At 41.7% G+C, this 144,179-nt stretch overlaps 1 protein-coding gene and 1 long non-coding RNA gene across 3 annotated transcripts; both read right to left on the reverse strand.

Moving 5' to 3' along the window:
• Positions 1-6,238: 6,238 nt before the first annotated feature.
• On the reverse strand, positions 6,239-97,601 carry Dpy19l1 (dpy-19-like 1 (C. elegans)). Of its 2 annotated transcripts, NM_001359948.1 has the most exons (23): positions 97,300-97,601; positions 80,166-80,190; positions 79,475-79,562; positions 76,390-76,527; positions 69,794-69,914; positions 68,235-68,328; positions 57,038-57,095; positions 48,267-48,358; positions 45,117-45,216; positions 42,248-42,325; positions 35,216-35,302; positions 33,590-33,649; positions 33,090-33,170; positions 28,800-28,901; positions 26,821-26,892; positions 24,892-24,941; positions 20,595-20,619; positions 19,187-19,306; positions 17,474-17,648; positions 16,721-16,820; positions 15,542-15,667; positions 8,699-8,884; positions 6,239-7,447 (listed from the first exon to the last, which is right to left on the reverse strand). In NM_001359948.1, exons 1-22 carry the CDS (start codon positions 97,589-97,591, stop codon positions 8,728-8,730), a joined length of 2,241 nt encoding a protein of 746 aa, NP_001346877.1. In that variant the 5' UTR covers positions 97,592-97,601; the 3' UTR covers positions 6,239-7,447; positions 8,699-8,727. The 2 variants fall into 2 exon arrangements, with proteins under 2 accessions (NP_001346877.1, NP_766508.3); NM_172920.4 differs by having other exon boundaries at positions 6,239-8,884.
• Positions 84,071-96,994, reverse strand: LOC115487153. Its single transcript, XR_003948106.1, has 2 exons — positions 90,429-96,994; positions 84,071-88,577 (listed from the first exon to the last, which is right to left on the reverse strand). It is a non-coding gene; the product is annotated as an uncharacterized LOC115487153 (long non-coding RNA).
• Positions 97,602-144,179: the final 46,578 nt, after the last annotated feature.

Below are 144,179 nucleotides of genomic sequence, written 5' to 3' on the forward strand. Positions count from 1 at the left end.
CATTGTCTCCATTTCTGCTCCATCTTTATTCATGCCTGTAAATCTTGTAGTCAGGACAAATTGTGGATCTAAGGTTTTGTGGTTGGTGACCCTGAACCTCCACTGGAAATCTTTTCTGGTTACAGCAGATGGCCATTTCAAGTTCCATATCCTGTCTTAGCCAGAATCAGCCTCATAGATTCCTGGGAATTTCTATTGTTTCTAGCTCATCCCAGAGATGTCTACCCTTCTCCCCTCCCCAATTCCTGTTTTCTCTCTCCATATTCTCTCTCTGTGTCCTCCCCAGACTTGATCTCTCCTGTTCCCCTTCCCACCTCTCTCCCACCAATTTCTATTCTATTTCTACTTCTCAGGGAGCTTTAAGTGGGAAGATCTATCTCTAGTCTTTGAGGTAGAAAAACACATTCTTAATCCAGATGGAATCTGGGTCACACCTTGTGCTGGAAGTCTATGTATTATATAATGACATGAAAGAAGGGAGCTTTTATTCTTTGCCTTCTTGTTCTCACCATGATAGCAAGTCCATTCCCTCCCTAGCATTAGAGCCAACTTCTTTGATATTCCAGAGTAAATTGAAGACCAGTTGAGAGATCCAGCCTCATAAGCTGAGCAATTAACTGGATTCTTGGAATTTCCATTTATATAGCTAGCCATTGTTGGATTAGCCAGACCACAGCCTGTAAGTCATTCCTATAAAACCTCTTTGTATATATCTTAGTTTGGTATTTCGTTTCTTTCTTTTCTTTCTTTCTTTTTCTGTTAAAAGACACCATGGTGATTCTTATAAGGGAAAAGATTTGATTGGAGATGGCTTACAGTTTCAGAGGTTCAGTCCATTATCATCATGGTAGGAAGCATGGCAGTGTGCAGGCAGACATGGTGGTGAAGCCAAAAGTTCTATGTCTTGGCCAAAAGGCAGCAAGGATAAGGTTAGGATTCCACACTGGGTGGAGCTTGAGCATATTCCTATGCTCAAAGTCTGCCAAATGAAACACTTTATCCAACAAGGCCACATCTATTCCAACAGAGAAAGCTGCACCTTCAAATAGTGACGCTCCCTATCACCCAGCACCGAAACACATGAATCTATGGAGGCCAAACCTATTCTGTTACTCAAGAGAATCCTGACCAGCAAATGGCCCATGCTGTAGCCTCCCCTCCCCCGCAACACCAGGCCTTTAAACCCAGCACTTGAAGGGAGAGGCAGACAGATCTCTGTTAGTTCAAGGTCATCCTGGTTTACATACCAAGTTGGAAGGAAGGAAGGAAGGAAGGAAGGAAGGAAGGAGGGAAGGAAGGAAGGAAGGAAGGAAGGAAGGAAGGAAGGAAGAAAGGAAGGAAGGAAGAAAGAAGTCTAAGTCTGTATCTTTATTACCTTCTGGAACACTGTAGTATTTCAAAATTTGAGATTTTGTTGAGATGATGAAACCTACTAGGAAAATCCATATTATCAGCAATGGGAAGGGGTAGAACCTAATCCAACCTGGACCAAAAAGAGGCTGTTGATAAGCAGATACCAGGAGTAGAAGAGTGAAGACCATCAGGAGCCAGACCACACAGAACATCATCATTAAAGCATTACCTGAGGACCCAGAAAATGTTCCCATGCATGGTACGACATCTCTTCAAAATGCTTGTTTCTTATTTTCATTTCTTATTAAAAATAACTTGATAAGGATTAAAGTTATTGGAGTAATTAGTATAACAACTAAATGAGCTTAATTTTACTAAATTAAACTCTCCCCAGTATTAAATTTACATACCACAAAAAAAACCCAAATGCCTTAGAAATTGGTAAAATGGCATTATATTGTATTTAAAACAGCACGCCTTCCGAAGCAGAACACCAGGTGCCATTGCCATTTACTTGAAAATCATTTAACAACATTGTATATTGGGAGCACAGGTCTCCAGAGAAACCAGGAATGTTAAGTACACAGGATTGTCTGTGATTGGAAAATGTGAAAGATAAAACATTTATTCTTCGATCCGGAAAGCTGAGAATTGGAGGTGATGAACAGCCTGGAGATCTGTTATGTGTTGACCCAGGCCATATCAAGCTCCTATAACCAGGATTGGAAATGGATGGTAATCTAGATGACTCTTAGAGCCAGAGGCTTCCCTAAGCTTCGACATCCAGAAACAGAGGTGGCTCACAGCCCAGATGACCTTTGCTCTATCTGTATGGCCAAGGCCAAGCAAGAGCCTTAGGCCCGTAAGTTAGTATAGGTAGTGTATCTCTAGAACCCATCTTCTTGGAAGAAATGACACTATCCTGAGTTGAGCTTCAATGTAATTATGCTTCTTTGTGGAACCGAGATTGTATTACGTCAGGAAACCTTTCCCCCCCAAATTATACTATGCTTAAATACACTGAGGATACAACACCTTCTATTAGACTCCTGGAAGTCTGATCCAGGTTGATGAAGTCAATCTGTACCAGGTTTTCATTCTGATTTCTTTGTGTAGTGTGCTTCCCTGTGTGACACCTGCAGGGACACTCTCAATTATACCTATTAGTTTGTGGTTAAAGATAATTGAGCTTAAAAAAGTTTGCTTTGAAAATCAAGCCAGTGTTAGTATCACTATCTAGTGTTCTTCACAAAAAAAAAAAAAAAAAAAAAAAAAAAAAAAAAAAAAAGAGGGGAAAGAGGAAGGGAGGGAGGGAGGAAGTTCTCAACTGCCTTATTTGGAATTCATGGGAGGAAATCTAAGACCTTCCACCTTGGTTTGTGAAAATACACTTGTCCAAATGCAGCACTGTGAAGTGAAGACCAATTCGCAAACACAAGGAAGCTTAAAGGTAGCTTCGTGCAGTTTGTGCTGAGAACAGTTTTAGGAACAGCGAGGTGGGCACAGGAATAGAGCAGGCAGGAGGAGGAGGAGCTAGCTGACCTAGCGCTGACTGCGGTGCCCTTCTAATACAGGGAGAAGATTGGAGATTTCTGAGGGGGAAAAAGTAGTAAAAGGAAAAAAGAAAACTTTAAAATCCCCACATGCCACTGAATTTATTATCTTTTCTCCCAGACAAAGTAACGTTACAAAGGCTGGTTCCATTGCGAGAGATTTTTCACTCATTTTCCATTTCTGAAATGAATAGAAAGTGGCTTACAGCTTCAGAATACTTAAGTGATGCATAACTCATGAAATGCTCTGCTACAAACTTAACTCATTTGTTCCAATTAAATCAAAGCCCCTATGTAACAGAGGGACAAAGAAAGATAGCTCCGGATATAAGGGACCACGTAAGATATCTTGGTATAAGCTGACAGGAATGGAGTGCCTCTGTAGGTCAGCTGCCCAGTTAGTCCATTCCCATTCATTGGTGAAGACATTGTCAGGAATGGGGCCCTGGAATTCATACAACCTCACTGGTAAGAAATGTAAACAACAAGTCAACCAAACTATGTGTAAAAAGCCACAAGAAACTGATTTTGAAAATAAAAGTAAAAACGTTTGAACTGCTCCCAGAAGCCATCATTTGGAGTATGCCGTGCTATGACTGCCACCACACTAGAATCAGTGGGCATGGTTCTGGGCGTGGGAGAAGACCCATCTTAATTGTGGGCAGGGATCACCACAGCCATAGAGAGCTGCTCATCAGTGGATGCAATGGGACCAGCTAGTTCAGGTTCCTAGTGGTGTGACAACTTTCCCGCCATGATAAACTATAAGGTGGACTTATGAGCTAGAAGGAAATCGTTTCTCCCTTAAATTTCCACTGTCAGGCATTACTATTATAAAGCAGAGATGATGAGGGTTGCTGTCACTTTGGTTAGAAAAGTGTGCTTTCAATGGGTGATGGTTACTCTGAAGACTCATAACTGGCCCAAGTGCTGAGAGAAACTGAGTGGCAGAGCTGTGCTCTCACCAGGATACCACTCACACCCCTCAAAGACTTGGGGACCACCACAGAGTGTCCAGGGAGAGGGCAAGAGCTGGAGAAAGGGATAGAGTGTCATGGAATATTTTCTTCTCTGCAGTCTTGAACTCTCATCAGCTGTGAAAAATTAGCCTCTGGGAAGGGAGACAACCACAAGGCCCATCTTCCCATGACATTATTCAGTGTTTTCTTCAGTGGTCTAGCCACTAACCAGTTACCCATGTTCCTGTATGTAATTGTAATGAAACTGAGTTACAAAGGAAGGGCAACTGATTGGCAGAGAAAAGGGGGTTGGGAGAGTTATACAAGGAAAATATAATCAAAATATGCAGTATACATGTATGAAAACATTAAAAATGAAAACCCAGTAGCAGGGTTGAGCTATCTCTCCACAGGTCGTTGGGCAATAAGACCTCTGATGTACCTAAAACAATACAGGCCATTGTCCCTAATACTGGCTGCATATCTTGGCAAGATGGTAAGACTATTACTAAACACAATACATCCTTTGGGTGAAAGACATACTGAAATCAAGTTGCAACTGAGCTGGACGCTTCCTCCTGCTGGCGAGTTTTATGGTGCTGGAAGGGGCTCTGTAAGATGCTAGCAGGGTACTGTCCTTGCTCCTGTGTTTGCCCATGGAGGCTGTTAACTACAGTATTGACCTGCAGGGTAAGATGTATTCAGTGGTTCAACAGAGAAGGGACTGTTAAGGAGACTGGCAATCTGCTTCATATGTGTGGTGCTGCAAACCTAGTCAAAAGTCAGAGCTGGGAAGGACTTAGGCCCTCATGAAGAAGCCCTTGCTAACAGGACATGATATTGCTGTTAGTTTGCTTCTGAGTATAATTATACACATAGACTAAGGCTGCTGTAGGCAAAACTTCCATTTGTACTGGGCTGCAGTTACTGCAGAAGCTCATATCAGGTTGGCTTGCAGAATAACTAGTGGGTGCTAAACTCTGACTAGGCCATCTATATCCCCCCCTTCCAAGGTTCAGGAACAACATGAAACGGGATAGTGTACAAAGACTGTAAGAGACAGGATTGGTACAATGTGGAACACAATCTTCAGGACCTAGCAAGGTTGCTGCCATCTTCAACTTTTGGCAGTTGTCATCACTGATAAAACTCACACATGACTGGACCCACCAACAGTATGTCATGGGGTGGGGTGCGAGGGCTCACAGGACACACCTCTCCCAGATTATTACTTATAAGCAATTAGCAATTGCTAGGGGAAGGGCCCCACCCATCCTTGAAGATCAACAGGCAGTTAATAGGCTGCCAGAGGGATACTTTCTTCAGCCTTTAGCAGCTGATAAACTCTCCCTACTCTGTAATCAAGCCCTCACCCATGTAACCTGCAACAACATGCAAACCTGTAACAACCCTAAGTAAATCTGCTGGGACACACACACACACACACACACGGGCACAGATACAAATAAGACAAAAAATAAGAGGGGTCTTCGGGAATAGGAAGGTGATCAGTGAGAGTGGGAGGGGACAAGAGAAGGCAATGGAGGGGTGAAACTGACCCAAACATATTCAGGTATGAAAATGTCATAATGAAGCCCATCATACATAACTACACTAATAAAAATGTAAATCTTGGGGTCCCCATCTAGATCAGCCAAGTGAGAAGCTTGGCAAATTTCCAGGTTTTATGGGTACTTCTTATGGCCACTAGCTTGTGAATTAGCATATCAGAGCACCATTCTCCAAAGATGTCAGAAGCAAAGTGCAGCTTTGTCAGAAAGTCAGTTCTACGATGGGCGGTGGTAACACATGGCTTTAATCCCATCAGACTAAGGCAGTCAAACTGCTGAGTTCCAGGCCAGACTGGTCTACAGATTAGTGCCAGAGCTATGCATAGAGAAACCATGTTGAAAAACAAACAAATGAACAAACAAATCTAACAACAATGACAACAAAACAAAAGAAAAAAGTAAGTTAGTTTCTATATGGGTGAACACAGCTAAACTGCCTTCCCTAAACAGCAAAAGCAATAATGCACAAATAAATGTACTATAACTTGGGGAATCTTTTACAACAAATGGTCTTTGGTGTAATGTATGAGAAAAGCTGTTAGCAACTCTGTAATTATACCAATACATATGTCCCTTGATGAAAAGGACAAAGGAACGTGTGGCTTTGACCATAAATACCATACCATTTTGGATGATTCGAGCCCCTACCATCAACAATGGGCCCCAGGTTGTTACCTTTCCCCATTTTAGCGAAGACTGCAAGAGGATGTCGATCAGCTCACGGCCGTCTGACTACAGATGGGAATGTGCGCAGCCACAGATGGGTGCAGAGAACAGTAGCAGGCAGAAAACACATGGCACATTTTTCATGTTTTTTTTTTTTATTTAACATATATAGTACATGTAAACAAGGGGCATAAAATTCATAAAAATACAACACTCCTGTGCAGGATCGCTTTAGCTCAGACACATCCTTTTGTCTTCTCATCCATGCTGCTGGCCTACCAGAACAGCACACACTCTGACAGGCATTTTAGAGGTTTAGCTTTTAATGGACATATTACCCAGCTTATTTTTTGTTTAATGTCACAATAATAACTATTCAACTGCCTTCTGTCTTTCTTTCCTTTTCTCACACTAAAGCAAAAATATTTGTAAATGCTAAAAATATGCAAAATACTGAGCTTTAATACTGCATTGTCAGCTACATAAAATCTAATACTGCTCCATGTTGCCATAAAAGTGTTTCCGCCACACTGCTACTAGATGTGCTGGACTGAGAATGCAGTGGGCCCCAAGGCCGCATTTCCAAGCTGACTTGACTAAATACAAGCAAAGCTTGCTGCTGGAGTTACATTACGACATACTGTTTGTTACAAAAGGTTTCTGCAAAAAAACCTAATTTAGACTACTTTTAATGTTTCCCAGCATGTGAACTGGCTCTAACAGTATTTTAATGTTTTGTTTCTCTGTACAGAATTTCCAATCATTACATGTGAACTTATTATGAAGGGAATTGTTAGAGGGTAAGGACAGAAAATAACTTTTAAAGGGTGATAAAAAAAAAAAACCCTAACTGCTGTATCCACACAGCAGCCATATTGGGCTGCAGAAGAGCTGCGGAGCAGGCAGGGCATGTGTCCCTCACTCCCATGCCTGCCCCTTTCTTTACATTGCCCTGCATTGCCACACTATCACTCAAACACCCCTAAACCATGACCTCCAGTTGCTCCCCTATTTTCGGAGTTCGTAAAAGCTTGGGAACTAAAACTAAGCATCAGATGAGGAAGCCTGGCCACAGTCTGCAACAGTGGGAATGGCAGTCCCCGGGCAGCTTCAGGGAGGGAGGCCCTGGCTGGTGAGGCTGGCTCCTTACTGAGGCCACACTCCTCAGTTGCAAGTGCTGTCTTTGCAGGTGACCAATGTCCCCCAGACAAGCTTGTCCTTCGGCTCTGGGAAGAAGGCAGAAAGAACAGCTCTTCCTTCCGTGGCTGTCAGGACTGGAGTGGGCACCGGAAGCCATCCCTGAGGGTTCAGGTCTCAAGGACAATCCACACTGAGGTTAATCTGCCTGTGGTTAATAAAGAGAAGACTGTATAAAAAATGGGTAGTCAGCCATGGTCACAGTTTACTTAGAATTTAAAACCTCAAAACCATTACTTGCAACAATGAAGATTATAGTTTTGAAGTATCTCATTTCACACAAATTAACTTTCAAGAAACAAAATTTGTATAAGAAATTCAAAGCAAGTTTAGGAATTTTTCAAAAAAAAAAAACAAGAAAAAAATGGGAAAGACTGAGAGCATACTCACTCTACACACTGAATTTTTTTTTTTTTGAGGCAAAATTATAAGGCTTAAGGCTTTGTCTTATTAAAGATAGGCAATTTTGAAAGCAAAATAAAAGACTCTATTCATCTCATTTACATTAACAGAGGTTACTTAGGTTTTATTTTATTCTAATAGTGAAGGTAAAATTAGCAAAGACTACAGTCCACCACAAGCTATGTCTCTCTCTCTCTCTCTCTCCCCCCTCTCTCCATATGTACATATATATCAAGCTATAGATGCATCATATTTGAGTTTGTCCAAAATAGTTTTTCCTAACAGCGTAATTAATCATAAAATTTTTTAAATGAATTAAAGGTATTAAAATATAATATTTGATTAATACTAAAAATGAGAAAAATACACAATTACTAATTTTTTAACCAAGAATAAGCACTTGCTAATCAACCTAAAGACAAGACAGTATTTATGTGGAAAAGAAACCAGCCTGCGTGGGGAGAAACACACAGCACATAGCTGGAAACTTAAGGAACTGGTCCTCGCCACCATACCCAGGAGTCTGGGTAACAACAGGCAGGAAACACTTGATTCACGAGAGCAACAAACAACAAAAGGAGCACCCGGAAGCGAGGTGAACAGGTGACCCACAGGCCAACCACGCCTGGACTGAGAGCTGAGACAGTGTTCAAAGATAAGATCAGGAGGTAAATAGGAAGCAAGGTGCTAACAGGCCCCTATCAGTCCAGAAGTGACTGTAGTTTCATATCATCTGTCATGACCCATGATGTATTTCTAAACAGATGGCTTTGTTCACCATAACACAAATATTTAAACCAAGTACACACATATACTCATTTGCATAGCAAATTTTAACAGGTGCAGTGAAACAGTAACTAATCGATCTGATGTAAGCCATTTTACAGTCAGACTGACAAACTGACCAAATCAAATGTTTGCCATTCGAAACAGTTACTTTCAAAGACTTTCTAAAGGTTTGCGCTCTGAGTTAGTGGCAAAGCAGTAAAGCCATTACTGGTGCGTCTCTGGCAGATGCACGTGCAGTCACTGTCTGAGAACTTCTAGGACTTTGTAAACACTGTTCTGGAACACTGTGGTAAAGTGAGGCTTGGAATCCTTCACCAAGATGTTGCACAGGGGAGTTTTCCCAGCGTTGTCTGGATCCTCTACATCCCAGATTTCAGGCATGCTGCATCCAGGCCTAGGGAAGTAGCACAGTTTAAGGTCAATGCACATTATCCAAGTGGAGATAGCACAGCAGTGTCTATACTTCTTGTCTCATCACCCTTTTCCTACTTCCATTAATCAGCATAGCTCTTAAGTCACACAAGAGTCACCGTTAATTTTGTAAGCTGCCATAGCTCCTCTTTAGGACAATGGGAACACAGCATCAGGGAGTATAAGGAGAGGCACAGAATGCGTGTGCTCAGGGACTGGATAAGACAGCTGAGAGACTCCCGTAAGCTCTGCCTCTGCGACTCATCAAGAATGTGCTGAGAGAGGGTTCCACTTGTAAACAGGGAAGATGCCCACAGCACCGGCTTGCCCCTCAGAGTGTGCAGACTGAGGGCACTCACATGTTTACAGCACCAAGCTCCGAGTACAAACGTGTTAGTTTTAACAATTATGAAATTTGCTTAGTTCCTGGGGAAGGTGTACTCATTATACTCTAAAATGAGTCACTTTAAAGGAAAGTCTTATTGTGATCATATGGGAGGGACACGGCAAAGAAACTGCCAATCTGGCTGAATGGTTATGGTTCTTATTGTAGGTAGAAGAGAAAAATACCCAGAGTCTAGAGCAGAGAGAAAGAAGTAGACTGGATATGGCCAAAAGTGAAAATATCTAGAGGATTCTGGAAGAGTCCAGAGCAGAGAGGGAAAGAAGCAGACTGGACACAGCCAGGGCTGTCTGTCAGAGAAGCAAAAATAGCAGGAGACAGGAGAGTGACAGAGCTGGGACTGAGGGGAGAAGGGCCAGTGTTAGCGCCTGGGAAATGAATAACAAATACTTGTGAGATGGTATGGAGACAGCCTGAGGCCCAGCATAGGCTCTGACCCGCAATCAAATGTGCATGCCAATGGAGCCATATGTGCCCTCTGACAGGGGTAAGGAAAATGACTCTTTATGACACCTGTGGCCGATAGGAACCAGTTCACCAGTTCCTGAGGAGTGCTGGCTCTTATCTAACCACCAGAAATCCTCCTATAGTCCAGTTTGAGCATTTCTGGATATACAAACTACCTGACACCTGACAAAGGTAAGCTTACTTCTTAGCTAAATGAAACTAAACTGTAAATACAATGTATTTCTTTTCTTTTTTTTTTTTTCATCCAAAATCACTGTATGGCCTGGAATAGCCTGAAACTTACAGTCTTCCTGACTCAGAGTTTCAGGGATTTGAATTCCAGATGTGTGCCACCGTGCTCAGCCAATAATATATTTTTATAAAGAACAATATAGATAGCTCTGCATGGTGGCACACATCTTTAATCCCTGCACTATGGAGGCAGAGGTAGGCAGACCTCTGTGAGTTCAAGGCCATACTGTTCTACTAATGAGCTCCAGGACAACCAGGACTACATAGAAGGACTCTGTCTCCAAAACAAAACAAAACCTAGTATAAATAGAATTACCAAGTTATATTTGCCTAAACAACTCATCCAAATAATTTAAACATTTTAAACAAGATCAGATTTATAGGGTTGCTGTACTTTCATGTGGCTATTCTGTTTTTACTTGTTTGCCACTGGTATATGCTGAAGTAGTGACATCTCAAGTTCAAGGCTAACCTGAGCAAGTTACTGAGATGATATCTCAAACACACACATACACACATGCAGGAATGAATGCACACTTGTACATACACACACACACACACACGGAGGAAAAATGTCTGGGGCAGCATGCTTGAATAGCATAGATGAGGCCCTCACCTTCAATTCTTACTCAGAATAAGGGAAAGGAGAGGAGAGGGGAGGGGAGGGGAGGGGAGGGGAGGGGAGGGGAGGGGAGGGGAGGGGAGGAACAGGGAAAGTTAAAATTATAGAGAATAGACCATGGCTGCTCTCTCTCTCTCTCTCTCTCTCTCCCCCCCCCTCTCTCTCCTCTATCCCCTTCCCTACCTCCCTCTCTCCCTCCCTCCCCCACCCCTCCCTAAGAAACACTTATGAGAAGTCCAAGTTCCATTTAATCTTATCTCTTTGACTATCCGGTCCAGTATTCATCACTCTGCAGGTACACACCTAGTCCTGAATATCATTTCTCAGAGGCACTGCTAATAAATATCAGCATCTATCTATCCTGCTAGCGCTTTGATCCATGTTCCCTCTCACATAAACAAGGACAGTTCTGAGTTGCTTTCACAAAATTGGGGACATTATGGGACTTGTAACAGTACAATTTAGTTATTTTTTGCATTTTGGTACACAAAGACCCATTTGCTCCTTGTCACAGCTGTGAGTTCTGATCTATGGTTACTGATGGACTGTCTTGTGTAGATGTACACTTTGGTCACTTCACACTTTGCTGCCATAATGTAACATCACTATGTTTTGGTGCCTGTCTCTCTTTTGTAACTTAAATGTTCATTGTGTCCAAGACACAAATTTTCATTTTGCCTCCATCACATTAACGGCCAGAGACCCTCCCAGTGATGTCCCCACAAAGGGTTCCAGTGTACTTTCTGAGTAGCCTCGTTAACACTGATGAACACAGCTGAAGAACTAGAGTCACAGGGCTGGGCTTCTGGATTCCACCCTTAAAGTTCTCACACACACACCAAGGCTGAACTGTTATACTTGGGGTCGTAGAAAATATGACAGCTAAAAATTCAAAACCTACTCTGCTGGCCACACTACTCTGGGTTTTCCAGAGCTCAACATGCTAAAGCAAAATGACGGGGCAAGAGCTGTCTTGTGATGGCCGCCTGCCCTGTTACTGGAGTCCTGTAAAGTCTCCCCTGGCACTGAAGCCCATCTTTCAATAGCATCGGTGACACTGGACAGAGTGGTGTATGCCCGTAATCCTGGATCCCCAGAGGCCCAATCCGAAGCATCAGTTAAGGCCAGTTCAGGCTCAGGCTAGACAACAGCAACATACAACACGCATTATCAAAAGGAAAGTGGGGCGGAGGGGGACCAGGGGCAACGGGAATGATTTCCCCCTCAGTGTAAGTGTTTGAATTTTATTCAGACTGACTTGAATTAAGAAAAGCTTTCTTTGAAAAGATAAAGTGGAAAAAGAAAAAAAGAAGGAAAGAAAGAGAAAGAAAAGGAACAAAGAAAAGAAAAAAGAAAGAAAAAGTAAAAGTTTATAAAAACTCATCTACAATTGCCAAATTAAAAATGGGTATATTTTAGTTTTTGTCCACATGGTGATGTATCTGATGAATGATCAAGCCATACCATTAAGCCCTGAGGAGATCATGCACGAATGCATGCGTGAGCATGCACAGGCACACAAGTGCACACAGAAATACTCGCTCAGCACTAGACTTTCCTTCCTTTCTCTCCCAAGCTCCGTTTGCTTCCCCTCTTCTGACATACTTTTATTTTCCAGTATCTGCAGCAAGCTGCAGGTTGTCTCTGGCCAACTTAACTGATGCAGACTGAAGGCAGACAGAATAAAAGAAAACCCCAATACTGGATGAAACACCTCTCAAGAAACTCAGTTCCTCTGGTACATGTAAAAATAGGATAAAAACCTGTCCCCTTCTCCCTGTCCATTCTCCTTTGGCTTCTGTTGGGTCTGTCTTTGTGCCTTGGGTCAAACTGACACAAACTACAGTCATCAGAGAGAGCGAGGCCTCAGGTAAGAAAATGTCTCCATGAGATCCAGCTGTAAGGCATTTTCTCAATTAGTGATCAACAATGCCGTCCATCCCTGGCCTGGTGGTCCTGGGTTCTATAAGACTGTGAAAGCCAGAGGAAGCAAGCCAGTAAGCAGCACTGCCCCATGGCCTCTGAATCAGCTCCTGCCTCCAGGTTCCTGCCCTGCCTAAGTTCCTGTCCTGTCTTACTTTGGTAATGAACAGCAATATGGAGTATAATAAACCCTTTCTTTCTAAACTGTTTTTGGGTCACAGTAAGAGGAACTGTGACTAGGACAGCTCTCGTGGACCTGCCCAAGGTTTCCAGAAGGTATGCCTTCAGTCTGCCTGGACTTCCATGGGAACAGGAACGGGAAGCAGGCAGGACAAAGCCACCTCTTGGCTGCCACCTCTTGGCTTCCTCCTCTCCCTCTTGATGAAACCAGCCAACGCTATCAAGTCCATGTCCAGATGGCAGAGGCACGATGTGCTCCCTCTCTGCTGCAACCTGAGCTGCAGTCGGAGTGATCTGAAGCCAGTTAAACAGTACTGGTCTTGCTTGGAGGCAACATTTATTGCCTTCTATCAGTAGTTTTGAACCTCCCTAATGTTGCAATCCTGTAAATACAATTCCTCCTGTTGTAGTAACTCTCAATCATAAAAATAGTTTCATTGCTACTTCTTAACTGTAATTTTGCTATTGCTATGAATGGTAACATAAATATCTATGTTTACCAATGGTCTTAGATGATGCCTGTGAAAGGGTCATTCGACCCCAAGAGGTTGTAACACACAGGTTGAGAATCTCTATATCTTCTGTGTCCTCTATGTCCCTAACCATGCACATAAAACCAATTCTCTCCATATCAAAGGATGGCACCACCAGAGTTGTGCAAACCCAAACTTCTCCATCAAGACTGCACAACACAAGGCTTTGGCAACTTGGACATATTAAAAAATGTCACACAAGGGACTAGAAAACAAAGATCAATTTTGGGTCAATTTTCATCAATTGGAGGAAAGGTTATGCAAATGATTTTCCTGTTCCAGTGGCCTCATGTTTCTTAAAGGGGAAGGAGCTAAAGACTCCAACTTCACAGAAGGCCGTCAAGATGCTGAGCTGCTGCAATGCTCACCCAGCGCTGCCTTCTTACACGGCCTCATAATACTTAGACACTTGGATTCTGTACAATGTACAGAACAGAGATAATTGTTGAGTGTGTGAATCTTATAATACCCACATCACTACAAGCATTTAAATTTTTTTTTTTTAATGTGAGGGAATGTTTTGTGTGCGTTATGTGTATGTACACTGCATAAGAGCTTAATGCCTGTGGAGGCCAGGAGAGTGCATCAGATCCTCTGAACTGCTGTTACTGATAGTTGTGAGCCAGCTCAAAGGTGCTGGGAAATGAACCCAAGTTCTCTGTAGGAGTAGCCAAGATGGCCTAATGCTAAGCCATCTCCTTGACATTGGTTATAAGTATTTAAGACATGTTCTATGTGATAACAGCAATAACAGTTTTTATAAATGATTAAATTCAAATTACTTGGAACCTACTCATAGGAAGAGCTTTCCATAATCAGTGACTAGCTTAGGTCTTGTAGACAAAGCTATGTAGATGCTATGTCACAGAACTGTTTTCATTCATGAAGTTTATGTGAGCAGTTTCTCTTAATGCCCGGTAGTATCACTGAAGTAAATAGCACACAAGGATAGAGCAGCCCCCTAAAGGCTTTTCTTGTGCACGCCCGACTAGCCAGCAAGAACAACGCTGCAACAGGATCCTTCTGCACACGTTTATTGGGAGAGCTTGATTGCAGAGGCAAAGAGACCCCAAGCCCAGAACTGGTGCTGCTTATATAGGCCTAGGAGAGGCGTGTCTCACACCCGGATTGGTTATGCATGGGTTATGCTTACCACCTCATTTGCATGTCTCACATCTGATTGGTTAACATGTCTCTCATCTAATTGGTTAACTTGTCTCTCATCTGATTGGTTAACTTGTCTCTCATCTGATTGGTTAATTTGTCTCTTATCTGATTGGTTAACTCTCAAAACCTCATCTTGGCAAAAAAAAAACTTTATTGCCTATATATGCGTGGTGGCCAGCGGTAGCCAGTGCCACCCTGCAACGGCACATGTGGCTTCCCACAGGCTTCAGTAAGAGTTCTGATGTAACACATACAATGCCCTCAACTCTTGGTGAAATCATCCAGCCCTGTGCTCTCTGTTTAGGGACGCTTTGGACCTGGAATTCCAGGTCACTGTCATCTGCTGTCTTATTTGTCTTCAGCATTGCTGAGCTCTGTTTTGGTTTGTTTGTTTTGAGCCAGTCTTGCTATGCAATCCAGGCTGTTGTCAAAGTCCACATGTAACTCAAATCTGTAATCCTCCCCTCGATGTGCTGAGTGCTGGGATGCCATGGGTGTGCTCAGCCCCTGGCAAGGCTGTATGTCATGTCCACTTCAGAAGTTATATTCCATTTTGAGATTTCTGTCATTGTAGTTAGGCTCTGATCAGTGAATTTCTTCATGGAAGCAAACTAGTCAAACTATCAACTTAGGAGGATGTAGGTAAAGCAAGAATGGAGAATTTCACTTGAAGTGATATTACCAGACAACATTATCCAGCCCCAGGACACGTGTCAGGTGTGTAGACTCAATCTGGACAGTGAGTCTCTTAGTTGTCGCTGCACTTCTGAAGCACAGCCAGACTTTCTCATTACTTGGTTTCAGAGGCCTAAGTCAATTCTAACTAAACTGTTTTTAAAAAAAAAAAAATCAAATGCAAATAAGAACAATTTGGAAGATTATCAATCAATCTGAATATAGTCACTTCAAGGCAATCACTGTTAAAAAAGTATATTTCTATAATGAGTAAAAAGGTTAATTCAAATTATGTACAGAATGTTTTGTTCATACTTTTGAAAATGTTTTATTTTACATGTATTATATTATATATCATACATATAAAACACTTACCATGGGTCTAAGCTAACTTCTCTCTGTTAAGATTATAAACTATGAATTGTGTAAAATACTTACTTGGATCTTCTTATGCACCATGACTCTTCCAAAATGTAGTAATTCACTTTTAATTTCATCAATTCCTTCTTCACGTCCTCGGGCGCTTTCCGGCTATACATTGAGTATACTATTTTTGTTCTGGCTCTTGAAGAAAAAAAAAATAAGTAGGCAAAAACTTTCCAGATTAAAAGGGGCACAGCCAGCGTTACATGGGTGGGATGGGACTTAGGCACACTCCAGAGAAGGCAGAAGGTGGAAAGGCCTGGGAGGAGCTGGCAAGGCTCCTGGGGAGGTCAGACAAGAAGGCGGATGAAGCCCAGTGTTCTGGGAGAAGGGGCTTGGTGCCAAAAAACACCCGTATTTCCAAACTTAATGCTGCCTTTGCTCCCTTGCTTTGCCTACCACTGTCCAGCAAACTCTGAGTGCAAGCAGGGATGAGAGCACATACACAAACACAGTTGCAAGAGGCCACTGGCAACACACACAACTCTCCACTGATTTCTAAATTTGAGAAAAACTTACTCTACAAAACTGCTTTGGAAAATTGCACTGAAATTGACTTTTTAATGAAAAAGCTTTTTATTTATAAAATGTGCATCCCATTGTTATGCAAAACAGTATGCTACTAGCATCCGTCCAATCATTTGGGAAATGACTAGCTTTATCTCCTCTGGAAAGTACATCTATATTCAATCTATCACCTCTTCCAGGAGAATAGAATGCATGGTTTATGGGGAAAACAAGTAAACCTTATATGACTACGCAAACTACCTAAGTTCATTATAGCAAACAATATCATAAGAGCAGAGCAGAAATCCCACTGAATGAATCTCTTCCAACTGACTCCTCAGATTTCAAGAAAAAAAATCCAATAAGGAGGAGGCTTTACTAAAAACCTTAAACTGGTGAATGTTGGATAATTGTGGGTGATAGTGCCAAGCCGACCTGGATACCTTGGACAACTGTTAGGATTTCTTTTATCTGCCCACTAGAAAGCTGTAACCAAAGATACCAGCATTACTGCACAATACAGCCTCAAAAGCTTGGCTTCCAGCCCAGCTGCTCCTTCCCCATGAATGACTCTGAAATAACCCTGCTGACCCTATCTTCTCAGAAACCTTCCTCTTCTGCTGGGATCCTCACTCACTGTCTATCTGTGTGAGACCTGTTCTTCCCATCATGCACCTGTGCACTTACCTTAGACCTGCATCTTCATAATGTGGGTGGTTCACCACGGGTCGGAGAGCAGAGAGCTTCACACTTGCCATGGTGGGCATGGCGCCTGCAAACACTGCATCTGGAAGCAATTGCATGGACTCAGGAACATGCCGGACCAGCATCAGCAGGGGTTGCTATCAGAACAGCCCAGTTATTCCACAAGTAACAGAGCTGCTGAAGGCCAGGGAGGCCATAAGTTAAAGGTTCAAGGGCAGCAGCAGAATGAAGCCAGTGGCTGACAGAGAGAAGGTCTGTAGCCAGGCTTGGGGGACAGGGTGGTCAGCGCTGAGCAGTGAGTATCAGCTTCCTTTCTCTTCCTTTTCTTTTCTAATATCTTGGAGAACAGTCTCCAGCTGACGAAGAACGTTTCACAGCACCAACCACGTCCTACTGGTACAGTAAGTTTCCATGGAGACACATGGACTTAAGGGCCATGACCCATTGGTAAAAGGGAATGGGAAGGCTAATAATACTGAAATTCCATCAAGAAAGGAAACATAACAAAATCATGTTAAATGTAGAACTTTGGAAAACTTTTATAAATTTAGACGTATATGAAAATAACAAGCTAAATCACTAAGGTGTATATAGCATTCCCCACCTTAAACCATGTAGCCAATAGTTGTAACTCCTCTAAAAGACTTCAGGTAGGATTTTGTGGTAACATGAAATTGTGGTGGAAAGAGAATCCTAGCTAGATTAAAAACTAGCAGGGCTTTCTAGTAATTTTACCTGGTTTTGTGCTGTATCGGATCCATTCTATGAGTTCTTCTTGTGGTAAATTGCTGAACTCCCCTACAATGTTCCACTGGGTTTGTAGGTTTGCTGAACCTTGAATAGACATTGCTGCTAATATAGCAAAGACAACAGCACCGGGATGCACTTTGCCAAAGAGCCATCCAAACAGCTGAAATTCAAGAAAACCCCTGGTGACCATCAGTACAAAGCAGCGTGTACCAGCAAGGTAACCCTCCTGAGGAAGAACTCAACCTGTGCTGCCGTGCCACATGTGGACTGTTTAAAGAAGAATTTCATCATTACGACCATGGGAGGTGGGAGCGGTTAGAGGAGAACTGGGGAGTCAGCTCTCTCTTCCACCTCATGTGAACAGCAGGCATTGGACTCGGGTCACCGTGCTTGGCATCGGGTGCCTTTACCCACTGAGCCAACTTGCTGGCCCAGCAAATAATACTTCAACAATGAGATTCGGTATCAAAACGATTGTAGCCAAGAAACACAGCTTCAGAAGCACTGCAAGAAGAGCCAGGTTACCTGCCTGACTTATAAGGTCCAGCCTAAAATAAAGACAAGAGCCCACTTATAAAACTTGTTGGTTCAGAATAGGCTAGGGAGCCAGCTTACTGGTACAGCACGTGCCTGCGAGTCTGGGTTTGAGCTCCAGTACCATAGCAGGAGCAAAGTTAACCCAATGCAGAGTCCTTCTGAGTTTGCAGCACAGTGTAGACTCTGTTACCTGCCCCACTGGTGGGGTGGGAGTCAAGATGGAGGACTTGCCACCAGCTCTGTTTGCTGTCCCAACCCGGCCTAGAGGAGAATGGGAGAGGTGTGTGGGGCCTCTCTAAGACAGCGTGCACACTTTGAAGCATCTGCACACACACAGTCCACACTCAGGACAGAGCCATCCCACTGTCCTTTCCCTCAGGCTCCCTGCCCGACTTCTGGGGACCAGACAAACCTAGAACTAAGAGCTGGTGCTTCGTAAATGTCTGTTACAGTTAATAGAGGTGAGGCTGCACCTTTGCTGACTGACAGGCACACTACAGAGGAGCAGAAATGTCTGAATATTATCACGTGATAAATAAGAGTAAATCATCAAGGATGACTAAAGACTAAAACTAGGGACACATGTACATATGTACACACAAGGAAAAACATCTTAAAGCTTGATTGCAAATAAGAGAACACAATTTGAAAGCTAACCTCAAACCCACTTTTAGAAATTATATAACTAGGTGGTAGAAGCACATGCCTTTAAACCCAACACTCAAGAGGCAGAGGCAAGCAGATATATTGAGTTCGAGGCCAGTCTGGTCTACAAAGCAAGTTCCAGGACAGCCAGGGATACATAGAGGAATTTTTTTTTGAAAAACCAAAAAACTACCCCCAATAATAATAATAATGATATCAAAATTAATATGTGATAGAAAAATAAAAAATTCCTCTACAGTCAAGTTGTCTTTTTTATCAGCACCTGTACGAATTGCTGATGAGCCCAGTCTGCATTGATGTGGTATCTGCTGTTTGCCAGGATAATTTCACAAGCTAGAAGAGCAGACAGTGATCAGCCTGGATCACTAGGCTATAGGAAGTTGTATACAGAAGCAAAGAGAAGAACTTCAGGGGTAGGGAATTATAGCCCGTCGCCCAGTACTACTTTAGGATCCCTTAGTAGCCAAGGCTGGCCTAGAACTGTCACTAAGTTACCTGTCTGGAACAGATCAAGGATGCCATAACACACATGTGTGGTGTCAGGAAGAGCTTCAGTCTCATGATCAGAACACCAAGGGCTGTGTACGCTAACAGCTGCAGAGCGTGGTAAACCAACTGACGGGAGGAAAGACAAGTATTCATGTCTACCATTTGTAAAGGCAAGACATTGTTAATTTGAGCATGCAGAAATGATTTTTAAATGGCTCTTTCTATGGAATATTTTTATCAATTCTTAGAAACTTTCAAACAAGGCATCTTGAACACAATCATCCCCTATAACTTTCCCTAATTCCAGAGTCTTGGAGCCACACCCCAAACTCTTCATATCCTCTTAGCTTTGTGTCCTCCTTTAAAACAGTAATACCTCAGAGTCCACTTTGTGCTATGTATACATAGACACACACATCTTTCCCCTCCTCTCTTCTTCTCCCTTTCTCCCTCCCTCCCCAACTTTCTCATGGGTTTGAGATCATCTGTTGGAGCATTTTGGACCTACCAGGGGCCTCATCTTTAAAGAAAACTGATACTCCCTCCTGCAGAAGCCATCAACAGTCTATAGCGTGTTTGTTTTGGGGTAGAGGCTCATAAGCACCGGCCCCATCCATGCTAGAATGTGGACTGGCTTGGGGGTCCACAGGTCTTGTGCAGGCAACCCCTGCTGTGAGTTCAGATGTGGCAGTCCTGTGTGCAGAAGCTGCTGTTCTCCCTAACCCTGGCTCAGTTGTGGAAGGAATCATAGTGACACTACTCTATTCACTTGCTCTCTGCACTTCAATGAGAATCTACAGGCATGGGGAAACTGTTAACATGGACTATCAGGCTGTATGATTTTATCAGAGCCACACAGTCAAGCATTTGTGCAGTCAACACAGCCTGATTTCCAGGTCTTAAGTCTACCTTGTTTTTGTCATTAAACAAGGGTCAGAAGTGGGCAGAGGAATGGAGGCCACTGCCTCTGAACCACAGTGCTCCAGCCTGCACTGTGTGAAACTAGCTGATCTCTGGAAGGTAGGAACAGCAGCCAGTCACATCTCTGAAGATTCTGGACAAGGTGTAGAAAAATGTGGCATTCTACCACACAAGGATACCTTGCACACTTGCCTCACTGGGCTCTAGAAACTAACTGCTGTTACTGCAGTGACTCATTCATTCACTGACCAAAAGTGTTTAGCAGTTCAGCAAATGAGTCAGCCAATCAGCTTGCTCATTCCTACAAAAAGCAAACCATATCCAAGAATTTTAAAGATAAATTAATGACAAGTACCAATAAATCTAGATACCAGGACTATAAACCAAAGTATGAATGCATACACACACACACACACACACACACACACACACACACGCACGCACGCACGCACAGTGCATATTAAGTAAAGTCTTGGTAATGTTAAATATTTACCTCTCCATGTTCAAATTGTTGTTTTCTGAAATAAAAAAAAAAAAATTACTCGCTACCGAGGTACTCCACTGACCTTGTCTTTTATCTACAAATAATAGCTTTTACAACTTGTTTAGTATTCCTCTCAAGACACAGATATGTAAATCAAAACTAAAAATTTTATTCCACTGCTAGCATACAACCACTTAAGATAGTTTATTTTTAAAATAGCTGTGTGCATCTGACTAGGTATGTATTTACCATACCAATAATTACATGGTATACACAGCAGATCACTTCAGGCATGACATGGAGAACTCTGAAGCCTTCAGAGCTCATGTGCTTGCTTCCTGCCTTAGTGACTGATCCCTGAGCTCTCTGTACTACTGCAGCAACAGAGATGGCAGGCACACCGCGTCTCGGGCAGTCTTCTCAGCACCAGGTGTTTAACATCCTGCCTTCAGCTTTGCTTAAATGTTTGTTCTCTTTCTGGATACTGTGCTTAGAGACTGACAAGTCCTGCCCTCATCTTTCCCTGTTAACCATCAATTCCTACAATAACAGGAAGAACATTTAGAGAAAGGATCAGCCATCCATCTACTCCTTTGCTTCAAAGTCCTTTGCTTTACTTTAAATGGATGAGGTTCCTCTGCAATTAATATGGACTCAGTTCACCAGCTTCAATGTTCCTCCTCTAGTGACCCCACTCCTCATCCTAGACAGCTACCTCCCCCCTTGTTCTCCCCTAATTGCAGTGATCTGGTCACAAGCTAACTAATTCCTAAAGGCACCAGAGAGGCTTGTCTCCTACCCAGTGTCCACCTCATGGCCACACCCATCCCACAGGATTCACATTTTATCTGGTGTTCACTTTACCTTGCCCTTCCCCACTAAAACGGGACACGCAAGAGTCCAGAGTATAATCTAGTCATCTATCTACTCAAGTTCCCGGAATACTGAATACGCAGGAGAAAGGGAAGTAACAAGATCTAAAAGCACACGTCTCTCAGGGTTTAAAGTCAGAGGGAAAGAAGGTAAATAAGCAATTGACTCCCAGCAACTGCAGCTGTGGAGAAGAGGAAACGGTGTAACATGCAGGATCATGACTGCCTAGAAAGGCTCATCACCACTGAGTGGTATATGACTGGATCAGAGGGGAGACTGGAAGACCCTGCGGGCAAAGAGCAGACAGTGCAGGGAGGTCCTGCTGAGCCAGCCATTAAGACAGTGTCTTGGAGAGAGAAAAGGCAGAGAGACATTAAGAGAGGTCCACGGAAGGGAGGAAAGGGGGACCCATGCAAGGTCCTGGACACCAAAATGAGGACTGTGATGTAGTTGAGCTTAAGTGATTTGAAGGACCAAAGAGAACAAGCATATGGTGTGTTCTGATTTCTTCTGGAAATGTTTGCGGCTGGAAACAAGGTCAGAGGCAGAGATAGTCAGGAAATGGCAGGAGACGGTAATCCACGGAGGCAGTAATCCACGGAGGCAGTGCTAACAGATCAGAGGAAGAGTGGGCAGTGGTAGTCAAAGTTTGGATAACATTCTAGATATGACAATGGCAAGATTTGCATACTGTTAGTATGTGGACCTAAGAGCAGAATCAAAGACTATGGATTCTGAGATAAGCCATGGGGAAAATGGAGGTGTCAGATAGGAAAGCTGGACCTGGAAGCTTTCTGACCAAGGGAACATTGAGAGATTTAGAGTTGTTCCCAAGATTTGAACATAAGATGAATATCCGTTTCAATGACCCTCTTGCCCCAACCTGGGAAGAACATAATCTGATTTGGGAATCTGATCTCAAAAAAAAAAAAGTGTATCCATTGATTTCATCAAATACACAAAGCAAGCATGAAGGAGGTAGAATGTCCCTTCTTTCCAAGCCAAAGCTCAGTCTTCATTTCCGAAGCACACGCAGTGCTAACATGGTAGTCAGTTGCCATTCCCGTGGACAGCAGCGAAGGCCAATCCCAGCACCCCTGCCAACACACTGCATTCAGGACAATCTCAGAGCTGATGCAGTTTCTACACGAGGCCATGACTACCCTCCTTTACCTCCTCCAGGTCCACGAATAAAGCAGTTATGGTGGTCACATCCAAATTAAATGTAACTCTTTCTCATCCCCTCTGTTTTACAATGACTTTTTTCTTATGTGAAATGAGATATCAGCAAGCTGGTCCATTTCCACAAGAGAGCTTGGACCCCAGTGACCTGAAAAGCCCACAGGACTCGGGTTTTCTGAAATTGCCTCTGTAGTTAAGTTACTATTGAAGAGGCAGTTGTTCTATTTTTCTATGAAAAGTTTTCACCTCCTTTTCCAAAATTGCCCACTACAGTTCTAACTTTGAAGTTGCTTTTCCAAACTCTTTCAAAAAAACAAAACAAACCACTGCCTCAAATGATGAGAAATGCTGGCATCATATTAACCAGAGTCTTCCCCTTTCCTCCCTATCCTCACAGGTACAAGCAAGGCACAGTTAGAGCCAACCGTTTCTAAATGATATATGCCTTAGTCAGGGTTTCTATTCCTAGACAAAACATCATGACCAAGAAGCAAGTTGGGGAGGAAAGAGTATTCGGCTTACACTTCCATACTGTTGTTCATTACCAAGGAAGTCAGGACTGGAACTCAAGCAGGTCAGGAAGCAGGAGCTGAGGCAGAGGCCATGGAGGGATGTTACTTACTGGCTTGCCTCTCCCGGCTTGCTCAGCCTGCTTTCTTATGGAACCCAAGACTAGCAGCCCAGAGATGGTCCCACCCACAAGGGGCCTTTCCCCCTTGATCACTAATTGAGAAAATGCCTTACAGCTGGATCTCATGGAGGCATTTCCTCAACTGAAGCTCCTTTCTCTGTGATAACTCCAGCTGTGTCAAGTTGACACACAAAACCAGCCAGTATAATATACAAGATTGTTCCATTATGTTAGCAAAACTCTGAAGGTCAAGGGACAGTGTAAAGGTAGGGATATTCAAGTTATAAAAGAAAATGCATACAAATACATAACTTATAGTTACCACATCTATCTATCTATCTATCTATCTATCTATCTATCTATCTATCTATCTATCTATCTATCTACCTACCTACCTACCTACCTACCTACCTACCTATCTACCTACCCATCTATCTGTATGTATTATTTGGCTTTTCAAAAAGCATCCAGTGACTTATGCTCAAACTATTCCCCAAAAGATGGCAACATTCCACCTTATACCAGGACCATAATTTTATTCTATACCGATACATATATACTTGACCACATTAACTATCCATATTACACACGATACCATGCTTAGCACTCTTTGACCTCCATCTCCATTTGTGTGAACTCTTCCACAGGATGGACCTGAAGTGGGGGAACTGCTGGGTTGAAGGGCAGGCCCATTGTGTGTTTCTTGCCACAGTCAATTTTTCCTTCCAGCTGTGCAAGACCTGGTTATTACCAATTCTTACTACTCTGGTAAGTAGAAAGACTTTAGTTTTACCCCAAATGTCCTCATCACAAGACTGTAGGCCTTTCTGAGCCTCCATGAGTCATGTGTAAATACTCACCCTTTCAATTACTACTCTTCTCTATTTGGCTACATGAAAAGTTGGGCTGACAGGGAGTGCAGGCAACAAGTTATGGACAAGGGTTCAACCCCTGCAGACCTGGACACAGGGACAACTTGCCATTATGAAAGTGCACAAGAAGGTCATGGGCCTGAGTGTAGTGGAGAGAGAAAACACAAGGTGCTTTTCTGGTAAATTTTTTCTGGTTCTTTGTATGCTTCTGGCTGTTATCAGTCCTGAGTCACATACCACAAATATTGTCTGTAACTACCCTTTCCTTTCAATCATGCTCTTAGCATCTTTTATCAAACTGAAGTTCTTCTGTTTGAAGTTGTCAACCTTTCCAGAATTTAAGTATTGTATCCACTAGTAAAGGCCTTTCATTTCTTTAATTACAAGTACATTCTCTTGGTTACCTATGCTTTAATATTGCTTCTTAGGGAAGTTGAGTAAAAAATGAGGAATACAGTTTTATATTTCTCTGCTTATTTCTCAAATGGTCTCCAACAGAATAACTGATTTTCTCTGCTGAACTAGCATTTCAGTGGCCCTCTAGGAAATCGGGGGGAGGGGGATGGTCAGACTTTTGTGCATGAAATCTGATGAATGAGTGCAGAGCCAGGATTCTCCACAGGAAGTAGAATAGTGACAGCCGAGAGCATCCCTTCTGAAGTGCTGAATGTACAACATGCAAACACAGAAGTGCACACTAGAGCAAGCATTCAGTTCATGGGAGTAAGAACAGTAAGACCATACTTACCTTGTATGTGTCCGTTGTTTAGCTACGACACCCCGCATATCATTAAAAATCTGCAAATGGATTTATTTTTAAAGACTTTAGAAAAGCTGTTATAAAAAATAAATGTTAAGACTCTTAATATAAATATGAGAAATATGGAGATATGAGACCACTCGGAAAATAATAATTTCAACAATATCTTGTACTAGCACAGTCCTTGATTCTAATACCCCATTTAGGATGTGACAAGAGGCTCAGAGGATGAATCGGTCTCCGTAGTGAGTGAAGGGGCAAACCTTAAGAAGCACTGTTGCTCCTCCCTTTCATTCCTGTTCCTCGCCCACATGCGGTGCCTCCCTTAATCAAGCACACAGAACCACTGACATGGCTCAGAGACACCAACACCAACCTATTAAAATCCTATTTCCTATAGCATCAACATCCCTATGGCATCTTGTACACACTTCAGTTTATCCTCTGGAAGAAGGGCTGGGCTGTTGCCTCAGTCTCTTTCTGACTCATTTATGCATTTCTGGTCCAAAGTGCTATCTCCAAAATTTACCACTGGTCACCAGATTTTTCAGGCACCAAAAGTAATATAGTGATATTTTCCAAGTGGTAGGCTTTTACATATTTGAAAATAGTTACCCACCTTCTATTTGAGTCTCTTGTTCTTAAACAGTGGAGCTTCTTTCATCTTACTATACTATATTCCATCACAGCTCGCTCACCATCAAAGCTGCAGTCTCTCGTTTTGCTTTATTGAGCATAGTCCCACCCCACCGTGCAGCTCTAGCTGGCGTAGAACTTGTATGTAGACCAGGGCAGCCTCAAACCCACAGACATCCACTTGTGTCTGCCTGTCAGGTATGAAGACTAAAGTCAAGTGCCTTCAAGCCTGACCACTGTAGTCTTTGAATTGGTTCTTGATGGTCAGTATCTGGCATTTTTTGAGGATTAATAAATATGACTCAAAGTGCAAAAATGTAAAGCAAGTGCTGAGCCTGCTACACAGTGAACCTGAGTAAACTGACAGAAGCTGAAGCAGGTTGAGAGAGCAGAGCTGAGTACCACCAGGTGCCTGGTATAGGAGGAGGGGGCTAAGCCTGAGTCTAGTGTGACAGAAGGCACAAAGGGAGCTACTAACAATGTCTGATCTTGCAAGGCACTATCTGTCTACTTCATAGGTCACTGGCTGAGTAACACATCAAAATATGCCATGGGGAAAAACTCTGGAGTACAAAGTCCAGCACAAACCCAATGAGAACAGTAATTACAATATAGAAGATCCCACAGATAAATTCACTGTGCTAACACAAATCACTAGAGATCAATACATTGTTGGGCTTTGTCCTATCTTCTTCAACTGAACAGTTACTGCCATCACAATCTACTTGAGATCTTAGTTTCATACCTGCTTTTCGTCATAGAAGATTCATGTTCTTCAGGCCTCGCTTACACAAGGGCTTAGAATTTCATTATCAAAGTAAACATGGAGCCTAAACACGTTATCCAGTTTATCAATACACTGAAGTCTCCCAATTCTTTTTGATTAATAATAAACCCCTTTAAGATGTAACTAAAGACTGCACATATATCATATAAAAGAGCTAACTTACTAAGTATTTTTGGAAATATTACTTAGTATTAAAATCCAGTCAACGGACATGGGTGAATAAACTCGTATCTGGGTCAACTGTGCCCTCTAGAAATGTCTTCCAAAATGCATGATCAGAACCTAAGCCATTCTTTCCCGCATCTAATTTATGCTAGCAGAAAGCAAAATATCTGTAAGGCTTCTAAGTATTCATAACAAAGGCCATCAGTAAGAAAATACAGAATGTTTCAATTAACTAGGACAGATTATTGTGTAGCCAAATAACTGTAACTACGATACAAAACCAAGAACGTGTGTAGTTACAGCAACAGGCCTCTCAGTGGCAAGCGCACCTTTCTAACAATGGCAGCGACGGTGACCAGAACCACGGGAAGCAGCAGTGTCTTCGTGTATCGCAGCGGAGTCTAAAATGGAGTGGTATGTGTTAGAGGGAAATGTTTTACCAAACAAAACTTCTTGTCAAATGGAGAAGCAGGTGAATCTCTAAAGGCCTAGGTAGAGAAGATGCATACAAGCATTCACCAACCGAGAGGCCAGCCCACCCAGGCACTGATTCCCATCATTGAAATTAAAGCACGTTTCCATAGAAACATTTCACCAGTGCTAGGTTGAAAACACTAAAAGTACAGTTTCCAAAACTCCTGTGAAAGGCAACTCGATTCTTCCCTTTATACACTATTTGCCTATCTGAATATCTTATTGTTCATCCTAAAAAAAAGCAGTGTTTATTTACATGGAACAAGCTACCTTGTACATTTTATGCATAGTTACCTACTGCATTTTTTTTCTTAGACACAAATACATGCTGAATAATGGCAAATGCTTATGAAGGTAAGAAAACTAATTTTTATACTTTAATAAAAGAAAAATTTATAGAAATGTACTTAGTAGCACAGTTCTGTATAACTCTCAGTTATCAACCACTCTAGCCACTGCTGGGATGTTGCTCTTATACTTCTGTGTGCTAATTACAGGTAATAACTCCCGTGTCTACTCCATTATACCAGGTCAGTTTAGAATTGTGCTGGGAAATAACAGTTAAGGTTTGTCTTTGCTCCTACTATACACATACAATCCCATAAAAGGCATGCACTCCCCAAGGGACGATCCTCAGCTGCCTCAGCAGCACAGACTCTGGGCTCTGATGCACAGGCACGGCATACTGCGCACAGCCTTACGTGGAAGGAAGTCGTGCCATGCCTCAATACACGATTTCTTTCACCAGACCTGCAATGGCCACTTTGAGGTGAGAGCAGCATGCACGACACTCTCTGGAGTCTCCAGCCCCTCCTACATCTGTTCTCTGCTGATGTTTGCCTTCTATTTTCATTACCACTTTCTTAAAGAAGCCTCAATGTCTATTAATTGGTATTTTAAGACCTTAGGAAAGATACTCTTTCTTTGACTTTTTTTTACTACAGTTTGTATAGCTTTTTATCAGCTATCATATATCAATTACATGACAAGAATAAATGAAGACCAACATGCAGTTAGAGTCATCATGGCACACTTGGCCAAGAACATAAGAGTCTACACTGAAGGCTGCCAGCCTGGCACTCAGAACATACAATTATCACAGTGGGATTTCAGGGGTAACGAATGTGTCGATAAAGTAGTGGCCAGTTTAGTACATTCCAATACATATAGCCTTAAAGAAAAATATATCTGGCATAAAGAGCAATAGAGAAATGCAAGATGGATGGTGCTTTCAAGCCTATAAAAACATGCTTGCTCAAACAAACTAGCTCATCAAGGACTGAAATTAATCCTTCACATATGAGATTGAAGTACTTGACTATGTGAAATCTCATTTTGGTTTCACAATAGCTGTTTGTAGTATACTACTAAGAACTTGTACACCATAACACACAGAATAAATGTGTTTGTTCAAAACCACTAATCCACATTGAAGGATTCTGTCCCACGATCCTCTACCCACTCTCTAGTTTTCTTGTAAACATCAAATACCTGAATCAAGTTTTCAAAGAGAAATGTTAGTATGGAAACTTGTGTTCAATGATATTTAAATACAATGAGATCATTCAAATCTCGAAACTTAAGTGCAAGTGAAGAGCCTGAGAGCCCGACTAAACGAAATAGTGCAGTCCTGAAAAGAGGCAATCGGAATTGCCTGTGTTCACCCATCCAAGCACTGCTGGAATCATGTTTCTAAACGGGAAGAGCTTTCATTAAGCTGCTAGGCATTCTTCCTCTGAGGTAGCCATGCACTGAGACCCCGAAACAGCAGGCCCCCCTTTATGAAAAACGAAAGGGGCAGGCCAAGGGAAGAAAACTGGACATTACATCTTACCTCCTTCTCCATGAAGTCAAACTCGGCTGCACAAGTATATAGTAAAGTATCAAAATCCTTGTAACTGAAGAATTTTGATGTTAATAAGTTGCCAATATGAGCCTAGAAAGAAAGAAAGTCAGGAATCATTACACTAAACTAAAATATTATAACTTTGCATTATAATCTTAACAATACCTAAAACAGTTTTTGCTGCATGAAAAAGTCCATTGTTCCAATTCTGGGCTTTTGTTAAGGAAAGTTCTGTTCCCCCAACCTCACAGCTCTGTCCCCTGTTCTGCTCCTTACCCATGTCCACTGCTGCCCACTCAGCAATGCTCAAGGCATTTACCCCGGAGGTTTTCTGCTCACATCTGATTTTCTACTACATCTGATAAAACAGGCTTCCTGGCCACCACCTTGCTCTCTACCAGGAGGCAGAGAGTTCCAGCAGGCACTCATACAGATTTCTGTCCAGCACACAGGAATCCAGGTCTGGAGCACAGAGAGAAGGCTGAGTCCAAATTCTGGGAAGGGCCTTAGAAGACTGTTTGAAGGTAGAAGACATGGGAGGAAGTGGTATAAAAGGCACCTCTGTCTGACTATCAGCATGGGCATGTGTGCAGTCATGTTCAGCTCCCCACAAAGGGATGGGGCAAGCAACCACTTTCATTTTATAAACGAGAAAAGGAAGACTCACAGACACAAGGCATTCACTCAACTTCCAAGTTAATTATTCTCTAAAACAAAGATTAGAAAAAGAGAGTCAATTATACCTAAGGGCACTACACAACAGGCACAAAGAATGATGGGAAGTGATGACGCACAAGCTGTCAGAGAGAGACAGAGACAGAGACAGAGAGAGACAGGCAGCTGGTAGATCCATGAAGCCAGAAGGGAGTTATATGAAAGACCTTGAAACAAATCCCAGAGAGAATGTTCTATCAAAAGGCAAGTACCACATACACAAAGAGCTTAAATCATGGAAATACAGGACAGATGCTCAGGCTGGCTCAAGAGAACAAACACCCCACCATGCTGCCTACAAAAGACAAACTTCACAAGAAAGCATAAAGGAAAATAAACAACAGAAGTCTGAAAGAAAAACCTTGGACAGCAACTGCAGCATCTCATAAAATCAAGTTCAAGGACCAGTGAGATTCAGTTAAGAGCACATCTTGTGCAAACCAATGGAGGCTGCAGTCCCAGAAGCCAAAAGGAGAGAACTCCAACCCCCCTTCCACACATGCCTAGCATGGCTTCAGATGTATGGCTGGGAAATGACAACTGCAGGAGAGAGAGGTCAGCTGACAATATTCACTAGAAGTGATAAGCACTACTCCAGGAGCAAGGGAAGATAAAACAGAGCATACATTAGCACAATCCATAAATAAAGACTATCAACTTTATTGGAAGAGCATACACACTTTGTTTAAGCAAATTAAAAAAAACCCTAAGTCAATGTGTATACACACACACACACAACACACACACACACACCAAGTAATAACAGTATCTTAAAATTTCATATAAATTTTTTCTAATCATAAATGCAGTAAAACTAGAAAATAGCTAGGAATAGGTTTAGGGATCCTTTTGATGGAAAATAAATAAACCATAATTTAATAACCTTTAGATCATGCAGAAAGTCGCAAAATGACAATTAGAAAGGATACAAAAAGCACTACTTACAGGAATAATTCAGACAAACTTCCTAGAAAATAAGAGTGGTAAAAGCAAAAGGGCCGTGCATTTTCCTACATGCTCAATCTTGCAAATGGACTCTATAAAAGTTAATCTCAACAGAAGAGTGTGGTTAAAATGGCTTGGCAAGAAAGAGGTGGGGGAGAGGAGGTCAGAGCGTATATAAGTATAGCTAGTAGGAAAAGTTCAGCAGACCTGTTGCACAACAGGTGACTGTCATGAGCGACCCCTTTCCCATTGCTAAATGAAAAGGTGGACGTGAAGAGCACTGCACATAAACAGCAAAGGTATCCAAGGACAGGCTGCTTTTTACCATCCCACAATGTACCAAAGCTTCCACAGGATACTGTATATGCTAAACACATACAATGTCACCTGTCAAGTTAGAGAAGTTGGAAACATAATTGCTTTAATAATAAAGGACCATTTCCCTAATATGAACATATGTAAAATTTGCGCATGCAACTTCAGCTAGCTGGGTTCAACAATACCTCTTCTAAAGCACACTCCCTTGGTGGCAGACAAAGAATGGGCAAAGGTCCTGAAGGCATATGCCACAGCTCCAGTCAGATGACCACATTGAATATGCACTGAAAAACCTCCACAGAGAGAAGATCCTGAGCGCTGTAGGCCTTACTGCTGTTCTCTGGCTACAATTAAGGGGAAATGCCAGCTCTACCCAAACTTTCTCTGTCTTCAAAAAATGCGGGAAGCTACCACTATCCTGAAACCCAAATCATTACAATCAGACAAAATCATTACAGGTGAAGAAAAAACCTTATACTTTCATGATTAAAGGCAAATACGCTTAAACTACTAGCTAGCCAAACCCAGTACTAACAGAAAGAATAGCAAAATGAACAAGCGATGTTTGCTTGGGAAGTGCAACCATGAGTTAGTTAGGAAGCCAGTGAATGTGGGGACTTCTGGAGATGGAAGAGTCAGAAATTCCCTCCCCCAAGGCAACTACAAAACCAGACAAAAGTGTCACAAACAACCATGTCACAGCCTTCTAACCTAAGAGCCACCAAGTTGTATTTACTGATTAAAACGAACTTTCCTCAAAGAAATGGGAGTCGGTGGCACTCCCGCCTAAGTGTTCCATCCACTATCAATGCCACCATGGATGCTCTAGTTTGCTGGGTCAACGCTCATTCTCTTTGAGGACAATTGAACCAGTTTTGAAACGTGATTTGAAACATATTGGAAATACCATGATCAGCACCAGTAGGAAATGAAAATGGAAGCTATCCTGCCAGAGCCTAAAGTGCAACCCAAGTGGCATAGAGGTGGGCAAAGTAGGTATAAATGCTACCTCGAGAACCTAGAGATGAGACAACTGTCTAAGGGATGGGGACATCCCCACGCCCCTGAAGGACACAGACAAGAGCGGTCCAACAGAAGTCATGCTTTCTACAAACCCAGAGTCGATGGAGAAGAAGGTGGTATGAACAGGCAAAAAAGAACAGAAGGCAAAAAGACTGGAAACTTTATCAATATGTATTGAAGAATGTTGATTGGCTTCTTAGGAATAATAAAGGCCAGAAGTTTTTCAGAAGTTACAACCAACAGATAATTCTGTAACTGGCAAAATGAGAAAAAAATAACCACAACAACCAAAATCAAAAACTGGAATAAAACCAAAACCTCACAGACCCATTGCTAAGAGACCTGGCTATTAAAAGTTATAAAATGGAGTTATCTAGGTTAAAAAGAAACAAGCCTCCTCAAAGACAGGAAGAAAGACAAAAACAATGGTGAAAAATGTTCATAAATACAAAAGGCAGTGACCCCCTTGTTGTTCTTTTTGTTTAAGATAAGAGTGCTATCCACTCCCAAGAGCAAAGGGCAGCCCAGCCACCCCTGTATACATCCCTCCAAACGTGGGCCCTCCAATAAATCTCTTTCCTGACATTCCTACCTGCTGTGACTCTATCAGAAGAAGCCATAAGAAAAGAAGCAGCAAAGAGAAGGACCCAGTCTGAGTCTCCTGAGCTCCTCAGCTCAGCGGGGACCCCCTCCCCTGGGAGCTGCAATGCCTCTGCTGAGGAGGCTTCCTCTCAGGGCGGTGTGCTGCTGGGCTTCCAAGTCCCAGGATGCCCTTCAATTCCAGCAGAAGCAATTACAGAAATGGTATCATTTCGTTCTCAGCCCTACCCTAACAAAACAAAATCTCTTAAGTCTAACACAGCTCTCACTATGAATAACAGCATACATCCCACACTTACAATGACCACAGAGATGAGAAGGGCAGATTCTGCCCATGATTTTGAAGATACTGCCCCATTGGTTTTAAAAGGAGACTGTAAAGAAGTTATTAAACGGCTGCACAGACCTCAAATCTTAGTCTCCAGAGTTCCTGCTTTACATTTTTACAACTTTGTGACAAAGAAATATACTGAAAGGAGGACTGTTTTAATTCTGTCTTAAAAACTATATACATCAACACATTTCTTATTTTCTTTCTTTCACTGTAGAGAGAAAATAATATATACTCCACACCTTAAAATCTTGTTTAAGTAATTATATTCTAATAATTCCATTAATTTATTCTCTGCCTATTGGATTATTTTCAAGTCTTTCAATTTTAAGCAAAAATATACTTACATCATCTGCAATGCCAAAGATCCTGGAAGTCACAGACTTGAGTATAACAGTTCCAAACAACCAACCACACCCTTGGATAACCTACAAAAGAAAAAGTAAAACCAAAACAAAACACCAGCTTTGCTCCTGCCCTCTGAAGTCTGGTGAACTGAAAAGAACAAATGCTTTATTCCCACATAAACAATATCTTAATCTCCAAGGGAAAATGCCTATTGCTCTGAAACCAAGGGTTATTATAACAAAAAATAAGACCGAAAACATATGAAAACATTTCCAGCTAAATGTATTTATGTCTATCAGAGATCTAAACAAGAACTGCTTAACTCCTATGGTGGGGTCACACATGGTTGCTCCTCAGAAGAAACGTGGGGTAAAAAAATAAAACTTCAGTGGACTACTAAACCCAGAAGGCTCTTCACATATTGAGCCCCTCAACTGTAAAGCACAAAAGCAATGTTATCTTTTGGAGAAGAAAAAAGAATGCCTCAGTTTCTGCTTACCCATAAGCTGAGTTCAGATACATTCATTCTTAGGAACTGGGGCTTCATTGCCAGCATGCCCTAAATATAACACAAATGAACATCAGAAGCCCAAGTAATAATATTCTGAATAATTAAGAATTTTGATTAAGAATTAAGATATTTTGAATATTAATTCTGAATAATTAAGAATTAAAATTCAGAGCATGACTGATTTATTAATTAGTTATTTGACATTTTGACACATGTATAAGATACATCCTAATTACTCCCTCATCGCAGGTCCTCAGTCCCCATACCTTCTGTTTACAAATTTCTTTCCCACAGCCATGCCTTTTGCTTTGTTTTGTGGAGTTTTCACGATTATCACCCCCTGTCCATATATGCAGTTAGTTACTGATCTCAAAGCATCTCTTTTAAAAAGTAAGGCTAAAAACCCCTACTTTCAGTGAGTTTGTAAAATTGAAAGAAAATCAGCATATATAAAAGATGAAGTTCGCTATTTTATATATGGTTTGCCTACAAAGCGGTACGTAACAATTTCAAATTTTAAGGAGCTCATATAAACATAAGGTTCCCTTTAAGCTAAAAGTTCCTGACTTACCTGATGAGATCTTACATGAGATTTTACTATATCAACAAAATATTTCTGTGTTAAGTCTTTCCAGGTACATGAATCCTACACTATATTACCTCTAGAGAGAAAAACATATTTCAAACTTGGAAAAAATATATATTTTTTTTAAAATCTGACAATCTCAATCCTGGGTACAATGACAGCAATGCCGAGATTAGGGTTGAAAGTGGCTTCTGCGCATGCCTATGGCTGTGGCTAAACACGCTTCAGCTGGAGAGGACAGGCAGCGCCTCGGGCTGGAAAAGGCGCATTTCTTAGAAATGATATAAAGTAGCAACTTGTGAGACAGGAGCTTAAGACTCCTAATTTATTAATAGGTTCTAGAATCAGATGAATGAAAGGACGCACCTCAAAAGGCAGGAAGCGCTCAGATGGGGCCCAATGTGCAAATGTGCGCATGCGTAAGTCTAAAGCACACGCTCTGCTAAGGTACATGTATTCAGGTAAGGTTTGTTAAACACTGTAACACTAAAGCCCATGGATCAAAGCCAGTTTCTAAAGTGCACAGGAGTCTAAATTTAACAAGACTTTTATACTTAGGCTGAAAAGATGAAAAGAAAAATTAAGAAGCACAGAAACCTCCGACAATGAGTCCATGAACAAAGCAGGAGCGAAGGAAGGCTGAGGGAGCAAGAGAGCTGCTAGCGGCTGAGCCACCGGGAGGCGGGCTCTGAGCATTCTCACAGTGACTTCCGTGAGTCTTATTTTCTCTGCTTTCCAAGTGAGAACTTCATCACTCTGTCAGGTAGAGATAAAGCTGATAGATACTTCGTATAACCCTGCAGAAGCTACTCACGAATCCCAAGCCAGTGATAAAGAAATGGAAACTATTTGTTTCTAAAGCAGCCAAAGACAGATCAACTGAAAATAATGAGTTACCAAGGAGTGGGTGGGTTAGGTGAAGCTGGGATAGAGATCTGAGAGTATATGGGGGAATATCCATGATAATACGTCATTGTATACATATATAAAATTATTTTTTTAAAAAAAGCAGCCAAAGGAATACTTACCCAAATAATTACCAAAGACGATGCATAATAAGATGTTAGTAACATCGAGTTCCCAAACATCAACACAAAGCAAAGCACAAGAGAAATCTGCAAAATCCAAAAGAAAGGCAGTTACGCATAGACCCAAAGAAAGAACAGAGCTTTCAGTTTCAAGTTGTCTGCTCCCATGGTGGAAGGAATCTGAAGCACTCAAAAAGGGCTGCCAGGCAAACCCAGGTCACTCTACATCCCATGCCCATGCTCCAAGATGGCCATCACCAGCCACTTTCTGTGCACCCTCCCAGACACTGACATAAAGAAATTAGTTTATACTTCACTCCTAAGACCCAAGTGGTCACCCAACCATAGTATCCTCTCTTGCTTTGACTATTAACATGCTGAGAGAATCTTCTTGTATCAATCTAAATCAATCTAATTCACTGTTAACAACTGGAAAAAACCTAAGCCACTCTACACATGAGCTGCAGCTTATTGAAACTGCCCCTAATACTGCCCAACACCTAACTGCCTTTGCTTCTATTCTGTTTTCCTCATCCTTGGCACAAATGGCAAGGCCCTGTCAGATGCATCTTATGTACCTGGCAATACATTCCTACAGATAGATAACCCACCTCAAGAAAACCTGATGGACCAAGATGCAGCTATTTCAAAAACAAAAGACAAAATACTGGCAAATTGTAATACAAACAGATTGTACCAGTTTACTCTCCCCTAAACTAAATAACTGCATTGCTGTTGATACATACTCTGACACATACTGCACATTACTTCTTTAAGTGTTCTATCATACTAGGGGAAATGCTGTGTATATGAGACAGAGCCTTCCACAGGTATGTGGTATTAGTATGAACTGCTTATTTTTACTGTGTTCTTTCTATTAGATTAGTGGTTTTCCTTCATGTCCTTCTTATGTGCCACAGGACAAAGCTGCGTATGAAACAAACAAATATTTTCCCACTTCATTTTTCGACTTTGTCCTTTTTCTGTATTATGCTTACTGCTTAAATTTTTATGTCAGTCATACTTATGACTTCTCTCCTTTAAGTCTTCAAGACTTATCTTTATAATTTAAAAAGTCCTTAAAAATGAAAAGCCCATCCTTTATTATAAAAGTTTTGTTTTTCTTTGATATATGTCCATTTGTGTGTGGATTTCATTTCAAACATTTAAAAACAATGTAATACAATATAAATTCAGAATAAAGAAAAGTTGCAATTATTTCAATTGATACAGAATGATACTTAGCATAATTCAGCATCATTCAATTACAGTATACTGAGCAAACTCGGGGCAGGAAGTCTCCCTTTACATAATAGATGTCATACATGAAGAAGCCACAGAACACTCAGTGGGAAACTAAAAGTTCTCCCTCAAGGAACAGTAACCAGGGACAGTACAAAAGTGTCACTTAGAGAGGCAGGAAAGAGAACATCCAAGGGTACATCTCTGCCCACAGATACAGTGTGGAATGAAGAAAAGCTAAAGGAGGGATAGTAGTTGTTAAGAGGGAGGACAGTACCAGGATGCAAAACTAACTCAGAACCAGCCAAGGACCCACATACCAATAAGAAACAATCTGAAAGGAGAAATCAAGAAAATAGATCTAGCCATCAGCATCAGAAGGAATGAAAAGACTCAGTGGTCGGCTTAGTTGGAGGGACAACATTTATACAAAAACAAAACAAAACATAAAATGCCATTAAAGCAATTAAAGCATGAATAATGAAAAGACAGCTCATATTTACTGTTTGAAGACATGGGCACCCAGATATCTACAGATTTGCTGCAATAGCTATGAAAAACCAGCATCTTTTGCAGAAATAAAAATCCATGCAGAATCTACTGGGAAATGGGGTAGACCCAGCAACAGTGAAAGGGACTGTGGTCAGACTCAGACTTGGGTTTCCAACTTGATATAAGCCAGAGTACTGAGAACGCTGTGCGGCAGGCATCACGTCAAAGTAGGCCAATGACACGGAGCCTGCTCAGGAAAAAGCCCTGCCATTATTGGACCAATGATCTTTTACCAGAATTCCAAATCAGTCAATGGAGACAACCCTCTTGAGAAACAGTGCTTAGGAAAGGAGATTCTCCCATAAACATGGATCATTATCTATCTAGTGCCATTCACAAAACCGACTCAAAGCAGAACGGACACCTAACAGAAAAGCTGGGACGGTAAACATCTCAAAGCTTCCTGTAGTCAGATTTCACAGTATTTTCTTGGGTAGGACACTATGAGCACAAAGAACAAGAAAAAATGGTTGGACTGGCATGTAAAACTTAATGGTCATTAAGGGATAAAGGATAGCAAAGTCAAGCAAACATCAATTTATGGATATAGTCATAATTATAAATATGATAATTCCTAAAACTCAATACAAAAAAAACTTCATTCAAAGATGAATAACTTGAAATGATGTCTCTTCAAAGATACAGATATTACTAAGAACCACATGACAAAAATGTTCAATACCATAGAAGTTGTCACTGGGTCTTAGGAACAAGGAAAACACTACCAACTAACGTGCAGTGGGCAGAGATGTAAGGTCACAGGGAAAACCACCTCAGAACAAAGGAGGCAGATGGGTGCAACTCAACTCACTGGAGCACCAACCCCCATGAAAACAACCCAGACAGGGAGCCGAGACCTGCACTGTAATGGAGTAATGGCTGCTGAGTGGGCCCTGAGAAGGGAAGCTTACGTTTTATTTATTTATTTTTTTACTCTGAGAGCAAAGACCACTGTGGAAAGAAAACCCTTCTATGTTTCCAGCAGAAGGAAAAAATAGCACTGCTTTGAAATGTGCCAGCGTATCCTGTTCTCAGCAAGAAATCATGCTAGCTCTCAACACGCTCATCTAGAATATGGGAGCTGTGCAAACTTTAACTTAATTCATGGGACAAGATTACTGTCATTCTAATTCAGACAATGACACGCAATAAAACTATTGCTAATCTCTCATAAACCTAGATGCAAAAAAAACCCCAATTCAATGAATTATGAGCAAATCAAACTGAACAATGAATAAAAAGACTCATACACTACAAGCAAGAGGATGAACCCCAGGCAGGTAGTATTAACATCTACCCACCCACCACCTGAAGAATAAGACAGGAGAGAAAATCTGACCAAATTCAACATGGATTCATGGTTTACAGGGGAAAAAATCTGCAGCAAACCGAGAATAACAAAGAAATTCCCTCCACTTGACAAAGATTTACAGAAGTCCATGTTATCCCACATCAGAGTGAAGATAATGAAGCTTCCTGCCTACATCAGGAGCTGACTCTAAGCTTCCTGCTACTTCTTCTCAAAAAGTCCACAGCCTACAGTAAGGAAGGATGTGAAAATTAAAAGGAAAAAATTAACTATCTTTGCAGGTGACACAGCAACCTGTGAAGACTATCTCAAACAGTCAACAAGGTCAGAGTTCACAAGGAACTGCAGGGCGGTGAGATGCGGGCTAAAGGTAACTAACTGCCTTCATCACAGCAGCAACAGAGTCTGAGATCAGTAACACTGACACTTAAGCCAGCGCCTGACAAGGACGACTATGGATAGATCCAACAAAACACATACAAGCTCTCTAGGCACAAGTTTACATGCACACACGCGTGTACGTGTGCACACGCGCACACACACACACACACACACACACAAATATGTAAAATAAATTAAAAGTATCTATCGGGGCTGGAGCTGTGGCTTTGTGGTTAAGAGTACTTGCTACCTTTGCTAAGCTCCGGCTGTGGCTCCCATGGCAGGTCACAACCTTCTGTATCTCTGGTTCTAAGGAGCCCAATGCCCTCTTCTGACCTCTGCAGGCACCAGGCACACATGTAAAGCAGTGACACGCACACAGACCAAACATACACACATCTATAAAAAGAGAACTATGCAACCCTGGTTAGAATATTCAAATAACGTAAATAACCAAAACTTTAAAAATAACTTAAAATTCCAACTCTGAGATTGTCAATGCCAAAATCAGGACAAGCCATAGACTAAGAGAAAGCTATTTGTAAATGTACATCTGAGCTGGGCTGCAGCCTGGTGAGAGAGCAGTTGACTAGCACGCATGAGGCTCTTGGGTCAATTCCCAGTACCCAGCTAAGAAAGAAGAGAAAGATGCCATCTGTTAAATCACTATTATACAAAATAATACAAAGAATTAATTAAAACTCAATAAGAAAATGAACAACCAAATTTAAAAAAAAAAAAAAGGCAAAGACCTGAACAAACACGACACAGAATCAGAAACACGATAAACGACCCTTCCTTTCGAACCACTGACGTCAGCTCAGAGGCTCAGAGGAGGGTATAGAAGTTGCAGGCCCCCTTCCTTTCTCTCATACCCCATTTTCTTTCCTCCCTGTCCCTCTCTCTTCTGGTGGGAATGCAAAATGGTACAGATACTATTGAAAATAATTTGTCAATTTTCTAAACACTAGATAAACAGCTGCCCTATGATTCAGCAATAACTTTCCTTGGTATTTATCCAAATGAATTTAAAATTTAAATCTATATAGAAGCCTGCAGGCAAATGCTGCAGCAGCTTTACGCAGAGCTGTAAACCCCCCTCTGTAAGTAAATGGATAAACCATGACATAGACAAAAGGAAGGGGAAAAGGTCAAAATGTTACTCACTTATGAAAAAGTGAGCTATCAAGGCATGAGAGGACTAAACCTAACTGGATACAGTAGATGGAATACATGGATCTATCTGCAAAAGGTTATGAGCTATCTAACTCCAAACCATTGGCATTCTGCAGAGGACAAAACAACACAAAGATGGCTGTTACTAGACACACAGGGAAGCAGGCCTGGATGGCTTCCAGGACTGTGAACCTGTTCACAGGATGTGTCATCATCGCCCATCAGATCCTATACAATACACAGTGCCAAGAGTGGACCCCAACAAAGCCCAGACAGTGGGTGCTTAACACCTGTCAGTGCAGGTGCATCAGCTATGACAACAGTACCATGCTGGTGCAGGACGACCACAGTTTAAGGGTGTCAGTCAACTGTGCTGTAAACCTAAATCTGCTCTATAAAATACATTCTCTTAATTAAAACCAAGACAAGGAAAAATTGCAATGGGAGGTCCTATTGCCATTAGATTGTCTACAATACCTCTTTAGAGACAGAGAATAAATGTTACTTATTGTAGACAATGTGAAATGGTACCATAACTGTAGAAAACAGTGTCACCATTACCAAAAAAATAAAAATAGGCTTGCCACTTGATCAATGCCAGTCTGAAAACCAGTAAACAAAGACATGTTCATATTCATAGAAGTGTTTTGCTGAAGAGGGACTAGCACATGGACCATCGAGGCAGAGGAAGAAAGGCTTTCATAACAGACTCACTGTTGTTCATTTCTTCTAAAAAGTAGTGAAAGCTCAATGAGGGCGTGTGAGAAAGGCAGCCACACAGAACAGTGGGCTGGACCTGGTGCAATCCACACAACAAACTCAATGAACACAGTGCATTATACTACTCAGAACCAGATATCTCACCTCTCTCTAACTAAAGAGAGAGTTTGCAGATATATTTGAGCAGGAAGTCTCAGAAATGAAAACAGGGGGCGATGAAACATACCAAGATGTACTGATTCATGGAAAAAAAGAGAAAATGTAAATTATAACTGCACTATACTACTCTATATAAATAGACAACATACTTAAAGAAAGTGGAATATTGTGAGCCATTACATATTTGCTCTCTTAAATACTTTCACCATTTGAAAAATGATTTAACAGTTACAAAGTTGAACATATTAATGCTTCGGCATAGAACTGTCCTAGATAAAGACTCCTGAGAAATGCCTGTACATTGCCTCAGGAGATCCAAGTAAAATTACACATCATTATTTGTTAATGAAGAGACAGAGTGGCAGCAAAAACTTCAATGTTCTTCAACAATGAAACAGAAAAAACTGTTTGGTTCACGCTACAGAAAATACACAGCAGCGAACATTTCTGAACTCTAGGAAGGACCATGCAAATCCAGAAACCTGAGAGAAAATTTCAGTCTCAGAAAAAAGTCATTTACATCAGCCTGAAAAACTAGGTTTCTAGTTCATAAATATGTGGATAACTCCAAAATACCTATATAGAAAAATGGAAGGAAATCACTTGATGACAGCTCCGTGAGGACAGTGGTCACCTCCAGAAGAGGTGAGAGCGGGCTATGCTTTGCTAGGACAGCAGGCTCATGCTCATTAATACTGTAACTTTATTCACAAGCTTTCTAGAACCAACCAAACCAACATCCCTAAGTGTACTATAAGAAAAGCCGGTTATGGTCCAGTGCAATAACATTGAGATCACCAGAGAAAGAAAACACTGCCTTTATGTGTAAAAGGCAGAGTGACAGAGAGAAGGCAAATATTCTCAAAGCACAAACATGCAGCCAGTAGAAACCAACCAGCCTTGGAGGCCTCACCCAGCTGCTCCACCGACCTAGACCACTGTTCTCCGTGATGGCACTTGCCTGTCCTCCACCCTCTGTCTTGCTTGTCCCTTACCTGGCTGAGCACTTCCTCCTCAAGGCCTCTATCTTCTTCCCCAGCTTTGTGCTCCCATATGCCCTACTCTGTTAGGCTCTCGTTCTTTGGTTTTTATTTTGGTTTTGTTCTTTGGCTTTCCAACATGCGTTATACACCCGGTTTCCCACTGGACTAGGTCAGAAGCATGAATGCTGAGTGCCTTGCAGTTCTGTTCATGTGTGTGTCTCACAAGCCTAGTGAGTGGCCATTCCACTTTACGTTAACAGGAGGCTCCATGGGTGGACAGTGCACCACTCCATGTCCCCTGTGCCCAGCTTGGTACATAAGATAACAAGATCCAAATTAAAACTTTCTTGGGGGTCTAGTTAAGCCAAGAGCAACTGCATCAGTGTTTGAACAACAGTGACATTAAAGAAACACATTAAAAACTAGTTTCAGAAATAAACAAATCAGATCTCAATAAGTTTATTAAGGTCAAACTAAGCAGAAGAAAAAAAAACCAACAGAACTCATTACCATGTGCATATAAATGATCTTCTGTAATTTGTGTGTATCAATGTATCCCACAACATACACGGCAAATAATGATGCAATCTGAAATCAAAAAGAAATTGTGTTAAAATAAACACAACACACACATAAAACAAGTAGCCACATGAATAGACAAGACTACCTTATTGTTTCAAATTACCCTTACACATGAATTGAGTGGTTTAGCTTTCTTTCCTTCTGCCTCCAATTTATTATTGAAAATAACTATTAACTGATTTTGTACACTCCTAATATGATCATGGCACTCCTAATGCACACAGAGAGAAATATCTACTCCATGGATTGCCCAAAACAGAACTCATCGTAATATCAGCTTAACCCTACTGTCAACACATATAATTAAAAATTCCTCTAGCCAACCAAAAACTTGAAAATATATAACATGACTACTAGGACATAATTACAGAAGACACAGTAAACTAAAAAGTAATTAGGTAATATTTATAAAAAAACACATTTTATCTCCCTGCTTGCCACCGCTATTAATATTATGTATAATTCAAATAAATAGCCACATGCTAGTCACAATCAAATTTCAAGTTCCAAATTTGAAAGAATATTACAAGTAACTTTTTTCAGTTTAAAGAGAATTCTTTTATTTATAAAGAATTCTAAAATTCTCGGAATTATCACAATTCTAAAATTTCTAGATTTAGATGAATTCATTGATTAAATGATACTCCAGCTCCTATACAGGGTTTTTATGACAGTGTCTCTACCCTTTTCTCTCTCTCTCTCTCTCTCTCTCTCTCTCTCTCTCTCTCTCTCACACACACACACACACACACATAAACACACAAGTCATTCAAATTAAATACTACACCTCTTCACACACAAACATGGAAAAACTACATAACAGCTAAATATTTACATACAACCTATCCAACCATTAAGTTTGGTTTTGTTTTGTTTTCTCATTTCCAAGTCCTTTATACATTTCTACTAATAAAAAAAGACATGATTTCTTTTCCTCAGGTACCCATGGGGACTGCAAGGCTTGGGTGAGTAACATGATAGAGATGTGTAAGCAGGTATGTGCTGTTCTGTGTGAGCCCCACTAGAGGCAGGATAAACCCTGCTGTATATCCCTCGCTTCTCCACTTAACAGAGGCTATCCCACTACCTGGAAGCAACTAAAAGCCCCCTTTACACTCCTGGCGCAGAGTGGCACACTTGTGGGGAACAATCTTGGGATTCCAAGGATAACTCAACCCAAAAAATGAATTTAAATAGAATTTAAAGGAGACAAAGTCTCAAAGATAAGATCAAAAAAGATGTTTTTTTTAAAAAGCAAACAAACAAAAACTCCTAGCCTTTTTGTTTCCCAAATAGTAAAAAAGCAACTAACAGAGCTTGGTGGACCTGCAGCTGTGAGCTTAGCTCAGCACCCGGAAGTTGAGCTAGAGCATCCTCACTTTGAGGCCAAGATTCTGTCTCAAAAAATAAAACAAAACAAAGTAGCAAACCTTACTGACATCTGGCTGGGTGCAGGGTGTGACACTGAGCCTAAACACACTACCCTGTAATGCTAACCCAAGCAAGGAGAGTGCACACTTCCCTTCCCTGTGCTTCAGCAAAGATTAATCTGGAAGAAAGAAAAATTCAGGTGTTGTTTGTTTGTTTGTTTGTTTGTTTTCCTTGTCTTTCTGGGATTTCGTCTGTTTCTCTGTTTGCTTTGTCTAAGAAGGTAGTAAATAGCTAAAACTTAAATCCAGATCTGCCTGCACTCCTGAGGCAAGGGATCTGAGTATTTAGAAGCCTCTATACACCAGTGCTATAGAAACATGAAAAGAATAACTTCATTAACAGCAACTCAGAAACGCCTGAGCCCACAGAAGCCTCCTCTCTCAGAGGGCTACCTTGCTGTATAAATCTGGAAGCGAGAAGCAGGAATACATGGCAAGATGATAAATAACCGACCATTAGGGCAGCCACACCGAGCAAGCACCCTGCCTGTTCACTCTCTTGTCCCACGCGTGTTTATTCTACATGTAAGGATTTAGGGAACTTAGCCAAAAATCCCACAGTGGATTGGGGGATGGGGTCATGAAGTCCCACCCCAATTTGAGGATTGGCAATTGTCAGTTTTCTTCAGGGATTTGAGCCCCAAGATGTTACTCCTGTTCCAATTAATGATTGAACACTCATGCACGTACAGACAGAACTAATGCACTCAGAGGGGGTGGGTGTGGGGCAGAGCACACTGGGAGTAGGGCACTTGAGCACCAAGCACATGAGTTGGGAGGAAAATGTGGTAGGGAGAAATTGAAGGGAAGAGAATGAGGGGATGGATCTGATGCAAATACGCACTATGTATGCATGAACACTGGTAAAATATTTTTAGAGCTAATCCTAGTGGAAATACACTCTACCTAAGACGTCCCTCAGCTTAACCACGAGTTCTCCATTCAGCACTAACAATCACAAAATAATAGACAAGCATCGATACAAGCCTGAGTTCTCCTAGTAAGTAATACTATCCATTAATAAATGAATCTTACAAACATCTACACTCTGAATTTTGTTTATAAGAAAGACCTAGAAAATCTTAGAACTTAAGACTCATGAAACAAGAAGAATCAGTCTGGCCCTATGTAACATCAACAAAGACGAGCTGAAAGTGAAAGGTGGACATGGAGGACTGGAGGGAAGATTGGAGAATGGTGTTATACAGTCCTCATATATAAAACTCTCAAAAAGTAAAAATAAAAACAAAACCTTGGTTACGATTTTATACAAATGAGCTCACTAAGCCCGAGTACTTAGTTCTGTCTGTACGTGCATGAATGTTCGATCATTAATTGGAACAGGAGTAACAATGTGTCCCCCTTACCTGAGTAAGAAGCACGAACTGGGCAAACTGCCAGGGCAGCATGAAGAGCACGTTGGAGATGCAGAGTGCAATCAGACTCCCTCTGCAAAGCTCTGGAGCCCTTGGAAAGACAGATATCAGGAGGTTTAACTACAAAACAGTTCAGCAGAGCTGCAAACTGCTGCCAATTAGAATCATAAACATGATCTGGCGTTCACATAAACTGTGCACAAGATGAACCAATGGGTTAGAAATTACACCTTCAGATTCTCAATTACAATAATTTTCTATAAAAATAAATACCTATTATTACTTCAAAACCACGAAGCCCTGCCAAATAGAGGGAGGGAGGCCAGCTAAATACAGTCATTATTTTTTTCACATTGTATTTTTGTGAATTTACAATCAAACTTCTTAAAATGTTGAGTTAGCAGATTCATGAGTTGGCAAAGAGAATGTCTATGAGAAATGACACAAGTGACATATTGTATGAGCCACGCCGTGTGTGGAAGAACACTGCAGGGATGGGACACAGGGTGAGCAGTGCCAGGAAGCAGCATGAAAGCCAGTCTTCTGCAGGGGCCCCTTGGAAAAGAGAAGTAGAAGGAAAGGAAGGAGCTGTCTTGGAGCCACCATTAAGGGTGCTGTATTTCAGGAACAGCCTTTAAAGACAGGATGTGTGCCACCGTCAGCCTGCCATCATCCTCACAGAAGTAGAGTGTGCAGACTAGCATACTGGGGTGAGGAGCCGGCAGTGAGGGACGCCACCATAGCTGTCTTCCTAGACAGCTTCCTGCCTCCAAGGAATGAGCCTGCTCTGCTGCTCTAATGTAACCCAAGTATCCTTAAGCCCCAGGCAACCTTAACAATCGAGTAGTTAGTTGAAAGCTAGCACTTTTGATGGAGTAGAAGAGACCGACAACATCCGGCTGCACCGTTCTGTGACTCTTCAGCCTTGGCCCTGTGCTTGCCTGTAGACATCTATGTGCTGGACCATGGTCAGCACTTACTTCTAAGACAATAGGTCACAGGCAAGGGGCTGAAATGCCACTCTGTGAAACAAATCATTTTTTTACTACTTTTCAATGAGGCTCAATTTTCATTTTACAGTTGACAAGGGAAATTAAGAATACTAATCTGGAAGCCAGATACAGAATACACTCAGAGAAGATAAGAACCAAAAGGAATTCCAGCTGGTGATGATCAATATACCACTAGCCCTGGACAGCAGAAATGAAAAACAAACATTACTGGGACCAATCGAGAGAGAAAAAAAAAAAACAAAAAAACAGACTGTGGTGGAGAAGAAAGCGATTTCTATAAAACCTAGATGTTCAAATAAACTGCACAAACCAATTCACTAAAAACCCTATTGCTAACCTCATTTCTAAAGTATTCCTGTCCTTAAGGAACAGGAGGGGAGGGGAGGGGTGCATGCCTCAGAAGAACCTTGAGGAAAATCTCACAAAGTGACCCAGAGCCAAGCGGGCCACAGCTACAGGAGCAGCCCCAGCAAAGTGTGTCAGTGTGTCAGGAAGGCATGTTCAGGTGGGACTAAGAGCTTTGGGGATAGCATTAGAAGTGTAAATGAAGAAAATATCTAAGGGAAAAAAAAATAAAGAGACTGTGAACAAATATTGTTAAAAAAATATTTCTAATCGCCCATCCTAAGGCAAGGGAGAGGCCCCTGGGTATGCAGATGAACCCAGCACAATCACAGGGATGGCTCTTGGAAGTGGACGAAAGGCAGCAGAGCAGGGCAGAGTGAACTCGGGGTGGGGAGAGGGGCAGTTCTCCGCTGTCAGTTTTCATGATGGAACAGAAACCAACACACAATGGGTCAGGGAAACTGGGTCTCTCTGAGGGGGCCCAGGCAGCCTTGCCAGAACCTGCAGCTTAGGACCTCAGACCCACACAGATATTAAACTTGAAAGGATCAATCCCCTTTGATTCATTCTCAGCTGCCATGGAGCCACAGCCCAAAATAGGGAAGGAGGGAGAAGAATCCGAGACTCCTCCTCATCAGATTTAACAGGAGACGTGACCCAGGTGCTCCTGAGCAGTCTAGTGTCTGTACACATGGAGTGGGAAAGCCAAGAATGGCCGCCACGTGGATGGGAAATACTCCTGCGAGTGAGCAGGAGGCTTGCACTGTAGCACTTCCTCCAGAGTGCACAGAGCCCTTTCTCTCAGTGCAGAGCCCAGAGTGCAGAGCTGTGCCTCATCTGCAGTTGCTGAAGCAACACTGAAACCTATCCTAAGCAAGGACTTAGGGGAAGGCTGGAGTGGAGGTTGTGGACTTTAAAAAAGCTCACAATATAAAAGCCACCACAAATTTGACCTATGAAAGGTCTGACTGATGAGACTACAGGAGACAGGAAGCCCTGTACAGGCTCTCTGTCTTCTAAGAGCATTACAGAGGCAAACTGCCCAAAGGGCATAGCAGCCTTCCCCACTGTTCTCCAAAACTCACCAGACCACTGAATGAAGTTCTCAGACCAAAACAACTTTGGATTTCTCCAGGCTTTGACCCCCAGGCCCTACTCCATGTTGGTGCTCTGTATCAAGGTAATACATGGCTAAACTCAGAATGTGTCCACTGAAAGACAAGCTACTCATTCTTTCTCGGGAATACTTAAACGTAATTTAATTCTGGATTTCTGGCAGGAATTCTCCTAGCATACCTTGGTCTATGGAGGTTGTTTCTCTCTCTAGCTACTATCTGGATACTCAGACACTAAACAGGCATCAGGACACAAAGTCCATATGTCAGTGCTCCCAACTGGGATTCTACGAATTCTGCTCCTGCAGGGCGGGCTGCAGGATGGCCAGCTTCTCCCTTCACTGGCAGCTGACAGGGTAAAAGAGAAAGCCCAGGGAACAGAAGAACTACAAGTAAGCATGGATTTACTCATCTTGAGCAGACACCATAGACACAGAAGAAAAGGAAAAAGAAAGAAAAAGAAAAAGAAAAAGAAGACCAGAGGGCAGATGAAGGAAATGCCTTTAAAGCTACATTTTTAAAAATTACTTAAAAATTATCTTTATTAACTCAACATAATAAGATCATCTTAATTTATCAATTTTATTTTAAAAAATGAAGACATTCTTTTAAAAAGAATTTACAAAAGAGAAAATAAAACCCCAGCAGGAGAAATTAATGAACGTTACCTGAGAATATGGGTCACAAGCAACATCTGCAGCACAAGGAATGGGTATGAGAAGCTTTCTCGGAGAGGTGGCGTCCACATTACGCGCGTACACTGAAAAACAAACAGGCCACAGGATGCACTCACTCATGGTTGTGAGAAGCACGGGGTGAAGGGGCATCAACAAACACCGAATGTTTCCCATGTGCACTGCACACAAGCGCTGGGTTCTCTGTAAATACAACCTCTGGGAAGTGAGTGGGAAAAAGACACCAGGTCTAGGCACACACCAAGGACACGCACAGCACACACCGTCCTTACTCGTCTGTCCATCAATTAACCTTTGTCATTGATTCTTTATCTTGGGTATTGATTGTGACTACTGCTGTGGCAAACACGGGGTGTGAGTAAATTTTGGTAAAATTGTATTTCCTATGGAGATATGCCTGAGAATAGAAGGGCTATAGGGTGGGTAAGTATTTGTTACAACAATCCATGATATATTTCAAAAACTGAAAGAGCGCAGACTGTTCTAGCATGAAGATGTGCTCAGTGCTGGGGGAGATGCAAGTGCTTACAGCCCAAACTGTGATCTCGAAACGCCATTTTCCCCAACAGGATACAAGATTCTGTGAAAATAGTTGGTTCTGTATCTTGGGGCATACTTAGTACCAGAAAGCAAGTGTAAGACTGAAAGAGCACATGAGAAGAAGTGAACGCTTCTTTTCAGAAACACTTCCCTCTGCAGTGAGCAGCAGTGAATGTAGATGCAGGGTTGCCTGCTCAGCCCTAAACAAACCTTCATCCCACATCTGCTAGCGCTCACAGAACATCTTGGAAGACAGGGTGGAAAGAACTTAAGAGCCACGAGACAAGAAGAAAGGATGCAAAAAGTTATTTCCTGTGCATGCTGTGGCCACTGTTTCAAAAGAGAAGGCAGGGCTTCACTCTACAGAATCTCAGAAACACCAAGCCCATCGATAATAAAGGAGAAAGGATTTGTTTCCATTTGAGGAAGTTAGGAGTGGCAAATGAACAGGGCTAAAGCCATCTGTACCTTAATCTGGAGTGGCAGTCTTCAAACTGTAGGCTGTGATCTTTCACAGGGACCTCATAAAATAATTTTATGGTTTGGGGGGGGGGCCCAACAACATGAGAATCTGTGTTAAAGTGTCATAGCCTTGGAAGGCTGAGAACCACTGCTCTAGAGAATGGCTGCATAATTTGTACATATGAGAAATCTGTTCAGCTTAAGAGATACTGTATATGACATCAATATGTGTAAATCATGTACCATTTAAAGTCAAGGCTAATACTGAATTTGTAGTGATTTGAACTTCAAGAATTATGATGAGCAGACTACATACAAAAGAACCCATGTGTGCATAATAACAGTAAAAGAAAGCAAGAGGAAGGTTTGTCTTCATAGAACACCAACTATTAAACAGAGATAAAATAAGAGAATCAGGAGGTGGCCACTTTCAAAGGCCAAGAGAATAAATAATTCAGACAATGATCATCAATGGATATGAGCATTTGGTAACAAGCTTCAAGGAAACAAGGCATTCTAAACCTCAAAGTAGCAGGACACAAACCACTTAGTAGCACACAAAGGAACAAGAGCATCTTTTCAACAGACAAATCTAACTTCCACCACCTGAGCCCTGGGACTGACTGAAGAAATCCAATAAAGTGGCAAACTGGTCTCACAAGCCTCTCAATATACTGCAATGAAAATGATACATCATCTGCTACAGTCTTGACAACCTGTCAAATGAAGACCCACTGGTGAGGAAATAGACAGGTGCAAATCATGGAGCCTGTACCAAATAGCGGGCCCAAATTCTAATGCCCATCCTGTCGAACAGATGGAGCACTACTCTAGAAGAAGCAGTCTAGATAAAATGATAAGTAAAAACCAAAACAAAAACATAAAGGAACTGCCTGGGATAACTGTGGGAATTTGATGTGCAATATGTTGTCACTGAGTTTCTTAAGTATGAGAAAAGTCAGCCATTATGATGTAGCAGCTTTTAGGCAACATGTACCATGGTGTTTAAGGCAAGATGCTATAAAGCACAAATCCCGTATCTATATGGAACAAGACGATGCCTGTATGAAAAGGTGAATGCATGATAGTAAGAGAAAGCAAACATGCAAAATGGCACATGAAGAGCTACTGAGATGGCTCAGCGGGCAACGGCACATGTCAGAGTCCTGAGTTCACTACCCAGGACCAACTAACTCCTCCACGCTGTCCTGGCTCTAGTATGTGGTATGAACATACACACACCTCACACTTACACACATTCTCTCTCTCTCTCTCTCTCTCTCGCTCCCTCTCTCTCTCTCTCATACACACATTACACACACACACACACACAAATAATATAATTTTTAGAAAAATTTTAAGAAAAATTGGTAAATGAAAGTGAAGGTTAACATGATCTTATATAGGAAATACAAAAAGTTATACTCAGAGAAGGGAAAAGAATAAACTGGTGCTTCCTAAGGTTCAGGGTAGGAAGGAGAGGGGTGTGGGGAAAGGGAAAATTCAGATCAAAGGCACGACGAGAAGAACGTCAGTGGACTACTGTACTGCTACAACCACAGTGAACAGCAGATGATTATTTAAAACGGCTCTAAGAATACTTTTAATATGTTTAAGCACAAAATGTTAGTAATTATTTTGACTAATAAATCTACAATGTGTACACAGATCATATAATTATCACTTTTCAATTAAAAATGCACTGAGAGTTAATAAATCTATCTATTTAGTAACCGTAAGCTAATGAATGTTTAGTGGTTCCTTTTAATGCATACTGGGAGATTATAACTTCCTGCTATGAAAAAAATACTGGGAAGATTATCAAAATTGTTTTCCAAATTTTATATAAGCAAGACAATCATGCCAATAAGTAATTAGTATCATGCAGATGTGTATTTTAATCCTAGTCCAGTGAAGAATACCTAAGAGACTCAATATCCCACTTCAGAGACACCTGCTCATCCATGCTCTCTGCTGCCCTAGTCAAAGTAGGCAGGAAATGGAAACAATCTAAATATCCTTCAACTGATGGAGCGTGAAAGTATGGAATATATCCACAACAGAACTCTGTTCAGTTGCAAAGAAGATGAAATGAAATGAGCAGGTAAATGGATAGAACTACAGAATTCTGCACAGAGTGAGGTCACCAAACCACAGAGACAAAGTGTCACCTCTTACTTGTGCATCCTAGCTCAAATCTTGACTAAGTCAAGTGTGCAAAGAAGCAAGGAAGCGCTCTAGAGATGAGGATGGTAGGAGGCAGGTGCTGAAAAGGAAGTAACGGGAATACAGAGCAGAGACAAGGAGAGTAACACTAGGGATGTTGGCAAAGGCCACAGGGAAAACATTTTATAAGCTAACTTAATGTTTCTGTGTATAAAAGCATGTGTGTGTATGTGTGTGTGTGTGTGTGTGTGTGTGTGTGAGCGCGCGTGTGTGCATGTGAGTCTGTGCATGTGTGATGCAATTATACCACATGGGTGATGATACGACTCCTAATACCTAAGAAAAAACCCTGGGGTCACAGGTACAGAGGAGTAAAGAGTCTCCAAAACCAGTATGGGCTATTTATTTCAATTGTCTTTGGTTGCCTTCCAGACTGTGAAGGTAGACCTATTGCCAAAGACACCACAAACTTTGGACATAAGATTTGGAGAACTGTGATGCAACTGGACTGACAGCCTCCTCCCTGAGGACTGGTTCCATGGTATCAGACAGTGACATAGAGTCTGTCAAGGAAGAGAAGCCTGTCAGCAGTCCTACCCAGCTGAAAAGTCCACAGTCACCATAATGACTGGGAAAACAAACTCCACAACAGTGCAATAGGGCCACTTTTGTCTAGGGTATAAACAGCAGCTATCAGATTAGACTCAGTCTGCTCCACAGGGAAGGAGCGGATCAGATAAATCTAGCTCACTACCCATGCTAGAGAGGCCACAGACCTGAGGAGAGAACCTACTATTGCCAGTTTCCTGTACCAATATAATTGTCTAACTATTCTAAAGTCCCATTCTTATGCCAACACGGTAAGTGGAGCTCTCCCCAATCCTTTACAGAACAAATGGGGACTATTACAGAGACCCTCAGTTGATCCAACTGCATAGCTGAATGACTGTGGGGTACCCAACCCCAACCGACAGATCTGTACTAAAAACCCTACACCTGAGACTCAAGGAAAATCACAGAAGAGGGGACAGAAAGACTTGAAGAACCAAAGGCCTGGGATGACTACTTCTAAATAGTATCTCCTAGACATGACAGAGAAAATGCACCCAGAAATCTCAACACTGTGGTTGCCTGAGACGAGAGAGAGGAGCATAGTGACAAACCAAGTGACATGTGCGTGGTCCCACCCCATATGAAGTGCAACATCTGACCAGTAGCTGCTAAAATAGGAAGAGTCCCTTTTTTCCTGCATAGATGAACATACAAGTAGTTTGTCTAATAGAAACCATGCTAAATGGACTCATTATGTGTGCATGCACACACACAGACACATACACACATGAAGGCACACACACACATGTAGAAACAACAATGTAATTAAATATTATAAATAAGAAGGGACACAGGAGGATTTGAATGGGTAAGAAAGGAAAGAATAATGTATGTTAAATACTGATGTTCACAAAAATAAGTATATTTAAGAAAATGACATGAGCACATATATTGTGGGTAGTTTTAAAGGATTAACTAGATATGGCCCTCAAGACAGTACTTCCATCTACCTTCACTTGCTTTTCTAAGGTGAAATTTTGAAACTTTCAAAAGACTATACATATATATATGTGAATATATTCATAACAGTATTTTTATATAAAACATTGATCAGACTTAAAAATTTTTAAGTCTCTGGAAAAAGCTAAGCAATCCTACTTCACAGAAAAAGGGATTTCTAAGAATTAAAATTTAAAGCAGGGAGGGCTGGAGCGATGGCTGAACAGTTAAGAGCTGCTGCTCCTCTTCCACAGGGCAGCAGCTTAGTTCCCAGCACCCACAGAAGACTTCTCACAACTGCCTCTCTGCAACTCTAGCTCCAGGGCATCCAATGTCTTTGGCCTCTGCAACAACCCCCACCAACACATACGCGCACACACACACACACACACACACACACACACAGCAACACATACACAGACACCAACACATACACTGATACAGAGCCTCAGACATGCATACACATACACACACAGATACAGACACACACAGAGACGCAATCACAACGTTGAAGAACATACAGTCCTAGTTGATTTTGTTTTGTTCTTCGTGGTGCTAGGGTTTGAATCTAGGCCCTTGCAGATTCGAGGCAAACATCATTAGCTGTATCTTCCAGCCCTATACAGAGGAGTCCTTTGCACTCTCTCCACTCCCCACCCCACCCCCAGTTGCTTTGTTCATAAAAGTTTTTGACAAATCAAGAGAAGCATTTTGTTCTTGTTTTCCTTCAATGGCTTGTGACGAACGCTGTGTAAGCTCACTTTCCCTACATTCTCAAGTGCTTTGCCCTTCTGTTCGCCATTTTCCTTCCCCAGTTACTGAGATTTTCCTTCCCATTCTAAGATCTTTCTGTGGTATTTATTCAATTTCAACCTGTGATAACCACCTTGCCAGGAGAATGCCAACATGTGCAGTTGTGACAATTGTCTTTGCCCACTGCTCTGTTCAACATGGAACCTATTCTCCCTGAACCCTGAACTACTCTGCTCATCTTCTGACTTTCACCGTGTCCTCTTTCAGCCTGGGCTCCATCATCTTTTGTTTATACACCATTTTTACTAACTCTTTGAGGGTTACATACAACTTATATTGAACATCTCCTCCTTCACCGTTTCCTCTGTGAAGGCACTTCCCCTCCTCCCCCAACTTAGAGGCTCGCTACCACAAGTCAAGTCCAGTCTGTGCTGGGCAGACTGTTTTGGGAGTGGGGCCTGCCCTGTAGACATGGTCTAGCAACCAGGGAGTCATATCCCCACAGCTAAGGGTGGGATTTCTTGCCCATCTTCCCCACTCTACGCCAGAGTTGGTCTGGTTGTAGCTTGTACAGATCTTGTGCATGCTGTCACAATCACTGTGAGTTCACTGTGAGCTCACACGTGCAACTTCCCTGCGGTAGACGGGATGCTATTTCCTTGATGTTAAGCACAACCTTGAGTTCTTCCAGTCTTTTACCTGCTCTTCCTGGCAGCCCTGTGTCTTGTTGGGGAGGAAATGCTGTGCGTGTCCCCTCTAGGGCTGAGCAGTCCCCAGTCTCCATTCTTTTCAGTCAGTATGCTGCACCATTAACCAAGAGCATCCATTTCTGGTCTTATGACAAGGAAACATTTGACAAACAGCTAAGTTGTTGGCTTTCCTCATCTTGGCGTCCCACAGCGACAATATAAATGATAAGAAGTAAGCTCAACCCCATGTTTTATCCTGTGTGGACAGTCAGGATGCTGGAAAGCCCTTATGTTCCATTTTCACGTGATTCAGATTTTAAGGTTTTCAGATTACTTTTTTAAATTCTACTAATCCATTTGTGCTACACATTATTTTAGGTAACCGGGGAACAAACCAAATAATTTGAGAATATGAGGCAAATACCCTACCTTCAAGGAATACCCCTTGCCCTATGGACAGAACAATTCTTCTGTTAAGGCAAATATTTCTTTGTAATATCATCAGTGAAAAAAGGATTTTGCAATACACCAAATACTACCTTAGATCTACTACTAAGACAACTAACTAATGAAAATGCAACTTTAAAGCAACTAACAAGCTACATCTGTGTGTTGGTGTATGAATAATTCACTTCTGTGAATAAATATCTCTTCTAAGAAAGTTAAGTGTTATCAAGATGGCTCGGCAGGTACAGGCTCCTGAAGCCACCCGACAGCCCACATCTGATCCCCTGGGCACACATGGGGAGCACACGTCTAAAAGCTGTCCAGTGCAGTCACACAATGCCATACCATATGTACCCCTAACAACTCATAGAATATACAAATACACTGTTTCACAACAAAGGTTACTACACACATGGATGGGTACAGCAGCAGAGATGATTCTTATCACACAAGAACTGCATACTTTAGAAACATACACACACACACACACACACACACACACACACACAAACATTTCGGTTTGTTTGTTTCACAGGTCACATTGTGTAGTCCTGGCTGACCTAAAACCTATAGACCAGACTGGCCTCAAACTTAAAGCCTCTCTCTTGCCTCTTGAACACTGAGATGAAAGGCAAGCACTCAACTAAAAGTAGTCTTAAAAAATTAGAAGAAAATGAGAACTGAAGTTGTCATAATCTGAAAGCCACATGATACACAAAATTATAGTAAGTTTTAGGTTACAGGAATTCTTACCAATACTTTACCAAAACTGTAGTGTGTGTGCTAAACTATAATGTCATTATATAAAAATGTAACATTTCTGCCATAAACAAGCAAATAAATGTAACAACTAGTCATTTCCATAAAACTAAAATTCTAATTTTAATTGTTTCATGTACCTCTTCCTAAGAAAATGATGTCTAACTAAGCATGTTTTAAATAAATTAAATGGGTAAAAAATGTCAAGAAGGAAAAAAAAAACTAAAAAAAAAAAAAAGTCAACTAATTTTTTTAGATGTGACGATTTTAAGAAACGATGTTCCTACTAACTCAGGACACCATGAGGGGTACAAGGGCCTTCTGTGCTCCACAACAGTGCCTTTCTCCCTGCATCTGGATCTACATATTCAATAGCCCAAGCCCCACATCCGACTCTGAACGTACAATGCTCCCTTCTTGCAGAAGTAAGCAGTTATTTACCATTTCGGCCATCATTCTCTTAACCAGCTTTAAAACATCCCATGACCCAGGCTATTACAATGTGCAGAATCGTCAGGAAAAAGTCAAAGCCTTCCTTCTCACTGCTGGCCCAAACCCAGCTGTAGCAATGCACAGTTGCTGCTATGCTCACACTCAAACGCTCTAATCCAAGCAGCTCTGCATCTTATTACTCACTCTGCAAACCTGTGCATGAAAGACTGCAGATACTCAGAGCAGGAAGAGAAAAGACGGAGACATCTCACACATCTTTTTCCTTTCCCATACAAGCATTTCCATGAGACGTCTAGACAGACATAGCACTAGAGAAGTCATTAATAGTATGAATAACTTAGGTGAAGGAACGTAGTGAAAATCTGAATTTTTTAGAATTTTATCTGAAAACTATTAGTGATGAATAAAACTACCAATCTGAGCTAACAAGCACATGACACTTACTATTAAACCGTGTATTAGGCACTTTACACATACAGGTTCATCTGATTTATGCAGTAACTCAGTGAGATAAGCAGCATCATGACCCTGTTTACAGAGCAGAGGAATGAACACACAGGCAGTTAACTGGCGTGCCTAGGTGTCACAGGTAATAAATGGAAATGCTAGGGTTTGAACCCAGGCAGGACAGATCCAGAGACTATACACTTGGCAATGTTGCTATCGTTGCACTGCCCTGGATAGGTTAGGCAAACAGTCGGAATAGGATATTTAGAAGTACTTTGCCCCTAACATAAGAGTCACTAGCTTTAAAATCAGACTATTTGCACAAATCAGTAGGGCTCTCATCACTTAAGAGATCACTAGTATTTAAATTTGGGATAAAATAACTGGATCACATGTTTAAGAAATACTATTACAGATTAAACAGAAGGAAATTAATTGGGAAAAGCTTGTGTTTCAGTAGTGATTCTGACTACTTACCTCTCCATGATTGAAAAAGAAGCACAGCACTGTGACCACGCCTCCCAATCGGCTGCCACTGCAAAAGAGGGTAGGAAAAGGTCACTAACTGCCTGTCAGAAATGGAGGTCACTCCTTCTCTAAAACCTTAAAACCCAGTGCCACGGAGCCCTGCCACCAACACAGACTGCTTTGGCACAAAGGACCTCTCCTGAGCTCATTTACAAAATGCTTGATTTCTTCCCACACTACCACTATTAGAATACTTACCAGCTGAATGAGATGACAAATGCCCATGACCCATCACTTGAGATTCGGGCAAAAGAATAAGGAGTTCAAGGCCAGGCTTAGCTACACTGGAATATGAGGCCAGAGTATGAGATCTTGTCTTAGAAAAACAAAACCACCACCTTATTTACCATCTACAAAATGTGCACACCCAGAGGGTTAGTGGACGGGGAACTGAAAGACATCATTTAAGAAAGTTAGTGACATTTTTGCATGCGGCTCTCCTTCCAAACCATTCTCTATAACCATACAGTTTCTAGTGTGTGTCATCCACGTCTATTTGATATTTGTTCTTTTCTACTTTATTATGATTACCAATCTTAATCAATACTTGTTTCCAAAAGCATCTTTAAATCACCGTGAGATACTGCACAGTCCCAGAGCACATCAACGTCTTCATCTCTTTCATAATGGGTGTGCAGGTATTTGTCAGCCTCTTGCTATGTAACATGTATGCATCTTAAGAATACATATGCCCCTGCTTCTCTTCCCCCAGGACAGACCAGAGTGACCCTCGTTGGCCCTCCCCAGGCCGAGCTCAGACTCTCAAAGTCTGCCCTTCAGATAGGCAGAATGCACCCATTCAAGCTGTCATTTGAATTTTTACTTCCCTCCCTATCAGTATGGAAGACCACTGCACTGTTTCAATGAAATGCACATGATTATTCCATGGACTGCCTACAAACGTCCTTAAGTATTCACGTTATGACTGCATGCTTCTCTGCTTAAAGACTGGTAATCAAATGGCTGGCTGGCATATGTGTGACAAACTACATTGACATAATTTATAGTGTATTCCATTAGAACTTTAAAGATATTATATGGTTAAGTTTGTCAATTTTATTTCTTCTTTATTGCATGCCCTGTCCATGAAGGGTCTTTTCATTTAAAAATTTTATAGATAGCCACCTAAAACTTCCTCAGGTGCCATGTGTTTCCACTTAGATCTTTTATCTGGAGAGCTCTATTCTCTCTCAAGTTACCATTCATGCTAAAATACAGAGCAAGTAAAGCACCCTTTCTAAGAGAAACACAACCCAGCCTGTCTCAGACGGGAATTTCCTACAATCTACAACCTTTTCTACTGTAGTCAATTGATTTAATTCTGTAATCCTTTTCTGTAACATGGCACCATTTATATCCCATAAGATTCTGGCTACTTTAGTCCATCTCAGGAGAACTATCCATGTCCAGCCACTCATAGAGACTGTTTTCTGTGATTCTCAGCAACTCAGTCTGCACAGACTATGATCTAACAGCCCCCTTTTCAAAATAAATGTTGCTTTTCATCAGAATGGCACTGAATTTATGTATAATTTCTGATGGACTGTTCTGCCTGCTCAATCACTAAATATGCCACTCCCCATACACTTAATTCAAATTATATTATGCCAAAGAAAGTTTTATGAACAACACATCATTCAAATACTAAAGTTAATCATTCTATCAATACAAAGAATGTGGTAGATTCTGAGCATGGTGGTTGTTTTCATACATTCAGAATGTGACAGGTCACATAAGCCAAGGAAAACATGCCAAAGATTTGATGTAGATAGCCAAAATGCTCAATTTTATAAAAATATACAGTAGTCTGACTGTATAGAGAAAAGTTATTTTTACATTCCTATAGCTATGAGCTCTAGAAATAACTCATCCTCTGATTATAGTAAAACACCTAAGAAAAAAAGAAACATTTAAGAACTTACAAAAAAATTCCCTTTTTTAAGACTTTCCTTGAGCAAAACAGAGCTGAGCTAAAGTTTTCAAAGTTTAGTTTTTCTTAATGAAAAGTGGAGGGAGCTGAGACATGAACGAGGTGCAAAGCCTGGCCACATCTCAGGCCAGCACTGCCACAGCTGTCCATCCTCACACAGTGCCACCAGCCCCAGGCTCTGGGCCAGGCACTTGCCAAAGGACACGTCCCTCTCACCAAACCGCTCAGCACAGGTTCCAATCTGGCGCCTTCTATCTTCTGTGCCTAACTACTACCCAGGGAGGCAGGTTTTTCTGACCCTCTTTCACAGCATGCAAAGCTGGAAGGTGGAGTAGAGCTGGCTTGTCTATAAGAAATAATTTGAGTTGTAATCACTATTTAATGATGTGACTTGCAAAAACAAAAAATCAAAATTAGTGTCCCTAACACTAAGCTACCATTCTGATCCTAGAGAGTGCCACAAAAATGTTACTTTGCTAACAACAACAACAACAACAACAAAAAAGTGATAATTAAAATATTTGAAATTATTTAATTATTTTCCCCATTACAGTTGATATCTCAGTATTCTTCTTTTGCAATATCTATCACTAATCATCAGAAAGCATGAAAACCACCACCATGCAAATTTATAAAACATGCTAAGCTTGCTGAACATCTGTCACCTCCACTCAATAGACTTCACTCATCTTTTCGAGCATGTAGTGTATGTGTCTATATATGTGTGTTCATATGTGTATGTGTCAGAGGGGGAGGGAGAGGGGGAGGGGGAGGGAGAGAGAGATTGATTTATTAGTGGTGGACATTGGGTATCTCCGTCTGTGACTATCCACATCTTGTTTTGAGACAGGCCCTCTCAGTGAGCCTGGAGCTTAGCAAACGAGCTGGCCAGTGAGCCCCAGGCCTCCTCCATCTCTGCCTCCCCAGCACTGGGGATTACAGCTGTGTGCTGCTTTACCACCTGGCTTTTTACACAGCCACCAGTGACCTGAACTCAGGTCAGTATGCTTGTGCAAGCAAGCACTTTATTAACTGAGACGTGTACTCAACCTCTTTATTTATCCTCTGAGCCTCAATGATCTTAGATAGAAAATTGAGGAGGGGCATTAAAGCTTAAAATTTAAAATATCCACTAAAAATGCTTCCTAGTTCTGAAATTGAATAATTCTATAATCTTTCTTACTTCTTGATTTCTAAAGACTGAAATCAATTCTCAAATTTTACTGGGTTTTATTAGACCTCAGATTAACAAATGTTAATCTGTTCTCTGTAGTACTACATACAAAATGATGGAACACAAAATACAAAATTTGAAAAAAAGAAAAGCACACTCAGGGTTTTAAAACTATAGTAAATAACACTTGGAATGAGTTTTCTTATGTAAACAATAAATAGGAAAGAGAAAACTGGAAGCTAAATAGAGAATTTTCAGTCCCAAGTTTGGGAAGTATGTCTCTGACACCTTGCTGCCCTAGTGAAGCAAACACCTGATAGGCCTGGGTTGATAGCCTTCTCCCTACAGCGATGGGACTCAATGGTATCATAAAGACTTGGCCTGGGAGAGGGCTCAGGGGTAAGGGCTCTTGCCTCTCAAGCTCCTGAACTCACACAAAGGTAAGAACAGAGAAACAACTCAATTGGCTTTCCTCCATTCTTGAACCATGATGCCAACATGGCATCTACACATCTGTACACCATAATAATTATTTAAAAAGAAGAAAGTAAAGACAAAAAAGGAAATGACAACTAAATGGGGTTTAAAAACAAGTATTCTCTGCTTGGCCCTGTCAAGGTCTCCAGCTTATATTCCAACTAGTTAATGTCCTTAATTTAACTGTGTCTGCGGGCATTTAACCAAACCTCCCCTACCACTATGGCAGGAACCACATACTTAGTACCAGACCAAGCCTTGCCAGGGCAGACAGTCAGGGATGGCACCTGAGCATAAACAAATACACAAATGGCACTCATCCGAAAGGCTGCTGGTGTTCACTGGTTTGGGAACCTTGCCGTCAAACATGCCGCTGCTGTCCTGAGCCACTTACCCAAATGTAGGTACCAATTCACAACAGTGTGTGATAAGAGGAGTCTGCAGCATAACAGGCCTTTCTACTGTGCTCTCCAACCCTGGGAGCACTCCTGTGCTGCCCTGCAGCTGCTTCCCAGGGCCTTCCTCCTGTAGCTGCTGGAACCACCATGTCTTTGGTACAGTTGCTTCCCTGGAGACTCCCGCTCTGCCTGCAAATGTCTGCAGCCTGCAAATGTCTGCAGTCTACACACTTCCTTTACAGCACTCCCACACACTAGCCCAGGCTGCCACACTCTTCCACCAGGAGGACAGCTACAGCTCATGGCCTCCTTCTCCCAGGCCTGTTACCTTTCTCTAAACATAATGGTGTGCCTCAGGCAGCTAATGTCCACAAAGCTCTTTATAAATGAGCTGCACAAGCCACCTCCCAACACTTGGCCACCATTCCATATCTCATTGTCAATCCAAACATCAGCACATGTTCAAAAGTCTGCATTTGTCTGCCATGTCTCAGTCAGTCTCAAGTAAAATGGCCACATGAACTACAGTGTATGTAGAACAGTGTGGCGAGGGCAAGGCTGACGCATTAGCTGGACAGCCAGTGTCCTGAGGCTTCGTGTTTAGAAAGACAGTGATGGAGAGGAAAATGCATGGACTTGAGATGTTCTGATACACCCAGATTAGAGCCAAGAGCAGAGGAAGGCCGCAGGCAGCTCCCAGGAGCAGGCACGGGCATCACTGTGAAAGAGGCGTCATTTGCTAAGACAGTGAAGTCATACAAGGGAAAGAACTTGGAGAAAAGATGCTAGTATTTTCTAACAACAACATTCATCACTTTATGCATACCAAAGAGAAATACTTATCTTTAAATATTCATATACAACTGTTAAACCACATGGGTTGGACTAAAGACGTGACAGCAAGCCAAGTTACTAGAACATTCAGAAAAGTATGTAATTGGCCAAGTTCCATAGGTGCAACACAGCCTATTTAAGATACAGCTTACCAAATCCTGTGTGGGTCAGCAGTGAATGCCTACACTAAGATATGGTAAGAATTAGAAAATATCACACAAAACTGTAGAAGCAAGACAGGTATAAAATATATTCTCATGAGAAAGTTAACAGGTAGGAATCAGTGGAGAACTAAGACACTGATAATAAAAAGCATTTCATTCTACCACAGAGCCTCAAAGGAAAGATAATCAGTCCCTGGAGCCAGATCATGGAGGCACTATCATGATGCTTCGTTTCAGAAGTAAAGGGGGCTTTCAGGATAGCATTTGAAATGAATATAAAGAAAATATCTAATAAAAGAAAAAACAAAGAAACAAAGAAAGAGAGAGGGAGGGGGCAGATTGATTCAAATCTGCAAGATACATTTATTTTTAAATGATCTTTAGGTTTTCTTGTTTCCAAACTACAAGAGAATATGATTCTCCAAAATCAAGACATATATATGAAAGAGGCCACTACAGAATTCCAACCAAAGATAAATACAAAGGGGAGAGTTCTCAGGATGGTGGAGACAGAAGGCCTAGAGCAGCCTGTGGGTAGCCTAGGATGTGCGGCATCACAGACAAGTGAAGGCAGCCTAGAGAAACCACGTCCATGGAAGCAGAGCGAGCGGGGCTCTAAGAGAAACACAACAGTGGGGGTGCTGAAATGAAAAGTAAAAAATTATGAACTTATAGTTCAGTTGGAGGATTAATCAGAATATAGAAAACTAGGGAAATCACCATAATAAGCAATTATTTACACAATGAATTTCACATTTAGATTTTGGTGTCATTCCAAGGTACTAAATTCCATGTATTAGAAATACTCCAAAATATAAAAGCCAAATCTAAAATCTTTCTGGTCCGGTCAGGAACACTCAGTGTGTAATGACCACCAAGCTAGCTTGACATTCCTCAGCATCGGGCTGTTAGGAGATACACAGACACCAGCTGCTGCCTGTCATGCAAATGACTATGAGAAGGAAAGTCATAGGAAAATCCCAGGAGGTACTGAACAGGTATTCCTATCAGATGGCACTGAACAGATATTCCTATCAGATGGTCTTGAACAAATATTCTTATCAGATGGTATTGAACAGATATTTCTATCAGGTGGTATTGAGCAATATTCCTATTACCACTCACCCACCCCCCAAAAAATTTTTTTGTAAGGTTTTGCTACTTTTGGCTTAAAAACCACTGGAAGAAAAACTACCTGTAAGATAGACTGAGGCAAGCACACTGCCACGTCATCTAAAACTCTGGAGTCATGGCTGCAAGATAAAGACTGGAGAATGAACCCGGGCTGGGTAGGTACATCACAGAGTACCTGGAAGGTCACAGACACACTGCAGCCAGTACACCACCTTCTCTTCCAATGTGTGCTGTAGTTAGAAAGTCAATATAGTGAGTGACACCAAGAAAAGAAATCATGATCACCAAGCCCCATATGGTACTGAGAGCAGAGCGGATGGGAAGGATGCTGGCTAACAATACAAACTCAATCCTGAAACACTGAGCAGCAGGTTATCAAGTGGAAAAGGAAGATAAGCCCTAACTGAGAACACCTAAGGCCTGGGACTATGGGGACCTCAGGAATGAACTATGATGCAGGAGAGCACAGGCCGGATCTCTCCAAACGTCATTCACTCTTACATTACTTTAGGTAAAAGTTTTAAAAATAAAATAGTACTCTCCTTGGAAATGGAATAAACAGTTCTTTTCCTTCATTACTCAGCATATGTAAATAATAAATTAAATAAAGCTATGGATAATTTAATTTCTGTAGAGAGAACATTTAAAATGCAGAGCACACACTCTGAAGCTCTGTCTACATTCAAATCCCAATAATGCAACTGAACGGAGATCTTTGAAAAATTACTTAATATTATCTAAACCTCAGTTTCATCCAAAACAAAAACAAAAACCCCAGCTTGGTGGCACCCAGACAGTTTAGGAATGGGAAGTGGCCATGAGGAATTGAAGGCAGAGTTGAGGCTTTAGGAGTTTTTATTCTCCACTTCCAAGATCCAGGAACAGGAAAGTGGTTAAAGTTCAAGTTGACAGCAGTGACTCCATCTTCCCTACAGAACAACACTTCCATTAAATGACAAGAAGACTACATTTAGAAAGCTTCCAAACATCTAGCGGAAGACAATCAGAGAGCAACAGGCCCTGCGCTGCTTCCTACATGGCTCTCAGTCCTACACGACTCTCCGTCCCACCCTCTGTGACACTTTATACCAACCCAGCAGCAGAAGCACATTTCCCTGAGTTTAACTAGCAGCTCTACAAACCTACTGAATGAAGACTGAGGGCATCAAACCTGCACCCACAGCCATCCAGCCAAAGTGAACAAGAGGACTTGTCAAAGAAGCCTCTGTGTCGCTGGTGTTGAGGAGAGACTGTAAACAGAGAAACTGGGCTTCTTTTCCTACTTAGCCTCAGAATATTTGGGGCTTACTACAAATGACAGGTCACACTGCATTTCAAATTGCAGAAAGAAATTCCTACACAAACACACACACACAGACAGACAGACAGACACACACACACACACACACACACACACACACACACACACACACACAGAGGGTGGAGCAGGGAGAGGGAGAGGGAGAGAGACTGGCTAAGGGCTTTGTTCCAAGCACCTTCTAACCCAGTGGTACTCAAGGCTCAGTGGCCTTGGGGGCATCCAAACCCCACTGCACGGAGAGCGGCCTTCAGAGGGGAAAGTGGAGGGCAAGTAAAGAAAAGCAGACCTGCCAGGAACCTCAGGGCCAAGGCTAACTGTGGAATGATGGATGGTCCCTGTTGTCATGCCCTAAAGTCTGTTGTCAGGAGACAGGAAAGAGTGTAGTTTCTAGGATGTCGTTCTTCGGCCTTCTCAGATCTCTGCAATTTAGAGGCTAATTCCCAGCTTGGCTTGTTGGCATCTGTGGTGGCAGGCAGCCTGAGCTCTACTTTCTGGTTACACAAACGGCAAAGACAGAGCTGGAAAACGAATGTGCGTTGGCAATGCAGGCTACGGGATTGGGACAGCAAGCCTAGGCAGTACAGAAGAGGTCAAAGGCAGTAAAACGGGCTGAGCTGAAACACACTGGAGGCCTTGACCCTGGGAGGAGACCGGGTTCTGATGCGCTGAAGCTAAGTTGCTCCCTCACCACCAGCTTGAATGCAGACCTCTGAAGGTCTGCAACCACAAGCAGAGAAAGCACTACGGTACACACAGCACACAGATGCAAGTATAACAACCCTAAGGTGTACCGATACTACTAGAAATGGTACAGTCTAGCATTGCTGTAAAACACCTGTGCACGTACGTGCGTGCGTACATGCATGCACGTGTGTTTGACTATGTGCCTGCACTAAAGAACAGGGGACAAGCTCTGGGATAAGTTTTCAGGTGCTATCTATAGTTTTTGTTTGTTATTTGAGGAAGGGTCACCAGCCTAGAAATTGGCTCAGTGTGCTAGGCTGGGTGGACAAGGAGCACAGGATCCACCTGTCTCAGCCCTCCCAGTACTAGGATGTGCTGCCATCCCAACATGTGCCAATATGGTATAGCGGTTTGGATGAGAATGTCCCCCAGAGGCGCGGGCATTTCAGAACTTGTCCCCCCGTGTGTGGTGATGCTTGGAGAGATCTCACAGTCCCCCGGAGGGAGTAGAGGTGGGCTTTGAAAATCTCCAGCTTCACCTCACTGCCAGCTTACTCTCTCAGCTGCCTGCTTCTCCTGCAATGCCTGCCGCCTGCACGATGCCTCAATGCCACAACACTGTGCACCAGTAAGAGCTATCTCCACAGGCTGCCTTGGGTCTCCATGCTTGAAAAGCAAGGCTCCCCAGTTCCTAAAATACTGTTTTCCTTGAGGAAAACTGGAGTGCCAACCTACAAAACTGATTTCAAAGCTCCTAGCAGGTAGTGCTCTCTACTTTGATGTTGTGCTGAGTGTTCATTGTGTGCCTCTGAGGACAGATGGCACTTAGGGACCTTCTAAAATCATCACTCAGCCTGAATGGAGTAAGTCTGGAAGCAGCCTTGCACTAAGGCCTTCATCATCTAGCTCACCCACGGCTCTAACTCTGATTGCCTCCTCGCCCATGGAGGACATGGACCCTCAGGTCACATTGTCACCGTGCTGTCTGCCTCAGCTTCTGCCTCATCCTGGGATGCACCTCCCCAATATTTCCAGCTATCCAAACCCTCTTACTCTTCAGGGCTGGGCTAGTATCCCATCAGAACAAGTTTGTCCCTCCTCAGGACTCTAGACTTTCTTTCTCCTTTTCTTGCTGCCTGTCTTCCACAGATACACACTATGCTCACCTCACTGCCTGCTCGCACCCTGTGACAGCCCACGCTCTTAAGACGACACTACCTCGAATACATCGTAGGTATTGACTGAACAACTGACTCTGCATTGCCATAGGAGATGAGTGTTTACCATGAAAGGCATGGCTAAAGATTAAGAAACTTGTACAGGGCCAGTGCCAATAAGACCCCTTTAATCGGACCAGAACCTTCTACTCTTTTCACAGATATTATGCCATTAGCCTTTGATACAAAAGTTACAACAAGAATGGTAAAAAAAAATCAGTGTGAGTGTTTCCTCTAGGAAAGGGTGAGATCAAAGCAGAATTATCAGTGCCGTCTAGCAGTAATCATGTTTGCATTTATCTTACTTGAATGGAGTCTCCTAAACACTGTAAAGCATCTGTACGTATATGTAAATATATACTCATTTGTTTATAAATAGATTTATTTACACATTTTGTATATTTGATAAATATATACTTATATCTATAAGTACATATAAAACATTTATATAATATTTATAGTTATATATTTGCATTTATATAATTTATTTTATATAATCTTTATATTTATATAATACAATTTATTTATCTATACATTTATATATTTAATGTTTATTTATAAATATATAAGCATATATTTATAAAAATATAAATTGAAAATATATTTCAATCTGACCTAGTTGCTTCTCCATTTCATAAGCACTTATCAAGTAACTGCTGTGTACTCAAAGACCGGCCTAAAAACATCTTTAAGCAGTTAAACTGAAAATGCAAAGAAGATAACAGGACACTGCAGGAACCCAACTCCTTTCCACTAACCCAAGTGGAAAACCACATTCATACACACTCAGTCCTGCCCTACAGTCAATCAGCAAGCAGCAGGGAGAAAAGTCTAAGATACTGTCACGGTCAGAGAAGCTCAAGTGGTACAGAGGAGAGGGCTCAGGTGTCAAGGGCTTACTTTGCAAACATGAGGACCTCTGTCCAATCCATTAGAACCTGTGAGCAAAGGCGGGTAATCCTCACTTGTAATCTTAGCTCTCAGCAAAAGGAAATAGATGGATTCCCAGAATTTGCCAGTCAGCTAGCATAGCCTACTTGGTGAGTTACCAGCAAGAGACCTAGTCTCAAATATTTTTCAGTGCCTAAGACATTCAACATTTTTCTCTGACCGCCATCACATATACCCTGAAATTCGTGTGCACACAAGCACAAACACACAAATGAAATACAACAGTTCAGACAAACATACACATATTTGAAATATATCATCAAAGTAGAAAGGGCAATAGAAACAGAAAACCTTTAATACTATCATTGTGTTGCAAGACTATGAAGATAGGCAGACTGCAAATACTTATATGGTATATACTTATGCTTTAACACTAGCAAAGCAATGACCATCACTGTCATCTGGGAAGTGATACTTTCATATTATATAAAAGTGATACATATTACATATGTCACATGCCTGTGACATTAGCATTTGCCACAGATGCCCACAATAGTCTATTTAAGTCTCTAAAACAGTGGTGCTTCATCTGTGAGATGTGCTCCTTTGGGGGTCGTTGCTTATCAAATATTTACATTACGACTCATAACAGTGACAAAATTATAGTTCTGAGTAACAATGAAGTAATTTTGTGGTTGGGGGAAGATAATGACATGAGCAACTGTATTAAAGGGTCACAACACGAGGAAGGTTGAGAACCAATGCTCTAAACAATCTGAAATGTATTACCATAAAAACTGAAATCAGACAATCACAAACAAATTTTTCAAAAACACTATTAAAATTGAGCCATAAGTTATCAATAATTATTAACCAAGGACTTTTTATTATATTTTGCAAATACATACTAAGATATTCTTACCTTAAATATGTGCCATATATGAAGAATAATGCCATCATTAGTCCATTTAACATAAAAATTACAGCAACATAAAAGCAAGCAGGATCGCCCAATCCTTTAAAAATAAACAAAACATATGTTCTAGCCACAAATTATGTTATGAGTCTGGCAATTTACATTAAACTGTGCTTACTGTGAAATGGTTGCCAGATAAATGGTTGCCTTGGTTCCCACAGGAAAACAGGACATGCATGCAGAAGCGATGAGAACAGTGCTACTCAGATATGCTGTTCTGCAGATAGGCTACGAGCCTCGTGATACACGTTAGGGAGGTTATGGGGGGCAGGGGGTGGTGTACAGCAGAGCAAGCCAGAGGCAAGAGCATGGCCTCTGGGAGGAGGGCTGCAGCAGCCACAGCGATCCGCTGGACTGAAGCTACCCTGGGAAGAGCATAGCTCTTTATGACAAGAACCTTGCTATAAAAATGCTCAAAGTAACTCCTTCCATGGGTGTTTTGTTCCCAATTCTAAGAAGGGGCAAAGTGTCCACACTTTGGTCTTCCTTCTTCTTGAGTTTCATGCGTTTAGCAAATTGTATCTTATATCTTGGGTATCCTAAGTTTCTGGGCTAATATCCACTTATCAGTGAGTACATTTCATTTGAGTTCTTTTGTGACTGGGTTACCTCACTCAGGATGATGCCCTCCAGGTCCAACCATTTGCCTAGGAATTTCATAAATTCATTCTTTTTAATAGCTGAGTAGTACTCCATTGTGTAAATATACCACATTTTCTGTATCCATTCCTCTGTTGAGGGGCATCTGGGTTCTTTCCAGCTTCTGGCTATTATAAATAAGGCTGCTATGAACATAGTGGAGCATGTGTCCTTCAAAGTTTGGAGCTGTGACAAAAGGATGGACCATCTAGAGCCTGCCATATCCAGGGTGGATGCTCACAGTCAGCTATAAGATGGAACACAGGGCCCCCAATGGAGGAGCTAGAGAAAGTACCCAAGGAGCTAAAGGGATCTGCAACCCTATAGGTGGAACAACATTATGAACTAACCAGTACCCCGGAGCTCTTGACTCTAGCTGCATATGTATCAAAAGATGGCCTAGTCGGCCATCACTGGAAAGAGAGGCCCATTGGACACGCAAACTTTATATGCCCCAGTACAGGGGAACGCCAGGACCAAAAAGTGGGAGTGGGTGGTTAGGGGAGTGGGTGGGAGGGTATGGGGGACTTTTGGGATAGCACTGGAAATGTAAATGAGGAAAATACATAATAAAAAGTATATTAAAAAAAAAACCAAAGTCTATGGAAAGGTGGCATCTAGACATCTCAGGTAACACCTGAACCAATCCAGCCCAAGGGTCAAAATGTGATCAAAGCAGCTTCCTGTTCAGTCCACTTTGCACAGCCATGCGATTGCCCTGTGACCATGGAAGCAAACCAGCCCGCCCAAAATTGAGACTTGCAAAATCCAAAAGCATAATAAAATGTTTGCTACTCGTATCACTAAGATTGCAGTAAGTCTTCTGTAGTCCCACAGACAACAGGACAACACGGAAAGGGGCTCACCCTCACAGCTCTCAATCGGACTGAGTCCTTCTCCTCGGGTAACTGTCCAGCAGATCTTGGTTTGAATACCAATCAAATCCATTATTTTGGTATAAATCCGGTACCAGCTGGCTAAGATCACCTTTTTAAAGAAAATAAAGAAGTCATGAGTAATTTCCAAGGTAGGTAGTGGTGGCACACTCCTTTAATTCCAGAACTCAAGAAGATCTTTCAGAGTTTGAAGCCAGCCTGGTCTAGAGTGAATTCCAGAAAAGTCTGGGGTTCCCCAGAGAAGCCCTGTCTTGAAAATTTACAAAGACAAAAAAAAAAGCAAACAAAATGAAAAGAAATGTTATCATTACTAGATATATTTTAGAGTTTTTCATAATTGTCAAACTCTCTTTTCATGCTCCTGCTCTTTGGCTCCTTCTCTATCTAGTTAAACGAAGCTCAGCCTCTCCCACAGACTCTTCTGTAGTCAAGTCTTACTGGTGATGCATAGGTAAGAAAAAAATGAAATAAGAAATCTTCAAGATTTACATTTTAAAAAACTTAAAATTGTACAAAGGAAACATAAAAGACCTAAACAAAAATATATGTGTATCTAATTTTTCAAGATGTGAACTCTTTTTTTTAATATTTTTTATTATTACGTATTTTCCTCAATTACTTTTAGAATGCTATCCCAAAAGTCCCCCATACCCTCCCCCCAACTTCCCTACCCACCCATTCCCAAGATGTAAACTCTTATCTCAAATTAATTTGTAAAGATAAAACAATCCCAGCCAAAATCCCAATATTTATAATTATTTTAGAGAAGTAGAATAAAAGGGGACTATCCTAATGGATATAAAGGTCTATCACTCAAAGTAGCTAAAACAGCAGGACACAGGCAGATGATACCCAGACTGATCAACGCCTTACGTGGAGGCAGGGGACATAAACTGACCTACTTTCCAGACAGAGGCACTCCCAGCCCAGCCACTGCCCACCCTACACAACAGCTCTGGGCTGACGAAGTAATGTCCTCAAGGTCACGCAAGGGAAACTGCAGCCTATGATAGACTAATCAATAGAAGTGATATGTAGTTCAGGGGCCTTTGCCAAAGGAAGCATAACTGTGCTAAGCTATCCCAGCCCAGAGAACCCATGGGATTCACAGGGACTTGGCTTTTGAAGAAGGCACTCCTTCATACACTTGCTGCAAGCAAATCTGCAGCCCAGAGTCCACGTTCAGGGCCTCAATATGGCAATGCTGAGCATGAAATCCAAACACAGGTGACAGTCGTTGATAAGTACACTGATTTTATACTTAAAAGAGAAAGCTACTTCAAGTCAGTGGTGAGAAGGTGATGAGTTACACAAAGACCACTACAAAGAATATTCTTTTCTACAAATGCATCAACACAAACGCCAAATAAGTTAAAAATATAAGCTAAGTATATAACTATAAAGAATAAATATTTTACATGCATATTTAAAAGTCATAAGTTAAAAGATTCACGGGCAAAAAATGCTGCATAGGAAAATATGTATCCATAGCTAAAAAAATAAATATTTCATTAATGTCATAGTAATAACATCTTATGTATAAAAAATGAGTCTTTAAGAAACCCAAAGGAGACAGGCAGTGGTGGCACATGCCTTTAATCCCAGCACTTGGGAGGCAGAGGCAAGCGAATTTCTGAGTTCGAGGCCAGCCTGGTCTACAGAGTGAGCTCCAGGACACCCAGGGCTATACAGAGAAACCCTGTCTCAAAAAAAAGAAGAAAGAAAGAAAGAAAGAAAGAAAGAAAGAGAGAGAGAGAGAGAGAGAGAGAGAGAGAGAGAGAGAGAGAGAGAGAGAGAGAAAGAGAGAAAGAAAGAAAGAAAGAAAGAAAGAAAGAAAGAAAGAAAGAAAGAAAGAAAGAAAGAAAGAAAGGAAAAGAAAAACAAAGAAACCCAATAGAAACAGACACAAGGGGGTATAAACAGGAATTCTTTTTCAAAATAAAAATGGATATTTATATAGCACTGAAAGCATTCATATACATGAATTAAATAAAATGCACCAAGTACTTATAATTTCCTTGTCTATCAAAATCAAGAAGGATGCAAATCAACATTTCCAAAACTGTTGTTGGCAGGGAGTCAATCGGCATAACCTATCGGATGGCTTTTGGCAATATGCCTTCAACTCATTACAACACATACTCTGCTAAACTGAAGAGCTATAGTCACAAATTTATAGTTTTAAAAAATGAATAAATGTTTTGTTGGTGGTTTCATCAATTTTACATAAACTTATACATGTCTTGGAGGAGACCTTATTTGAGAAAACCCCTCCAAAAGACTGACCTGTAAGCAAGTCTGTGTGGCATTTTCTTTGATTTATGATTGATGTGAGAAGGCCCAGCCCATGTGGATCATTCTACCCATGAGCAGACTGTGGGGAGCAAGCCAGTAAGCAGCATTCTTCCAGTCTCTTCTCCAGTCCCTGCCCTGCCTTGAATTCCCAGCTGGTTTTTCTCAATGGACTGGAAACAAGAGATAAACTATATGAACCCTTTCCTCCCCAAATTCCTTTTGATAGCAGTGTTCTATCAAGGCTGTAAAACCTAAATGAGGCAGATGTGTATAATAAAGATTTAGATTCACAGATGTTTGCTGTCACTTTGCTTACAATATTCACAAGTGTAAAGAGTTACAATGTCCATAGAAGATCATGCATGCAACTGTTACAAATGACACACCAGCAACCATGGTGTAATGGTTTGTATATTCTTGGGCCAGGGAGTGGCATCATTTGGAGGTGTGGCCTGGTTGGAGTAGGTGTAACCTGGTTGGAGTAGGTGTATCACTATGGGTGTAGGCTTAAGATCCTCACCCTAGTTGCCTGGAAGTCAGTCTTCCACTAGCAGCCTTTAGATGAAGATGTAGAACTCTCAGCACTGCCTGCACCATGCCTGCCTGATTACTGCCAAGCTCCCACCTTGATGGTAATGGACTGAACTTCTGAACCTGTAAGCCAGCCCCATGACTTGCCTTGGTCATGGAGTCTGTTCACAGCAGTAAAACCCTAAGACAGAAGTGGTACCAGGGACTGGAGTATTGCTGTGATAGGCCTGACCATGCTTTTATTTGAAAGAATGTGGATTTTGGGACTTTGGATTTGGAAAGCAGTGGAATGCTTTAAATGGGGCTTAATGGGTCATCCTAGTAGGAATATAGAAGACTTTGTTGCTGGGAGTAATTTGAACTATGTTGACCTGGCTCAATAGATTTTTAAAGGAGAATTTCAGAATGTGGCATAAAGACTGTGGTATTTTGGTGAAGAATGTGGCTACTTTTTGCCCTTGTCCGAAAAGTCTGCCTGAGGCTAAGGTGAAGAGACTCAGATTAATTGCACTGACAAAAGAAATCTCAAAAAAGCCCAGCAGAGACTTTGTTCTCTGGTTAAGTCTTATAAAGAGAAGTTTGAACAAGCATAGCAAGCTTAGAAAGGGAAAAATATAAAATATATATGGTTCAAGTATTAAAGTGGTACCAGGAAGTGAAATGTAGCAAAAATCCTGTGTTCTAGGAGATAGCAGATTAAGGGAGTGGGACCTTGGGGCAAGATCCTACCCAGCTAAATTTAGATCCAGGCATGGTGTTACACACCTTTAATCTCTGGAGACAGGCATGCTGATCTCTTCTTTCAAGGTCAATCTACAGAGCAATTTCCAGGATAGCCAAGCTTAGGCAGTGAAGGATTTGGAAAACAGAAAGTCAGTGACAATGTAATAGTACAAGCAGGTCATGTTCTTATTCCTGCAAGCAACAGAACTCTGCAGTTTTAGCCATGTGGTTCTGGCTTTAGAGTGAATAATAGAAGGGACTACTTGGACAATTGATGCTGGTTAGCTGGAGCTAAGAAATTAGCGGTGATTAAGAAGAGACCGGCATCACTGAGGTGAAATCTTCTGGAAATTGTTTTCTGTGAGCATATAGAAGCTGAAGAGATAGCCAAGGTTGTACCTCCTGCTGCAGTTGTACTTGGTAATGGGAAAGAGTCACTAAGGTGGTACTGGTTTTGAAAGCATGAAGGGGTTATGAAGAGCAGCTGAGGCTTGGCACTGTGAGAGGCCATTGAAGGACATTAGTGAAGGTGCAGCATCAGTTGTAGTTGATGGCCCAGGGCTGAAGGGGTCATGCAAAGGATTTGAGGCTTGGCACCATCAAGAGAGCCTATGAGAGGCTATTGGTGAAGCCTAGTTGGAGTGGAACACCCCAGTGTATTGGAGATGTCAGTACCATGGGATGATCACCAAGAACAGAAGCCATAGTGGAGTGAATTAACCTGAGCTTAGAGTGCTACAGAGGGCAGAGCTGGAGAAGTGATCTCAACCCTTAGGAAGAGCCCCAAAGATCAAGTGGAATCCCAGAAACTGAAACAAGAAGCTGTAACATTGAAATTGCCTTGTAGACTCAAAGATGTTAAAGATGCCAGAGCCATGGGATACATGGTGAGGTAAGCTGCTAACAGGGAGTAGAACCAGCCCAGGAGAAAGCAGTTTGTTGCAGTAAACAAAGATGAAAAAGGACTGGAGATCTGAAGACTGAAAGACCCCCATTTCGGGGAGACCCTCGCTCAAGTCCCGGGATGAGCCAACGCCCCAATAACTTGAGAGAAACCGTTCTTGATGCACTATGGCGTGAGGTTTATTCGGGAATCAGCATGGTGAGGCCGAGCTCATAACCCACACAGGGGCAGAGGAGATCGACCCCCAGCAGTTGCAGTCAAGGGTTTTTAAAGAATAAACCGCAAAGTGAGGGGAGGATAAGACTACAAAGAATGGGGAAGCTGAGTAAACATCGTAAGAATGGGGATGGTGAATTATAGCTCATCTCTCACGGAAAGGTTACAGGCTATCTTTGGCAAATATTCTTGGTCCCTTACACTATGGGTCAGGTGTCTGGGTGAGTCACCCAGTGATCATCGTTCTCTCTCAGGCTGAAGGCGAAAGAACAAAGAACTCCATGCTGGGCTTTGTTTCTAGGGGTCCAAGAAACACATTGAGTTGGGGTCTTACAAAGATCCCTTTGACATCAGCCTTGGAGATGCAGAGTTTGGAATTTGCCCAGCTGGTTTCCTGCCTTTCTTTGGGGATTACAGTTAAGTGATTGGATGAATCTGAGAAGAGACCTTGAACTTTGGATTTTTAACGTTGTTGAGACTGCTATAGACTATGAGGACTTTAAAAGTTGGACTAAATGCATTTTGCATTATGCTATGTTTAAGTATGCCCCACCCCCCAATAGACTCATGTGTTTGAACAAGTCTATGGGGGCCAGGAAGTGGAATGTAATGGTTTGTATATTCTTGGGCCAGGGAGTGGCATCATTTGGAGGTATGACCTGGTTGGAGTAGGTGTAACCTGGTTGGAGTAGGTGTATCACTGTGGGTGTGGGCATAAGATCCTCACCCTAGTTGCCTGGAAGTCAGTCTTCCACTAGCTGCCTTTGGATGAAGATGTAGAACTCTCAGCTCTGCTTGAGCCATGCCTGCCTGATTACTGCCAAGCTCCCACCTTGATGGTAATGGACTGAACCTCTGAATCTTTAAGCCAGCCCCAATTAAATGTTGTTTTTTTATAAGACTTGCCTTGGTCATGGTGTCTGTTCACAGCAGTAAAATCCTAACTAAGACACATGTTAACACAGAAGAACCCTGTCTTGAAGTGAAAGTGGTGGATAGGGTGGCTACAATGTCCCCAAAGACAAAACACACACATAAAAATTACTGCACACCCTGTAATCCCATGTTTGTAAAGTCAACTTGCATATAGTCACAGAAAATATTCAAGAGCAGTACTTTGTGAGAAAACATTGAACTATGGAGGGCATTCATATTGATTGCTCAGTAAAAAACCAAGTCACTGTTGCAGAAGTAAAGTCCTCTTAGTAGAGAAAGACTGCAGACCCACTAAGGACAGCTGCTGAGCAGAAACCTAGACAGACACAGCCCAGACATCTGGGTGCATTCTGTACCAGTGTTACAAGGTAAGGGAATATGTGGGCTTTGTAAGAGAACCTGACTTCAAGTCACAAAAAAATTGGTTCTCAGCCCAGGGCCCCAAAAATTGTTTAAGAAATGTGTCAAGTTAGTCAAATGAAGGCAGGAAGATAATGAAAGTCTAAAAATGTTACCATTACCACAGTCTTTCTCCCTTACCTCCTAGATGAGCCCACCTTCCTTCTAGCCCTGTCCAAGAAAATGTTCTCAATGAAAAGAGGAACCCAAGAGCTGTTACCCAAGTGAGGGAAGGATGCTATCCTAGGGAGGGGAGAATGTTACCCTAGGGAGGGAAGGGATGTAGAGAAAAGAGTTGTTATCTGACAAATGAACCATGCCAATCATGGCCGTCTCTAGCTATAAAGTCACCAAATGTAAAGAAGTCTCTCATTTTCTAATAATGCCATCACAATTATAGATCCCAGAGATTCAAAATCCCCTCCCCCTCCTTCATGTGGTACATATTTTTTATTAAAAGGTGAAATAAAATTTAGTATGGTAAATCAGAACTTAAAAGTTAGACTCACATTTAATTTTTAAAAAGCATTTTTTTTCATGAAAAATCACAGCAGTGACTTACCTCAGGGTAAAGATTGAACCTTTTTAATGTGTTAATAACAAGGGGGTATTCAGTCAGCTTGTCATTCATTATCATCCATACTCCATTCAAAAATGAGGGTGCTTCCACAATAGTCTTGAAGTAAGAGTAATACAGCCCCTGAAAGGAGGATATGCTCCAGTTATAATAAAAGTCCATCGTTACTCAGTTTCGTAGATTACAAATATTTAAAAAACACTGGCTTTGAAAAACTGAGCACTCAAGCAGGTAATACCTACAATTAATTTCACAGGTTTCTGATCATTTATAAATTCTTAGGTTAAAAAAAGTACATTTTAGAAGAATTTCATCATAATTAAAATAATTTAATGGAAAAATAGCTTCAAAAATAGTATCAGAATTTAAATATGTATACATGCAATTCTGCATTTGCCATGTATGAAGAGTCTATTCATTACCTGAAATGATATCAGTCTTATTTCCTCCAAATTTACACTCAAAAATCTAAATGTGTTTTTTAAAAAGACTGCACATTATTCACATTCCTATTAAACAATAATTTTTCAGATCATTTCCCCCATAGCAACACAGCCTAGGAGCTGACACTGGGGACTGGGAGGGCTGCATTTTGAGAGAACTTGACATGCTACTTTGAAAAGGACTGTAGCAAAGGTGAAACGACATGAGACAAAAAGATAAGAGATAGGGTTAACGATGTAGCTCTCTTGGCTGAGTGCTCTCCAGCATGCAGGAGGCTCTGATCTGAGTTCAACGCCGGCCACTACATACACCCAACATCTACATACTACATATACCTGCCCAGGGCTTACGACACTGAAGCAGGAAGAGCAAGCAGTTCAAGGTCACCCTCAGCTACAAAGTCTGAGCCAGGTGAGGAGACAGGAGACTCTTTCTCAGTGAATAAATAAACAAAATAAAACAAAACAACATCCCCTGACAGTCCATGAAGCTTAGGTAAGAGTCTGAGAGGCAGTGTAAAGGACACAGACGTATACTGGGTAAATCAATGCCACCTTCTCTTCAGTTCCACCAAAGTGAGACACTTGCCAACCTCTGAACACAGAAAGGTGACTGCCCTACTACCCAGAATGTCTCCAGAGAGAGAAAGCTTGATTCTGCCTTGAGTTAGTCCCCACATAATCCTTTCTAATATAAAACAGATCCCCTACTGTATTAAGTTAACGGGTCTCTAACACTTTCTTGTAGGCCAGAACTAGTGAATATGGTCTCATTGGAACCAGGGTTCTTAATGATACAATCAGGTTGAAGTAATGGCAAAGAAGATTCGGGTGACTCGACTCTGAGCACAGCCTTATAAGGACAAAGGACCAAGAGGACAGAGCAGAGACTGGAGAGCAATGCAGCAACAAACCAGGAAACCCAAACAGGCAGCAAACACCAGCCAGCCGCACAGAGAGGCACGTGGCCCATTCCTTCTAGACTCTGGGACTGTCAGAAGCCCCAAACTACTGCATCTACCTGCTCTGTGCTTTAGAAGCATATTAACATTTTATTTAATCACAAAACACACAACTTTAAATATTTAAGTAACAAAAATTTTAAAAGACGTTAATTATTTATCAAATTGGAAGAGAATACCAAGTTACCCTACTTGGTATTCTAAGTGGAACACAGCATAGCATAGAGACAGACTTCCAGAAAACCCTAAAACTCATTTAATAATTATATTTCTAGTACTGAGCTTGATATTTTTATTCTATTAAATAATTTGAAATTAATACTCTCAGATTAAAAGAAATTTAATATCAAGCAAAATAGATCAAATCCTAAATTTTAATTAAAAAATTTTAATATAAACTCATGACTTACTGGGTTTTTGTTTTTTGTTTTTTTTTTTTTTAAAGTTTCCTAATTCTGCTCACTAAAAGGCTAAGTCTCAATGGCCCATGTAGGAGCAGTGAGCACCTGCAGCACGGAGGTCCTGGTGCTTCGTGCCATCTTCAGCTCAAAAGAACTGAAGCTCCTTGGGAAACTGGCTGCTGCCAGTTGGGTAAGGAGATATCTATCGTGCAGCACCCAAAGTAAGGAAGGCCTGGACACCAAGAAAACACTAGTGAGGTCACACTGAGGTCAACACAGCCTAGAAAAGACACTAAGCAATGTTGTAGGAAAATTCTTTCCAGAGTTACAAGTCAGCATGTGCAGAAAAACAATAACAGCGTCTATGCTAACAAGATGAATGAACTACAAGATGGCTGGACTCTAAGAAGGAGTCAGCCAGACCACTCCTTCAGCTACTCCCCAGACTGAGCATCTGAGAAGGCAACCAGTCCACTCTGTGACCCCTTGTGACCCCTACAATAAAGGGCCCAGAATCTGCTGGCAAGTATTCCTTCCAGAAAGTAGTCAGATTTTCCATTAGTCTTCAGAAACACAGGAGATGATAACACAGTGAGAACATGAGTTACAACCATAGACAAGTCTATGTAACATATATGTACACTACATGTATGTTGAGGAATTGGAATGTATGTATATATCCATATATATGTGTGTGTGTGTGTCTATATGTATATATATATATATATATATACACACATATACACATATGTATATATATGTATATGTATATATAGATAGATAGATATATAGAGATATAGATATAGATATGGGTATATGGTTCCTCAATAGATAAAGGGCAGAAAAACAAAAAAGAAAGAGGGGTCTACAGATTAGAAGACCCAGCAATACAGCAGGTAAACATAAATACAGACAGTTTGCATCTTCAGTTAAGGACATCAGCTGCTATCAAGTGCTAATCATAATCAGCTCCTTCAAACATTTTCATTTGATGATGCTAAGAAATTACTAGGGACAAAAAGTCCTTTGAGGAACTTCAAATGCGGCAGCACAAGAGTTAAGTCTAATTTCCTTTAAGCAGACATTGGTAAGGAATATGGATGACTAGGTATTATCTGTTGTTGAAGCTACAAGATAAAGAGGGAGAACTGTCTACTCCTTTTCTTTGGGAATGTCTTGTTGAAACTTTTCATGCCAAAAAAGCTTTGAAATATTTAGAGACCCAAAATACTACAATGAAATACTATCCACACACAGAACTAACCATTTCAGTGCGGAAAGCCATCTCCCTTTCCAGCGTTGAGAGGTGAGAGAAATGCCGATCGTTTTCAAAGAGGTGCGTTATGTGGCTCCTGGAAATATTCAACAGCACGGCAGTCAGCGCTGAGGCCGAGAGAGCTACTTCAAAGGCAAAGGGAACGGTCTACAGACTGCAGACCCTTTGCAACAAAACTGAAACACCATTATATCTGTATTTGTTTTCTACCAGGTTTTAACAATTCTACTAAAAGTCCTCTCCATAAGAAAACACATTCCAATTAGATTTTAACATTAAAATAAACGATAACGATATTTTAAGTGATTTACTATAAAAATATAGATCATACTGAATGTGCCATTGGGTACCATTCAGAAACTGCCTGGTTCACAAAATTCATACATCTCTCCACCCAGAAGATTAAAAACATCAATCTAACATTCAACATGTATACCATATTAATGTTACACAAATTAGAGTATCAAATATAGCCTCTTTAATAATGGATAATTTCATACAACAGTTTTATTATTCTGATCCTGGTTTATCAAATAAACTAATCTTTGAGAAGACTATGGTATAAATAAGATACATCCATCCTATGACACAGAAGCTATGCCTTTAAATACATGAGCTATAGCTTTGGTTAGTTATGAACATTTACATAATACGTATCATTGAAGAAAAAAAATCTTACCAGTGCAATAGAGCTGCAAAGGAAGCTGAAAGAAAAAGAAATTTATATTACTATTTTAGCATGAAGAGATACGTTCTCCTTACAGATAAGCACTTCCAAAGAGATCCAGCACTTCAGGGCCAGATGGCTGTAGACCTCAGCAAGTCCTGAGATAAACGTGCAAAGCCTTAGCTGAGGAAAGGTTGAACGGGGCTTAGCATCTACGAGAGACTATGACCCTTCAAAGAAGCACCGTGGTTAAGCCTGCACTGCACCAAGAGGGCAGCTCAGGTCCCAGCCACAGTTTTCACTTACTCTCTCACACACTTCACATAGCATGAGAGGCCACACTGTTGCCAATACTATACAGGAACCACTAGATCATAAGCATCCCAAAAAGACCACAGAGGAGCCACGCTTACTGGTGGGCTAGGGTTACCAGTGAAATAAATATACAAGGTACCACCACCTTTGAAAACTACCTTAGTGCCCGGAGTTTTCAGGCAGTCCCATTCTTGTAAAAGTGGAAGGAGGAAGAAGAGACAGAGAAAGGGTAAGGGCGACAATAGCACAGATCATATCTCCGAGTGCTTCGTGTTCTGCCCAAGCAGAGATCCCTGCAGACACATCTGACTGTAGACTTTGTGTTCATAAACATGGTATACACACTCAGTTATACAAATCACTTTTCAATTACCCTTGAGAAAACTTCTATCAGGTAGTTCAAAGCCGGCAACTCTTACCCTCAAGGCTTGGGACAAAAAGGGTTTCAAATATCAATTGTTTTCATATTTTGAAATATCTCTTTGTATAATGACATTGCTGGGGATAGCACCAATGTCTGAATACAAATCCATTTATGTCTCTGAAATACCGTTCAGTCAGAGGTACTTTGACGCCGTATTTTTAAGGTGCCTGCATTTGACGACTGATCCTGAGGTCAGGCGTAACCATTTCTACCTGTGCCCACATGTCAACACTCACACTGTGCCCACATGTCAACACTCACACTGTTTCAGACTTTGGAGCTTTGGGGTTTCAGGAGTATTCACCCTATTTTAAAGTTTTCATGTCCATAAAATACCCCCTATGCTAATACACGTTATTATTGATATACAAATCCGAGAAGACGATTGATTATATTCAACTATTAGTTGAAATAGTATTATTTCAACTTACTTTAAAGTCTCCATTTTACTAGCAAATACTATTTTTTTTTTCGTTTTGTAATTTTACCATTAGCATCTTCTACTTGGCCAATATCTTATAGAATACCCTAAAAAAAAATTCTGGTGAAAAAATATGCTAGGGTTGACTTCCCTTATTTGAACAAGTTTCATCTTTTATTCTGTATTGAAAATAAGGATTTGTCAAGGTCACCTTCCTTTTGTGTTCTTTTTTTTTTCCATTAATTTATTTAATTCATTCACTTAATATCCTGATCACAGGCCCCCACCCCTCCAAGTCCTTCCCTCCCTCCCCTCCCCCTTTCCCCTTGGGTATTACCCCTGACCTAGGACATCTAGTCCCCTCCCACACTGAGGCCCAACTAGGCAGTCCAGATAGGGGAAGGGGATCCAATAGCAGAGAACAGAGACCAAGACAATCCCTGCTCCCACTGTTAGGGGACCCACCCACAAATCCTTCAACATAAAACTTGTCCTGCCTACAAGATATGCAGGAGAAAATGTAGGATAGAGACTGAGGGAACAGCCGTAAGTGGCTGTCCCAACCTAAGACCCAGCCCAGGGGTTAGAGCCAGCCCCAATACTATTAGTGACGCTATGCTATGCTTGCAGGTAGGAATCTAGCATAACTGTCTCCTGAGGTTTCATCCAGCAACGGATAAAAACAGATGCAGAGATGAGCAGCCAAATATCAGGCGGAGCTCAGGTAGCCTTGTGGAAGAGGGAGGGACAGAATTGAGTGAGCCAGAGGGGTCAAGGACACCATGAGAAGATCTGCAGAGTCAACTAACCTGGGCCCATGGTAGCTCACAGAGACTGAATCACAAACCAAAGATGTCTTAGTCAGGGTTTCTATTCCTGCACAAACATCATAACCAAGAAGCAAGTTGGGGAGGAAAGGGTTTATTCGGCTTACAATTCCATACTGCTGTTCATCACCAAAGGAAATCAGGACTGGAACTCAAGCAGGTCAGAAAGCAGAAGCTGATGCAGAGCCATGGAGGGATGTTCTTTACTGGCTTGCTTCCCCTGGCTTACTCAGACTGCTCTCTTATAGAATCCAAGACTACCATCCCAGAGACGGCACCACCCACAAGGGGCCCTCCCCGCTTGATCACTAACTGAGAAAATGCCTTACAGCTGGATCTCATGGAGGCATTTTCTCAACTGAAGCTCCTTTCTCTATGATAACTCCAACCTGTGTCAAGTTGACACAAAACTAGCCAGTACAAAAGATAAGTAGAGTTACTGAACTTGTAGCCCTACATATTTGTAGTAGATGTGCACCTTCTGTGTTCTTAAAATACCATAATCTCTTGGGAGATGTCAGATGTCTTTAGTGCCTTTAATCGGTTCCTTTAGCACCAGTGTAGACAATAGGAAGTCCTGGCACTTCTCAATCTCTTCCGTGCAAGTTAGTGGTAACATCAAACATATGGCCTCTTGTCCACAAAGAATTCCTAATCTCAGTCCCTCTCTAATTTAAATATAAAAGAACAAAACTACTGCAGTGAATCCCTCAATACAGGAAATATACTTTATAGACACTATAATTACTAGAGACTGGGGGCAGGCTCAGACCAGGAAATGTTTGCCACACAAGCTTGATAAGCACCCAGCATCCAAGTGAAAAGCTGGGTGTGGTAGCCAACAGCATTTGTAAGCCCAGCCTTGGAGAGAGAAAAGGGAGGATTCCCTAACACCACAGGCCAACCAGTTTAGTCTAATCTTCAAGCCCCAGGCCACAGAGAGACGCTTGTCTCTATAAAACAAAGTGCACAGTTCCTGAAAAATGATGCCCATGGTTTATCTTGCTTCGATAGGCACAAGCACATTAATATAAGCACACCACACACACATACACACCGAAGTCCACACATGCACACAGACACACACAGAGACATATGCACACACATGGGCTCACACATAGAGTAAAAAAAATTCTTATATTAAAGTTTCGAGATACTTCATTTAAAATGATGCATAGTATTTCGTTTGAAGCTCCAGTAAGACACTGCTTTATGAACACGTGACTTAGGAATAAAGGTAAAGTGACAGAAACTTCTGAAAACACTTCTGTACTTTTCTTGGCTTCAAAAAAGAATATTCTAAATTATTTTCTCTAAATTTATGTCAGTAATTATTAACCTTTTATTATCTGGTGTGTATATGGGGGGTTTAACAATATAGGCAATCTCTTCACTTAAATAAGCATGCTCTTTTTATGTTCTCAGTAGCTGAGTTTTTATTATTAAAAACAAACTTTAAAAAAATTGCAAATAAAAACATTTCAAAGAAGGTCAAGGAGAGGTGGCTGCAGAAGATCCCACCCTTCCTATGACGGCTTTGAAAACCCTGCCACTTTGACTGGGAGCATCCATACTTCCCACACCAAAGCTCCATCGGGTGCTGGGCTCTCAAACAACTCTTGACTGTGTTACCCTGTATCAATGTTCACTCTTGTGGTAGTTGAGGTGAAACAAGTCAAACAAAACTTTATGTGTCTCCTTGCAGCTAGACTCCAGCTACACAGACTGCCCTGCAGAAGGGAGTGTAGAAACAAAGTTCCTGGATTTACCCCAGTAATTGTTAGCCTGCATACACAGATGGGGTTCAAATGAATTAGAAATTACCGTGCATAACCAAGTTTGATGGGAGGGTATAAATTAACACTAAACCCTGTCCTTGGAGTAAAGCTAAATTAAGTCACACACCTAGATATAATCTTTTCTCAATTTATTTCCTGGAAGTTGTAGACAGCTCATTGGAGGCAGCCAAGGGCCAAGCCTCAGGACTTTTCTGCCACGTTAGCAGGCAGAGCATCCAGGCCCCTGTTGTCCGAGTTTGTCTCAGCTTACTGAGCCAGCCATAGGTGTGGGAAAGCAGGCAACTGGCCATTTCTTTCCACTGGAGCTCTTTGCCTCAGCCACATTCCGCCTGCCCCACACTGACTCGAATTCCAGCCACAGCTCACAAGTCCAGGGAGAGGTGGGAAGGTTCCGGCAGAGCCAGGTCTGAGTTACCGCTTTTCAAGGTGATGCTCACCGGAGGGTTACACTGCTGATGGTAAGACCTAAGCAGTAAAGGCATGTTGTGTCGCACAGAGGACACGGACACATCAACCTGGTACTGACCAGGAAGCCCTGTCCTAGTGCTAGCTTGCATAGTGCTGGAAGGTGCTCTACATGCTAGCTACATAATCAACAGTTTTACCCGGCTGTGAACCCTGCAAACGAGCTGCAATTACTGCCCTGTCAAGCCATGCCACAGATGAAATAGTGGCATAAATGTTACGGAGGCAATCCATCACTTTCAGCTTGCATTTAAAGCCTGACCCACTCACACCTGCTATCATCAACTGGGCCAAGAACCCTCGGTTAGTCAAGTCACAGGCCCGAGGGGAAAAGCCTGCTACTATTAGTCTTCTAAACAAACATAGTAATAAAATGCCTCTTAAGTTACCTTTATACCCACAGATTACTGTCTCTCAGCCCTCAGCAGGAGAGCTTCTTCTTACAGTGAGAGTTATTAATACCTAGACCCACAACTGGTCAACATGCAGAGAATAAGGGACCGAGGAGTGTCAGCTCTAAGATGTCCCTAATACATCCCCTTCCTCAGGGATCATTACCAAAGTCAGACAGACTGAAGAGCCAGAAGCAGCAGAAGTACAGCAGTACTTGCCAGGCATGGCAAGGCCGTTGCACTCTCAGATTCTGACTGCCACTGCCTACTGCATGCACAAGATATTCACAAGACCCAGCCAGTCACAATCCTGGCATGGCTGGGGGAGGAGCTCACGAAGTCCCACCCCATACATCTGAAAGTCTAGGCGGTTCTCCTAGTTTAGTTCCTTTTCTTATCACTGTGATTAAACGCCATGAGGAGAAGCAACCCACAGAAGGAAGCACTTATGTTCCCTCATGTTCTGAGGTGATGCCCTTCTGAGAGAAGACATGACCGTGAGTAACAGTGTGCACCTCAAGCAGCTAATTACAGCACCTGTAGTCTAGAGGGAGACAGCCCACTGGAACCTGGCTGCTCCCAAGGGACTACTCAAGGCCCAGCTTCATGACCCATTTTCCTCTAGTTAGACCCACCTTCTAAGAAATATACAACCTTCCCAAACATAGCCACAAATAGGGGAAGAAGTGTTTCAACACATAAGTTTATGGGATATCCTTAACAAATAAAAGCAAAGTGACTGACAAATTGACTAAGGTTCATTATCACAGAACAACCGGGGCAAAGGTTAGGTACTCTGTATAAGATTCACTGTGAGAACGGAAGGATCCCTTAGGAAGTCTCCTGAAGGCCAACAGGGATTTATTACCCTGGATTGAGGTGACAGTGCAGAATCTCAGGTCACAGCCTTGCCAACAATTAACATTTCAAGAAGCCTGAGGAAGACACAGATAGTTCAGTGACATTCCCTAGCAGACCTGCACAGCACTAGGTGGCATTGGAGCACAGTCATAGAAGAAGTCCACCACCACTGCCTTCTTGGGTCCTGCTCTTAGAAGATCTTGATTCAACAGGTACAGGGGCTTGAAGCCAAACATTACTATTAAATCCTCAAATGGTTCACATAGTCCACACTTTGAAAAGTGGTACAGTTATGACAGCAAGTCCACAAGAAGAGTGGACTTTAGGTAAGAAATGGAGGCCTGGAGGGAGGTAACAGAAAGGGATAAGGAAAAGGAAGTACAAACTCAAAAGATCACAAATGAGGATTCAGAAAGGGAAAGAGTTAAAATTCATAAACTCCCTTCTTCTAAGAAAGCCCTTCCTAAGTAGAAATGCTTTTCAGGTTGTATAAGACATCATCGACTTAGCCTCTGAGTATCACTTACAGAGTACAGAATGGGGGCCAGGGGGCTTAGCTTAGCCTCCAGTGCTTAATGTAGGTAGGACCCACAGCTCTTACCACCAGCACTGGAATTCCTGTTCCACAAACTTCAAAGCCTTGATAGGTTTGATCCCTTTCATTTGTTCCCTCTTTGGGATTGGGGAAAACATTCTATTTTTAATAGGAAAAGAGAGCAGGGTCCCCAATAGAGGAGTTAGAGAAAGGACTGAAGGAGTTGAAGGGGTTTGCAACCCCACAGGAAGAACAACAGTATCAACCAACCAGACCCTCTAGAGCACCCAGGGACTAAGCCATCAACCAAGGAGTACACAAGGCTCCAGCTGCATAGGTAGCAGAGAATGGCCTTGTCAGGCATCAATGGGAGGAGAGGTCCTTGGTCCTATGAAGGCTCGATAGATACCCCAGTATAAGAGAATCAAGAGCAGGGAGGTGGGAATAGGTGGGTGGGTGGAGAAACACCCTCATAAAAGTAGGGGGGAGGGAGCGGGGGGTGGTGGGATGGGGGTATCCAGGAGGGGGGGAAACCCAGGAAAGGGGATAACATTTGAAATGTAAATAAAGAAAATATTCAAAAAAAGAAAAGGAAAGGAAAGGAAAGGAAAGGAAAGGAAAGGAAAGGAAAGGAAAGGAAAGAAAAGAAAAGAAAAGAAAAGAAAAGAAAAGAAAAGAAAAGAAAAGAAAAGAAAAGAAATTGTTGGCCATGTTGGGGTGGGCTCTGGGTGATTTGGCTGCTTTTGAATCATCTCTGCTCCTAGTGAGTAACCATTCACACAGAGCCCTGTTAGTAACCTCAATAAAACACTCATTGGTTCATAAAAAAAGTAGAAGAAGCAGCCACAAGCTCATAGAGATATTAAGTCTCAAAATGAGAAGCAAAGTTGAATTTGAAATTCCCAGCCTGATTTAAGAAACCATCTCTGGTAAGATGGAGAACTCACAGAGGTATGGGAGGATGAACAACATTTGGCACTGAGCCAAACAGTACTGGCCACCAGCTAAGGGAAAAATGTAGACACTCCTAATTGTAATGATAGTATATAATGTCTGCTCATCAGTGTTAACATAAGAGATCCAGGAGTCCACCTAAAGAACTAGTGGCTTTTATTTCCCCAAGAGGTCTCATGTAGCAAGGATACAACAAACCACGGAAGAGAGCTCAGGTTTCCCCGACTCCAAGTTCAGACGTGAAAATACTGAGCACGTTAGCTAAAAGAGTGAAGTAACACGAAAGAAATGTCTTAGAAATCACAACAGATTCAAAGAAAAAATGTGTTCTAAGTGAATACATGAAAATAAGAAAGCACAGAAAGTCTACACTGCCATCCTACACAGACTGCATGGCTGGGACTCACAAAACCACACAAAGTCAGCCTTCATATATTTCAAATATGAATGTATGTACAAAACACAGGACACATTTTAAAGGCAGTGAATTCTGTCTTCCTTTTAAAGTCTTAGCCTTATACAAATATTTCTAAATCAAACAGTAACCCGCATTGATAATTTCCATGTTAACTTCCTCTTCGTTAGCAAATACAATGCATTTTATTGCTTTAAGAACAAATAATTAAAGTATACAACCAAAATAATATGCTTCTGAGCATGCAGAGGGAAATTCCAAAACCTGATAAATCCAGGAGGAAAGTGTAGAATGCAGGTCTCTTTAACGTAAGACAAGATGAAAAGACAAGCACAGGTGTACATACACACACACACACACACACACACACACACACACACAAATATATAAATATAACCTTCTTTGTTCATATGAAATCATCTGTATGTATATGACATTAGGGCCTGACACATCAACTGGAGGACCCGAGCTGCTTCTGATCTGAAAGTGTCCTGGCTTTCAGATCTTAAAGGACTGGCTTTCATGATATTAAAAAGCGCCATGCAAACTTGCAAGGGAGGAAACCAACCAATAGTCTATTCAACTATGACACCTCCGAACTAAAACCATTACTACCATGGCACAATATCCCTAAGTGTTATAGTGACACATATATCTTGGTGGTAAAAAATAGCTAATTGGACTTAAGGCCCAGTCACCAAGAGGGAAGTCATATCTGGTACTAGAAACCTAGCAAACTTTCCAGGGCTAGGGAAGTCACAAATCCTGAAAGAGAATCTAGAACCATTAATAAATCAGCATATTCCCCAACTTTATTCTTATACCCACCCATTAATGCAGTCCTTACCACTCATCAAAGAAATGTTTCCTTGCAGTAGATTGAAAGCATTACAGAAAATCACAGCCAGTGAGTGGGGATGCAGATAACAAGTGACCATGTGGCTGTTGTCCAGCACCAGCTGACACAGACATCTAGAATCCAGTCCCTTCTCCTAAAGCGCGGGATCACTGGGGAGCTGGGACAGGAAGATATGAGTCTTTAGTAATCTTTAACAAGCTTATTCCCTGATAAAGCATTCTAATGGTAAGATAATGAAACCCCTTCAAATTGCAAACTGCCCGTGGGTATCATAAGATTTAGCTTATCATTTAACTTAAATGAGTCAGAAATCATGACTTATTAAACTATCTTTATTTTACTAGCACTGCCAAACAACCAACTATCCTTCCTTAAATTCAGAATTTATTCATTTTTTCAAAATTAAATAGGAAATCAAAATGAAGATGGGGTTGGGGGTGGATAGACCTGCAGATATAGAAACCAGACATTCTCAGAATGAGCAGAAAGAGAAATCTCTGCTCTCTCTAATGAATCAACTCATCTCAGGGAATCTGGGGTCCTATTCCCAGACAGGCCTTTGGTTGTCGTCTATGCTTCAGATCTGAGACTTACTATTGACCAATAGGACTGACAAAGAGTTGGCTGCAAGCCCAAACCTCATCTGAGAAACTCAAGAATGATACCCACATGGGTAAAGTTCTTAATAATAACATTACTTGGGAGATTTATATAGATTTCAAACATTAGGAACAAAAAAATATCAAGGTCTTCTAAAAACAAATTGTAACTAGTAGACCAGCGGAGACATGATGAGAATTGTATAGACAGGCATGATTAATTACTATGCGGAGCAAGAATGAGGATGGAGCAGTCACATACTTATTTTAATTATTACAAAATTACAAAGAAAACCTCACTTTTATCCATTATGAAAATCTTCCCAAATTAAAAATTCACCTATAAACAAACTCTAAAAGTGTCTGGTCAACTTACACATAAACTGTGCTCTAAGGTTCAGATGACGCTACAGTTAATGAGCATTTAAATCGTCATCAGGCTGTGAGCCAAATACAAATCTTGTCAATGCTTTGGGTGACAGTCATATCAACAGTCACCTCTACATTAAGTTCCTCTTGTGATGGCACCGGTGCTAGCAGGCATACTAACAACTAGCTAATTCAGAAGGAAGTCAAACATGGGGAACGACACTAAGCAAAGATGGACAACTTCACTGTCCACTAAAGGGCCTAGTTGAGGTCTCAACCTCAAACAAGAGGATAACTGGGATGCCTATTAACATATCCAGGTTCTCCCAGTATCCTTCAGTCTCAGTCTACTTGTAGCAGGATCCTCCTGGCTGGCATAACCCACCCCTACCCTGAACACTTCCTCCGACTCTTCCTCCCTACACAACCCAACCATTTTGATTAGTCACCGCTTTTTACCTTTTGGTCCATTGCTCTCTTGGCCACTGTTCCTGGTTCCCTTCCCTCCCTCTCCCTTTTCCCTCTGCAATCTCTTCATATGGCCAGGTCCAGTCTGCTGGCAATGTCCACTCTGGACTCTCCCACATGTCTCTGCCTCTGCCTAGACCCCTTAGGAGCAATCATGCTCCTTTTAGTTCTTGTTTTCACTTAATCATAATAGTGGTAAGAAAATAAAAAGTATTATTATTAAAGCACATTCTACAACTGTTGTAAACTGATGCATTCCCAAAGGTAATTCTACTTTAAAATATACTCTTCTGAAATGACTCTTATCTGAATTAGAAAAGATCACCCACAGGAAACTGGTTTCCTCATGGGATTCACGGTGTGCATCTGAAAGTGGATGAGACTTTACTAGTTCTGATTACTTACTGGTAAGCACTGGAATGAAGAAAAGTAACAAATTATCTCCTAGAAATGTCCCAATGGTAAATCTCAGCTAATGGTAAAAGATGAGCCCAAAATATAAGTTTAGAAAGAAATATGTAAATAATAAAGCTCTGTAGTCTATGAAATGTAAATGTCATTAATAAACTTACAAAAGACATTAATGCATCTTCACACTCATTAAGAGACACTAATACAACATAGTAGGATGAGGCTGTTGAGAGAGAGAGAGAGAGAGAGAGAGAGAGAGAGAGAGAGAAATTAGATTTCATATTATTGACAAAAGCAATCACAAATAAGGAATACAGCCTTATACTAACAAGGTTCACTGCTGCAGCTTCAGTGCCTGTGAGCACCTGATGTTCAGAGACCGCATATTTAGAGCACCTTATTAATAAGGCATATTTAGGTGATTCTAAATATTCTTAAGGGTTAACCAGAAGTCTATTTTAAAAAGAGAGAAATTGGTTTCAAAACCCCAAATTTCCATCTTTTCTCTGGCTTTGATGGGATTCCGGTAATTAACACAAGCACACCCTTACAGCTGCTTGCTAGGCTGGGTCCAAGTTCTTGCCTGAAAATCAGCACAGGAGGGGCCAATGTTTCCTGGATTTCACACTTCAGCTTCTCTCCTCCTACAGCCCAAGCTCTAACCTGCTTCCTCTCCAGTCTGATATCCCTCTCTCTATATAATTCCTTTTCCTTACTTCTTCTGCCTTGATCAAGGCAGACGCTTGTCCTTCAAACTGCCCAGGTTTCTCAGAACAGGCTGGGGGGGGGGGTTTCTATGTGTCCACTTGCTGCATGCTCACTGGATGAGACACTCCATAGTAGTTAAGAAAGTGAACTCAGAAGACATGAGGCCTGGCTTCGAATCTTGTCCTTAAAAATTCCAGGAGGGACTTTGCATAAGGAACTAAGCACCTATGTGCTTCAGATCCCCTTTTTAGTAACTATGACAGTCACAAGGCCATGGTCAGGCCCAAGCTACTGTTAAATGAGTTCATTCACAGCACTGCCCCCAACCCCAGTATGTTTGTGGTGTACAAAGTCAACTAACCCTGACTAAATACCACCTGATAGCTGGAAACTTACCACTGCCTATTCCGGTCAGAACCTCTAGACATTTCCAACTGGAGATCCCACAAATACCTGAAGAACATTGTGTCTGGGAAACAATCTTTTCTCTTCTCCCTCAAACCTCTCCTGTTCCAGTCTCCACTGTCTCCCCTAGAAAACAATCCCTCCCTTTCCCACACACCCAGATCTATTCATCCCCAAGTTCTACCAGTTTCATCTAAAAGCTATCCCCTTCTTACCATCTCCACAGCCATCCATGCCCTCTATTCACGCCAGCAACTTGTGAGGGCCCTGGCAGAGCCCCACCTCAGGGTGGGGATAAAGGTCTCCCTTGTCTTTGCATTGCCTCAATCCATTTTTCTAGCACAGAATTCTCAAAATTCAAATGTACACATGACCCTGTCTTGCTCAACACTCTTTAGGGGCTTTCCACTGCTGCGGGAATACACCCAGCTTTTCTCCATGACAGGGGGACCGACATGCTCCTCCCTTCCCTTTCGCCCTTGGGATGCACCCTGTCATCCTCACAGTTCACAGCAGCTCAGCCTTGAGATAGGTAGGTGCCACTGCGTCTTCACCGTAGAGCAAAGTTCAAGCACAGGCCACCATGCCATGGCTTTTCTTGGCTTTGCTAACGTGGACATTCCCTGGCTTTGGGATTTTATCTGTTCACCTTGCTTCACTTTCTGTAAGGCAGAAGCCTTTCCTTTCCTCCAACGTTCTTACCACCTAGTAGTCATATATTCTTCTTACTTCCAGAATCTAAGCTCCATGGGAGTACAGTTTTGTTGTCTATATTTTTCCCAGATGCACCTGGCACATGGAGAATATAAAGAAACCACACATACTACTTGGCATGCATTATCTCAATTATTCTTTTACTCTATCAAAGCACTTACTATCCCCATCCTAAAGAAAAGGCAATAATAATACAGTGGGGGAGAGCTGAAACAGCTTCTGAGTATAGAAACAGGCTTCCAATGCAGGTCAGCTTTGAAATACCAGGTGGCTTACACCACACCACACCACACCACAACCCTGATGGCCCATCCCAGGTCCCAGTGCCCAGCCAGACTCAGCTCTCTGCCTCTCTAGGCTTCCTTCCTGTCCCTGGCTAGTCACAGGCTCTCATAAGCCTTTTGAAAGAGTAGTTTCAGTATGGCGGTTGCCTCCCCAGTTACATTGGGCAGTATTTGGGAAGCATTCTGGCTGCCACCACTGGAGAAGTGTCACTAGGTAGAACCTGGGATGCTGTTAAACCCTGTGCAAAGCACAGGACAGTCCCACCCAAAACATCATGAAGCTCAAGCAGTTGCCACGGGAACCAGGCTGGAAGTGTGAAAGTGACATAACCTCTATCTTAGTCACTGCTATTGCTGTGAAGAGACACCATGACCATGACCATGGCAACTCTTATAAAGCAAAGCATTTAACTGGAGCTGGCTTACAGCTAGAAAGTTCAGTCCACTGTCAGCATGACAAGAAGCATGATAGCCTACAGGTAGACAAGGTGCAGGAGAAGGAGCTGGGAGTTCTACATCTGGATCCACAGGTAGCAGGAAGAGACACTGGGCCTGATTTGAGCTTTTGAAACCCTAAACCCCATCCTCAATGATATATTTCCTCCAACAAGACCACACCTACTTCAGCAAGGCCTCTCCTCCTAATCCCTCTAAAGCAGTGCCACTCCCTAAAGATTCATGCCACTCCCATGCATTTTCATTTAACTATGTGAGGCCATCGGGGCCATTTTTACTCAAACCACTAGTTACTTTTAACAATTTTTACAAATGGCATCTTATATTACAGCCCTGGACTGCTAGCATGTTTTGTGTACATGTTCAATACACACTTTTCTCACTTTCACCCTGAAACAGAGCCCTCTCCAACTACCAGAACTTTTCCTCCTTCTTTTAATAAGGTGGAGGACATAGGTAGGTGTAAGAAAGATGAGTCTCATTCAGGCAACTGCAACCAATAGTCCCCACTCTGAGGAAACAATAAAGATTATGGGAACTGTAGCAACTGCATAGTTCTTGTGCCTATTTCAACAAAGAGGGCAGAGCAGAGCAGAAGGCTCAGTGGAAGCCAGACAACCTGAGTTCTAGTCCAGACATTCACACAGTAAGAAAGAACTGATACCTGCAAGCTATCCTGACACACAAGCACTGTGACAAACACACACACACACACACACACACACACATATGCACACACACACACATGCACACACATACATATATGCACATATACACACACATACATATACACACACATACATTTATACATGCACATACACATGCACATATACACACATGCATGCATGTGTGTGGGTGTGCACACACAGTAAATAAATGAAAAATAAATAAATAAAAGTTGGGGTATACAGTTTCAGTAGACTTCAGCCATGAAAATTCCATTTCCCAGGGATACTCATGTGCTTCAAAAAGCTCAGAGATACAGGACTTACTTAACATGCATGAAGCCCCAAAGTCAATTCCCAGCACCAAAAACTAAGCACTATTACGGGGGGCGGGAAAAAAAACCTATTACAACACTTCCCCCATTGCCATATTCACACCCCTAGATACACAATTAAGTCATCTGATATGTGGTTCATTTTAAGGGTTCAGATAGCTCCAGTATACAGCTCAGGTTAAGAAATGCTGGCCTAATGCAAATCTCTCATCTTACACATTTTCTAAACTAAATGTTAAAAGGCTAAATTCTTGGCTCGGAAGCCCAACAAATTTGAAGCAGGCATGGGAAGAGAGGCATGGCCTGTACAGAAGTCCTAGTTTCATTTCTCTTGCTGTTGTGAAATATCCTGACAAAAAGCAACACGGGAGAGGGGACGGTTCCCTTGGCTTGAAATCCCAGGTTACAGCCCATTACTGCGGGGAAGGCAGCTAAGAGCAAGGGCATCACACTCACAGAGGAGCACAGAGAACAGAAGCAAGGCATTCATCTTCGCTTACTTGTTCTCACCCAGCTTCCTCCTCTCTCCCTGCCTAGGGAGTGGAATGGCACAGCAAACAACTGCCTGGGTCTTCTTCCCTCAGTCAACAGTAAAGACAACCTCCTACTGGCCAAGAGATAGATAGTCCCTATGACTCTCTTCCCAGGTAATTCTAAAGCAGTGTCAAATTGACAGCTAAAATTAACCAGCACAGAGGGAAAGAAGAAAAAAGAACTTATTGAAAGACAATATGAACTGGAACCATGCTGATAACTGTCTATCATTTCTTGGCCTTGACCCCAGTCCCAGGAGGTTGACTCTACAGCCTGTTTCAGTAGCCTCCAAGGTCACTACAAGCAGGAGACCAGAGTGTGGAAAGGCTGTGTAACTCCTCTTGGGCTCCCTCAAGCGCAGCTGAGCACACATCTTGACAGAGCCAGTTCTCCACACCTCACTCTTCTCCAGTAGTAGAGCCTTACTGTCCACGGCCTTAACACCCTTTGTAGGTTTCTCAACCTTGTTCTTACCTCTGAAGATAGCTCAATTATTAGTGCTTCTTGCCTCAACACAGAAATCTATACAGACATATCTATGGGCTAAGATGAGCTTCCTATGGTGGGAGCAGGTTAGAGGCAATGTATATTATTTTCTGTGGTCAGGAAAGTTTGAAAAACATTTTCAAGGTTCTTCTTCCGCCACTGTCTCCTGTAGCTGGGAGCAAGTGAACTGAAACTACTAAAAATAAACAATTTGAGCCTCTTTAATCATCACCATTAAGTAAGTAGCAATGTTCACATATAAGAAAATCAAACGTACTTATTAAAACAGGTAATGCTCATCACTGCCCAACAATGGAAGAGCTACATTGGCAAGTGACTTATCAGTGCCCAGCACACATGAAGAAAAGCTCTAACCAGTTCTAACATGTGCTGCTGTAATGGCACTCCAAGTTAGGAAATTTATTATAAAATACGAATAAAGCCATTTTATCACAGCTTAATATGTAGTTTTTAGAGTTGAGCAGCTATAAGTAATTCAAGCAACAAGTGACTAGCAAAACCTCTCACCATGTTAAGACCAAGGAGTTATTTTAAAAGTTCCACCCTGAGATGCAACTCTCACACACACCGGGGGATGAAATCAATCGGAGGAAATGTAGTTAGTTACACAGCCTACAAAAACATGGAAATTGCTGACCCTCTGCAGGGTCAGTGGCTTTCTGAGCTTCCACAACATGGTGGTACAAAAGAAATCACTATGGATACCGGCCTTGAGAGTACAGGGCCAGAACTGACCCAAGGACACCAGATCCTGATCCTTCAGCAGAGCCTTCATTCTCTCCAGGTGCTGTGTGGTCTCACAGCAGATGGCCAAGCGAGAAGACAGAGACTGTGGTGTTCCTCCTAACTCCCACCCTTGGTGACCTCTATCCAGGGTACACCTAAGACTACGGCCTGCCACATTCACTGTACTTCCACTCACAAAGTCAAAAAGAGCAAGTCAAGAGAAATGCTGCCCACCTGCATTGAACAAAACAGTATTTCTGCAAGGGCATTAGTAAACCCAAATATAAGCCATCCAGTATAAGCAAACCCAAAGGAACTGTACCACAAAACATGAAAAGAACAGGACCCTTTAAAATCTATTATTGTCTCTCCCTAAAATAAACAGTGTCATCCCTTACTCTACTACAGTTGCTGTTTGTACTAGCCGTTCACAAACGCTGGAGCTTTCTTCTGCCGTGGGATCAGAAATCAGGATTATGCATTTGCTTTTACATAGGAACTGATGCTGTAAAATGCTTTGGGTACAAACATGCATCACCCAAGGAGTTGGTATTGCTCTTCAGGACATCCCTGGGTAAGCAGGGCATGGGATAACTCCATATAACACAGAAGGAAGGCCCTCAAAGTGAGACTTAAACCAAAATCAAGCACTCTGCACCAGTGCTGAGTGCCTTCAACCTCAGCCACTGTACCACGCTGCCTCCCCAAGGTGGATTTAACCTGTACACTTGCCATGTTCTCAAGCTAGCTGCTGAAGGAGGGAATGATGAAAATAATGAATTTGCCAAATCTTGACCCAAGTATTTAAAAAAAAAAAATCCTAGTAACGATGCCAGCCTTCTTGAACCCACAAACACACAGCCATGACTGGCTTTCAATAACTATACAGCTGCAGAAGAGGCTGGCCCCACAGGAAGGCTGATTTTGCTGTATTGTCTGTCTAAACCCCAAACTTCAAGCACCCCAAACTCTTAGAGGTCATTAAGCAACAGGGAAAAGATAGTAAGAAAATATCACTACATAATTCAACAACTAAATCCCATCGTGGCAAAAATATCACAGAATCCTTATGAAGGGCTTGTTAAAATTAGGCCTATTAATCCAACTTCTATAAACTTGCCTTATCCGACAAAGTCACAGAAAACGAACCCAGAAGATAGTCCACACGTAAATGCCTCAACTTTATTTCTTCTAGGCACAAGTTACATCCCATCCATTTGGTGCATGGAAGAAGGTAAAGAGATGCCAGCAGGCAAGGTTAAAGCTTGGGCATCCAAAACACGACGCAGCCTGAAAAGTGACAGAACCACGAAGTGCCACCCTCAGTGTTTGCGGCCAAGAAGGGAAAAAGCACGCTAAAATTTAATTATAAGTTTGGCAACTTTCTAAGTCAGGAAACCTGGGTATTTCGAGCTCCAGGAATCGCTCGCATCACCAAGCAAACCATCCTCCGAAGTAGCGGCTGGGCCAGGGGTAAAGAGTGGACTGTGGATGCAGGCAGAATCCAGTCTCCTCGGCGCGGACCAGCCCGCCCGCGGCCAGCCGAGCAGCTGTTGATCTCGGGGCCATGTTTTTAAAAGCCCGGGCGGACCGCGGGGCAGAGGATGTGTGGAGCTGAGCCCCGGAAGGAGCGGGGAGGAGTAGGGAGGAGGCAGGAGCGTCCCGGGAAAAGTCAGAGAGGGCTGCTAACTGGCTCACCTAGCAGCAGCGTGCTCCAGGTCCGGCCGCGCCCGCGCCGCAGGCCCAGCGCCCAGTGCAGCCCGGCCGCCAGGCGGCCCGCGAGGCCGTCCGGGGCGGGCGCGGCGGTCCCTGCGCGGGGTCCCTTCCTGCCCGCCGCGCCCCTGCGCCCCGGCGACGGCGGCGTGCGCTCCGACCCCAGCTCCCCGGCGTCCACCTCGGATGCCCCGCTCAGTGGCGGCGGCGACGAGCGGGCCGACCGGGGCGGCCTGGGAGCCGCGTCCCGGTGCTTGCTCCGCGCCTGCAGGACCATCTTGGCATAGTCGCGCCCGCTAGCTGCGCGCGCCCGGACGGCGGCCGGGATCCGCGGACTGGCGGTCGCTCACTCTGGCCGGCGAGGGCGGGCCGGGAGGCGGGGACAGCGCGGGCCGTGTGGCCGCTGCCTACCGCGTGGCGGCCGAGAGGCGGCGCCGGACTCCCGCGCCTCCGCCGTTGCCGCTCTCGGGTTGCCAGGGCGACAACGGAACGCCGCGGGGCGGAGGCGGGGACAAACTGCGAGCGGCGCGGCCCCGCCCCTCCGGCGCGCGCGCCCGGGCGCGCTCCAGCGGCCAAGCGCGCACGCGCGGGCTACCAGCGGGGCGGGACCGGCGGCCAGGGGAGTAGCGTGGACGACCTCCCGGAAGCGGCAGTGCGCCCTCGGGAACCGGGGATCTGGCTGTGAGGCGGCGTGGCGCGGGGCGGGAACCTAGTGGCCACGGAACGGCGCCGTGGGTACACTCCGGGGTTTCTGTGCATTAGGCTTGTGCAAGAAACTAACGGGGTAAAAGTGTGACCTCGCCACTCAGAACAGCCAGGTTTCTGGTTCAAGGATGAGAAGCAGGGAGTGGACCGAGTATTCAAATAAGTGTCCGGTAGGTCGGAGCGAGGATGTAATCTGAAGGCCTGGGTAGGAACCCAAACTCAAGTCATAAATGAAAAGGGCCTGTCAGGGAAGGTTATCCACGTGTTACTTTTACCTCATGTATACTGAAAGTATGGAAACCGGCTAAAAGATGTGACACTTGAAAACGAATTTTCTCATAGCAGGATGTAGGAGTTAATGAAGAAGCCCAGGGAAAGAAAAAAGAAAAAAAAAAAAAAAGAATATGTTCCAAGTTAACCTTCCTTGCCTCCAGCCCATTGCTATTTGCACAAAGCCTTGGAGAATTGCAGCAGCGAGACTTATTTCTTGGCTCCTGTCCAAATGAGCTTGTTCCAAAAAGTCTGGATGCTGGAAATCAAGGCACATCGTTTCACTTTTCTCCACAGTAATTACAGGGGTTTCAGGAGGCTCTGGCTTCTATTGCTCACGACTTTATTAATATGAGCATTCATTAACTCAGGCACAAAGAATGGATTTTGTTAAAGGACTCACCGCTATATTACACTTTGTAAGTTTCCTGAGTTTGATTATTAAGTTATGTATTGAAAACAAGGAACAACTGTTTAAGACACCTCTATTTAAAAAAATGATTGACAGTGTCATACAGGGGCTTATATTGTGAAATAAGGTATCAGGTTGATAGAGTGTTATTTCTAGGGTTGATACTAAATTTATAACCTACCAGATTAAAAGAAATTTACTTCAGTGTCTGCCAAAGACAATAACAGTAATTTCATCACTAGCATACTTATTAATTAGAAGACACACGGAGCTACAGTATTGGATTGCTTGTCCCTGAGATGTGGGGCATGCTTCCCAATCAGTTTTTCCATGGAGTGTCACTGGTTATATCACCCACAATCCAGGGCAGTCCTTGGGCCCACCAGTAGTTGGCTAACACACAAAAAAACGAACTCTGTGGTTATGTTGTTTGTGGAGTTTTTGTTTTACTTTGACATTTTTGTTGTTGTTGTACTGATCTTTTGCTTGTTCCAGGTTTCATTTTTGTGCTTTTGAGTGGTATTTTAAAAAGATTTGGGAGGTAAGAAGTTGAATGATAGGGAGGTTCTGGGAAAAATTAGGGAGAGGAAAAATGATCAAAATATACTGTATGAGAAAAATTAAAAGTGTGTACAAAAAGAAAAAAGTTTCCTAGTGCTTTCTGGGCTCTGTGGGGGAAAACTTGTGGTGGGGGAGGGGCGACTGATTAATTGGTACAATTCTGTTAGATGATTTTCTTGTTCAGTAAATGAATGGATGAGTACAGGAAACAGCATAATCAAACATGATGTTCCTAGCTCTTGAACATTCTCCACATGACCTGAGTTTCTGGAAGAAACCAAATCTCTCTAGTAGTCATCTTTAGCTGCAGCTTTGACCCAAGCTCAGAACATGGCTGAAAATTTGCTCAGTTGACTTAGAAAAGGACTACTTATGGGTGGGGCAGACCCGGTAGATCTTAATTCCTCTCCTGTGATGCACCCTCAGGAAACCTCAAGTAAGGGAAGTGTGAACTGTGGGGGTAGGGGGATGGTGCTTGGTTTGAGTTTTGGGTTTTGTTTTTTGGTTTCATTTTTTGTTTCTTCTAGACCCAGGTTGGAATCCCTGCTCTGATGCCTGGCACGACTCTCCTCTTCACACCCTTCACCTTTTGAATCTCCGTTTCCCCCTCTCTGGGATAAGAAGAATTTTTATTTAGAATTGAGCCAAGAGATGGCTCACAAGCGGAGGCAGGAAATCAAGAGCCACCCTAGACTTTAATGGTCCTCGACTCCTTGGGTGTCAGGTTTCTCAGATCTGACCTGAATCACTCACTGACCCTGCTTCCAACAGGTGCTTTACAAAGTAATATCCATTTCATGAATCACTAAGCCTAGATACAATAGCAGGCCACTCCTGGTGCCCTGCTCCTCAGAGGGAGGATGTTTTGCTCTGGGAAGTGGTAGAACTGAAAATGGAGTCTTTAGAGAATATGCCAGACTTGATTTAACCTTTAAAACTCTAGAAGATCTGGAATACAGTTTATTTGTCTCTGTATTATTAGACCAGTGCCTACCACATAGTGATTGATATTTTTTTAAAAACTGACAAACTAAAAGCTACTTCTTAATTAATAAAAAATTATGTTGGGCTAAAGAGATGGCTCAGAGGTTAAGAGCACTGACTGCCCCTCCACAGATCCTTAGTTCAATTCCCAGCAACGATATGGTGGCTCACATCCTTTTGTAATGGAATCTGATGCCCTCTTCTGGTGTGTCCAAAGACAGTGACCATGTACTCATACAAATGAAATAAATCTTTAAAAAGTTATATGTGCACACTCACATGAATTAAGACAAGGCTACAATGACTTTAAATTAAGTATTGGCATATATGACTTTAAATTTAGTATGCTTTCTATGCTTTAATGGTATACCAGAAAGATAATTCCTACTGCGATGCTATAGAATACTAGCCTGAGACAAAGAATCTAAGCCAGGAATCAAAAAGAACTACTACTACTCAAGAAATGTTCCAAGGCTGATTCCTGAACAAAACACCAATCCAATTCTCACTATAAAACTATACTTTGCCCATGGATGTGTTGAAGACACTTTGTGTGCACCTATAAGAATAAGTGGTAGATGATATAAAGATGAAGTAGACATAGAATGAAGATTAAAAGTATTAAATCGTAAAGCAAGACAAGTAATCCAGAAAGGTAAAACTTAGTAATGAGTAATGAAGAAAGTAAGCGGGAGGGGGCGGGGGGCGTGCTAGGAATTGGCCTCCTCTGTGTTATCATTTAAGGCTCTATTTTGGATCTTTCAAATGCCTTTTCCTCCCTCCACCCCACTGTTTTCCTATTCATAGGTAACAGACAAATGTGGAGTCTCTGGTGCTAATTTTTATTCTCTTCAGCAAGATCATTTGAGCTCTATTTTAAAGAAGTGCCCTAAAGTTAGTTCCAGATTCTGGTTTCCTGGCTCAACAGCTGCTTCTACCAAGACAGGAACCAGAATAATCCTGTCACTTCACTGAAACTTAAATTGGTACAAAAGATCTATCTGTGTAGCAACTGGCTTCAGGCAAAGCTCCAACATTAGCCTGTCATTGTATTTGCTTTAATGTATCTCTAAAGTGGGGAGAAAATATATAAATTGCTACTTTATTGCTTTTTATATTTTTTTTATCTTGTGCCTTTCTTGATTCTGACCTTGTAACTTAAAATATTCCTGCCCCCATGAGTGTTCCCCAGAGAGTTTATTATTAGGCTTAGTCATAGCACTCAGACAATCACTCTATGGCAGAAGTGCATGTCCATTAAACTAAAGTATAATTCCAATTATTGAAGGCTTACTAGGTCCCAAGTGCCTTAGCATATATTAAAAACATTAAAGATTCATATGTCAAATCTCTATCCTGGAAGAGCATAAGGTTTAATTGGTGAGGCAAAATAAACTAGAACAAAATATGCTCACATAACAAAGTGTATTATTTAGAACATAAGGGCTAAATTAAAAAGATGTGACGGCTGGCATGATGGAGGAGTTTTCACAGGGAAGTGAAATGTAGACTAGGCATAGATTTTTTTTTTTTCTGTAAGTAGGAAGGAATGTGGAAGAATCACAGTAAGCAGGGAGAACATATTTCTGAAACCTGTATTTGGTAGATTTAATATGGCCATCTGAAATCCTGTTTGGAATAAAGGAATGTGTAGAGGAATTTTAATCCAGTAACATGGCTGCTCTGGCAAGAGTTCATATCTAAAGATATGACCCAGCTGGAATATATACATGCTTTATGTACACATCTTTAATCCCTAACAATGAAGGTAATGTCAGTTTGTAGAAGAAAGCAGTCATGTTTGAAAGTGATGTGGGGCAGACAAAGTGATGAATCAGAGAAAGATTTGATAGACTGAGTGAGAGATGGGATACAGCCAACTCACATGAGAACAGCAAATGAAAAGAGACTACTTTAGAGCAGCAAGAAAGAAAAAAGTTTGTGGAGGGTGGTGGGTGGGTATGGTAGTTTTACAAGGGCATTCTTACAGACAGAATACAGAGAGAGAAAGCTAGACACAGATAAGGCAGAATGAGTCAGAGAATAAGGAAGATCAAGAAGATTAGAACATAGTGCCAAAGTCAGTATGAGGCCAGGGAGAGCAATTTAGTCAGAAGCCTAGAGAAACTGAATCGAATCAGTCAACTTGGAAAATTAGATTGTACAGAGGCTAGAAGCTTCCAGGCTTAGGCCTAGGAGAAGTTAGAACCAAGAAGGAAACACTCTGGGCTCAGCCTAAGCCATGTATTTGCACAGCTTGGGTACAACTTTCGTGACTTCATCTGAGGAAATAAAAGCAAAACTTTACAGAAGGGACTGATTATGAGTTACCTTATGAATGGGCTGTGAAATGTTCAGAACTCACAGCCCATTATGTGACTTTCGGTGTGCTCTCAGATCTGCCTGGGTCAGACAGCACCCAACATTCTGAGACTCGTCCATATTGATAATGGTCTTGGGACTAATGGAAAACAAGGATCCACTGCTAACCTCTTTGGACCAGAACTTGCTAGTATCTAGCATGTTTTTGTTAACTCTTTACCAGAATCTCAAGCTTTCCTCTCACTTGCCCCCAGACAAAGAGGAGAACTAGAACTAATTCTCACAAAATATCACCAGTACATAGGACTATATCCAGTTGTGTCCCTGTCTCTCAAAGGGTCATAGGTTAAGGGCTTGATTTCTCAGATAGTAGTAATATTGGAAGTAGGGGCATGACTGAGAGGATATTGTTACTATAGAAATTAATGTTTTCTGACTGGGGGGTTGACCAGAATTATTGATATTCTTTTCTTTCTCTTTGTAACATGAATGTTTGTCCAGTGACAGTGTATGTTGGAAGTATGTAACTTATTTTTAAACAACTTAACAGTTGTCCACAGCTAAGAATTTCCCCTAGATCTCAAAGGAGGCTTTGGATTGGATTTTGAACGATACTGGATACTTTAATACTTTGGTGGCTCTTGGGAAAGTGCTGAATGCACTTTGCTTTGTGAGATTGACAGGAAGCTTTCAGGGCCAGGTACATAACGATATAATTCTGATTTTAACTGTCCCCATAAGGATTATGTGTTGAAGGCATAGTTGTTGCTAGTGACACTATTGGGGGGGATTAAAGTGTTTAGGAGATGGGGCTGGTTATAGAACATAAGTATTTGGGAGCAAAGTGGGTCAAACATATCTCCACATAACCTTTGAAGAAGACAGTGGGATCCCTAGCCCTTCCTCTGTTTTCTGACAGCCACAAGGTAGGCTGGGTCCTTTTCCCACGTGCTTCTACCAGGTGTTCTGCTTCACCTCCCCTTTAAGCAACTGAGACAAATGCCTACAGGCTGAAACTATGAGCTAAAACAAAGTTCTCTTCCTTTAACTTATCTCACGTATTTCGTCACAGCAATAAAAAATTGTTCCAGGAAAACACCGGAGAGACTCCTTTACTCAGCCTTGTCACAGTCTCTCCAAGATCTCCAGTTGGCTCCCATCACATTCAGCCCTTGTCCATGATCTCCACCTAGAACCTTCTATGGTGGGCTCATACATCCAATGACTGTACTTTGTCAGAGCTCCTTTCTGCCCCCTCAGCACCCCTCTGAACCCCCCTATCTGTAGTACTTGTCCTTCAAGATGGCCCTTCCTTTCCTCACTCATAACTCACTGTAGCAAACCCTACCAAGTCCTCACAGTTCTGAAAAACAGGCTTCTCGGTTCCTTCTGTCTCCTTCTCCAGGCCCCAGCATCCCTAATCCATCTATCTACCCAGGTTTACACCCTCCTCATGTACCTTTTCACTGCCCCCATCTGCCTTTGCCTTGTATTGTACAATCCAAGTTATCCAATCTAGTGCTTCTCATTGTCTCTTACTCTGAATCAGTGGTAGGCCCACCACTGCAACTCTGGTGGAATTCTACTTCCCTTCCCTGCCTGATTCCATCTCACCCACATAGGATAATTTCACTGTACAGCTCTGAGATCCACATCCATCTTTGTAAGGAATGCTGGGGAAATGCCACAACTTAGAAGGTTGGGAATCCCTATGGATCCTTAGTTCTATCACTAACAGCTATCTTTTACATTCTTCTGACCCCATTCACCAAAGCAAGTGGAAAAAGCATCTCCTAATGTCTTATAGTTAGGTGTACGTGTCACTAACCTTCTCATTCATACAAGAGGGATTTTCCACCCACACCATGGAGCCACCGGACACGTCTACAAGGAACTGTCTTATGTTTCCAGAGTCACGCTTGGTCTCCTTCCCTTTCACAAAAGAGAGAAAGGCTCCTTTACATGCCCAACCTCTCTTCTAGTGGACAGCCTATACCATCCTACAATCTTGGTGTCTCACTCTATCCACTATCAACTAGATGCTTGGTTCACTATTGCTTCTTTTTGGTGATTTCAACAGTCACAAGCATGGCCAGTCATCTCCTATCTTAAGTAGCATCTCCCTTTCAAAGCAGTATCTCAATAGCACCATCCTCTTCTTCCTTTACCCATAAATATTCTCAGTAGAGTTCTTCTACCTGCCGTCTCTGTGTCCTTATTTTCCTCCCAAGCTCTTGGAACCCTGGCATTCACATATAATATTCTACAGCTCTTCTCCTGCCAAGGTGTTAGTAGCCTCCACATTATCAGCTTCATAGGAACACGTCTCCATCTGCCCTGGAATCTGATCACTCACTTTCTAAGGTCCTCTCCTCCACAGCATCTGATCACTTATTTCCCATGGTCTTCTCCTCCATGGCATCTTGTGGTTCTCTTCTCTACCACACTTGGTCACTCACTTCCTGTGGTCCCTCTGAACCACCCTCCCAGGATTTGAGATTCCTTTGTCTGCTTTTATTTTGTTCTCCTTTGAAAGTACATCTTGCTTACAAATACTCATTTCCCCAGGATTTGAAAGCTTCCTCTTCTCTTTTTTATGCCATTTTCCCCAGGCAATGTTCTGACTTTGTATTAGCAACATATGTTGACAGTGAAGTGTGTTGCAGAGGGCAGCTGTTTGCATAATGGCAGCCAGGTCATGGGAGAAAGGAGAGCCACTCAGGCCTGCAGCCCATGGGATCAGGCTAACAGACACTCTGGATATGTTTCCCCCTCAATTAATCTTTCTGTAAACACCCACACAAAACACCCTAACATGTACCTCAGTTTACTAGGGGATTCTAAATCTACTCATACTGACAATTAAGCTTAATAATCACATTCTTTGCTACACATATCTAAACCTATGCCCTCAATTCCCCTCTCTGACTTGCAGAGCCAAATACATCACTGCCCACTCAATACTTGTACTAGAACTTCCCCTGGTGCCGCAAATGCCCAAATCACAACCCATGTTTTCTCTAGTGTCTTCACCTGAGCATGTAAGCATTCCCCCAATCCAGGAAGTTATTCTTCCGTTTTGTAATTCCTCAAATTGATCAATCTATAATCCTAGGCATCTGGCCCATCAACATCTGTCATTTCTCTCCTATAATCTATCAAAACCTTCAAACACATCCAAAGTGGTCTCTGCATCTTCTCTGACTACCCTTCAATCTTCTGCATCATGTTTCCTAGCAACCAAGTTACTTCCTGGGCACAAAGTATACACTTTTGCTCTATCCTGCCTTCCACTGAAGTATACTCCCTTACCATAGGCCGACAGTAACACAACTAGCCAATCATGGACTGCAATCACTCAAACCATAAGCCAAAATGAATATTTCTCTTAAAAAGTTGGCTATCTTGGGCATTTGTTGTAATAATCTTACCAGTAATGAACAGTGCATATCTGTTTCGTAAGCATATGAGGTCTTGTTTGGCTGAAATCTGATACAGATTTGGAGTGAGTAGGCCACGACTGATGAAAGTTCTCCCACCTGAAACATTCACTATTCATTTCAAAATAGTCATTATTTTTAAGTAATCTAGCAGATATATTTTAAAGTTAAGGTGTTTAGAGATTTAGTAATTTTGCTTACTAAACAAGTATCCAGTTAAAGTAAGCTTGTGTGAGAGATACTGTTTTTCTGTCAGTTAACTAAATATGAAGGGGCAGCTGCAGATGATTCACTTCTACCTCCAGATGACCCAATCAACATACACACTGCTCAGTGAGGGAACACTTTGCTTTGCCTGCCAAGAAGCTCTGACTAAGTTTTGTAGCAAACAACAGGGAAGGGGAGAGTAGTGTGGAAGAGAACTGGTCTATTGAGAAGAGAACTCACTGCATCTACTATTGACGTCTGTCCCTGACCTGTGGCTATTGTGCATTGGAAATCAATGCTACTTCAGAAGATCCAAAGTACAAAGTATGGTGAAATCATGTGCTACTGGCCTTGACCTTGCTTGTGGAGCAGTAAAAAAAAAAACCATCGTAGGTTCCAACAGTCTTGGGAGTAATACTTTGTGTGACCTCTGAGCAGTCGTGAGAGGAACAGAAACCACCATTGCTACTGCTGTGAGACAAAATGAGCATTCAGACAGGGGACAGCAGTGTGTTCTTACAGTACAGTCAACAAAAGAAGCAGATGGGCCTAGATTCTATCCTTGGCCCTGGAACTGCACATGCTACAGGCTTCCAGCCATGCTTGAGGGCTATATGGTGGTGTCGGTGAGATGTCTGGAGATGAACACAGTAACTTAACTACACTTACAGCCCAGTGTCCTTCCAGACTCTTCTGAACTTCCTCCAGTTCTCAATTGCTTCAAGTGTGAAAGTCAGAGAAAGTCAAGTGGAGCCGCTGGATTCCTCTGATCGGATGGTACAGTGGTCTTTCCTGGTGATAGTTGAGTGTTGTGTCTTGCTTGGTGATACCAAGTTTATTTGCAGCTGCATCTAAAACAGTGTTGTGGGAAAGCTGACACACACACTGATCTGTGGTTCCCTTTGCATCTTGTTGTAGCTCTGAAATACACACAGACCTAAGTTTGTTCTCCTTTCTTCTCTCCCATGATGGAATATATACAACCAGGCCTCTAAGAAGTTACCTACAGGGTACTTTCAGTATTCTCTTCAAAGTTGAACCTTCAGTATTATTTTCTCCATGGGAGTCAAGTGTGCAAGGAGAGACTGAAGGAACCAGCCCTGGGGAGCACGCCAGACAGTCAGGGCAGACCCATCCACTGCTATGAAGCCCAGTCAAGCTGTAGAGGCTATGCAGGGAGATGATGAAACTTCCAAGAGTGAGAGGCCCAGTCTGCACATCTGTTTTCCTCATTGAACACTATAGGGATCTGACTGCATTGCTTTCGCTGGCCATGTTTGCCAGCTGTATGTGTTCTCAAAGCCCCTGACTCTATAAGATCGTTGGGAGAAAGATTCCAAGGAAAGGTAAGGAGGACAGAGAGCCCTGACAAGGACAGTAAAGGCAAAGAACACAGGCAGATAGAGAGGAGGAAGGGAGCCAGTTAGTGAGGATCAGTTCACTGGAAACTGGAACAGAGGTAACACAACTGTTTGGAGTCTCTCCCACAGCTAGTGTAGTGCCTCAAAGAAACTACCCTGGAGCCCCGTGACAAGCCACCTGCTGCAATCAGGCTGCTACCTCGCCTGTCTGCTCCAACTACAGTACAGAGTTACTCATCACAGTAAAGGCGAGTTTGCTCTTCCCACCCAAAGGCAGACTGGTCAGACAGCAGGGCAAAAGCAAGGGGGAAACCTCAGTGTTCTAAATGGGAACACTCAAAGGTACTGGCACTGTTTCAGTCCTTGCCAAACATGAGCATGTGTAATTCTCACTGCATTGTGCAAGGTGCGTGCTGTCATTCCCAGTATCGTAGCAGAAGGACACAGAGACACTGAGTAACTCATTCAAGGTTACACAGCAGGTCAAGAGTAGACTCAAGCAGGTCTCTCCTACTCTGCCCTAATACTACTGCATTTGCTGTTACAGTGTACATGAAAGGCCAGGCACTGTGTTTTGTACTTTCTCTTAAAACCTCAAAATTACTTCTTTGGAAATGTGGCCGTCATTCCAATCATAGGCTTTCAGAAGTATGTACAGAGCAACAGAGTGTGGCATTTTATGGGGATTAAGTTGACTTCCCTTTAATTTATATACGTATAACTAAGCCCCTGGCAGACTGACATTCTATTGTTAGTAACAAATGACTTTTCCATTGCTCACAGCCCATAGCAGCACGCCAGTGTGTTGTGACACCATCATGGCTAGGAAGCCACTGGCTTGGAAAATAAACGTGAATGGGGGATATTTATATAACCAAGTTGGAAACGTAGTTGGAAGACACACAAAACAAGACATCAGCAGTGCATGTCAGTCTTCCAGCCTTCCTGAAAACAGATTTTTAAAACAGTACTTGGTGGTAAAACCAAAGCCTGTAGTGCCAAGTAGCGGCTGGGAACTAGGAATGGGGGTTTCTAGGATGCCTGCAGAGTAAGCTTGGGGCATCTGGGGAGGACCCCAGGCTTCAGGATAAGGCCCAGAGTTATTGTTGCTAAAGAATTCAATTCCTTGACTGGGAATGGTCTCTGAAAGGTCACGTGACTCATCATGAAGGAAGAAATCAGGGCTTCTCCAGGGACACATGTAAGTGCTTCCTGGGGTCATTTGGTCCTCAGATGTGCCACAGCAGTCACGTCACTTTAGTGGAGTCATTCGTTGGTACCCTGAAGGGAGGAAGCACACACGTCTTGCATTCCCATCCAGTTAGAAGAGTCTGCAAAGCTTTAATAAAAGCAAAACCGAGATGGATGTCAGTCGCCCTGGAAAGGGTGAACTCTGACTGCTCTGCTCTCAGTGCTTATTTCCTCTTGCCTTCACGTTTCTTCCAGAAATCCACCCCCAAATTATGTTCTTTTTCATTTCAAATGAATAGCTTCGTGGATCCCGTGTGTGTCTCTGGGCTGCAGATACTAAGTGATACACTGCTGAATTCAACCCACACATGAGTGTTATTTAGACAAAAGCCAAAGGATCTACATAATGTCTGTGTGGAAATGCCAGGGCTTCAGGATTCAGTTCAGTATTCTTATATATCTTCTTTCCCCCAGTCCTTTCTTACATAGAACGCATTTGAGGATATTTCATTAAAAAGAAGAAATTATATGGGGGAAGTTAGTTTTGAAACATCAGTATGTTTCCTTTGGCTAGATTCCAAATGATCACAATGGCCATAAGAGATATAAGTTCATACTAATATATCAATTAATTATCTCAACATTCTCAAGGCCTTGTTGGTTGGGGAATTTGAGGATTAAAAACAACAACAACATTGATTTGGAACTTCAGGGCCTACTAGGGGTTGGGCAACAGGTGTGATTTTGAGGGCAAATATGAAGAAAGCCATGCTCTGCCCTAACTCGGCAATGAATTGTTGAAGATAGCCCTCACCATGAATCCCAAGTCTGTGATGGATAGTACTGTTGTACTGGGCGAGCATTGAGTTAGGCAAGGGCGGAGCTCCAACTCAGAAAAGGAACGTGGTAGGGGCGGCATGACACCAGAGGAGGTGTACAGCACACTGAGAGAAGAGTAAGGGAAAGAGGGAGGGGAAAGGAAGGAAGGAGGGGGGACAAAATGTCCCAGTCAGAAAATGCCATGTGCCACTAGTCTTTGGTTCCAGGCCCTTTCCAAAGTCCAGTCTCACTCCAAACACTCCTGTACTTGAGCACCTGATGTTTTCCTGAGTGGGTGGGCTCATACAGCTGTCTTTTTAATGTTTCTAAACCAAGAGTTGATGAACGTAACTGTATGACTACTGAAAAGAGTATAAAACAAGATGTTTATCCATCTTACACAAATGGAATGGTTTCTGGTAACTACGCCAATGGCAACTAACTCACTACCGCTCTTGACTGAGCCTGCTGGACGGAGATTGAGTGACAGGTCTAAGCACTTGATTTGGATCAAAAGCAAAACTACTGACTGGCAATATTCCTGTCTCATTCAAAATGACTTTAATGCTACTCTAAAGGGGGGAAAATACTCTTTTTTACTGTTTGGGTGGTTATCTGTTCTGTAGTGCCCTGTGAATGAGAAACTGTGACTTTCAGGCTCAAAGCAGTAAGGCATATAGTGCCAGCTGCAAGTTAGTCTTCCTCCATATTCTGTTTGGGCAGAATGCCAGTGTTCACCAGGTGACTCCATCTGCCTCATCAGCCCAGCTATGCCCCCATGCTCCACGGAACTCCATTGCAAGTTATCAGCTGCACTTAACCGATGAGAAACTTAGGCCCGCTGGACTCTCCAAACAACCTACATATCCTTTGATTCTGAGGGGTTTGGGCTTGCTTCCAGGATCCCAGGCAATACTTCTCTCTGCCCCCAGGAATGAGTGCTGGAAATAACACGGTGACCAGCCTCCTGGTCCCAGAGCAGCTAATCACAAAAGAAACTGGCAATTCCACCTGAGACAAGCACTTTTGGATCCAGTTGGTCACCATGCCAGGAGGTGCAGAAGGAGAGACCCCACTGTGGCAGCGAGAGGTACCAGCCATCCTCAGGATACCAGCCTCAGATGTGTACTTCTTCCCAGCCCAGGCTCTGGGCATTACAAATGGAAAAGTTCCCAAGAGAAGCCTAGCCCTAGAGACTGTCATCAGCAAAGGATGAAAACCTCCTGGCTGAATGCGCCAACTCCCAAAGCAGTGTAAGTTAATACATTCTTGCTGTTTAAACTCGAGAGTCATTCTCTGTGCTGTTGGCTACAAGAAAGTGACTTCCAGGATCACTCGGGGATTTTTCAGCTGCTTGGCTAGAATCAATTCATCCACTCACTGCAGAATTAGCCAGATGACTTCTGAGCCTTTGGAAGCAATGGAGGTTAAAGCATTACACAAGCCTTCTGCCAGCCTGGATTTCTTCCTTCCTGTTGGCATCCAGGGGCAGCTCCTTCCCACCAGGATCCTACAGCACGAACACACCCAGTGACTGCTGGTCTCTAGGAACAGGCTCCAGGGCACTCTGGCTTTTCCTGGAATCTTGCTGTGCGCAGGTGGCTCTGTCTTCTTTGAGAGGTGGCACCGAGCCGACCGCCTGCCTTGATTTTCTTGCTGCCTCTTCTCTCATAACTTGGTAGTCTGTTCGGAACTGAGTACAGACAGTGCTGTAGAGGTAGATGGGAGTCATCCCACCTGCCTACTCTGTTACTTACAGGAAAAATGTGTGTTCTGGGTGCGTGCTGGTCTAGCGTCTTTCCTGAGTTAACCATGCCCTGTTAAGATCCTCAGTTGTCATCTGCTTCCTTGGCTGTATCTACTGCAGCATTCTAAGTTTGTACTCCAGAGGATGGTTACACAGAATCCCGATGAATGGCTCCCCCTAGTGTACTGCAGCGCATCACAGCAGCACTGTGCTCAATGCCTAGTGAGCACATTCATTCAGAGATATGTGTAATATATTTTCAGAGATAAATTCATAGACACATATAATATATCTTCATTTGGCATTCACAGAGCACTTAAGTCAATAATTATGTGTTATTTATGTCTTTAAGATATCATTTTTTCATAGTTTTTCCTTCCAAGAGCTCTATAGCCAGTTAAAAATGATCACTGCTAAGTTTCTATTTGCTTTCTGAGTTTATTTTATTCAAGATGTTCTTGTATAATATAGAGAATAAGTGAGGAGGGATTAGGAAATGGGGAAGGTGATAAGGAGATGAGAGGAGAGGAGAGGAGAGGAGAGGAGAGGAGAGGAGAGGAGTGGAGAGGAAAAGAGATACAGGATAAGGAAAACAGGAGAAATGTTTGGGAGTAGGGAAAGCTTCCCATATGGCAAACCTAGGTTATAATTTTGCTTATTGTCTAAAAAAATTCAATTGCAGCTAATTAGGCAATATACAGTCGTGAAGCTAACAGAGATGTGTGTAGAGTACATTTTGCTAAGTCATCAAGGACACCAATCCACTATGCATTCTGTAAGCATTTTACAAAGGAATATTGCCATTTTAGGATGCTTAAGGCTCTGTAAAGTCCTAGGGCAGAAGCAAACCATTTCAAAAGCCTAGTTGATTTTGCTTAACTCCTATCTATGATTTTGTTCATACAAGAAAGTATCCGAGCTTCTAGAGTGGTATGTGGAAATCCTCTGAGGACAAAGTGACTCAGTGCCGGGTGAGTCTCCACTGTCCCTGTGTCATGTCAGAAGCCCACAGTGGAGTAATAACATCTTTGCCCAAGTGGAAAGCCATGGTCCTACAGAACACTTTGTAGGAAAAACACCTTCCTAATAGTCTCCTTAAAGAACTACTAGTGTCTCTAAGGGGCCTGGGCACCTTGAGGACATGGGATACTTTGTGGCCTGAGTGTCACAGTGGAGCATTAGCCCTGAATGGGCACTGGATCAACCCTGGGTAGTTGATGCTGAGTGCCACCATGGTCAACTGAGGGCATTGCCCTTAGCAGAACTCTCTATTAGACCTAAGAGTAATATATGATTGGTTGGTTTTTGACAACTTAACAGAATCTAGAAACATCTGCAAAGAGGGAACCTCCATCAAGGAATTATCTCTGTCAGTTTGGCACATGGGCATGTTTATGGGGACATTTTCTTTATTAAAAGTGGATGTGGAAGTCCAGCCCATCATGGGCAGTGACTCCCCTGGGCAGCTAAAAGAAAGCAAGCCGAGCAGGTCATGGAGAGCAAGCCAGTAAGCAGGTCCCTGTAGTCTCTGCTTCAGTTCCTGCCTCCACATTCCTGCCTCAAGCTCCTGCCCTGGTTTCCACAGATGATGGGCCTGGAAGTTGCTTTTGGTTTGGATGTGTATCACCATGACAGAAAGCAAACCAGGACAAATATGAAGTACTCTGGGAAATCGTGGCTCTCCTGTTATGGACTTACTGGCCTGCAGCTGCTTCTTCTACTGCGCTACTCTAACATCTTCACCCATCACGACTTTGTTCAGAATCTGCTCCATGCCCAGTGCAGTGTCAAGGTCAGAAGCAGTGAGGCTAAATAAAGGAAGCACAAGGGATGACTCTATAAAGAATTTGAGGCTACCCAGAGAGATAAATGTACATGGGAAAATTAGAAGCCAGCTACAGGGATATGCCGTTACAACGCGTCTTCCCCTCTCAGCTCTGCCAGCTCACCCAGCCACACTGTAAATATGCCCAGTATTCTGGCACACGTGTTAGCCATTTTTATAGACTGGGAAACCTTCCTAGACCTCTCTAATGCTCCCCACGACCTTTCGTTTCAGTCAGATCTCTCCATCTAACACGCCACCTCAGGAGGTCTAAGTCTCACACAGACCCTTCTCTTACTCAGTCTCCTGGCCTTAGTTGATTTCACCTTCATAGACCTCATGACTATGTATGCATCTCTCCACATTTTTTTTATTGTGCTTTAAATAGGCTTGCTGGACCAGAAACGTAATGAGGGCAGGGATCATGTGCATTTCACTTGCTGCAGTTTGGAATGGTATCCTCTGCAACATAATTGCTATTTCCTAGAAACAGCAATTTCCAAGGAAACAGGGTCTGCAACTCATGGCACTTTATATATGCTAAATAGGATAATGATCAAAACAACACAATTTCCATTCTGCACATTTGAATATTGCTGTTAGTGGCAGAGTCTCACATGTGGGTCTGAATTTACAAGTATCTTTGCAGTGTGTGCTTGTGGATATATATATATATATGGAGTGTTTGTGTTGCTGTCTGTGAACAAGCTCATCATGGAACTCAGCCCTTATAGCCAGAAGACTCTCAATGCCCAGCCTCTTCCTAGTTACAAGGACAATAAGTGTTTGTGTCTTTGCTGAATCTGGGTTTCATCATTTGTAATTTGGGGGTAAATGAACCTATTTTATAGGTTTGTTATAAATCAGACAGACGACTCAAAACCCCTTACTAATGAAAATTATTATAAAGGAAAACTGCTTTTGTATGCACATTTGCCCTCTCTTCTACCTCTTCTTTTTCATCTTCTTCTTGATAAAAGGTCTCACACTCTGTAGCCCAGGTTGGCCTGTAACTAATTATGTATCCCAGGTTGCCTCAAACCCAAAATCCTCCATCCTCGGTCTCCTTACTTGCATCAATTATTTAATTTAAAATGTGTAAATCTTAAGTTAATTTAACACTAACTTAAATTCTTAATTTTCTAATTTAACACTAATTTAAATTTCTTAATTTACATATAATGATGTTCACTCATTTTGAGTAAAGATACTTTTACAAATCTACCCAACTGTGTAGAGCTCTTCCCAAATGTTCCAACTGCCCTATTTACTGTAACTCTTTCTGTCTGAACTCTGTCATCCACTGACCTCATCTTCCTCCCTATAATTTCACCTTTTCCAAGATTTTGTGTTAACAGGTTCACCATATTCAGCTTTTGAGTCTCTCTTTTTAAACTTAGTGTCTAATGTGTGTTGCACAGATCAACAACTTGTTTTGTCCTTTGACTGAGTTTCCTCTTCATTGTTCATCCCTTGACTACCGAAAGTTCATCTCAGTAGTTCCCAGCTGTCATGGGTTACAGGTAAGCTGCCGCAGTTCATTTGCATAGTGCTTCTGTGTCAATATCAGTTTTCATTTGTTTGGATGCATACCTTCCTGTGAGATAACTGGTCATATTGAAGAGCCATGTTTGAGAGATCTTACAGTGTACTGTTGAACACTTTCCTCAGTTACTGAGGTGACTCTGAGTTCTAACTAGCATTTATAATGTTATATGTTAATCGAAACTTTAGCATTCAAAATTAGGGTTATGAATAACTTGGATTTGATTTGTGTTGCCCTAATGACTAATGAGACTGTCTTATCATGTGCCTGTTTGCTACTGCATTCATATACATATGTACCTACACATATAAGGTAGTTGAAGTAGCTATTTAAATTTGTGACATGTTTTAGAATCTTGTTGTTTCCATATTGTTAGATGGCGAACACTTTATATATGCTGGATGCAAGCCTGTTTGGCATCTACATATTCTAAAAATGTTTTTGTAGTAGTTTGACTTGTCTTTGTTCTTTTGTCATTAGTTTTGCTGGAAAAATTCTCAATCTTTGACTAAATTCAATGTTACATGTATACATCAGGTTTAGGGGGTCATATACAAGGATTCTCTTAGCAGACCATATGATGTAATAATTTTCCCCATATGTTTGCTTACAAAACATCCAGCTTTAGACTTTAGACCTATGATTCATCTTGACTCAAGTTGTTGAAATCCTCCTTTCCCCACTAAATTTCATGGACTATATAATGTAGTATAGGGAAACTAATAACCCATTTATATCATTATATACATCTACATATATCATATATTCTCTGAACATAATACATTGTCTAGACTTTCTTTGGGATTTATTATTATTATTATATTTGATAACGATAATCATGATGATGATTGTGATGATGAAGAAGAGGAAGAAGAGAAGAAGGAGGAGGAAGAGGAAGAGGAGGAGAAGGAGAAGAAGGAGATACAAGGTCTTATAAAGTCCCTGGTGGCCTCAAACTCATGATGTAGCAGAGGATGGCCTTGAATTTTCCTAATTTTCCCGTGTCAATTCCTTCCCATCCTCTTATTAGGTAATGGAACTACAAACATCTATCACGATAAGCCAGTTGAGTCTTTTAACACCAGGACTGACAATTTTTAGCATCTAGAGATTATGAGTATATTTTCAATAGGTTATTTGTTGGTACTTGTATAAATAGCATACCTGTAAAATTTCAATGTCAAGTTTCTTTTTGGTACTATGTGTAAATAAAATTAATTTCTATTGACATTTCAGTCACTTGTAATTTCTTAGCATTAGAACCTTTTCTTTGGATTTTATGGTCTTTTCTATGAAATCACATTGACAGAGAAAAGAGTTTATGGAGCTGAATAGATGTCTCAGCACAAAGAAGCACTCGTTGCTTTTCCAGAGGTCTTGAGCTTGGTTGCCAGCACTCATATCAAGTGGCCCACAAATGCCTCTAACTCCAGTTCTAGGGAATCCTCTGACCTCTGTAGCCATGTGTACAAAGTTGGCACATCACACACACACACACACACACACACACACACACAGAGAGAGAGAGAGAGAGAAAGAGAGAGAGAGAGAGAGAGAGAGAGAAATATAAATAATTGTTTTTTTTAAATAGGGTTTCTTTCTTACCACACTGGCCAGAGCTTTCAGTACAATGCTGTATAAAATGAGGCGGGTAAATGACTTTGCCATGTTTTCCAATTTTAAAAATAAAGTGTTCAGTCTTTTTATATTCAATATCAAACACTTCTCTATCAGTTAATAAATTTCCCTCATGAAGAGTATCCTAAGAATTTTAAAATCATAAAAAGATACTAAAAAGTTCAAATATTATAAATAGACATCATTTTTCCTCCATGGCCTACCAATATGATACAATACATTAATTGATTAATGTTGAGTTTGTTCTGAATTCTTCCTTAAAATAAACTATTCATGGTGAATTAGTCTCTTAAACTTTTTGCTTCTGTGCTTTTTCTCTCTGTTCATTAAAATATTGGCATATGGGTCGTGAGAATCGTCCAAAGGCCTATTGTTAAAAGGTTGGTCCATAGCCTGGGATCCTGGTGGGAGATAGTAAACCTTCAAGAAGCAGGCCTAATGAAACGAAGTTAGTTCATTACAGCCATGATCTTGAACAGGATTTAGAAATCTGTCTCTCTGCCTCTTTGCCTCTCTCTTCATCTGTCTCTGTCTCTCACTGTCTCTGTCTGTCTGTCTGTCTGTCTCTCTCTCTCTCACACATACACACACACACACACTTCTCTAATTTTCATCTGTTTCTATTTCAGGAGTAAATAGGCTTCTTGTATCACATGCTCTTGCCATAAATGTACTACATATACTGTAAAGGAATTTAATCCAGCAACATGACTGTTCTTTCAAGGGATCTCATCCAAAGACATAGATCTGTGTGATCCAGCTGAAATGCAGACATGCCACACACCTTTAAGCACTCTGGCTAAAATCAGACATGCCCTTAGTATGCACCTTTAAGGTAAAATTAGTTTGTAGAAGGAAGCAGCCAAGTTTGAAAGTGGTGTCTAAATGAGAGGCAAAGTGATGAATCAGCGAGAGATTTGACAGAATGAGTCAAAGATAGGATTGTCCACCTTTCTTGAGAATATCACAGGAAAGAGAAGCTATTTAAGAGCAATCAGGGAGAGGGAGGGAGGGAGGGAGGGAGGGAGGGAGGGAGGGAGGCAGAGGAGGGAGGGAGGAAGGGAGAGAGAGAGAGAGAGAGAGAGAGAGAGAGAGAGTTGGGAGTCAGTGTAGTGAGTTCAACAAAGCAGAATTGAGTTCCTTTGTGAACTCATGCAGTTCACTGCAAGTCAGCAGAGGCAGTTAAAGCCAGAGAATAAGAAGGAGCTGGACGATTAAAGCAAATTGCCTGAGTTAGCTTGAGTCCAGGGAGGGCAATTCAGTGAGAAGCTAAGAGAAATCAGGTTGAATCAGTCAACATGGAGAGAAGTTTGAGCCAAAACAGATGAGTTAAGCCAGACAATCAGAGTGCAGAAAGAACTAACTCCAAAGTTTCTGCAAGGCAAAAGACACCGTCAATAAGACAAAAAGACCACCAACAGATTGGGAAAGGATCTTTACCTATCCTAAATCAGATAGGGGCCTAATATCCAACATATATAAAGAACTCAAGAAGGTGGACTTCAGAAAATCAAATAACCCCATTAAAAAATGGGGCTCAGAACTGAACAAAGAATTCTCACCTGAGGAATACCGAATGGCAGAGAAACACCTGAAAAAATGTTCAACATCCTTAATCATCAGGGAAATGCAAATCAAAACAACCCTGAGATTCCACCTCACACCAGTCAGAATGGCTAAGATCAAAAATTCAGGTGACAGCAGATGCTGGCGTGGATGTGGAGAAAGAGGAACACTCCTCCATTGTTGGTGGGAGTGCAGGCTTGTACAACCACTCTGGAAATCAGTCTGGCGGTTCCTCAGAAAATTGGACATAGTACTACCAGAGGATCCAGCAATACCTCTCCTGGGCATATATCCAGAAGATGCCCCAACTGGTAAGAAGGACACATGCTCCACTATGTTCATAGCAGCCTTATTTATAATAGTCAGAAGCTGGAAAGAACCTAGATGCCCCTCAACAGAGGAATGGATACAGAAAATGTGGTACATCTACACAATGGAATACTACTCAGCTATTAAAAAGAATGAATTTATGAAATTCCTAGCCAAATGGATGGACCTGGAGGGCATCATCCTGAGTGAGGTAACACATTCACAAAGAAACTCACACAATATGTACTCACTGATAAGTGGATATTAGCCCCAAACCTAGGATACCCAAGATATAAGATATAATTTGCTAAACACATGAAACTCAAGAAGAATGAAGACTGAAGTGTGGACACTATGCCCCTCCTTAGATTTGGGAACAAAACACCCTTGGAAGGAGTTACAGAGACAAAGTTTGGAGCTGAGATGAAAGGATGGACCATGTAGAGACTGCCATATCCAGGGATCCACCCCATAATCAGCATCCAAACGCTGACACCATTGCATACACTAGCAAGATTTTATTGAAAGGACCCAGATGTAGCTGTCTCTTGTGAGACTATGCCGGGGCCTAGCAAAAACAGAAGTGGATGCTCACAGTCAGCTAATGGATGGATCACAGGGCTCCCAATGGAGGAGCTAGAGAAAGAACCCAAGGAGCTAAAGGGATCTGCAACCCTATAGGTGGAACAACATTATGAACTAACCAGTACCCCGGAGCTCTTGACTCTAGCTGCATATATATCAAAAGATGGCCTAGTTGGCCATCACTGGAAAGAGAGGCCCATTGGACTTGCAAACTTTATATGCCCCAGTACAGGGGAACACCAGGGCCAAAAAGGGGGAGTGGGTGGGCAGGGGAGTGGGGGTGGGTGGATATGGGGGACTTTTGGTATAGCATTGGAAATGTAAATGAGCTAAATACCTAATAAAAAATGGAAAAAAAAAAGAAAGAACTAGAAAAGGTGAGCTTACTAAGCAGTAAGCCTCGGAGACAATACTTACATCAGGCAAATAAAAGCTACTTTTACAATATACTGCTAAAAGTCCAAAGACATAGAGTCCATGGTTTGTAGAAATATTATTTGTAAAAAAAAAATGCCTAAGTTGAGGTAGGTAAGGGCTCACTGGAACATTCTGCTTCTTGGTCATTCTCTACTTTTGCTCTCTGAGGTAAGCAACATGTTTACGTCTGAAACATGTTCCCATCATATTTGCCAACATCATCCAAACACAATGGAGCCAACCCAGCCTCACCCCTCCAAACCAGAAGAAAAGTAAGCATTCACTCTTTGTAATTTATCAAAAGTAGCAAGGTGCTGCATTGATAAACTAAGTCAATCTAACACTGGTGCTTTCCTTTCTAGGTTCTTGAGAATAATTTTCTGGCACATAGGAGGATGATGATATTTATTTTTAATGTCTTCCTTGTTTTCAAATTGGCCAGCAGATTCTTGGCTTGAGAAACAACATTTTCCATGTCTTATTAAATACATTTGATAAGAATCACATCACTCATCTCTGAATACTGTGCCGCAATTACTGCCCTCCCCTGAATAAGAGATGCCAACCAACCCTTTAGTAATTTGAGCATCATAGAGCTGCCAAGAGTTCTCAGACTGAGTCTGTTCTTCACAGGCATGTGAAGGAAGGTTGCAGAAGTCTTTTGACTGAGAGTATAGTCCTAGCCCACCATGAAGGTAAAGTAGAGAATTGGATCCTACTGTGATAGTGTGACTGTCGGCTCCCATAGCTGCACAGTCACTAGCCCAAGCCTCACTTTCCTCTTTCCATTAAGACTTCCCTTGAAGAACTTAGGAAATTAGTCTGAACAGGTTAGAGGGTGCGCCAGAGAACCGGACAGCTTCTGGGACGGGCAGAAGCACAGAGCAGCTGAGGCAGCACCCTTGGCGGGCCGGAGACAGCCGGCCAACGTCCAGACCAGAGGACAGGTGTCCGCCTGGCTCGGGAGGCGGCCTCAGCCTCAGGAGCAGCGGTCGCCATCTTGGTTCCAGGACTCCCTGGAACTTAGGAATTTAGTCTGCACAGGTGAGAGTCTGCACCACAGAAGCTGACAGCTTCTGGGAACTGCCAAAGCAACACAGCTTCTGAGAGAGGCCCTGTTTTGGGCCTTCTTCTTCGACCAGGAGGAGGTCCAAAAACAAGATATCTGATATCTGCGCACCTTCCCTGTAAGAGAGCTTGCCAGCAGAGAGTGCTCTGAGCACTGAAACTCAGAGGAGAGAATCTGTCTCCCAGGTCTGCTGAGAGATGGTAACAGAATCACCAGAAGAACAATCTCTAAACAGAGTCAACTATAACTACTAACTCCAGAGATTACCAGATGGCGAAAGGTAAACGTAGGAATCCTACTAACAGGAACCAAGACCACTCACCATCATCAGAACCCAGCACTCCCACTTCGCCCAGTCCAGGGCACCCCAACACACCCGAAAACCTAGACCTAGATTTAAAAGCATATCTCATGATGATGGTAGAGGACATCAAGAAGGACTTTAATAAATCACTTAAAGAAATACAGGAGAACACTGCTAAAGAGTTACAAGTCCTTAAAGAAAAACAGGAAAACACAATCAAACAGGTAGAAGTCCTTACAGAAAAAGAGGAAAAAACATACAAACAGGTGATGGAAATCAACAAAACCATACTAGACCTAAAAAGGGAAGTAGAAACAATAAAGAAAACTCAAAGTGAGGCAACACTGGAGATAGAAAACCTAGGAAAGAAATCTGGAACCATAGATTTGAGCATCAGCAACAGAATACAAGAGATGGAAGAGAGAATCTCAGGTGCAGAAGACTCCATAGAGAACATCGGCACAACAATCAAAGAAAATGGAAAATGCAAAAAGATCCTAACTCAAAATATCCAGGAAATCCAGGACACAATGAGAAGACCAAACCTACGGATAATAGGAGTGGATGAGAATGAAGATTTTCAACTCAAAGGACCAGCAAACATCTTCAACAAAATTATTGAAGAAAACTTCCCAAATATAAAGAAAGAGATACCTATGAACATACAAGAAGCCTACAGAACTCCAAATAGACTGGACCAGAAAAGAAATTCCTCCTGACACATAATAATCAGAACAACAAATGCACTAAATAAAGATAGAATACTAAAAGCAGTAAGGGAAAAAGGTCAAGTAACATACAAAGGCAAGCCTATCAGAATTACACCAGATTTTTCACCAGAGACTATGAAAGCCAGAAGAGCCTGGACAGATGTTATACAGACACTAAGAGAACACAAATTCCAGCCCAGGCTACTATACCCAGCCAAACTCTCAATTACCATAGATGGAGAAACAAAAGTATTCCACGACAAAACCAAATTCACACATTATCTCTCCACGAATCCAGCCCTTCAAAGGTTAATAACAGAAAAAAACCAATACAAGAACGGGAACAATGCCCTAGAAAAAACAAGAAGGTAATCCCTCAACAAACCTAAAAGAAGACAGCCACAAGAGCAGAATGCCAACTTTAACAACAAAAATAACAGGAAGCAACAATTACTTTTCCTTAATATCTCTTAACATCAATGGTCTCAACTCCCCAATAAAAAGACATAGACTAACAAACTGGCTACACAAACAAGACCCAACATTTTGCTGTTTACAGGAGACACATCTCAGAGAAAAAGATAGACACTACCTCAGAATAAAAGGCTGGAAAACAATTTTCCAAGCAAATGGTATGAAGAAACAAGCTGGAGTAGCCATCCTAATATCTGATAAGATTGACTTCCAACCCAAAGTCATCAAAAAAGACAAGGAGGGGCACTTCGTTCTCATCAAAGGTAAAATCCTCCAAGAGGAACTCTCAATTCTGAATATCTATGCTCCAAATACAAGGGCAGCCACATTCATTAAAGAAACTTTAGTAAAGCTCAAAGCACACATTGCACCTCACACAATAATAGTGGGAGACTTCAACACACCACTTTCACCAATGGACAGATCATGGAAACAGAAACTAAACAGGGACACACTGAAACTAACAGAAGTGATGAAACAAATGGATCTGACAGATATCTACAGAACATTTTATCCTAAAACAAAAGGATATACCTTCTTCTCAGCACCTCATGGTACCTTCTCCAAAATTGACCACATAATAGGTCACAAAACAGGCCTCAACAGATTCAAAAATATTGAAATTGTCCCATGTATCCTATCAGATCACCATGCACTAAGGCTGATCTTCAATAACAAAAAAAATAACAGAAAGCCAACACTCACGTGGAAACTGAACAACACTCTTCTCAATGATACCTTGGTCAAGGAAGGAATAAAGAAAGAAATTAAAGACTTTTTAGAGTTTAATGAAAATGAAGCCACAACGTACCCAAACCTTTGGGACACAATGAAAGCATTTCTAAGAGGGAAACTCATAGCTCTGAGTGCCTCCATGAAGAAACGGGAGAGAGCACATACTAGCAGCTTGACAACACATCTAAAAGCTCTAGAAAAAAAAGGAAGCAAATTCACCCAAGAGGAGTAGACGGCAGGAAATAATCAAACTCAGGGGTGAAATCAACCAAGTGGAAACAAGAAGAACTATTCAAAGAATTAACCAAACGAAGAGTTGGTTCTTTGAGAAAATCAACAAGATAGATAAACCCTTAGCTAGACTCACTAGAGGGCACAGAGACAAAATCCTAATTAACAAAATCAGAACTGAAAAGGGAGACATAACAACAGATCCTGAAGAAATCCAAAACACCATCAGATCCTTCTACAAAAGGCTATACTCAACAAAACTGGAAAACCTGGACGAAATGGACAAATTTCTGGACAGATACCAGGTACCAAAGTTGAATCAGGATCAAGTTGACCTTCTAAACAGTCCCATATCCCCTAAAGAAATAGAAGCAGTTATAAATAGTCTCCCAGCCAAAAAAAGCCCAGGACCAGACGGGTTTAGTGCAGAGTTCTATCAGACCTTCAAAGAAGATCTAATTCCAGTTCTGCACAAACTTTTTCACAAGATAGAAGTAGAAACTACTCTACCCAACTAATTTTATGAAGCCACTATTACTCTGATACCTAAACCACAGAAAGATCCAACAAAGATAGAGAATTTCTCCTATGAATATCGATGCAAAAATCCTCAATAAAATTCTGCTAACCGAATCCAAGAACACATTAAAGCAATCATCCATCCTGACCAAGTAGGTTTTATTCCAGGGATGCAGGGATGGTTTAATATACGAAAATCCATTAATGTAATCCACTATATAAACAAACTCAAAGACAAAAACCACATGATCATCTCGTTAGATGCAGAAAAAGCATTTGACAAGATCCAACACCCATTTATGATAAAAGTTCTGGAAAGATCAGGAATTCAAGGCCCATACCTAAACATGATAAAAGCAATCTACAGCAAACCAGGAGCCAACATCAAAGTAAATGGAGAGAAGCTGGAAGCAATCCCACTAAAATCAGGGACTAGACAAGGCTGCCCACTTTCTCCCTACCTTTTCAACATAGTACTTGAAGTATTAGCCAGAGCAATTCGACAACAAAAGGAGATCAAGGGGATACAAATTGGAAAAGAGGAAGTCAAAATATCACTTTTTGCAGATGATATGATAGTATATATAAGTGACCCTAAAAATTCCACCAGAGAACTCCTAAATCTGATAAACAGCTTCGGTGAAGTAGCTGGATATAAAATTAAACAAGTCAATGGCCTTTCTCTACACAAAGAATAAACAGGCTGAGAAAGAAATTAGGGAAACAACACCCTTCTCAATAGTCACAAATAATATAAAATATCTCGGAGTGACTCTAACTAAGGAAGTGAAAGATCTGTATGATAAGAACTTCAAGTCTCTGAAGAAAGAAATTAAAGAAGATCTCAGAAGATGGAAAGATCTCCCATGCTCATGGATTGGCAGGATCAACATTGTAAAAATGGCTATCTTGCCAAAAGCAATCTACAGATTCAATGCAATCCTCATCAAAATTCCAACTCAATTCTTCAACGAATTGGAAGGAGCAATTTGCAAATTCATCTGGAATAACAAAAATCCTAGGATAGCAAAAACTCTTCTCAAGGATAAAAGAACCTCTGGTGGAATCACCATGCCTGACCTAAAGCTTTACTACAGAGCAATTGTGGTAAAAACTGCATGGTACTGGTATAGAGACAGACAAGTAGACCAATGGAATAGAATTGAAGACCCAGAAATGAACCCACACACCTATGGTCACTTGATCTTCGACAAGGGAGCTAAAACCATCCAGTGGAAGAAAGACAGCATTTTCAACAATTGGTGCTGGCACAACTGGTTGTTATCATGTAGAAGAATGCGAATCGATCCATACTTATCTCCTTGTACTAAGGTCAAATCTAAATGGATCAAAGAACTTCACATAAAACCAGAGACACTGAAACTTATAGAGGAGAAAGTGGGGAAAAGCCTTGAAGATATGGGCACAGGGGAAAAATTCCTGAACAGAACAGCAATGGCTTGTGCTGTAAGATCGAGAATTGACAAATGGGACCTAATGAAACTCCAAAGTTTCTGCAAGGCAAAAGACACCGTCAATAAGACAAAGAGACCACCAACAGATTGGGAAAGGATCTTTACCTATCCTAAATCAGATAGGGGACTAATATCCAACATATATAAAAAACTCAAGAAGGTGGACTTCAGAAAATCAAATAACCCCATTAAAAAATGGGGCTCAGAACTGAACAAAGAATTCTCACCTGAGGAATACCGAATGGAAGAGAAGCACCTGAAAAAATGTTCAACATCCTTAATCATCAGGGAAATGCAAATCAAAACAACCCTGAGATTCCACCTCACACCAGTCAGAATGTCTAAGATCAAAAATTCAGGTGACAGCAGATGCTGGCGAGGATGTGGAGAAAGAGGAACACTCCTCCATTGTTGGTGGGATTGCAGGCTTGTACAACCACTCTGGAAATCCCTCTGGCGGTTCCTCAGAAAATTAGACATAGTACTACCGGAGGATCCCGCAATACCTCTCCTGGGCATATATCCAGAAGATGCCCCAACTGGTAAGAAGGACACATGCTCCACTATGTTCATAGCAGCCTTATTTATAATAGCCAGAAGCTGGAAAGAACCCAGATGCCCCTCAACAGAGGAATGGATACAGAAAATGTGGTACATCTACACAATGGAGTACTACTCAGCTATTAAAAAGAATGAATTTATGAAATTCCTAGGCAAATGGATGGGCTTGGAGGGCATCATCCTGGATGAGGTAACACATTCACAAAGGAACTCACACAATATGTACTCACTGATAAGTGGATATTAGCCCAAAACCTAGGACACCCAAGATATAAGATACAATTTCCTAAACACATGAAACTCAAGAAAAATGAAGACTGAAGTGTGGACACTATACCCCTCCTTAGAAGTGGGAACAAAACACCCTTGGAAGGAGTTACAGAGACAAAGTTTGGAGCTGAGATGAAAGGATGGACCATGTAGAGACTGCCTTATCCAGGGATCCACCCCATAATCAGCATCCAAACGCTGACACCATTGCATACACTAGCAAGATTTTATCGAAAGGACCCAGATGTAGCTGTCTCTTGTGAGACTATGCCGGGGCCTAGCAAACACAGAAGTGGATGCCCACAGTCAGCTAATGGATGGATCACAGGGCTCCCAATGGAGGAGCTAGAGAAAGTACCCAAGGAGCTAAAGGGATCTGCAACCCTATAGGTGGATCAACATTATGAACTAACCAGTACCCCGGAGCTCTTGACTCTAGCTGCATATGTATCAAAGGATGGCCTAGTCGGCCATCACCGGAAAGAGAGGCCCATTGGACACACAAACTTTATATGCCCCAGAACAGGGGAACGCCAGGGCCAAAAAGGGGGAGTGGGCGGGTAGGGGAGTGGGGGTGGGTGGGTATGGGGGACTTTTGGTATAGCATTGGAAATGTAAATGAGCTAAATACCTAATTAAAAATGGAAAGAAAAAAAAAAAAGGAGCTGGGGCAGGGATCTCAGTGGCAAAAAAAAAAAAAAAAAGACTTCCCTTGAGAATGAGACTTTCTCTGGGTCTCTGACTGCATTATCCAACAAATACACTGCTGAGCTGTATGCCTTACTGACGTCACCCTCCTGTTCTGTCATTTTCATCCCTCTGTGGCGTCAGAGCCTTAAAAATGGACTTTAGTCTCCAAAGTAGCAATGCCTTTCCATTCAGGTGAGCACAATCAAGGGGCTTTCATCTTATATTCTTAGGCTTTTACTTGAGTAGTGTTATAAAAACACATGGGTGTTCAGTCATGTGTCTCATTAGTCATTAGTTTCAACAACCCTCCTTAGACTTTGATGCTGCCTTCATTAGTATGTTCAATAATAATTGATGGCCCCTGGGTCTCACATGCACCTCATACTATTGTTGTGGATTTGCTTTAGCACTTATACTATGTTGATTGGGTTCCCAAAATAGCACAAGAATCCCGCATGTAAGATGCTGAGGGTCCCTGCCTCCAGTTGATTTTGATTGGTAAAGAAAATTCCCAGCAGTCAATGGCTGTTCAGGGAGACAAAGGCAGAACTTTAGGATTCGAGGGCAGGGGGACCATGAGAAAGAATGAGGATTTAGAATTGCCATGCCAAGAAAACAGAGAGATCAGGACTTAGAAGTGCAGGACAGAGAGATAGACAGCATGAAAGAATTGAGGATCATGGCCCAGGAAGGCTGCAGGCCTAGATCTGTGGTGGCCAGGATGGAATACAGGTTTTACTAAGGAATAATTCAGGAATATCAGAGGGGAGAGTGTGCTAGCTATGTGGAGGATTGGTAGTGGCCCGATCATTAAGCTGCTCAGAGCACATTAAACTATAAAGCTGCATATGTGTCTTTCATTCAGGAATCCAATACTTTGGGCAGGTATCGAGGAACTCACTCCACCTCCAGGGAGATTAGAGCAGATTAATCAACTACAACAACACACTATGGCAAACATGTTTCAGGCAAGAATGGGCCTTCCTTCAGATGATCTGAAATCCTACTAAGTATGTAGCAGTGACCACTTGTACAGGACATTCTTCAAAGGCATACATGGGATGTCTGAGGCTTAGTATATCCTAAATCCAAGATTCCAAACTTGGGTGAAGAAAGGAAAGGGGTTTCCTCACTCTTCCCACTGATTTGTTTCTTCTAAGCTCAAGGAATATTTCCTTGCTCCTATCTCCATTCAGCTTGGTTAATAGCTTGCTCACTAACTTCTCTTTCTCTCTCTACCCTAGGAAGCCCTGGTCATAGGCTTCCTACTCCAGGCCCCTGGCCTATAGCAAACCTGTGAAAGATGGAATAAGACCTGTGTGATCTACTAGGGCAACAACTTCTGAAATAACTCTTGAGATATGCTTTGGAGCCTCAAACTTAAGGTTTCTGTTACATGTTACATTCAAGGAATACCATCACTTTCCTCTTAGTCAATAGTCCTTGTCTTCCATGTTCCCCTTCACCTGGATGCAAACATAAAACGACAAGTCCTGGATCCCCTACTTTTCTAGATGTCCCATAAGTAAATGGCTTCCATTTAGGGTCCTTTGAGTTTTGGTTGCGTTGGTAGATTGGACAGAGTAAATATTAATTGTGAGCCTTGCCCCTTTTCTTTTTTTTCCATTTTTTATTAGGTATTTAGCTCATTTACATTTCCAATGCTATACCAAAAGTCCCCCATACCCACCCTCCCCCACTCCCCTACCCACCCACTCCCCATTTTTGGCCCTGGCGTTCCCCTGTACTGGGGCATATAAAGTTTGCGTGTCCAATGGGCCTCTCTTTCCTTGCCCCTTTTCTAGGGAGACCTTTAGAAAGGTCATCAACATCTTTGGCACCTGATTTTTTTTTTCATTTGTAAAACAACTTTACTAAGATGGTCTTAAGATTAAATTACATGATGGGCCTAGCACACAGCAGGTATATAACTGGTATTTTCATAGCATCTTCTCATGCCCTTGATGACTGTTACCTGGTTCCAAATGCTTTTCAAACTTAATCTGATCATACAGCCCTGAGTCATAACTGATAGTAGGCCCTTGGCCCAGTCCTCATTTATACTAACTGTATACTTTGAACTGGATCATGGGTCTTTTCAGTAGTTTTCTCTGCCTTCTTTGCTATTTCCTTATCAGAGTTCCTTAGGTGTTCATATGAGAAAGCAAGGGTATATAACAGCTTTACTCCAAGGCAAATTACAGTGTCTTGTGTTAATCAATATGTGGCTGAATTTTGATAGCTAGGCAGATTGTCTACAAAAAATCTAGAGCAAATGGTTGAAACACTGAAGGGCTAGATTATGTCATATTCACCTGTTCAATCACTGCTTTATATGTCACAACAGATAGTCATGATAGTAAAACTTTCATAGATGGTTTTGTGTGTGGAGTTAATGACATTTTACTTGTTCTGTTTATATGTGATCTGGTTCCAATCTCCTCTATGGCTACAGCTGTAAAGGTCTTTAGTGGCATTGCCACATAAGGCATTACATAGGAACTAATACAATGTGTCTCACTGGGAACAATCTTTACTTGGGCTCTAGAAATGTGACTGTAGGATACAGTATTCAGTCACCAAAAACTTTTACTTCAACTTTATAAACATGGTAAAGAGATAATTAATACATACTGAGTCTACACTGTACAAAAGTCTAAGTACATAAATTTCATAAAGTTTTAACTTGAGAAAAAGTATTCACAGTGAGCTACTGACATCCTCTCCTAACACAGGCGAGGTCATGGGATCTTTTCACATGTCTGTTGCTCATCTTTTTTATTTTTCTTCCACATGCCTCATACTATTCATGCCCCTTGTAGTTCTAAGATCCATGGAGTCCATCATGCCAGGAATGTGTTTAGGTACTGAATACTAACCAAACAAAGTTTTAAAAAGAATTTTTGTCATGTATGTTGCCAAACGGCTTCTTCCTTTCCTAGTACATGTCAAACAGACATTATAGTTTGGATTGTATTCTCCCATCATATTCATATTTGAATCCCTGACCTCTAGTAATTCAAATGTTTAGAGCTATGGTCTCTAAAGTGACAAAGTTAAATGAGTTCATTGTGGGGAGAGCAATCGTATAAGACTAATGTTTTTCTATGAAAAGCTTCTTTGCATGGTACTGGTATAGTGACAGACAAGTAGACCAATGGAATAGAATTGAAGACCCAGAAATGAACCCACACACCTATGGTCACTTGATCTTCGACAAGGGAGCTAAAACCATCCAGTGGAAAAAAGACAGCATTTTCAACAAATGGTGCTGGCACAACTGGTTGTTATCATGTAGAAGAATGCGAATCGACCCATTCCTCTCTCCTTGTACTAAGGTCAAATCTAAGTGGATTAAGGAACTCCACATAAAACCAGAGACACTGAAACTTATAGAGGAGAAAGTGGGGAAAAGTCTCGAAGATATGGGCACAGGGAAAAAATTCCTGAATAGAACAGCAATGGCTTGTGCTTTAAGATCGAGGATTGACAAATGGGACCTCATGAAACTGCAAAGCTTTTGCAAGGCAAAAGACACCGTCAATAAGACAAAAAGACCACCAACAGATTGGGAAAGGATCTTTACCTATATTAAATCAGATAGGGGACTAATATCCAATATATATATAAAGAACTCAAGAGGGTGGACTCCAGAAAATCAAATAGCCCCCTTAAAAGATGGGGCTCAGAGCTGAACAAAGAATTCTCACCGAGGAATACCGAAAGGCTGAGAAACACACCTGAAAAAATGTTCAACATCCTTAATCATCAGAGAAATGCAAATCAAAACAACCCTGAGATTCCATCTCACACCAGTCAGAATGGCTAAGATCAAAAATTCAGGTGACAGCAGATGCTGGCGAGGATGTGGAGAAAGAGGAACACTCCTCCATTGTTGGTGTGATTGCAAGATTGTACAACCACTCTGGAAATCAGTCTGGCGGTTCCTCAGAAAATTGGACATAGTACTACCAGAGGATCCCGCAATACCTCTCCTGGGCATATATCCAGAAGATGTCCCAACCGGTAAGAAGGACACATGCTCCACTATGTCCATAGCAGCCTTATTTATAATAGCCAGAAGCTGGAAAGATCCCAGATGTCCCTCAACAGAGGAATGGATACAAAAAAATGTGGTATATTTACACAATGGAGTACTACTCAGCTATTAAAAAGAATGAATTCACGAAATTCCTAGGCAAATGGTTGGACCTGGAGGGCATCATCCTGAGTGAGGTAACCCAATCACAAAAGAACTCAAATGAAATGTACTCACTGTTAAGTGGATATTAACCCAGAAACTTAGTATAGCGAGATATAAGGTACAATATGTAAAACATATGAAACTGAAGAAGAACGAAGACCAAAGTGTGGACACTTTGCTCATTCTTAGAATTGGAAACAATCACCCATGGAAGGAGTTACAAAGTTTGGAGCTGAGACAAAAGGATGGACCATCTAGAGACTGCCATATCCAGGGATCCATCCCATAATTAGCCTCCAAGCGATGACACCATTGCATACACTAGCAAGCCTTTGTTGCAAGGACGGTGATATAGCTGTCCCTTGTGAGACTAGGCTGGGGCCTAGCAAACACAGAAGTGGATGCTCACAGTCAACTATTGGATGGATCACAGGGCCCCCAAATGGAGGAGCTAGAGAAAGTATCCAAGGAGCTAAAGAGATCTGCAACCCTATTGGAGGAACAACATTATGAACTAACCAGTACCCCGGAGCTCTTGACTCTAGCTGCATATGTATCAAAAGATGACCTAGTCTGCCATCACTGGAAAGAGAGGCCCAGTGGTCAGGCAAACGTTATATGCCCCAGTACAGGGGAATGCCAGGGCCAAAAAATGGGAATGGGTGGGTAGGGGAGTGGGGGGGGGGGGCTTTTGGGATAGCATTGGAAATGTAATTGAAGAAAATACGTAATTAAAAAAAAAAAAGAAAAAAAAAAGAAAATGAAAAGCTTCTTAGGACAAAGAGCAAGGAAAACCCATGTGAAACCACGTTGAGAAAACTGCTACGGACTTCCTGGCCTCTTCTGTCCATCTTCCAGAAGCCTTGAGCATATACTTGGTTTAGTAGCCCTACCAAATGAAATATAATAGCCTTTCTCCAGTGGTGACCTCTCTGTTTATTTCAGGGAACAAACATCTGACCAGTTGTACTTGTCATCTTCCTGTTCCTGGAATTGGTCTCTAGAGGCCAAAAGTGTAGCACAAGAAACAAGTAGGAGTCCAAGTCTTTTCTGGTTACTTCTAGTGATAAAATAGCATCCATGAAATTACTGTGAAATAGAGAGTAAGTGCCTTACGTGTGCACCATGGTTTTAGTGGGTTGTTTGGGTTTTTCTTGAATTTTGTTTTTAAACTCCTTCCTGAATATTTTGTTTTAAAAAAGCCAATGCCAACAAGTGACACAGTAGTCACAAAGTTTTCAGAGCAACAGGCCTTTAGAGATCTCCTAGAGTTGCCAGTGCTATTGGCAAGAACAGACATAAGCTTTTGCAGATAAGCTACTCATCATGGAAGATCTGGTTTCAATAACCATCAATACAGTATTGTAAGATGCATAATTATCATTTCCTTAGCATTTTAAAGCCCCATGTTCTCTCTTCTGCTCAGTTCTGGTTCTTCATGGAAACTTTACACTTGAAGGGATGTAATGGCAAGGCTTTTTACCTTTCTGAAAAGATCCAGAATAACCTGGCCTCAGCTTAGAGGATTGCTTGGGCATACTGAATATGTGTAAAGTTTGTATGTATGTCAAGAAACATGATGCATGAGGGTGTTTTACAAAGGATATAATCTCATATGTACATGAGTCTATATATTTAAACCCTCTAAAACAAGCAAATGACACTGGGAAAAATATTCTGAAGTTGAAGCCTTTTTGTTTTCCTGGAGAGTATTGTAGAAGGAAAGCAACACCCAGAGAAAGTCACTGCATGTTTAGCAGAGGCTGTGGTCAGCACAGTGGCAGAGGTAGGAAAGCTGGGCAGGATCAGACAAAGGCCCCAACATGGATCTTGTAATTATGTTTCCTGCTCTCACTGAGCAAGTCATACAAAGGTCTACTTAGCCTGAAGACCATGCGGATGGAATGGAATCTAGCAGTGGGCAGGCCAGACAACTGTAGTCAGCAACCTTCACTCCTTCCCTTAGGCTGCATACCCCATCCTTGCCATAGATAGCAGGATTAAGGTGTGCGAGCATCTCTCTGATAGGGCTTACAGTGCTTGGTGTACACAGACAGGAGTGGTACAGCTGGCACATGGTAGTTTACTTTTACTTTGCTGTTTGTAGCAACGCTTACTTCCTATGTGGATGAACCAGTTTAAATTCTCACTGGTAGTAGTGGGGAAGATTGAGCGAGGAAACTCTGGAAAGAGAGAGGTGAGGGGCAGAAGAGCCAGTGTTGCTGCTAGCCACTGCAATCTCACAGGTGGAGAAAGAATATTCATGGTTTTGAGTTCTAGTAAAATGTATAGAAATGGTATCTTAATATTTTTCATAAATCCATGGCAAACGTTATATAGTTCACAGCCAGAAGATGGCACTAATGAGATATAAAAGGCTATTTTGTGCATTACAAATTCTTTTGAGGTATCTATTCCTTTCTACTTATTTTTAAAGATATAAAGCTAGCTTTTATAATGTAGTAAATCACTTAAATACAGAGGATAAACTACAGCTATCATTTGAACTGTGATTTTGTTTGGTTTTCACAATATGCAAAGACAATACAGCTAATGCTTATTTAAATATTTCCAGTTAGCTAATTTCAACACCAGTATTTAACTTGTCCTCAAAGTGTATACAATGCTGTGTCCTGTTTGAGTGCTCAGTCTCTGCTGTTCCCAGGGGCCTTTTCTTCACTTAGGAAGGGCATCTCTTAAGTGTAAGGTATCCCTCCTGACAAGGGATTCTATACCTCAGAAAGATTTCTCTCATGTGAGGTCATAAACCAGCAAGGGTGTAAAATGAGCAATGCCCAAGTGGCATCGCATCTGGGTACCAGAGAAATTCATGGAAAACTAGAGTTGGTGAAAATGTAAACCTAGGAAGGGGTGACAGGTCTAATGTCAGAGGAGGAGGAAAGTTTGAATGGTGGAAATCTTAAGGCTATGAGTCAAAATGATAGTACGTTCACATCCATATTCACCAACACATAGGTATATTTTCTTTACCGATTCTTCTGTTGACAAGTACCAAAGTTACTCCATGATAACTATTTTGAATACTGATGTAATAAACATTTGATGCACAAGTATCTCTGTGATGTGCTGATTTAAACATCCTTGCTAAACACTCAGGAGGTAAAAGGTTGAGGCGCACAGTATATCTAGTTTTAGTTTTCTGAGGACCCTCCACAGTAATGCTTACAATGGATGCTCACGGTCACGTTCCATCCGAAATGCTTGAGATGGAATCGCAGTGGAAGGTAAGTTTGCCTTTCCCCGATGGCTACTGAAAATAAGCATGTTTTCATGTTTACTGCTCATTAATAGTTTATCTTTTGAGAAATTTGGGTTCATTTCATTAGACCATTTGGTTTTTGAATCCCTTTTGCACTCGAGACATTCTTAGGCAGAGGAGCATCTGGTAAGAGCAGTCTCCTCATCCCTCGGCTTTCCATTCTCTTGTCTCCTTACAGTATGGAAGCTTTTTCATCATCACAAACAAAACAGAATCTTATTCTAAACCTTCTTCATTGAGCCCAGATCTCAAAGTATTCTCCCTGTTCCTACCATGAGCTTTGGAGTTTGCAGTCTTACGTTAAGGTCCTTGGTTCATCTAGAGTTAACTTTGGTGGAAGAAGTGAGATTAAGATCTGGTTTTATTATTTATTTTATTATTTTATATTTCCATTATGCTACATGGGAATATCCTCTTCCTCCAGCTCCATTTGTTGATAAGGCTGTCTTTCTCCAATGCAATTTTTAAATTTATTTTAGAATATTTCTCTCTTCCCTTTCCTACCTCCAACCCTGCCCTCCATATACTTAGGAAGGACATCTCTTAAGTGTAAGGTATCCCCTCCTGACAAGGGATTCTATACGTCAGAAAGATTTCTCTCATGTGAGGTCCTTCAAATTCATAGTCACTCTTTTCATCAATTGTACTTCAAGCATAAATATTTATACATATACATTTCTAAATATAACCTATGCAGTCTGTATAATTTTACTTGAATGTATGTTTTCAGAGCTCACCTTCAGGCACTGGACAACCAACTGTTGTGCTCTTCCCAGGGGAAGACGACCTCTCCTGCTCCTAGCTTTTCTGGATCTCCTATAGTGCTTTGTGTAGGGTTGCGGGCGGCCTCCTGCGATTTTCCTTGTTCACTTTGGCATACCCATTGGTATTGTACTTGCTCATTCAAGATTGGATAGTAATGCTGGTGAGATGTCATGGGTGCAGGCTCTGTCATTACTAAATGACACAATCACACAGCAAACTCCCTGATCCTCCAGCTCTTAAAATCATTCCACCTCTGTCAGAACAATTTAAAAAGTAATATTTTTTCTTTATCCCAGTTAGCTCCTAAATAAATGAGACAGAGACTCTTTATATTTATTTAACTAGTTTTACAGCACAATAACTGAGCAGTTATTAATCTATTCCAATCCTCTGAGATAATCTAGCTACTTCTCAGCCACAGACACTGAGATATTTGCATTTTAGTATTGATCTAGTTCTCTCCCCAAGGTGTGTTTCTAGGGTGTCTCCTGGATCTTTTTCTCAAGGTGAATCCTCGATTCTTTCCCCATCCCCTTCCTGGGATCAGAAGTCCAGCCTTATTCTTTCTTCTGCTCAGCCATTGGTTGATCAGCTCTTAATGACAAACCAGAAAATAAGTTGTGAACAATATTTACCCAACATTGAGATTCTTAGAATAATCATTACAATGCCATGTATGGATTTCAATCAGATATTGGAACGGAGAAATCAGCATTTGAATAATACAAAAAGCATCTTTACACGGTGCACGAGAGGTTATCTTTACATACCTCCTGTCTTGTGATGTTCACTGAGTAATTACAGGAATGTTTTGTAGATGTATCCATTTTGATTGGTTGTGGTTTTTCTGTCAGTGGTCTCTCTTTATTGCAAAGATAAGTTTCCTTCCCGGATGAGGGGTAAAGACCACACTTATTTGTGGGCATAAGGACAAATGTTTCTGGATTGTTATTAGAAACTGTGCTGTTTTGATAAAATGATGGTTGTAGATTCTTCCCCGATAACCATGGGTTCACTAGCACTGAGTAGTGAGCTAGAGTTCCAGAACCAGGTATGGTTTCCCTCTTGCTGATAAGGTGTTAGGTACAATTATAAATCTGTTGATTACTCCCAAGGTATGTGTGTCACTTCTTGTACTCTTGGAGTTCTTGCGCCATGCTGCATGTTGATGTAGTTTAGGCATCATAACTGAATAGGACTGTTGGTTGCCTCCCTCCTCAGGGAAGGGGAACTCAGGTCAGTTCCAGCTCAGGGATCTCTGGGTTCTGCATCTCAAGTACATGGACTGTGCCACCAAAGGAATGGACATGGGACTGGAAAAGTGGGACATAAACACCAGAAATCTTGGAATTTGAGATCAGCACCAATAGAGCTAACTTCTTCCCTAGTTTCCATGCCTGTTTAGAGGCAGGTAAGCATGACCTCTAACTAGGCAATCACGGGCAGTCAGACACATAGCACAGCATGTGAAACTCTTCCCCATGCAAATAGAACATCATCAGCATCTCAGCTTCAGCCAATAGAAAGCATTTACCACCAAAATCCCACCCCACTCCCCAAGGTTCATATAGTCCCTGTTCACATGGAGTAAAGCACACAAGATATTTCACCAAGGAATGTATAAGACTGGTTGTCCCTGCAAGCCTACACCTGTGGACTTTGAACTGGCCACATGGTCAGGGTCCCACTGCTGTGGAGACTCATCAGATCTGAGCACTGGCTCCTGACATCACTGCTGTGCTGCTGCAGCCGCTATGGGACCCTGGCCACTTGCCCCTCAGTGGCTACCCAAACTTCATTACTTTTGTAACTGTTGTATCATTTTTGGCATTCCTAGCTGGACCAGAGCCCTATTCATAGCAGACTCTGCTTCACCTTCCTCAGTCTGATGTTCAGCGACATCTGATTATCCAGAGTGAAGAGGCAGGCTACATACTCCACATGTTCTGGACTTTGCCCTAGGAGAATTATGGAAAATGATAAAAACCACACTGTAGAACAGAGTAGATGAGTGAGTTACACTGAAAAACACAATTCGTTGGAAACGGGAATTGTGTATATCAATGAGTTACTAGGAGAAACATGGAAAATGATAAAAACCACACTGTAGAACAGAGTTCCAAACCTTTCCAAACCTTCAGAGGCACCCTGTCACCTCACCAGGTCAGGAGAAACAAGGAATTACAACTTTCCACCTCTGGGGGGAGCCAAGGGCAACATCAATAGCCTCCATGTTTTCAAATCTCTTAGGCAGCCCTGGCTAACAACTCAGAGGACTTCTCATGTTTGGGTACTGGGGATTTTGTTAGACTCTTGGAAGGAGCCCAGTCAGAAAGAGAAAAAAGCTCATTAAAGCTATATATGTGTATTTATATACAGGACTATGCATATTACCGATGTTTTGATAGCTAATAGTATGATTCCCTGTGGATATTCAGGCATCCTTATTGTTACTTTATCTTGCTTCTTTTTGTTTTACTTCCTACCCACTTCCTAGAGTCCTCTCTTCACCATCTCCCTTATCAGATCACTTGTCACCAGTCACTACCCTCTTTTTTGCTTCCCAAACACCTATTCTAGCAATAGTCTTGTTTTACTTTCCTGAGTTTTATAGTTAATACAGGCTGTGTCATCACATCTGAAGATATGGAGATGGGAGCCTCAAATGAAACAGGACACATGGAGTTTGTGTTTCTGAGTCGAGGTGACCTCATGCAACACGATCTGTTCCAGATCGTTTGCCTCTATGATTTTATTTTTCTTTACAGCTGAATATATTCCATAGTTCATATGTACCACACTTTTGTTATCCATTCCTCTGTTGAAGGACATTTAGGTTGTTTTCATTTCCTAGCTCTTGTGAATAGAGTATAAATGAACACAGCCGAGCAAGTATCTGTGAAGTAGGGTGCTGAGTTCTTTGGGCGCATAGTTACATTTTCAGCTTTATGAGAATTCCCCAAATGGATTTCTGTGGCTGCACCGATTTGCAATACCACTGTTAGTCCCCCAGCATTTGTTGTCAGTTGTTTTGTTGATCTTTGCCATTCCGGCTGGGGTAACATGAAATATCAAAGTTGTTTTGATTTCCATTTCACCAATTACTAGGGTTGATGATTTTGGGGAGAAGACATTTCTTAAACACATCTTTCTTCTTTTGAGAATTATCTATTCAGATCCTAGGCTCATTTTTCTAATGACTCTCTCTCTCTCTCTCTGTCTCTCTCTCTGTCTGTCTCTCTCTCATTCTTTGTATATTCTAAATATTAATCCTCTTTCAAACTCTGTTTGATATATATCAGACAAAGTTTCTATTCTTTGCAGAAGTGTTTGTTTTATGGTCTCCTCTTGTCAGTTGTTAACTTCAATTCTTGGGTAAATTGTTTCCTAATTGATTTTCTTTTTCATTAATTTCTTTCTTTATTCACTTTATATCCAGGTCACAGCACTCTTCTCCCTCTTCTCCTCCCAGTCCCACTCTCATAAGTCCCTCCCCCACCATTACTCTGTACCCTTCTCCTCAAAGAAGGTGAAGTCCCCTTTGGGCACCACCCACCCATTAAGTTGCTGCAGGACTAAGTACATCCTCTCCTACTGAGATCCACTCAGGCAGTCCAGTTAGGGGGAAGGGGTCTAATGGCAAGCAACTAAGTGTGAGACAGCCTCTGCTCCAATTGTTTGGGGACCCATATGAAGAAAAAACTACACATCTGCTACAATATGTAGGAGCCATAGGTCCAACCCCTGCATGCTTGTTGGTTGGTGGTTCAGTCTCTGTGAGCCCCTAGAGTTATTTGACACTGTAGGTCTTCTTGTGGTGTCCTTGACCACTCCATCTACTTCGATCCTAACCCTACTCTTCCACAAGACTTCTCTAGTTTCTCCTGATGTTTGGCTGTGGGACTCTGCACCAGTTTCCATCAGCTGCTGGATGAAGCCTCTCAGGAGACAATTATGCTAGGCTCCTCTCTGCAAGCATAGCAGAATATTTTTAGCAATGTCAGGGATTGGCTCTCTCACATAGCATGGGTCTCAAGTTAGCTGAGGATAATGTTTAGGAATAAAATTGTCTATATCTTCAAAGAGACTAAAGGGAAGTTTTTTTGTTTGGTTTGGTTTTTTTAGAATTATTTTTAGATTTAGGATATGTAGTACTCTGATGTTTTAGGTATAACAGTGTCACGGTGTTATCAAATTTAATTCCTTGCTAATGAACAGAACTGTAAAGGGCTTTCCTTGTCTTGCCATTCCCTCTTCCCAGCACACTGGTGCATCTCACATGATTTAGTCGTGCTCTTCTACCCATAGCATTGAATATTTTTAACTGAGTCATATCCTATTTATTTTCTAGCTAATCCAAGGCTGTTTTTGGTGGTGTGGAACAATTATTTTGAAATTTCTGACATCTAAAATCTGTGGTGTTTCAGACCATGTAAGTATATTCTGCTTAAAAAGGCCACCAACAGATTTGGAAAGGATCTTTACCTATCCTAAATCAGATAGGGGACTAATATCCAATATATATAAAGAACTCAAGAAGGTGTAATCCAGAAAATCAAATAACCCCATTAAAAATGGGGCTCAGAGCTAAACAAAGAATTCTCACCTGAGGAATACCGAATGGCTGAGAAACACCTGAAAAAAAAATGCTCAGCATCCTTAATCATCAGAGAAATGCAAATCAAAACAACACTGAGATTCCATCTCACACTAGTCAGAATGGCTAAGATCAAAAATTCAGGTAACAGCAGATGCTGGTGAGGATGTGGAGAAAGAGGAATACTCCTCCATTGTTGGTGGGACTGCAAGCTTGTACAACCACACTGGAAATCAGTCTGGCGGTTCCTCAGAAAATTGGACATAGTACTACTGGAGGATCCCGCAATACCTCTCCTGGGCATATATCCAGAAGATGTCCCAACCGGTAAGAAGGACACATGCTCCACTATGTTCATAGCAGCCTTATTTATAATAGCCAGAAGCTGGAAAGAACTCAGATGTCCCTCAACAGAGGAATGGATACAGAAAATGTAGAACATTTACACAATGGAGTACTACTCAGCTATTAAAAAGAATGAATTTATGAAATTCCTAGGCAAATGGTTGGACCTGGAGGGCATCATCCTAAGTGAGGTAACACAATCACAATAAAACTCCAATGATATGTACTCACTGATAAGTGGATATTAGCCCAGAAACTTAGTATACCCGAGATAAAAGAGACAATTTGTGAAACACATGAAACTGAAGAAGAACGAAGACCAAAGTGTGGACACTTTGCTCCTTCTTAGAATTGGAAATAACCACCCATGGAAGGAGTTACAGAGACAAAGTTTGGAGCAGAGACAAAAGGATGGACCATCTAGAGACTGCCATATCCAGGGATCCATCCCATAATCAGTCTCCAAACGCTGACACCATTGCATACACTAGCAAGATTTTGCTGAAAGGTCCCTGACATAGCTGTCTCTTGTGAGACTATGCCAGGGCCTAGCAAACACTAGAGTGGATGCTCACAGTCAGCTATTGGATGGATCACAGGGCCCCCAATGGAGGAGCTAGAGAAAGTACCCAAGGAGTTAAAGGGATCTGCAACCCTATAAGTGGAACAACATTATGAACTAACCAGTACTCCAGAGTTCTTGTCTCTAGCTGCATATGTATCAAAAGATGGCCTAGTCGGCCATCAGTGGAAAGAGAGGCCCATTGGACTTGCAAACTTTATATGCCTTAGTACAGGGGAACGCCAGGGCCAAAAAGTGGGAGTGGGTGGGTAGGGGAGTGGGGGGATATGGGGGACTTTGGGATAGCATTGGAAATGTAAATGAGGAAAATACCTAATAAAAAATATTAAAAAAGAAAAAAATGACTGGCTTTATATCTCTTAAAATCTGGTAGAATTCTGCTGTAAATTTATCTTCTCCTGAACTTTTTTTAATGCTGGATGGTTTTAAAATTATTATTATTCCATAATAATATTATTATGGGTCTATTTAGGTTGTTGACTTCTCCTTGGCTTATTTTTGGTCTTTAATTGAACCTATATATTTATCCATTTCTTTTAGTTTTAATAGCTTAATGGAGTACAATTTATTAAACTCTGATATTCTGAGTTCCTTTGGTGACTGTTCTTATTCTATTATTTGGAGCCCTCTCTTTTTTTTTTTTTTTTTTTTTTTGGTTAGTTTGGCAAAGGGTCTGCCAATTTCATTAAAGCCATTTTATTCAATGATTCTTTGTATTGTTTTGTTTATTTTTACTTAATTTCTGCTCTGTTTGCTGACTGGGTTTAGATTTTGCTTGTTCTTATTTTTCCAGATTTTGAGTTACAACATTAAGTAATTTATTTGGCCTTTTCTTTTTGTTTATTTGTTTATGTAGACACTTATACTATAAATTTCTTAATTTCTTTCATACAACTGCTATCAATGTATACAAAGGTTTTGTCATCTTGTTGTAATTTTCTTTTGTCTTGAGTAAATTTTTATCTTTTTATTTCTTCTACTCATTCATCAGTGAACCATGAGTTGTTTAATCTCCGAGAGTTTCTGTATTTGCTAGATTAGTTTGCTGTTGATTTTACATTTTATTGAACTGTAGTCAGAAAATCAGAGTTGTTTCAATCTTTTCAAATTTGAAATGATTTGGATTTTGAGTCACAGTATGTATGTGCTGCTGAGTAGAACGTGTATCATTTGGTGTTTGATTCTATAGGGAATCTTTTAGATTCATTTTGATGTATGGCATCAAATTATTCTGATGTTTCTCTATTTATTTTTTGTTCAGATGACCCGTCTTTTGGAGAAAGTGGAATATGACAATCACCTTGTATTAATGTGTTGATACTAATCTATGTCTTTAAATCTAATAATGCAATAATACACTTTTTAGTGACACTTCATGCACCAAAGTTTAGTTTATATATTTTTTAGGAAAGTAATATCTTCTTGGGTGACTGATCTTTTGATTAGAATTAATTTAGTATGATTTCTATTTTGTCAGCTTCTAGGATAATGACACCTGATATCTTCCTGGTCCCATTTGATTGGAGTACTTTCATTTATCCGTTTACTCTACCATGGTACCTATCTTTAAACGAAACAGTGTTTCTTGGAGGCAACAGATAATATGCATTTTTGTTTCTTGATCAAATCAGTCAGTCTTTGTCTTTTGATTAGACAATTGAAGCCATTTATACTTAAGGGTAAGGTTTAAATGTGTGTGTAAACTTCAAACATGTTGTTAAATTTGGCATCATTTTTTGTTTTCTTAGTGTCATTTTGTGCCTTAATAATTAGGTCTTGATATTTCTTTCCAAAAATCTTGTCTGTGCTCACTCCTCTTTTAAGTGTAAAATATTGCTTTGTGTATTTTTTTAGGTGTTTTGGTTTGGTATTGTATGTAACATTTTTAGACTGTTTAAATCATGCTAAATTTTTCCTTCTCTTTCAATTATGGCAGATAGTTTTGCAGGGCATATTAGTCTAAATTAGTTGTCATTGTATTTTTTTATTTAAAATGTATTTATTTGTTCCAGGCTCTTCTAGAGTTCAAATTTTCCATTGATAAAAGATCAGCTGTTATGCTGGTGGTTTTCCCTTCATAATGTTACTTGTGGATTTTGTGTGTGTGTGTGTCTGTGTCCTTTAATATATATATATTATACTTAGTGTTATATATACTTAGTGTTTTAAACTATGATATGTTGTGGGGGTTTTCTTTCTAGTCTGGTCTGTTTGGTTTCCTGTGTGCTTCTTGTATGTGTATGGGCATGCTTTTCCTTACTTTTAGGAAGTTTTCTTCTGTGACCTTGTTGAATATCTGATCCATGTCATTGAGTTGGCATTCTTTTTCCTCAAATATGCCTGTGATTTGAAGGTTTGATCTTTACATGGTATCCACATTTTTGTATGTTCATTATTTGTGTTTTTATTTTCATATCATTTTTAATTTGGACCACATCCTCTACGTAACTTCAGTCCTGATATGCTATCTTCTGCTTGATCATGAAAAAATTTCATTATCCTTTAATTATGACAATTTCGCTAGGTATAATAGTCTGGCTTGGCATTGTTCCCTTTCAGCACTTGAAATTCATCATTTCAAGCCTTCATGAATTGATCATGAGATATCAATTATTGTTCAGAAGAACCTGTTCAAATGTTATTTGGTGTATCTTGTGGCTTTCAATATACTTTGCTCTGTAATTTTAGTGTTTTAAGTATAATATGGAATGAGATTTTTTTTCTGGTCTTGTCTGTATACAAGTATACATTTCTTTGCCATGATTTAGAAAATTTTATGCTATGATTTTATCATTTTTCATTTATACCATGATCTTAGAATGAAATTCCTTTTTTATGCTCATGATTCAGAGATTTAATCTTTCAGAGTGTCCAATCAATCTTAAATGTTTTCCTTTATCTTTTTTATTGCCTGAATGTTTTTAAATTCCTCTCCCATGTATTTAAAATCTTGATATTTTGTCATCCCCTTGTTCTTTTTTTTTTAAGGTATTTTCCTCGTTTACATTTTCAATGCTATCCCAAAGGTCCCCCATACCCACCCCCCCAAGTCCCCTACCCACCCACTCCCCCTTTTTGGCCCTGGCGTTCCCCTGTACTGGGGCATATAAAGTTTGCAAGTCCAATGGGCCTCTCTTTGTAGTGATGGCCGACTAGGCCATCTTTTGATACATATGCAGCTAAAGACAAGAGCTCTCGGGTACTGGTTAGTTCACATTGTTGTTCTACCTATAGGGTTGCAGTTCCCTTTAGCTCCTTGGGTAATTTCTCTAGCTCCTCCATTAGGGGCTGTGTGACCCATCCAATAGCTGACTGTGATCATCCACTTCTGTGTTTGCTAGGCCCCGGCATAGTCTCACAAGAGAGAGCTATAACTGGGTCCTTTCAGCGAAAATCTTGCTAGTGTATGCAATGGTGTCAGCATTTGGAAGCTGATTATGGGATGGATCCCTGCATATGGCAATCACTAGATGGTCCATCCTTTCGTCACAGCTCCAAATTTTGTCTCTGTAACTCCTTCTATGGGTGTTTTGTTCCCATTTCTAAGAAAGGGTAGTGTCCACACTTTGGTCTTCGTTCTTCTTGAATTTCATGCGTTTGGCAAGTTGTATCTTATATCTTGGGTATCCTAAGTTTCTGGGCTATTATCCACTTATCAGTGAGTACATATTGTGCAAGTTCCTTTGTGATTGGGTTACTTCACTCAGGATGATACCCTCCAGGTCCATCCATTTGCCTAGGAATTTCATAAATTCATTTTTTAATAGCTGAGTAGTATTCCATTGTGTAAATGTACCACATTTTCTGTATCCATTCCTCTGTTGAGGGGCATCTGGGTTCTTTCCAGCTTCTGGCTATTATAAACAAGGCTGCTATGAACATAGTGGAGCATGTGTTCTTCTTACCGGTTGGGACATCTTCTGGATATATGCCCAGGAGAGGTATTGCGGGATCCTCCGGTAGTACTATGTCCAATTTTCTGAGGAACCGCCAGACTGATTTCCAGAGTGGTTGTACAAGCTTGCAATCCCACCAACAATGGAGGAGTGTTCCCCTTTCTCCACATCCTCACCAACATCTGCTGTCACCTGAGTTTTTGATCTTAGCCATTCTGACTGGAGTGAAGTGGAATCTCAGTGTTGTTTTGA

This window comes from Mus musculus, chromosome 9, assembly GCF_000001635.26.
Source record: "Mus musculus strain C57BL/6J chromosome 9, GRCm38.p6 C57BL/6J".
In the NCBI taxonomy this organism is placed as follows: domain Eukaryota; kingdom Metazoa; phylum Chordata; class Mammalia; order Rodentia; family Muridae; genus Mus; species Mus musculus.

Bases quoted from the DNA above. Each gene is read 5' to 3' on its own strand.
- Dpy19l1 (NM_001359948.1), bottom strand. From the start codon at position 97,591: ATGGTCCTGCAGGCGCGGAGCAAGCACCGGGACGCGGCTCCCAGGCCG. The intron at 33,650-35,215 runs GTAAGTATTCCT...TGTTATATTTAG, and splicing joins CGTCTTTGGTAATTATTTGG to GGCATGCTGGCAATGAAGCC. The intron at 20,620-24,891 runs GTAAGTATGGTC...TTTTTATTTCAG, and splicing joins AAACAACGGACACATACAAG to AAAACAACAATTTGAACATG.